Source organism: Dermacentor albipictus, chromosome 1 (genome assembly GCF_038994185.2).
Source record: "Dermacentor albipictus isolate Rhodes 1998 colony chromosome 1, USDA_Dalb.pri_finalv2, whole genome shotgun sequence".
NCBI classification, from domain to species: Eukaryota; Metazoa; Arthropoda; class Arachnida; order Ixodida; family Ixodidae; genus Dermacentor; species Dermacentor albipictus.
Window position 1 is genome coordinate 199,181,866 of NC_091821.1, and position 144,179 is coordinate 199,326,044.

Consider the following 144,179-nt stretch of genomic DNA (forward strand, 5'->3'; position numbering starts at 1 on the left):
TGCTGGCACCAAAATAGCTGATAAAAATGTACATAGCGGAATCGTTCAGGTATTCTTTCCACACTATATTCACTATGCCAGAGGAGTCTTAAGGTGTAATAAATCAGCGTGGACAACGACTTAATCGATGTATCCGTTGAAGGCATCACAGTTTCCCTCCGCTTTTATAACAAAAAAAAATACATCGGGTTTATATAGTTATGGAGTGCTACTTCGATGGCGAATTTCCCGTGCAATTTCCTCTTGTAAGAAAAAATTCCTCAGTTAATTACCTCAGTTAATGGCACAGAGCTATTGAGTATTATCACTGACTTCATATTTTTGCGAAACGCTTGTGCACATCATAGCAGGACATTTGAATAATTTTTACAGATAATTTAACGCAAATACTGTTGTCCAGCATTACTTTTGATGCTACAGATGGTGCACAAATTTGCCAAGGTATTCTATAATGATGGTCAGATTCACGCAATTTTCCTTAATTATTTTGAATCTTTTGACAAGGTTCCGCATTAAAAGCTAATTATTAAAATAATATTATGGGAATTCTGTCGCAAATTAGAAATTCGTTCATTTCTTATATTTGTGTTCGCAAGCAGTATGTTGAAATTAGGAAATTAGCCGTTCATGCTCTCAATTTTTAGAGGTAATCCATACTGACGTTGTTCTAGTTGTAGAGCTTTATGTATCTTAAGTTATTCACAGGTGATTCTGCTAGTCGTATTTTCACCTCAATTAAGTGCATTCGCCACCAGTGTAGGTTGAACCTAGTTTTGAACTGGTTTCCAGAGAGGTGTGGCATGTGGCAAATAGTTATTAACTTTTACAAGAGTGATAATATCTACATAAGAAATAAAACAAAACAAAAAAAGCTTCGGCACTCGTACAGGATAATATATACCAATATTACAAGTGCACGAAAGCACATTTAGGCGTAACCTTAACGTCACAACTTGCCTAGACCTCTGAAAAAGACGACTTACGTTGCACAGCACACAAACACACACGCAAAAAAGATCTTTACAAAACATTTATTAGGCCCTTGACTTAATGCGCTGCCGTTATCTGGGATTCTTAGACAGTATTTAATAGAGAAAATCTTAAAGTCATTCGGAGATTGGCCCGTCGTTAGAGCCACAAACTCTTTAGGTCAGCTTGACTGATCTTCGTTGATGCTTGGGACCTGCAGACTTAGAAATCCTCAGCCAACGAAAAGAGAACGGCCCGACTGAGGTTTCTTTCTTTAATATTATTTTTTTATTTTGGGAAACTTATCATGAAACCACACATTTTTTTTGTGTGTGAAACACAGCGGTTTACATGTCTCCGTATGATATAGGTATATTAGCTGGGTGTTTTTAATAAGAAAAGGAGGCAGCCCGTAAAACATGGACGGAGACGAGACGACAAGAACGAGCGCTGATTTCCAACAACCTTTATTGTAAATGATTCAAAAATATATACATGCTGTCCGAGCCAAGGGATATTATCTGCGCATGCGTAAATATACCAGCTCTTTGTCTGAGAGCGCGATAGAGGCTATGCTGACACACCCCTCGCCGAGTCTAGAAATCCGTTGAGATCCTGCCATTTCCCGTGTCACACGCGTTTTCCTCTTAATAATGTAAGCATTTACAAGGTCGGGCGAACAGTCCTTGCAAGCCAGATAATGATTTGCCAGGAAAACCTTCGAAATATTTTCCTTCACCCGCATTTTTTACGTTGTTGGCGTGCTCCCTTAACCTATCGTTAACACATCTCCCAGTTTGGCCAACGTACACTTTCCCGCAGCTTAAAAGAATTTTGTAGACCGCACCTTCTGCGCATTCAACAAAAGACCATCTGTGCTTTATGCCGCAGTCATGTTGCCGGGTTGCCTCCGGCTCAGTAATTCTGCAAACCTTCGACAGCTTGTGATGCGCAGAGGACACGACTTTTACGGCGTAACGCTGGGCCACCTTTTTCAACTTGAGTGATGACGCACGAACGTATCAGGTGTCGCAGCTACCGTCTGCCTGCGCTGCGCGCGTCGTCTCGTCTCCGTCCGTGTTCTTCTTGCGTTACCGCCTTTTCAAATATGTACCAATACGCCCAATTCGCCGCAATAATGAAGTTTTTAATAAGCTTTGCAGGAAAATGAAGGCCCCAAAGCGATTACGAAAGAAAAGCCTTTTTGTAGTCGGTGTTTTTGTTAGGTAAATCTGAATTCTAGTTCAAGAATTCCCGAGATGGAAAAACGCGCGTTATTTAGAATATTGCTTTTTCCTAAGGGCTGTTTAAGTTTGTCAATTTGTATTGTTATTATTTATGATTTATCGACCCGCTTCGTTGGCTCAGTGGCTTGCTGTTCTGCTGCTGGTCCCGAGGTCGCGGGATCGAAACATAACTGAGGTGGTTGAATTCCATGTAATGAAATAGCAATGTAAAAAGTTCTCGTGCAGGTCGCGCATTTCGTCAACACAACTACAGAGCTCTACACAACGATTTTCTTAGTGGTCCACAATGCAGCTAAGGAAAATCAAACCAAAGCACTTACTGATGACATTTTGTTAGTTTTTGTTTATCACGTGATGCTAAAATCGTGTTCATGGATCTTTCAGCGTACTAATTCACACGGTAGCGTGCACAACGCACGCGTGGTTGCACACCCACATTTTGGTCAGCAAATCTGCTCCAGGTGTCAGCCTATGTATACGAAACATCTTTCATGAGCTTTTCCCTCCCGTCAAACTCAGAAACAGCGGGGCTGTAATAGTATATTTCAGCTTTACTTGCTGGCCCGCGAGCAAGAACCACAAGAAAAACTGACATGCGGAGCTTTCGGCATTTGCTGAGGAATAAAACGACTCCCGCTGTATACTGTACACCTTGTTTGCGTCTTATGAATCACACGACGCACCTCTAGGAGGCGCCAACGAAGGAAGGTATCACGTGAGCTCACTCTTTGCCATTCGAACGAAATCGAGGGGTTGCCATTTTATGCATGCAGATCAGACGTGCTTCCCGACTAATTTGATCAAAACAACGGTTCGCAAGAACTTTACGAACGCAATATTTGCTTTTTTTTTTCTGCTGCCACGGTACCGATAACGACTGGGCATAGCAAAGAGCGCAGACAACGGTACAAGTAATACGCACGCAAGATATGCACTGACTATCCATTTATCCAACGTTGTCTTCGTTGTTCACCATGTCGAACCTAAACCAACTAGCACAGTTTAGAACATTTGTGCGATAACGACGGCTTTGTTTTCCTTTCGTAAAGATCCGTCTTCAGGTTTCTTCCTTTTTAAGAAGAGTGAAGGCTTCCTGACGCACACTGCAGCTGGTAAGATTACAAACAGAAGCCCGCGTTCCGTTCCCTGGTATTCTGTCGAGTGGGTTGGTGTTTTAGTTTACGTTGCGTCGGTAGCTCCAGTCGACTGAGCTGTTTTTTCCGTGTCGTTAAAATGAACCGGCACTTTGCTTCCCGCACTGAGCAGGAGCTCTCGATCGGGTTTTCGATCGCTTACACAGCGGTCGATAAATGCAAAGCGCCGACGTCGGAACTGCTTTAACGTCAGTCTGCTTCTGCATGAACGCGCATTTTTTGATGGCCCCCGCCGCGCTCTCACTGCATACTTGCGCTCGATCCGTCTTTCCTACTGCAAACATAGATTCGGGTGCTCACTTTTACGCTTTGTTCGTATATACACTGTAAACTGAAATAACTCCGAGGTGGGAGTATACTACTTGTCCTCTAGTGACCCCCCGGTTCGGAGTTTTTTTTGCTCCGTATGATCGGAGTAGAATTTTTACTCCGCACGAGCGGAATTTTTGCGTGGAATTATGGGAGTTTTTTCTTGTCTTTTTTTATTTTTTGCTTTGCTATTGACGGAGTTTTTTCGAGGTGCAACGGGAGTATAAAAAGAGCCATCGCGTGAGTTTGCGCGAACATGTTTACATGCATAGGCTGCTGGTCAAATTTCGAAATATGCACACGAGACCGCGTCGAATTCGACGGAACAAGTCAATGAAAGCACATATATCATGACATACATAAACATTTCAGAAACGCCCAATGCAGAAATTTGAGACATCACACGTACACGCGATACACAAGAAGCAACGGTGCCAGTATATATAGCCACGATATTGTGTGCCTCGAAACCGCCTAGGGAGCAGCTGTGCTGTTTTCAGAATTACGACTCACATGCTCGTTCATACGAGATCTGTCTCTCTGAAATTAACAGAATACCTTAATCAGCACAAAACTGTTAATTCAAAATAGTGAGAGAAAAATGTTAATGGCGTAATTTTTCAAAATTATCATGCCATTCTGTGAGTGCTGAAGCGACTTCGCACACTGCCGGCGTTCGCGGCCAAAAAGTAGTGCGTTAGTTACAGTAAGCAAGAAAAATGTAAGTGCATGTGTTGCATAGCAAAATTAAATTTTTGCGATATAGTGGTAGCGTAGCAAGAAATTATTACGTTTGAGCATGACCCGCAGCAGCCGACATAACACCGAGAAATGCGCAGTCATACATTTTATACACCGCACTACTTGCTCTGCGTCCGAGCAATCTGTCTGGGTTGCGAAAAGGAGCTACATCGCTGATCTGTCGAGTGAATCCCTAAACTCGGAGCCAGCAGGCATGCGTTTAAATCAGTGTCTCGGATAGAGCGTAATGTTAATGCAATATAGGAAGCAACGACGTGACCAAAACATATATGCGCGATAACAATTCGATTCACATCGCTCAATAAGAAGCTTTATTTTCAGTACGCATACTTATGTCCTACCGTTTTTCTTCGGGCGAGGATATCCGTTCACAGATACATAAAAACAGTTGCTTGCACTCCGGTCTTTCTCACTGGCAACACAGCACCGCAACGAACTTGGGTTACGCCATTCATGCGCGACTAGCACGGATGTCGTCGCTCGAACAGTGGCTACTGTTGCCATTGCTACGCGGTCCTTTCAAACACTACACTGGACGTTGTCAGCATGTTCTCAAAAGGACATAGAAGTCGCATTTCACGTACTGAAGAACACAAGACAGGGTGACGCAGCACGAAAACACAGCCAGAACGTGAGCCGACATCACGAGCCAGTGAGCAGCTTCGAGGTATACCTAAGCCTTTTTCCGCACTTGAAAACGTGGTTCTTGCAATCATCGTTGTCAGCAAAGCGATCACAGCTAATGTACTTGATGCTGAGATACAGTGAGCTTCAGGCATGCCTATAACACTTTCTGGAAGGAAATAAGGGAAACAAATTGACGAAACGCTGTGACGGAACGACACTTCACAGACGTAAACAAACCGTCAGCCATGAGCACTGCCCGCTCCGCCGAACGCGCCTGGTCGCTGGCGAGGCGCACAGCCTCATGGGAAGCGCCACGTGACCAACATGTATCGGCGGAGGGGAGTTTTCTAAAACTCCCTGTCGGAGTTTCACGGGAGAACAAGATTTTTAAGCGGAGTAAAATCGCGTCATGTCGCCTTAATACTCCCGCAGCTAGCCAGCGGAGTGAAACGAGGGGATGGCGCTGTTTTGCTCCCATACATCGGAGTAAATAATTGAGGAGGGGAGGTTTTAGGGCACATCACCTCTTAAAAACTCCCAGGTGGGTTTATTTTCGTTTACAGTGTATACTACAGGTGTAATCTCCGTCACCCAGCGGGCCAAACAGCTGAAAGTGCTACATTTAACGAGGGTGTTTCACGCAAAACGGATTGACGTAAACGAGCTTATTCGGAAAGCTTCCGCTCAAGTTGGCGGTCCCGCTATAGGCTCTACGTGGGCTGCACTAGCCCTAGATGCTGTGCCATATTGGATTGCCTATTGGTTCTAGGCCGGGCGACCATGATGTGAAAGGTGTAAGTTTGCTCACTACACGCTTGAGGGCGCTAGGGTGTCGGTGCTTGCTTAGTGTAGAACTGGGATTTCCATTTATGTTAGGGGTACCACCACAAGCCGAATTTTATTTTGCTAAGAGTAGATGGGTCGTAAGTGTGGAAGATATAACTACAGCCTAAGGCAGCTTTTTGTTTGCACCTACAGTACTAGAGCGTGTTTGGCCCATCGTGATAACTTTGACCAAATGTTTCACTGTACCAGTGGTGTACATGGTATCACAGATGTACGGGGTGATCATTTTTAATTTTTATGGAATTAAACAAGAAAGACGCCTGTTGTCGATAAAATAATTCCAGTCCTTGAGCTGGATTATTCAGAGAGGTGGACATTACTAGCATGAGAAATCGAAATCGCATATTCAGCCAAATCACGAAAATTCAATAAATTTCTTACTTAATTGCCTCATGGCACACATTGCAATTCACTAATCGTAGCCAAGGCGTATCCACGTAAAACTAATTTACAGAATTACGTCAGTTTGGAGATATGCGCCATTAAATTCACCGTAAGAATGCTATGTTGCTCCATTTAACTTTTTTTTAACAAAGTTCTCTTTTATGCATTGAAGCACAAGAAGTAACTGGAACGCCCTTGCATTTCGTCCAACACTTTGGGAAATAACGTCTCGGAACTGGTGTCATCCCGGAAATTCAATTCAAGTGAATAGGGCTTGCAATCACAGCGGCTATAATTGGTAAATAGTAATAATTGTTGTAAGGACATTAATTAGGAATTTAATTAGTGAATTTTCGTTAAATAGTTGAACATGTCTCATGACTAAACATGACTTCTCTTGCTTATAATGTCCGCCTCTTCGAATTGTCCAGCTCAAGGGCAAGAATTATGCTCTCCGCCACAGGGGATTTAAAAAAAAATTCACAAAGCTTAAAGAAAAGAATATGACACCCGCCGTGGTTGCTCAGTGGCTATGGTGTTCGGCTGCTGAGCGCGAGGTCGCGGGATCGAATCCCGGCCACGGCGGCCGCATTTTGATGAGGTCGAAATGCGAAAACACCCGTGTACTTAGATTTAGGTGCACGTTAAAGAACCACAGGTGGTCGAAATTTCCTGAGTTCTCCACTACGGCGTGCCTCATAATCAGAAAGTGGTTTTGGCACGTAAAACCTCATTATTAAAAATAAATAAAAAAATGACGCAGAAACTCCCCTGGAGTTGTCTAAGTGTGCGTTGGCATTGTGCCACTTGCTCATCTCGGCACGGCCTGGCGTGTTTATCAATTTTATCAAACTTGATCCGACCAGCATAAACACTCATCAATCTTTATAGGTCGTTGTAACCTTACCAGAATAGATCCGACCCTTATCAACAGTTATCAAATATCAACCTTATCAGACTCTATCCGACGCGTATCAGCCCTTATCAGTCATTATCAACGTTATTGCAATCGATTCTATCCTTATCCACCACTATCTCTCCTTATTGACCTTATTTGATTTTATCCGACCCTTATCAACTATTATCTGTCCTTATCAACTTTAGTGGACTTGATGCGACCCTTGTCAACCGTATTCGGTCATCATCAACCTTATCAGAATTACTCCGGTCATTAGAAACCCTTATCTCTCTTTAGCACCTCATCCATCTGCGTCGAACCATTGTCAACCGGGATGAGGCCCATATAACTCCCCATCAGTCCATATCAACTCATTGACTGCTTATCTGTTACTGATGCGGGACGCGAATCGCATGAGCCCTCAGAGATCGGTGGCAATGAGATCGGTGAAGGAACGCCCCAACCGAATACGCATGCCGCGACCACCGAAAAGCAACTGGGATGGGCGTGTTTGCATTAAATTTTCGCAAAGTTGGAATGGTTGTCCACACACGTGGGGATAGCCGGGAATGAGAAGACCAACACGATGTTCAGGAGGTGCACACCAAGCTAGAAGTCCCTGTCAAATTTGCTATGGTAGCATCCATCTACACTAGTGACACACTCTGGTGAGCGCTGATCTCTATACACCCAGATTCATGAGCCGCCGCAAGCACACCACCACCCCTTGGACTGTATGCGGAGAAAAGCGTGACAAGACGATAGCAGACACTGCGGCCGCAGCAACAGATGGACAGGCTGTGCCGTTTCTGCTAGGAGCGTACCTACTCCTTGGATTCTCTTTTTCGTTCTACCTTGACCTGCACACTGTTTTATCTTTTCATTAAATGATCGCCCTTTTCTCATTCGTGAGGACGAGTGGTTATGTAAATCTCCATAAATTTAATAGCTTATGCACTTAGTGTATATATATATATATATATATATATATATATATATATATATATATATATATATATATATATATATATATATATATATATATATATATATATATATATATATATATATATATATGTGTGTGTGTGTGTGTGTGTGTGTGTGTGTGTGTGTGTGTGTGTGTGTGTGTGTGTGTGTGTGTGTGTGTGTGTGTGTACTTCCGATGTATGCTTACAAGTCCCACGCAACAAAAGAACCCAGCAATATTCAGTTTACATTTCGTTGCAGCTCAGACGAATCAAAGGACCCACATTTGAGTTAAATATTGATTGACGTGAAATTAACACGTGCCCGTGTATTATTACGAAAAAATCTATTCCACTAAACTGCCGAAGTATTCAGACTCTTCCTAAATACTACATTCGTTTTGTATTTGACTCAGCGTGGAAGACAACGGTGAGCAGACACACCCCAAGTCGGCTCCTTGTTTCTCGAGTAATCGTTGGCAGAAAATAACCAAATTCGTCGGAAAACCACCACGGATCGACGCAGCAAGTTACCACGATCGTCCTGACACCAAATTCAGGTAGGATGACCAATTTGCCACCACATTCTGCATGCACGGCAGCCGTCGGCGGCTTCGCCGCACCTGCGGTGACGTAGCAACCCGCGCGCTTAGCGGACAGGAATTTTAGCAAGATGGAAGCATCGGTGGTGCAAGAAGACGCTACGCCGGAAGACTATGAGGATAGCATAGGCTGGCCTCCGGTTATATGACGTAAAGCCAAATAGTCAACGCCAGAGCGACAACACGCGCTACCCCAGTCAACGGGAGAAGGCAAGAAACTGATAGAGCGGCGTGTACGACAGATCTTCGACGAGAGCAGAATGCCGCATCTACCCAAGGAGGAATACAAGATAATACAAGATACAATTACGAGATGCAAAGACGCACTTGTCCACCACCCCATCCACAACTCAATAGATCGCAAGCTGTCCAGTGGCGACTACAAACCAAATCATACAAGAGTGTCATACTAATGCACGCTGTTTATCCAGAAATATACACAACAGATAGGTGCAAAGTGTGTGGCACCAGGGCCAAGCTAGAACACATGATATGGGAATGTCAAGGACTAATACACGATCATGAGAGCTAGACCTCCACCGATAGACTCGGCGTGCGATGGCAGGCCGCGTTGCTCAACGTGAACCTGGAAGACCAACTCAGGGAGGCCGCCGGGAGACAAGAACTCTTGGCCATATATATAATCTCGGCAGGTGCCCCGGCCCACCAACTCACCGAACACGAATCATTCTGATTCGCAATGAAGTTTTCTCACTCACTCACTCACTCACTCACTCACTCACTCACTCACTCACTCACTCACTCACTCACTCACTCACTCACTCACTCACTCACTCACTCACTCACTCACTCACTCACTCACTCACTCACTCACTCACTCACTCACTCACTCACTCACTCACTCACTCACTCACTCACTCACTCACTCACTCACTCACTCACTCACTCACTCACTCACTCACCCACTCACTCACTCACTCACTCACTCACTCACTCACTCACTCACTCACTCACTCACACACTCACACTCACTCACACTCACTCACTCACTCACTCACTCACTCACTCACTCACTCACTCACTCACTCACTCACTCACTCACACTCACTCACACTCACTCACTCACACTCACTCACTCACTCACTCACTCACTCACTCACTCACTCACTCACTCACTCACTCACTCACTCACTCACTCACTCACTCACTCACTCACTCACTCACTCACTCACTCACTCACTCACTCACTCACTCACTCACTCAGCGCCACCATTATTCGATCTTTATTCTATTCAGTTACAGAAAGCAGTATTTGAACACCCATATATTTCGGACGCAGTTTATACTGCTACAACCCTAGAGGCGTGAGCATCGCATGACGTTGTTATGCCGCCTACTTGTGGATTTATTGAAACATATGTCTAACTGAGAATGAGTAATTGATGAAATTGATTGCGAAATATGCGAGACCGCCTTGCTCGGGACGTCAGCGCTACCACGTGTCAGGTGTGTTTAGTGGTAGGCGAGAATGCCACCGACCTTTTATCTGACTAGCTGACTGATCATATCATGAGAAGCCAACAATCAAAGACGCCAAGGACAACATAGGGGACATTACTTGTACTTTTTATTGAATTGAAGAAATGATAAGTTAATGGCATTGAAAGTTGATGAAAAAACAACTTGCCGCAGGTGGGGTACGATCCCACGTTTTCGCATTACGCGTGCGATGCTGTGACATTGGACCAGCTGACTGATAGCCGTTCGTCGAAGCCGCACCGCCGTTTCGTGTATGGTACTTCGGCCGTATGTGACTTCATTTCGACCGTGCTTTGTGAACAGCACGACGATGATGCGACGAATTAAAGAAAGGGAACCCATGGACTGAAGGGCAGGGGGCGGTGGACGTCGGCACACTAACTGTGAACCGGCATCTCAGAGCGCAAATCAGTTCATGCGGCTCCTCCTCTCTATAGTGTGCTTCATCTCTTCAGTGTCGACCGCTGTGTGTGTTGTTTTCACTGGTCCATGCAGCTCGGCCTAATTATATCTTTGTAAAGCCTTTTTCTGCTCGCGACGAGAGCCCGTACATTATTAAACAGCACGCATGTGGCAGGCCGGGCCAGGCTCACGCAGAGGAAGATGTCAGGCGCTGCCTCCTCTTCAGCGCACCCACTCTATGCTCCCTTCCTCTTTGGCTCCGACTATAGTCGTTGCTTCTTCTTTTTCTTTGCGTCTCGTTTCGCACTCTGGGCGTAAGGCGCTCTGCTTGAGACCCATTTAGGGGGAATCATTTAATTATCCCGTTTGGCAGCAGCGCCGCGGCGGCACAGGGGCTCACGGGAGGTGGGGACCGACGCCCGAGCTCAATCCCCCTCCCCAACCTCGGGCTGCGCGGCGCCGCTGGCGCCTCGTTCCTCCGGTTACGACCTCGACTCCTCGAAAACGCGCCGGCAGCGGCCTGTATGGATATGTATAGGCTGCCCCCGGCTGGGATTAGACATATGTACCCTTTAATAAACAGCACGCGAACGCGAAATGTCCTGGGGACTTTCACTGTGCGTGCCGCCATCGCCTTGTCACTCTTCGTTTGGCGCATTAGAGGCGCTCTCGCTTTCTCAAGGCGCTGCACCGCAGCAGCTGCGGCCAGGCGCCTCAGCTTCCACGACGAGCAGCTTTGTGAAGGCGGATGTACAGGCGCCAGATATAGCGACGAGCCTCGTTGTTCAGGCTGTTATATGTACTATCGCAGGAAGGGCAAAACGGCGCGTGACCGTTGCAGGAAACGGAACCCCGGAACTCGTAAAATTGAAAGCTCGAAGTGACGCGTACTATAACAAGGTCTTCGATTGTCACCTTTATCGTGCAAGTTTAAGTGCACGCAATAATGCGAGTTCTAATTCTAATTAGGCGGAGTTGCCGGCTAGTATTGACAGACGCTTTTAGCGAGCATGAATTATTCAAACTGTCGAAATTATGTTGTGAGGCTGGCTGATGACCTTATAATAAGTTTCATCTTTCTATATTTCTTAAATGCCTTTACCGTGAATCTAAACTTTTTGCATGTAGCACACGTATTGCCATTGTCCATAGATGATTATTACACGCTTTTAATTGTCTTTCTTTTTTCTTTGCTTTGGTGTGGCGCTCGCTGGTCTACATTCTTGTGCTGTTTCTTCTTTTCTTTGTGCAGTCAGAATCTGTCGGTGAGGTTTTATTTTTTGATCAAATCGTATTTATCTGCAACCTTCACCTTAGCTGCATATAACCTAACCGTATACACTAGGAGCACTATATTCTAGATTTAAGCGTGCCAGCTATAAAATTTAACAAAGAGACTGTGACAGAGTGGACATAGAGAACGTTTTTACCCTCAATTAATTAGAGTCGACGTCTTTCCCGCTGCTCAGCTTTTTCAGGGATCGGCATTAAAAGCACGCACTGAGATATGCGCTAATTGTTCCCTTCAGACCGTAAAGAAATGCGCCATGATCACTGCAACAAGCCAGCCATTTTGACCTAGCCCATGTTGTGGATGAAAGAGACGACGAACTTTTTGGAAGTAAGACGTGTTTACTTAATGTTGTCCGCTGGTGGATCAGCCTTCGTCGGAGTACAGTACTCGTCGCAGTACAGTACAGTACAGACAGTCTCGTCAGAGTACAGACAGTACAGACTGTACTCTGACGAAGGCTGGTCCACCAGCCGAAAACGTGATGTAAACACGCCTTACTTGCAAAAAGTACGCTGTCTCTTTCCTGCATATGTTACGTCGGGACCTGCGAGCGGAACGTTGAAGAAACCGCCTATATATATATATATATATATATATATATATATATATATATATATATATATATATATAGCGAGAGAAAGGGGGGGAGAGAGAAAAAAGCACATGCAGAGCATCACTGCCTTGCTGTCCTTCTAGCGCACCCCCCCCCCCCCCCTAGTGTAGCATAACAAGCCGAAATTTGTGTTCTGGTTAACCTCCTTTCCTTTCTCTTTTCTTTCGCCTCTTTCTTTCGAGTAGAAATCCCAATGCACGTATGTTAACTGACTGCATATTTTAATGAGGTAGCACTTCGAATACTTAAGCTTTCTGGAAATACCTCAAATATTAGGGGAATACAGGATTGGAATGCGTCGTTTGAGACGCCAGTCATGTTCGTAAGATCTCTTACTGGAGCTACAGAATTGTATCCTACTGCAGCTTCTTTTTAATGATGCAGGCGCAGATCTGCTAGGAGGCGCACCACCCAATAGTTCTGAGTACTCTGCAATTTTTTTTTTTCAAAAATGGGGCAGTATACGGTGACCTGTGCATGCCAACAAAGTTTAATAGTGCTTGTTTTTTTCGAGGCATACTTCCAGTTATCCATGTACACCACATCTGTGCAGTGAAAAAGTGCTTGATGTCTTTGAAACCCTTCAACTTCATACTGCCGTCTCCTATAGCGCCCAAGAAGCGGACATCGTGTGCAAAATCACCCCTCATTCACTGCTTTTATCCCTTTGCATTTGGTGTTCCTGGAAGTTTCGCACTATACACAATTAATCCGACTGTTCCGACTGTAGAATTATCATGTACAGGGGTTAGCTGCAGGTACCATTTGGCGCATACACATCAAAGGCTTGAAATGCATATACAACGCTGTCTTCGAGCATAAAAAAAGTCCTGCCAGAGTCCTTCAATTGGAAATAATGATGTTGCAGGATGGCCAGAGGGTCGTTTCTTTGGCCAGGAACTGTGATTGTGCTCCTTGGCATTTTAATGGAAGTTCCTCAATTATTCCATCTTGACTTTCGAGGACTGTGCTGTCCGGCAGCCACACAATGCGCAGCGAAAACGAAAGAGAGAGGAGCCGGAGCCACGCGACCAACAGCACGCTGGCTCCACATTAGGACTCGTTGGAGCACTGAACTCCCGTTTTAGTCGGATGCGGCTTCACCCTGCTGTCAGTCGCACTTAGGCAGGAAGCAGCCCCCGCACCGCGGCTTGCCTCGGCGCGTTTTATAATTCAGCCGGTGCTCTTCGATGTCCCAGGCTTACACAGATGCAATTAGAGGTTGATCTAAAGGGACCGAAAGTTTCCTCGGCCTGAAAAGAGCATTCGCCTCGACAACTGACATGGTTCTTTCCTGGAACGGTGCTCTCAGCGCAAGCCTCTGAGAATGTTCGTGCGTGCTACATGCGCTGGTGTCAAGTCAAAGTTAATTTCTGCTCCCTCTGGTTCATCTATTCTGCATGCGTGAAGGTGTACGTTCTTTGGAAACCGTAGTATACTGTAAATGGGATCCTTCTTTTGTCACTGGAGACAACGCGCACCGTATCAACGCTCCAGCAAAAGAAGGGGCACGTTGTTTTGTGCCTCGTGAACGCGTCGAAGCAAGAAAATTTACAAACGGCTAGCTGGGCAAAGGCAGGTGTGGGCATGAGAGGCCCTTGTCAACGTAATAGCATATTAGCTCAACATGAACTCACTCTCTTTATCCATGTTTCAGTATTATTGCTATGATGGGGAACGTGGATGCATGGCATCGCTTACTTCGGCATGAGGCACCCATCGGGAATCGGGGACCGAATTCCACAACTTTTGATTCGTAAGGGCTGTTTGCAAATGGCGGGCCACTTGCACTAATACGTCCAATGCCACGACTTGCGGGCACCTGTTTTTTGCGAACAGTTCTAATGACTGTGAATGCGGGCCTTGATGTTAGGAACGCTGATTACCCAATATGGTCCAGCTCTCAGACTGCTAAGATAGCCGACTGAAGCTGAGAACGTTATGTGGAATGTCGCCTTGTGTGTATATATATATATATATATATATACATATATATACATATATACATATATATATATATATATATATATATATATATATATATATATATATATATATATATATATATATATATATATATATATATATATATATATATATATATATATATATATATATATATATATAAGTGCGGACCAAACGTATATATTGTATTCTTCGACCGTACACAATCTCCAGCGGAGGCTGCTATGTTTCGCAGTCGCTGTTTCTATTCACTGCACTGAACCTCTATCCTAATAGCTACGGCTTGGATCAGAGCTGCAATAGCCCATTACAACGTTTACAACGCGAAAAGTGGATAGAATAGAAAACTTGTTTCTGGCAGATGCAGCAGACCTTTGCCTTTGTGATCAAGGGCAGCTTGTTGACTGTATTTTCGCTGACAGACGGTACGGTACTTATTGAAGCCAAAGGACGCCACATCACCCATACTTGCCTAAATATGTGGAGTATTCTGGGACAGATTCACCTCCTTTGTAGAATAAAGAGATAATTACGTAAGTTTTGGTACATATACATTAGCTACCGCTTACTAGTGTGAATGCGCGCTTAATTAAGAACACACGCTGCCACCCCCCCACCCCCTATCGCCACCATCAATAAAAGAAGAAAGCCTGTAACGAGAATATTGCACGCTTCTACTGAGCACTTCACTCTGTGTGTTTAATTTGACCCTACTTTGGCCCATTCAATGCCAAGATTCATGTATGTTCGCGTGAGTCTAATCCGTGTTTACTTATGCGCCCTGATTTCAGTGTAGTTATGTGACCAGTCTTTGTGTTGACTTTCAGTTTGAGTGCGGCTTTAGTGAAGTTATGTGACTGGACTTTGGGTTACGGTGGTTTGGGGTTGACTGTTAGTTTTGGGGCTGCTAAGTGATATCTTTTTTTTTTATATCACTATGTGCAAAGGAATAAGCGGCGCCGGATAATGGCGGCAACAACTCGTAAGCACAATATCGTAAAAAAAAAAAAGCCTGCAACGTCTATTATTGACGTATTCAGTTCGTGTACCGGGAACCTCCGTGTACCGTGCACTGGGTGCAAGAACCCCAGGTGGGGAAAATTAATACGGATTCCCTAACTGCGTGCCTCATAATGAGATCATGCTTTCGGGACGCAAACCCACAAAATAAAAGAAAAAATTGCTGGCTCTCCCGTAATCGAAAGTAGATGTAAGTATGAAATGGCAACCGGCAAAGCATATCGATTGCACAGGATACTAGCCGCAATCTTAAAATGGGTGTAGTGCGTGTTCGCAATGGCACACCGCAACACGCCACGCCATACTGTGCATTGGACCATATGGACGCTGCCCAGCTAGAAGAAGAAAGCCGGCTGAAGGCGGCGCTACAGGCAGCGAAAGACGCTAGGGGGACAGAGCGCACTGCCCTGCTAGAAAAAGAAAAGCACCTAAAGCTGCGTTGCGCCATCTCTCGATGCAACGCAAAACCCGCTCCGCGGAACTCATGGACCGCTGGCGTTCAAAAGGGCAAAGGCCACTCTGTCTTAGCGCCAAAGATAACAATAAAGTGTATGGGGCCCTGTATCTGTCTTTTGAACGTTGCTATTTGAAAGGGCGAATAAAACTTCAGCGTACTAGAAGCTACAGCTTGAGTGATATTATAAACAAACATTAGGAAGAACTCGGAAACAATAATTTTTGTAACTTGTTTAGGCAGTAACTAGCGTAAGTAATGCGGTCCTGTACAAAGGGTTGGGGACCAGAGACCGCATTTTTCTTAAGCTTTGTCTGGTTATTGCCCGGATGATCTCGTTTTGTTCTCGCAAATTGCCCGGATAACGGCTCTGGCTAATGGCTCAAGGTCACTTGAGGGTCGCCGACAACGAGAGCGAAAATGATTTCATGATTTAAAAAGAAAACTGGGTATAGGGAAGTGCCTAATACCGATACTTAATAATCTCGAAATAGTTTATTGTCTGGAAGAATGCGTATTTAACCCTGCGTTGAACAGAGGCGCTAACTTTTCATGTATATGAGCGCATGTAGCATAGCGGTTCAAGAAGAACAATGTCTGCAGAGTTGTCTGCTTGCTGCATACATCTAAAAAAAAAAGGCACTATAACTTGACGACGGACGCTACAGGCGGACTGTAAGCTGTTGGCGTTGATCACGGAGTCGCTTTCGTCGCTAAAAACTTCTACCGCGACATCGTTTCAGAGGTTGGTGAACAAAATCCCTCATGGAATGAGTGCCATCCGGGAAAGGAGAGGATAAGAAAAGAACGAAAGCAAAGCGTAACACTCATATCACTGCTTTCTTATTATTCTTACTTAACTCGATGCTATTGAAAGTCTCCATCCCTGCAAAGCCTGCGTGGACACACACACACAAAAAAAAAAAATTCTAGAAATAACCACAGACCCGCGAACAGGGCGTCATAGGTCGGCGTCGATCGGCCACCGGCGAACCAACAGAAAATTACAAGGCGCGACATCCGTGTTTACAGATCATATATTGGGCTTGCCTCTTGCAGGAAACAGAGCAAGAAAAAAAAAAGTGGCAGCTGCAGGAAAGGCACAACCTCAAGGGCTTTACCGCCCCCGCAAGCAGCAGACGCACTGGCCGGAAGGCAAAAGAAAACGATGAAGCCGGTCAGAGTTTGTCCTCCGCAGATGGCCTGCAGAAAAAGAAGAAAACGAAGAAAGACAAAGGTAAGCCGAACGTGAAAAGAAATACCAAGAAGCAACAGAATATGAGGGCCGCAACAAGTAAGGAAGAATGGGAAAATTGTTCTCTACTGCTTTATTGTATTTTCTGCATGACAATTGCAAGCGTATGCTGCAACCGCGACGTATGCGACGCTTGCTTTGACCGCCAGCCGAGTGGGAGAAGTAAGTAACCGAGGAAAAGAAGTCAAGCAACGAATGGAGCTGCTAGTTTACATGGCTCGGAAATGCGGGAAAGGAGAGAAGCCCGGCCAACGGAAGAGGCCCGCCAAGAGACGCGCACATGCGGCGGCAGCGGCGGCGGCAAGGCCCGAAGGGAACGAGACGCGAATGTGGTTGGAACAGGTGTAATTTGGTCGTTCGCCGGCATGCAGCATGCAAGGGGGCAGCGTGCGGCACCGGTGGTGTGGCCCCATATGGGACGTCGTCGTTGGCTACGCGGTCCTGCGGCTCAGCAGCAGCCAAGCAGCGGCAGCAGCCGTATACACAAGCGGGGAGAGAGGGAGAGAGCGCTAGCCTCGCCGCCGCGACGCTGTTATTAAATGCGACTTTGGCGGGACCCTGCGGAATGTCGTTGGCCTCCATTGTTAGTCGACGCTGCCGTCGTAGCACACGGGCTCTGCGGCTGCCGCGAAGCGACCCGGCAGATGTCCGGCACGACCATTTCGGCGAAATAGTCTCCGCGCTTCGTGTTTCCCCCGCGCGCTCCGACCTCTTCTTCGGCTCCTGTCGCTGCTTCACGGACGCTACTGGTCGTTAGGGGCGTCCTACAATCTCCAGCTCACTCCAGTGCGCAGCACTGAAACCTTGTTGGGCGTTCGGTCGTCGTGTCCGCTCACTGTCTCTACACGTCATCAACAACGTACCGTCTTCGGAGTTTCGCTCGCTTCTTTCTTTTTAAAGTTTTCTTCTCTCTCTGTCGCCCTCCCGGTCTCGCTCTGAAAGAATTTGCTCCATCAGGTAAGAACACGACTTGCCAGGCGTCACGCCCGAAGTTGAAACGAAAGAAGAAGAAGACGGAAACAGGGCGGCGGTCAGAAAATGACAACATTGTTTGCAAGCAATCACGGGGCCGCTTGTACTGAACGCTGCGAAATACATGCACAGAGCTTGAAATGTGTTGTAGAAGTTCAATAGAGCTTGCTAACAGCCTTGCAAGTAACAAAAACGAGAAAGCAACTATGGCCGGAATAAAATAAGTGAGTTTCAGCATCGTGATGACTAAACTGTGAAAAGAATTAATAAAAGAACATGTTTCTCCTTCATCGGTTGGAGCAACTGAAGCAGATAGCTCAGTGTGTTCCTCGAATGAGTTGGCTTCGTAGGTTTTTCTATTGACATGCACATAAAAGAAAGAGATGTAGTCATCCTATAATGGTGACGGCTACTCCTTTTCGCATGGCAGCTCAAGACCAACTATCTGCTAGGTTCGTACAGGCGAACTCGAACTGACTGAGTTGAGTGAGCAGTGAGGTTGACAAAGGCCGACCCAACGGCATTTACAAATACTCTTTTCCTTGTGTCACATAGCAACACATCATGCGTCGAAGCGCGGCAAGGGAGCGTGCCTGACCAGACCCGACGTCATCAGACCAGGCACGGCCCCGCCGTGTTTAGGTGCCCCTTGCCTAGCAGATCGGACCGAGGCAACCTATCCGAAGATCCAACGCCCAAGTCGCTAAGATTTGCACATGTAGGACAGACGCATTTATTCCCGAAAAGCCGGCACATTTGCTGCAGCAGAATTTATGAACACGAAGCTCTTTGTCATGCCCCGTGCCTCACCTTCAGCATGATCAGCCGGGTTTCCTTATCAGCGCTGCAAACTGCATTAGAAATACCTCTTCCATACCTGTGACACGATAATGTAGAAAAAAGAAAGTAGCCCGTTCGGTCCTTATGACGCGTTGTTACGACACGTCCTGCTTGCCACTGAAATGGGCCGAGTGAGGCGAAATGCCTTACAATTATTAGGGGTTCCATTACGATTTATGGAATAACAGATTCGCTTCAGCACTCCGATAACAGAAACGTTTATTAACACAAACGTTTACTGAATCGGGCAGAAGCGCTTACGGCTGGTTCAACCCCAAATGTTAGCCGTTAACCACTGTTGTGCCAGATTGGGTGCGATCCTTCGCATCGCTGATTTCGTCACTCAAATATATTCACTGTCCACACTTTTCTTGCGAAGGGTTGTTTTAAGCTCACGTTAGTAAGAAAGCATGTGAAACACAGTTAGCAACGAAGAAAAAAACTTGGTATTTGGTATCTCGTATGCAGTCGTATATCAGCCGTCCAGTTTCTGCATGTATATACACGTTTAAAAGCGTCAGCCACGTTTGTATACATGTATATGTACATTCACAATTTAACGTCCCTCCGTCTACACAGAACAAACCCGCCGTGATTGCTTAGTGGCTATGGTGTTGGGCTGCTAAGCACGAGAGACGCGTGATCGAATCCCGGCCATGGCGGTTACATTTCGATGGGGGCGAACTACGAAAACACCCTTGTACTTAGATTTAGGAGCATGTTAAAGAACCGCAGGTGGTCCATATTATCCAGAGTCTTCCACTACGTCGTGCCTCATAATCAGATCGTGGTTTTAGCACGTAAAACCCCATAATATTTCGTACAGAAAAGCAAATACTGGGAAAGAATGCGCGATATTCTAGATGCAGTAACTCACTTTGCAGGGCTGACGATTTGCTTTTGTCGTGAAAAGGGCGTTTATGAGTGCACTCTACGTGTTAAATGCGTGCGCTTACTGTAACACAAAATTTTGTGTGGACTGTGTTTAAATTACTTAGAAAAGGGACATTGACAAACGTCGAAATGAGCGAAACTCGTCGAGGTGAAAAGCCTCAAGAGTCGCTACTTGCGATGTTTATTTACAAAACGGCGCGGGTTCTTATCTGTGAACTTTCAGCTTCCCGTTATAATCTGCACTTTATATACATTCAGGTCCCCTGGTTCAGTAAAAGCCAGCATTACTTTCCTTTTCTTTTTTTCTTACTTGTTTTTGCTGCTCTGCTACAGCGTATCTGGCGTGACAAAAACGATTTTCTGCCTCCTCCATTCGACAATGGCAAGGTGAAATTCAGCAAGCAGTTATTTCTTCCTGCAATGAGAACGCTTTAATTTTTGGCAGTTTACCGCATGCAGGGACGCAGCACATTCGACGAGCCGTAAGTCGTTTTTGTCGCGTTTTACGTCATCGTCAAACCTTGTTGAATGAAGATACCTTCAAGCGTCTTGGAAAGTAAAAACCAACTACATAGGTAATCTTCCGCGAACGTAGTCCTACTCCGGCGTCGATATGGAGCCCAGCTGGGCCGACATGAAGTGGAGTGATGCGTTCCACAAATATGACCGTGCAGAACTTCGTGTAACGTGGTTATATACAAACGACTTCCCGTACACACAGCCGGCCGCAGAATTCGAGAAACCACGCACGTACAACGTACGCACATTACTAACAAACCTGGTGAATCCACCCGAATTGTGTGTGTGCTAACATTATCTGGGACGTTGGACATATATCTTTACACTGGAGGCAATCTATAACGGGTGGCTACGCCTACAAACGTAGCCTGCTATTGTACTGCTATCGTTGCGACATCGTTCGCAACGGCTGAACTATTATTCGCAATCCTGTGTGTGATAAAATTTATGCCGTCAGTAAGAGATGCGCAAAAATGGGTAATTTTCAGCGATTCCCAGGTGGTTTTAACATCACTCTGCAGCACAAAAAAAAAAACAGTAAGTAATAGTATAATATACGAAACACTTTAAGACCTCACAAAGGCAAGCGCAGCGAAACATGCAATAGCATTTCAGTGGATACCAGGGCATTGTAACATTCCTGGCAACACAGCAGCTGATGAAGCAGCACGACAAGCACAGCTCAAAGATGATGTGGTTTTGCTCCCTATTTCAAAGAATGAATTACGCGGCATTATAAGGACAACGTCTTTCAAAATGTGTAGAAATACATGGTTTGACCAGCATTCTATGTGCTCGGATTTGTATCATATTGATCCATTTACTGAATTCAAATTTCCATTGTCATTAGACAGAAATATGGAAACCCTTGTTCATCGATTAAGGCTAGGCACTGCCCACACAAAAGATTTCTTACATAGCATTGTCCATGCGGAGACCCCAGAATGTGATTGTGCATTTGTAGATTAAGATATACATCACCTACTTCTAGACTGCCCACATCACGACGCACCAAGACTTAAATCAACCCCAAATACATCAGGCCGCAGACCTTTCAGTTTAGAGAAACTTTTGGGTCCTTAGCCAACAACGGCCTTGCAGAACAGCGCTTTAAAAGCACTAAAAACTTTTCTTGAAGACAGCGGCAGTGTCGGCTGTTATTAACGCTTTTAATGTTCCTTTCATTTCAATGTCGCTGTATATATGTATGTGTTTGTGGATTATGTTATGTCGACTGTTCTGTTGTGACTATATGTCATAATGCATTTACGCGATGTATATACCACCCGCTGACTAGAGACTGTATTATTAGGCAACAGTATAATTTGTATTTTTGAGACTTTCTTCTACAGAACTGTGAAGTCATTTCTTACGTCATAGCGTTACTGCGAAAATGTTGCTTGACAAGTTCTGGTGCTTGTATGAAAACGTTATTTGATAAGTATTCGTGAACCCTGTACGTTGTAGGCTAGACCCATTCAAGAGCTGAGGAATAGCCAGCGCCGTGCAATATATATATATATATATATATATATATATATATATATATATATATATATATATATATATATATATATATATATATATATATATATCATATGCTAGTGCCCCCAACGCGTTTTGTCAGCGTAAATCAAATGCGCTCTTCCATGTATGAAGCTATATATGTATTCTCCTGTCAGAAAATATCCAGAACTGGTGCTGAGAAATTACGTTATCCACCGCGAAAATAACTAATTCTTGGTACCGGGAAGGTAGTTCCTCAACAGATCGGTCTCTATAGATTTCGCTTTGCACGAATATCGTGATCTCGCTTTTTTTTCAACGACATTCTGGACGCGTATGGACAACGACGTGTATGGACATGAAGATGCAGAACACTGTCAGATAGGCGACATGGTGTACGCTGAGCGCAAATTTGAGATAAATTCTGACGTTTTGCAACCACTGATCTGTAAAACTGATGAGCACAAAACACTTGCATTTCTAGACATTGTAGATGAGCGTACGGCACATGAGCATCCACTAATATCGCCCAGAACTACAACAGTCTTCCTTGTCATGAGGCAAGGAATAGCCCGACGCATATTATCGCTTCAAGAATTCCCTTTTATAACGTGAAGAGAAAAAAAAAGTAAACATATTGTTTACTAAACAATTGTTTGCAGTCATGCGCACAGCTGCACGTCGGTTAAATGGGCCAGCTCTCGGCACGGCCTGGTCGCTCAAGGCACGTAGTGCGGTGGGCAGGTGCATCCATGGGCGCTAATCCAGAAGGTTGGGGGGGGGGGAGGGGGTGTCGCGACCGGTCACAGGTTGGGGCCGGGGGCCAAGCAGAGAAAGCGCACAGCTGACAGCTCTTCTTCGGTCGCGCCCTCGGGCCAGGGAGGCACGGGGGCCCCGAAGGGCATTATAAGCTGGCCGATTATGCGTCCTAAAGTAGAGGATGTTTAGCTGGATGAGCCGCAGTGAAAGGAGATTATATCGGCGCCGTCCGTATTCGCGCCAGGCAAATTGGATTTCGTCGCTAGCCGAGCAACAAGATGTCTGCAGAGCCTCTCTCTGTGGAGGAGAGGAGGGAACGCGGGTTCGCCAGCGGCGCCTTGTCGTCTCGCGAGCAGAAAACAGCCATAGGCAGGGTGCACAGGCGGGAAAAGTGGCGCGCAAATGGAAGCCAATTCGAGCGTGTTGCCGCTGCCGAAACAAAATCGACGTTCTCGTGAAAGGGATGTAACAGCGTTGCCGCGCTTCCCTGCTGAAGCGCCTGAGCTGCGCTATTCGACGGCGTGTTGCGAGCGTCCAAGTTTTGCAAGAACCTGCTGTGTACGCCGCGCGCGTTGCAATAGATCGACTTTGGCCATCGAAAAGGTGCTGTCGGGGATTGCCGGAGGATTAAGTTGCTCTGGCGCTGCTGGCTGCGCGCTGCCGAATTCGCACGCTGCAGTCGTCGAGCGCTCGTGCGCCCGACTAAGCCAGGCTCCGTCTGTTGCGGCGGGTACCTCTTTTTTGTTTCGCTCACTCTATTTCTCTCTTTTTTTGCAGATGCTGCCGCTAATTGGGTTCCCGCCGGAACCCTCCATCTCCGGCCAGGCTTTTCCACGTGCTCTGCGCGGGATTCCAGCAGGCCTGCAAGCGGCGTCTCTTGTGTTCGTGTCCGCCTCCTCAGCAAACAGGCCTGCATGCGATATCGACTTGCGTCCTTCCAGAATAAACAACGAATGTGCTGCGCCCAGTCGCGTGCAGGCTGACGCAGCTTTCCCAACGCGTGTACCAGTCCGACTTAACGCCAATGCGGCATGTGGTTGGGAAAGCGTGGGTTTTAGTAGCAATGTAGAAATGTATGCTGCTATGTCAGTTTTGTATGTATGTATGTATGTATGTATGTATGTATGTATGTATGTATGTATGTATGTATGTATGTATGTATGTATGTATGTATGTATGTATGTATGTATGTATGTATGTATGTATGTATGTATGTATGTATGTATGTATGTATGTATGTATGTATGTATGTATGTATGTATGTATGTATGTATGTATGTATGTATGTATGTATGTATGTATGTATGTATGTATGTATGTATGTGTGTGTGTGTATGTATGTATGTATGTATGTATGTATATATATGTATGTATGTATGTATGTATGTATGTATGTATGTATGCATGCATGTATGTATGTATGTATGTATAGAAAGAGGAAGTTGGAGTTTGTGTGCGTGTCACAGCTGTAGCATGTGACAAATACTACCTGGCATAAAAGAGCTGTTGCGCGAGGTCACATGTCACCCGCCGGCTGCTCAATCAAATATGTGGTGGGTGACGGACAGTAGTTACTATATATATAGGGCTGTGGTGATAAACATGCTCGCACCGCGTTTGTAACGTGCCTTTTTAATTTAAAAAGTAAAATAGCCAGGGTAAGCTTTGAGCTTTCTCGAACATATGACATAAGTGTGACTTAGTACCGGCCACGACAGCTATTGGGCAGCGATGCGACTTGTTTATCGGATACTAACGACAAATAACGCTAACCTACAGCTTAATTGTATTACTCCCCCACCTTTCTTCCTCCTTTTATGGAGCTCTAATCGTTTTTTAAAGACTTTTTTTTGTTACTGAAGATGGTCGCCGCTCTGTCTGAATTTATTAATTTTTCTCGCAGGTGTCAAATGCAAATGCAATGAAGTCAGCTTCTTTATTATTGATTTGCGTGCTCGTTCCTTCATTTTCTTTACATAAAATTTGATAAAGAGATTTATTCACCCTGTAATGGTGACGGCCACTCCTATAGGTTACATGCCGAAAAATATAAAAATTAGCGGCATTAAGAAGAAAACTAGGGCAATTTTGCTCCTTTTTTATGTAGCGCAACAAAACTTACGTAAGTGCCATTTCATAAGTTCAACTTAGAGTATAGTTCCGATGAGATCGGCAGCAGTGTGCTATAACTCATTAAAAAGAGGTCTCTAAACGCCGAGTCGCGAAGTGGCAAATTATTGTCTCAATTTGCATGTAGTGGTCCTTTTCTTTCTCATATTTCTTGCGTTTATTCTATGCTGTCTATGAGTTATATCATTTTTACAAATTCAATCTGCTGGCTCTTTGCGCATGCTGATAAACTTAATTTGTTCCTTAAATGCATGATGCAATAGAGCTTCTGAACGTATACGTGGGTATTTTTCTTTCAAAATAAAAGTGAAGAGGTTTGAGGGAGGAGGGTATAATTTTTATAAAAATTCCAACATTCTCAGGGATCAGTAGACAAAAATTGAAAGCGCAAATTTTAGAACTTCAAGTTAGGTTTTTAAGCCACGGCCAGTTAATCGCCGATTACGACTATCGGCGAATAAGTCTGTTGGCGCCTTCATTCGAGTGTATATTTTTGCTCACCGTATCGCTTTTATTAGGGGGACATTTTGAAATAATTTTTCGGCTTATACCAGTGTAGGCGTTCTAAAAAATACTGTTCGAAAGGACGCCGTGATGCAGCGCTACGCTCAGTGGCGAAATTCAATTTGGCACCCACATATACCACGCATTGCAGCGCGGGCGCGCGCCATGCTTTCAACACAAACAGCATCATAAAGCGAACAGCGGCTGCAAAACTATGCGTACGCTTTTTTTGCAGCAGGACACAGGAAAAGCGGAGGGGGCGATGATAGCACAAAGCTTGTGACAACGCTACGAGAAGCGTGCCATTTGCGTTTAAGTATAGAATTTCATTCTCTGAGCAGGCAATAACGCTGTAACAGTTTTTGCGCTCTAGCGCTGCCTGTGTGACCACGCAACAAGGACACCCATAGCCTTCCTGAGAGGCAGTGTTCTCAATAGGATGCTTTAGTTAGTTTCTAGGTGGCCTGTTGTGCTGTGTCGTGCGTGTGTGTTTTGTGTATGTGACGTGCACTGTGTGTATCATTTCATTTCCCATCATTTCCGTGGGGTGTAGCTTGCTGGACATACCGGGAAAACCGCTCTATGATTTTTTAAAGAGCCCCCCCCCCCCCCCCCTTCTTCTCTCTCTCTCTGATTTCACGCTCTTCGTATTGTCCGCTTGCTCCGTGTAAATGAACATCGTTTTAAGCAGGTCTTGCTGTCGTAACATTATCTTATCTTAAAGGTAATCACAATAAAACGGGTACGTCTTTTGTTTGTTTTTTCGTGGTGTTGGTGATGCATGTACGGTGTGTAGGAGATGTTGGCGGCCTTCAAATGGCGTTGGCTACCCCTCTTCACATAGAAATGAAAATAATGAACGCCAAAAACATGAAACAATCCCAGAAAATCACACTCAACCCTGAAGTCAGCTCAGCTTAATACCTGTTACAATAGCCAGTGGAAAGCAAGTTTAAACCATAAATTGGCAGTTATTATAACATCAGCAAGCCTCGCCGCAGATGGCAGTATATATAGCCTTATAGCAGCAATATTATCCGTGAGGAGATGGCGTTACTTGATACACCTTTTCACCCAAGCATAGCGACGCAAAACTGCGAAATCAGAATTCTGCAAGTTTATATACTTCATGAAGCTTACTATACTCGCGTACAGCTTTCTGTGGCTATGAAGGGAAAGCTACGGGGGCGGAGCTTCTGCACATGGGTTCTGAGCTTCTGCGCATCGAATCGCGAGCATCATTTTAATGAAAGCTAGCCTTAATCTACCTAAGCTTGCTTCTCGACGTACGATGCTCCACTTAAGCATTTTTACAAAATGTATCATCATCTCTACCTGCGCGGTTTAATAATGATTCCTCCCCATCCGCAATGATTCCGCGCCGTCTGGATCATGCTCATAAAGTTGACATTCCGTTGTGTAAAACCGAATCATTTCTACAGTCCTCCATACGACGCACATCAAATGATTGGAATTGCCTTCCCAAATGGGTAGTAACAATTTCAGACCATGCATGGAAAATTCGTGACTTTATTGGCCAATGCTTTGTAACATGTTATTGTATTCCAGCTCTTTAAAGCTATTATTATATAACTAAAAACATTGCACTGCTTCTTTGTATTTACAGTGCTTTTTTGTAACCTCTTCTATTCTGCCTCTTCATAACTATTATTGCATAATTAGAAACATTGTGTTACTTCTTGTTCTTAAGATGTAGTTGATCTTCTGTTTTTTATACCACTCCCCTCTGTAATGTCTGTTGACCCTGATAGTATAATAAATAAATAAATAAATAAATAAATAAATAAATAAATAAATAGAGCTTTAGGCTTTTGTGCCCCCACCGGCAATATGCACGCGCTAACAGTACCTTCGCGTTCCCGAGAACTAGCGTGGGTGGTACTGCTGCATGCATGCGCAGAATCCACGCTCTGCTTGCGTCTTCGCTTACGCGGCGCCTAGTGCCGCACAACTTTGCGTCCCTTATTCCTAAAACTGTAGCAGGCTAACTTCGCAATGTCGTGCGAAGCGCCATTACATAGTCGAGGCCCTTTGTAACACGTATGTCGCATCTGGCGCCCCCGGGGACTGTCGCCGCAACGACTGCATGCAAGGGGCGCACGCACCGCCACTGGTCAGACGCCATCACCCCGGCGCCGCTGTCGTTCGTCGAGCGCCCCGATTAGGGAGACCGTTAAGAGACGGCGCGCTCTCCCGCTTCTCGCGCGCGTCCTCCCCTGCCTCGCGGTAAGTCTGGAGCCTCTCATGTTTTTCTTGGCCACCGCGGCGGCAGCAGCGCGAACGTAGCGCCGTCCCCAGCAAGCTGGAAACAAAAGTTTCAATTTCGATGACTGCCTCTGGCGCGCGTGCCGCCGCCGCCGCCGCGGCTCGTTGTAAACACAGCAACACGGCGCGGCGGCGCGAGGCAAGCAAGCGCGCGCTCCGGTGAAATGAGGCGAGCGCGTGCCTCGTACTGTGCGTGCACGGTCGGATTGTTGGGGCGGCGTCCCGCGGGGGCCTCGCGTGCGGCAGCGACGGGCGGCTCCCGTGGTTGAAATCAAAATTCCGTAAGTCGCCCGGGGTCGGGCCCTTGTCTGCGCGCGCGCCTTTCACTCGGCCTCCTTCGTAAGCAGATCATGCTGTCTGGCAGAACGAAACAGGCCGAGCTCCGCCGACGCACAGACGCGGTGGCGGCGGTGGTGCCGCGTATAAAGGGTTGATATACAGGCGCGCGCGCTCACAGATGAAATGGAAAGCTATAGGGGTCCCATGCATATGTTTTTCCCGCGAAGATTTCCCCAGTGGTTTAGGGAAATTGTGTTCTTTCATGGTGTCGCCCCTTTTATTTTTGTCTCGCGCGCTCCGGCTGTACGGCGGGCGCGAGCGAGGGGGGGTCGGCAGACAGCGCACGCCAAGCGGCAGAGATAATGTTTTCGTTGTGGTAACCCGGTGCTCTATGCAAATCAGAGATTCCAGGATGACGGCCTTTGCGCACTTTCTGTTCGACTCCCCCGGAAATAAGTTTTTCAGCCTCATAGGTGGAAAGCAGCCGCCGCGATCAATTGCGCAGCTCGGCGCCCGCAGCGACAGCGAGCGATTCGTCTGCGCTGCGTCTCGCTGAGCCGCCGCTCGCGAGCGTTTGACGCCGCTGCTCTCTCTCTCTCTCCCCTCGTGCAGGCCTGCTTCCTCAGTTGGTTTGCTGCTTTGAAGGTGAATACGCTGCCAGCCAGCTGACGTGTTGAGTCAGACCTACGCAAGGGCTGATCGCGCGAATGATGATAGCGTTGATAAAAGTGCACGTTGTTAATTGTACTGCGCAGTGTCTCTCCTTCATGACTCATGAGGATTAAATGTCGCGTAAAAAAACACATGCGCATGCGTACATGGAGATGTAAATGTATATGAATGTAAATGTGCAGAAGGCTAACATCTGCTAGAACAATCGTGAGTGGCCTTCTTAATGGTATTTATTAATGTTGTCGCTTAAGCACTACTTAAAATGCGTTAAGAATTTTTAATTTATAACGTGATAATGTTATATCATCCAGGCTATTCATTAGCTAAAGAAGACTAATTTCTGCGTGGTATTTCGATTCGTGCATCCGCACTGAAATCCAAGGCACTCCAAGGTCATATGCACATCCATCCTCGACAATGTACTTACAGCCAACTAAATGGGAAACGCGCTCAAAACTCCAAGTGAGCAGTCGGACAGACGGGATGCTATAGTCTGCCGATAAAGGCGCAGTAGCGAGAGAGAGAGAGAGAGAGAGAGAGAGAGAGAGTGATGAAGAGGAAAGGCAGGGAGGTTAACCAGATATCAGCCTTCGGTTTGCTACCCTACACTGGGGATGGTAGACATGGGTTAGAAAGAGGACAGCAAAGAAAGTATAAAAAAACTTTAAAAAAACACGCACACACGGGGACACATACACTTAAAAGGCAAAGGCGCAGTAGAGGTTACATACTTCGGCTCGGCTGATGCATCTTTTCATTACACAAATATTTACGCATTTTCCGTGATGCACCCCACATCGTCATCATTCTGTCTAATTTATTTGGGCCGGGTGAAAAGAACTAAGTAAAACGATGTGGCACGCTTATGTATAACTATTTTGTTAGAGCATAATATTTGAATTTCACGTCGATGTAAATACTTCTTGGTGGGTGACGTTGGCTTGGAGATCATTCCGAACGTGGCTAATTGAAGTGAAACATTTTGTCAAATTATGCGAACGACTCAACACAGTGAGGCACGTATCGTAGTTTGGACAACACGTAGAGTCTAGTTTAGGGAGTGCACATCGAGTTATAAGAGTTCAAAAGACAACTAAGTATGGCCAACTTATTTTGCATGCAGTTTCATCCCTTCTGAAGAAGGTTAGTGAGAGCTACTGCACATAAAGGCGCAAGAATGCACAGCAATTGATTGATTTTGTTTATTCACTTAGTCATTATACCTGAAAGGTCCCGAGAATCCGGACATTAAATGAGCGATGGGCACCAAAATTGGCGGGTCAGGTAATCTGGCGTGACATCATAGGTGGTGTTCAATGGTAGTCTTGAGACGAGGAATGTCTGTGATGAGGACGATATTACAAGCAAGTTTACCCAATGTTTGGTGTGCGCGAAAAAAAACAAGAACAAAAAAACCCCGAACTTTGAAATCTAGTGGAATGGGCACGTTGTGGATCCACGCACTGAAGCGCGTTAGGCGTGAGAAATGATGTGCTAGAATAAATATTTGGTTACCTGCGTGGGGACAGTGAATGAAAGAATCTATAAAGTAAACAAACACAAGAAGTCTGGTGGCGAGGGGTGAGTAAGGGAAAAGATAACCAAGTATTTAACTTCTGTTGTAGGAGTACAGGGAAAACACGAGGAAGGCGGAAGATGTAAATTCAAGACGATGAGAAAACGAGAACAAGGTGAAACCTTGCTCTCGTTTTGCTCATCGTGTTGTAGAAGTAGTCACAAGACTGAACCTGGCAGCTCGGTTCTATAGGTGGTGGATCACTAGTTATATAGTTAACATGATGCAAAACTGATTCATCGAAATCCTTACATGCCGATATTTTGCGGGGAACAACACGTGCTCTTAGTTTGAGCCCAGGCATTCTGAAGCTGTCTGCAGGCGCGGCTTAGTGTTATTCCAGAGGAAGATAGTCACTGTGTCACTACACACCAGGCGTTCTTTAATATTTCCTTTTTTTTTACATATAAAGCCTGAGTGCATGTATTTTTTCTTTCGGCGTTTTTTTTTCTTCACACTAATCGCTTTAAAAGATACAAAAGGCATTTTCCCGGCAATCACGAGTCATAGCAGAAAAGCTGCCTGCGTGACACAACCGAAGTACTCGTTTCTGACAGAAGTCGATCTAAGCTCCACTTGTGTCAGAAAGCTCATTTCTGTTCGGTTAAAACGCGCGCTGAAATACAGATAGCTTTTGTCATGTTTACAGCCGCGAGTCACTTAAGTTGAGAGGGAACACCGAATCTGTTTTCAAGCAGCTATCACTCGCGTCGTTCGCATTCGAACTTGGCATATGCATATGCGACAAGTAGCTTTCCGCCTGAAATTTCACCTTATTGCGCACTTTTAAATACAGCATAATTACGGAGCTGTTTCACGTCCTAAACACAAATTTGAATGTTTTCTAGCAATCGTTCGCAGATGCACTTCACTGTATGCTCCTTTCCTGAGCCTGCTGCTGCTCAATTCACTCCGCCCTTGATCATGCCTTTATCTACCCATGTTAATAAATCTGCAGCTCAGATTAAGCCCTTGTATAAAGGGCGAGTAAGTTGGCTTCGATTACCCCAAATGCGCACATCTTTTGGCGCATCTGACTCCTAAATGACAGTGCTAGCTTAATGGTATCGTAAAATGCCCACTTAGTGAACGCCATTAGTGAACGCGCATTTGCGAAACTTCTTGAAAATGTAACACATATGTCCACGGTAAAGGTCGGCCTGTGGGCTCGAATGGTGGCACAAAACAAGCATAGAAAATGAATTGCCTTTGGCTTGGCTTCCAGTGGCCGCAGTGAGCCACATTAGCGAGCAAGATCATGTCTTCGAGCACGTGTACGACCCTCCGTTAGGCAGCCGACTACACAACGTGTGCAGCCGACGGGTGTCTGAACAAGGCGCGATAGACGAGGTTGTTGGATAAAACCAAGTAGTTCACGCGGGCACGAACGACGCAGCGCGAGTGCTTGCGCGCGTTTTCAAATGGCTTGTAAGCCACTTTGGAGGCCTGTTTCATTCGCAGAGTGCTCTATGCAAAGCGCTCTCAGGGGCTATGCGGAGATGAACGCCTTGTTTTCCTTCCCACGTATCGGTGGCGCCACGTCGGCACGCTGTGCGCGAAGTACCCTTATCGCGATCGCTGTAAGGTTGCACTGCGTGCAAGATACGCCGTGGCTTGGTTTGCAAGGCGCGTGCACAAACACAGCTCGACGACAGCGCGGGCGGCGCGTCCTCCGACTATACGTATCGGGAAATGGCGTTGTAGGCGCTGCATCTCGCCATAATACGTACCGTAAGGACCGGATAAGGCGAACGGAAGAACGATAGAAAAAGGGCCAGGGCAAAAAGAAGCAGCAAATGGCACAAGCAGAGAGAAGGGGCCTGGGAAGGGAGGTTAGAACGCCGGTGCGTACATTTTATATCGCGAGCGCATCGTCTACACGTATCCGCATTCGGGCAGCTCGCCCGGCGCGCGGGGACCTCTACAATAACAGCGGTATCGTGCTCGAGGAATATTGAAATGGCACGCGGACTGTGCTTGTCTCCCGCCAAGGGGAACTTCGAAATGCATATATCAAGTGCACGTGTGCACTCGACGAGCTCTCGGCGGCACTTGGATGGCTCTTCCCCAATTCCTTTTCTGTTTTTTAGGCCCTCCCCTTTCGGTCTATTTTCTTTTCTCTCCTCTTCTGCCCAAAATGCGGACGTCCGCGAGCGTTTGTTTGCCCCGCGGTTGTTCTGCTTCTCGCACCCCTCAACACCCGCGCGCGTGGCGTCCTCCTCCCGCGCCCAGACTGTTGCGCGAGCGTTGGACGAACGCAACGAAATGCGCACTGGCGCCAGCTCCCCCGACACACAGGATTCTTTTTATTAAAGCTGAAGAAGAGATATGCTTCCCCCGCCCCCACTTCTCTTCCCTAAAGGGGTGCGCAAACATCTGGCATTAATATTTTACACTGGTGCATTTCATCTCGGCCTGTCCGAGCTGATTTGCCCAGTTCTCGCGCGCCTTTTCGTGCGCACGTAGGGGACGAAGGAAACTGGGAAAAAAAAAATAAGCTAGTAATGATACGGGAGGAAAAAAGAAGTGTCCTCCCGGCGTTCGCAAATACCATTGTTATTCCTACTTGGTCGAGAAGACGTCTTCGCGAAATGTGCGTATACGTTTCCGAAAGACGAGTGATGCGCGAGTATTCCTGGCCTGAGAATCGCTATAGATGCTTGTTCTTTTTCTCTTTTACTGTTGGTTATCGCCCACGATTCCATTTTCTTGCTTCCTTCAGGGCATTATCCTCGTTTTTATTCTTTCCGAAATTGTTGACGTGCAAAGAACGTGGCTGGCGGGAGCGATGTGGCGGTGTAGTGACATGGGCGACGGTTCTGCATTTCTTTTATCCATTTCATTCCTTTCTTTCTTGCCCTTTCTGTTGCGTCGCGGCGAGATCTAAGTACCGGTGCTGAGTGTGTCCTCTTTCCGTTGGTGGACGAGAAAACGTGGACTCTGGCGATGAACATTTCTTGCGCGTAACATATAAAGAAAGAAAGAAAGAAAGAAAGAAAGAAAGAAAGAAAGAAAGAAAGAAAGAAAGAGAAAAAAGGAAAATAATAATCGGAGATTACTGCGTTCGCAACCGTACCCCCCGAAGATGTCTTCTGGTGTTTATTGCGAAGCATTTTCTCGAGATAGAGAGAGAGAGAGAGAGAGAGGCGAGGGAGGGGGGGGGGAGTATACGCAAGAACAGAATGACAAAAGAGTGTCTGGATGAGCCCGACAGAAATATTTTTGTATAATGTGCATCTCGTCTTGACAGATAATTCTAGAGATAAAATGCTCGCACAATAGCCAGAATTTGAAGGTTGCCAAACGTTCTCGATTAAAATACCGCAGTACAGTGGCCGCATTTTGTGAGGATTCTTTTTCATTTTTCATTCTTTTTGCCCCTTCGTCATGGGCTTACACAAAGCCACGCTCCGGCTATCACCGTGATCGACACCTCGCTGGAGCGAGTGATAAGAAATGAACAGAATCAGAGAAGAATCCTTACGAAATGCGGCCACAGTGTGCTTTACTTCGCTCGAGTGCAGGATGTGTCATTTTAGCCCAATGCATGGTTAATGGGTCCAATGCTCGTGCCACGAGAGGTCTGCGTATAGATGCCTCCCACCGCACTGCTCCGTCTGATGCGTTGTCAGAGTACTGGGCATACCGTTAGAGGTGGAAAGAAAAAAATGCACGCATTTTTGTTTTCGTATACCGAGCTTTACTCATACACACTTCAAGGACAGCCGAGGTAGTCGTATCTCTCTTTCCAGCACCAGACATACCTCTGGCTGTGCACGTCCTGCTGCAGCCACTTTAATCACAGAAGCTTTGGCCAGCCCCACTTTTCAGGCTATTCCTCACAAGGCCTTCTTCGAATTGGGACGAAGTGGCCCCATTCAATAGTAGCCGCAAGTCACGCCCGGCGTTCCTCTGAGGCAATCGAGCGACGTGTTTCATTAGAGCGAGGCAAGCACATCCTGGCCAGCAACGAGCAAATGGCAACCCGTTGAATGATGATGGTTTTGTTGAACTTCCGTTTCGTCTTTGTCGCTCCCGGCGGACAGAAAAGAATGCCGTTGACATTCGTAACCATTAGCGGGAACATCTCGACGAACAGCTTCCATCGCGCGCTGCCGGCGGCGAAGGTCCGCCGTGTGTGCGCGCGCACGCACGTCGTACATGCGCGTTTGCTCGCATCCGGGTCCCGGGGTGTGTCTCGCGTCGGCTACCTTTTGAGCGACCAGCGCTGCTGGGAAGGAGCGGGAACGCGATTTCGTGACCCCAGAGCGACGTCGCTGACAATGCCAGAGGAAAAGATTTCTTGCGCCGCCTACCTTCCCCACGGCGGCGACAAGATATCGACGCTGTCACGACACCGTGGCCGCTCCCAGTCTCAGCGCTGCCGCTGCTTCTGCCGCCGCCGCTGCAACTCACGGGATGGGCTTTATTTGTCCTGAGAGACCTTTGTTCCGGAGTCGTCCTGATGGTACGCTCACATTGTAGCAGGACCGGAGCGGTCGGGACACTTTGCTGCGACGCATCAGGAGGCCAACAAAGCCGCTGTTGTCATTGGCCGGCGTAAACTCCGTGACCTTTCGACCGTCCTCTTTGTGCGCGTCGTCGGCGCATGTTTTCCTCGTGGGCGGGCTGCAAGACTCGCTCTGGCAGCAGCATTCGGACGACAGCGCGCTCGAGCGTGCAGACACGCTTGACCACGGTCCGGCGGGCCTTTGGCTCTCGCCTCTCAAGACAGACGCTTCATACAATCCGCGAAGAACATTCAGTTTTCCCCGGTGGGCCAAGCCATAATGCAGCACGTGGCTTCCCCACACCTCGTTACATCGCGAGTTGAAATTCCTAAATGATTGGTCGTCATCGTCGTATACACTGACTACGTACGAAATAGAGCATCGAAGCTAACACGGGGGAACTCTGGTGCCAGGGCCTGAGTGGGCTTTCGGTTACACTAGTATGGCAATGACTGGCACTGCACCAATTCGTCTACACTTCATCCATCCGGCTTCGAACGAACGTTGCACTTCATCTTAACTTTCTTGAAGGCAATTTTTCATCGCGAATGCATTGTGTGGCAATTAATGGATTCGTTTACTCTCTCATTCTAATCCTGCGATTTTTTTCATAACATAAAATATTAGTTTGAGATATACAACCCCGGATGTGAAAAAAAAGAAAAGCTTTTTTGGAATGCTGGTTTGGTATATCTCAGAAAAGCACGACTGGATTTTTAACACTTAACTATAACCTGACTGTTGTGACAGCCAAGCAGTATAAGGTGCACAGAGGACGAACGCTAAAAAAAATTTCGCCCTCTTTAATACATGAGCCATTAATATGCTGTATTGCATCGCAATCAAACTGCTGCAGCCGATATAAGGTGCGATAGCTTTTCCACGGGTCAAATATTATTTGTGCCATGAATAGGCCCTGCACCGAGAATCAGGACTCCGTATTATTCCATGGTTTAGAGGGCATTTCACGCGCTGGTGCGGTCATGTCGTGCTGAATGCGCCCTTTCTCGTTAGATCACCATGACTAAGCAACACATATGTAAGACGCTCGCAGTAGCACCGCTTGGCAGGTGCTTGGTGGCACGCTAGTACGCAGGACGTGTGTGTACATTGCATGTGTGCACAGTTCATTGTATATCTCTATGCCATTGCGATCTACACTTGCTCTGCCTCCTACTCGCTGCACATTATTATTTCCCTATGTAGAGCAGTGGTCCAGAGATTAAATTCCTAAGACCAACCTCTCTGATTTTCTCTTACTAAAAGCTTTCTATAATTTATGCTGAACGAGTAAGCAATTAGTAAGCATTGGGAATATCATATACTCTACACTCTAAAAACTAAGAGAGTGCCGGGCACTCCCTTTGAGGGAGTAGCGGCTTGTCCCATATTTCACTCTCTTTTCGAGAGTAGATCGACCCTCTTTGAGAGAGAGTAGGTCAACTCCTGTTGACAGAGTTTTGTTACTCCGCCGCAAGGGATTGCTAGTACTCTTCTGCAGAGTGATAATACTCTTCCCACAGGGAGTGCTAGTACTCTTCCGCAGAGTGGTAATACTCTCACCGTAGGGGTAATGGCACTCCACCAGACCGAGTACTTCTACTCCCCCAAACAGAGTGCAACTACTCTTCCCAATACCCTCTTAGCGAAGTCCTGGCCACGCATGCAGGCAGGAAATCAGATCAAATTAGGGTCGCTGATACACCGTTCTCTAGGCGGCTCCTCAGACTCAGTGGCCCGATTCCAAGCGGCCTTCAGAATAGGCGTGAGCAATGTTATGCGGGATTTTAAAGTCATTTTTCCTGGCTATTTGCTGCCTACCATGAGTCGTGACGGCTCGTAATCGGCCTATGCGTATGTGTCCCGAACGCCACTGCGGAGAAAAAAAAGCTAATTCACATTTAATCCGCAAATATCTTCGCATATTTCACAATCAGGAGACACATAATCTAATTAGAACACAATAGTCGAGGGAATCACACACTTATGGAGAACCACATTGCTCTATACAACACGTGGATTCGAACCCGCGTACACTCGCATCTATACAATTCAAAGCACACATCCTAACCATTACACCACAAAGCCACCACGCTCAGTCGTGTTGTTTTAGAGCTTATATACATAACAAATGTATTTGAGGAATCGGCTGCGGTGGTTGGAGTTTCTCTGCAGTGTGCTGTGCTGTTGTGTACTGGAATACGTTTGCGTTTGCATCATTTCCATTCCTTGCTACGACTAACGGAGGAATACAACGTAGACGACGACGTGAGTACTATTCACGGCTTGTCGTCACCCCAGGAAAATAACAAATGTGCCGTTCAGCTCACGATCGAGTGCTTTTCCAGTCCATGCATTATATGTTCTCCGAAAATACGCGGATACAAAGTATCGTGCCAACCATCCACGTATGTGAATTTAAGTCGCGCGTATACTGGTGAGCATTTCTGTTTATTTTTTCCGCCAGTTCCGTTCGTATGTGGTCAACTGCGATGCCAGTACCAGGCATTTCGACGTGCCTCACGCTGCCGTGTAGGCGTTCTTTTCAAGTGCATTAGTTTAGAGTTTGGTTCAGTCCGCTGTGAGCTGTTGTCCTGCATTAGCAGCGGATCGTTAGCGTTTTGAAGAGCACGCATTCCAGCATTTGGAGACTGCTTATGCCGATAGCCGCGTCACATGCATTGGCACGCATGTTTAAATGAGTAATGTGTCCACTTGTTACGCGTGCACTGCTCGTATCCTGTGGCAGTGCTCGTTCTAAAAGCTTCGAAGACCATCTACATTCATACGTGTGTTCAATATATATGCACAGGATAGACTTGCCGGCTAGTTGGTTGAGCATTTTAGAAGAAACAGCGCAACACAAGGACGACGCAAAAACATGGACAACACCACGAAGCGCTGGTGTGGTCGATGCTTTTTTTCGTCCTGGTGTTAGCGCTGTTTCTTCTTCCACGATACACGCACACCACAGGTACGCGAAAGTTTAGGAGTATAGGGCGTTAACTTTGTTTTCCCCGTTTCCTCTCAGTGTCAATGGCACAATGCGTTGCCCGAAATAGCGCACGCTTACCCCCATATTCAGAAATGCATCATAACTTGAAGCCCATGCTTGACTTGATCTAAATGACGCAAGTCGTGAACGCACCAAAAGAAAGGCAGTGAGCGTCTGGGGGACGTTCGCACCAGGCGTCGTTTATATAAAGTCAAGCATGGGCTTTGTATTAATATACATTTCTGAATACGGGGGTTAGTCATCTACTTCTCACAGAAAATGTCGAAGAAACGCCCACCAAAACCAGGCACATTCGTAAACCTAACTAGGCAATACGAAGCTCCATAGAAAAAGAGTGGTATTAAAAGCTTTCAGTATTTTTCTTTACTCCAAAATGGTTGCGCTCTCGTGGTTTCAATGTACAGAGATGATGCAGCGTTAGCTAAAAAGCATGAATTTCCGAACTCCATGCCAAAATAAGCTTGTAAAATTATTTAGGTGCTAGAAACTAGGTTTTGTAGCGATCCTTGAAAACCCTTTATTTCTAAAATGCCATTTTCAAGGCATTGAAAAGCCTGGAATGTTTAGAAGTACTGGAAAGTCCTTAAATTTGTATACTTGGCTAGACATAGCAGACATTGCCAAGTGTTTTTTTTTCCCTTCTGTGACATTCTTCGCATGTCACAGAAAATTGTCTGTGGAGGTAATAGAAGGAAAGCGACATCCTTAAAGTTCAAATTACAAAGGAGCTGCAGATACCAGTTTTAGGCACATGGAACCGGCGACAAATGTACTTGGAGGAGCAGAAGCAGGAAGCTCAACGGTTGAGGCATTCAAAGAAAAGCCGTGATGAGTAAATTGAGAGCTACAGACACAATAAAAGATCACCTTTCTCCGGTGCTGTGTTGTTCCGCGATCTTGAGCGCGCGCGCGCGCGGTGGAGAACTCCGAGTGAAAAAGTAGAGCGCTCGCTACGCATTCCTTTGAACTGCGGCGGCCTGTTCTCTTAGAAGCAAAACGATGTGTTCTTTGCTCAGCGTGCATGAATGATACATTGCCATGTTCGAGGCCAGCCACCTACAGTTGAAGCAGAAGATCACGCTACGTTTTGTTCTCTATTGCCGCAAGAGTAGAACTACTCTCTCTCTCTGAAGGGGAAGAGTGAAAAGCACATTTCACTCTCTCCTTGGTGAGAGAGTGAACAATGCATTTCACTCTCCTCGACATTTTGCGAGAGTAAAACGACGCTTTGAAGAGTGAACCGGCCGCTTCACTCCTGCGATACCCTTCCTAGTTTTTAGAGTGTATGTAGATATTCCGGTGATTTTTTTCTTCTGAAGCACGTGCTTGGTGGGCTAAGTTTGAAAAGAGAGTGCAGTGCTGGCATCCCTCGAGGGGTCGAAGGTTCCGCCGGGTATACAATCATTTTGTGCCAGAAGATAGGCATCACAAAAAGCACCCTCATCGACTGTGAGCACAGTAGATGGCGCATTTCCTTGGAACAGCAGGCGCGTATGTTGTGCTCACACTTGTGGTGTTGTACTCGCTCCTTTGATATTTTATCGTTACCTCCCCCCCCCTTCCCACATCCACACTCACACATACCCCAGTGCAAACCGGATATTCCCATCAGGTTAACCTCACTGCTTTTCACTTTATTCCTCTTTCTCTCTCTAAGCAGTACTATCTAAGCAGTACTATCTGGATAATTTTTTTTAGCACAGTAAGCACGATAATAAACGCGAAGGATAGTAAATATATTTGGTGCCTATACTCAGTGAGTCATGCCCGCATTGGCGCTGTGTTGAGATTACACCTAGGGTGCTTGGATGTCAGCGCCACTTCCCACCGTTCGAAGCGTGGCATCGGGGCACCCTAATTGCACGGATTCCACTGCCAGTATACGGGCCTACATGTAGTGTCAGTAGTTGCCTAGTTGCTGCTTTCAGTGGTAGACAAACTGAGGCACACACAGTTCTCTCCTTTTGATGTTTGTGATACAAACGGCGTATAGCGCGGACGAACAATGCCCCGCGAAAGCCGTGATTCTAAACTTGGCGTCGTTGACATCTCGTTGTCTTCGAGCAAAGCGACAGAGAGAGGACAGAAAGGAGGAAGAAAAATCTGGCTCACTGGTGCGAAGTCAACGTGGAAAAGCTGGTAAGGGCGGTGGTGTTTAGCGACTGCGCCTTCCAAAGACGACTAAGAGTCTAAAATTGTCTCACGGCTGCTTAATTTGCGCGGACATCCGAGGTCGTATCTACACTCCAAACTTAGGCGAGACTGTTTATTTTCCTTGCGGCCACGTCGCGAGTGGAGAAACCAGCGGCAGCTCGGGAACTCGGGACACGAGCCGTGAAACCCGACCAGCTGCAACAAAAGCGCCGCTGCTTCGTTCAGTGGCTCTATTTAAAGCGGCGCTGTTGCGCACGCAGATGGCAGCCGCGTTTCCAGATCAGTTTATGCGTGATGATTCCTGCAAAGCCCCTTAATCCCGAGAGTCTTGAGTTATGTCGCCTGGCTCGCTGTGAATCGTCACCATCTCTGAGCCAGGCGACCGTTCTTTTTTCTTTCTCTCCCGCTTTTTTTTTTTTTTTGCAACAGGAGTAAATGTGCGCACCGAGACTGGCAGCTATAATGACGAGGCAAAATAAAAGAAAAAGAGAAGAAGAAAATGCGCACTGCACCGAGGTTGAAAACGGGGAGCAGGCTTCGAGCTGCAAATTTTGCTTCGCAGGCGTGTTTGTTCCGGCCGCGGCGTGGCCTGGCCTGCCCAGAGTTTTGGTCTTTTTGCCGGCGTACTTTGTGAGCGTTTCCTCTTCAAGGCGCTGGGAATATGAGCGACTAGACTCGAGGAGCGCGTGCATTCTGTCTAAATAAATACAGAAATCCCTCTTATTTATAATAAGGGGGATGGCGAACGAGATCCTCTTCCCGGGCCGGAAGTCTCGGCTACCCCTGTTTGACGTTCTCAACTATTCTGAAGGCGTACGTCTATTTGTTTGGGCTCGGACCAGTGCTGTTACATTTCTCGCTGGTGTCACGTCCTCTAACACCTCTCGCTCGCTCGTCCTTTCCGGACCTCGTCTGTATGTCGCGAGCTTTTCTCGGACGACTGTTGCGCTGATAGTGATCGAAATTAAAAAAAAAAGAAACGACCAAGATCCGACAAAAACAAGCTATAGGCGTGAAGCACTATCGGGGCTACTTGTGCTTCTGAGCTCCTCGTATATCGTCCAGACCACTGGGTCTCGGTTTCGGACTAGGGTGTGTCACTGTGTGTCTCAGTTCTACTTTTCACATGGACTCGGCATCTTAAGTAATTATTCCCTTCCACAGTGCATCATACATATGCGTAGCGGTGACCCTCTCAAAATTTTAAACATAAAATACCTGCCCACCATCTGCAAACTCAACGTACCGGCATGGATAATATAACCTAGCTTATAGTTTTATCCTTTGCAGAAACTTTTAATTGTGCGTCTGTATGACCATTTTTCCTCCTCCTCCTTCTTCGTTTGTTTCTTCTGCCAGTATGTATTTATTGTACAGCGCGCGGAAGCGTGACGTTTTCTTAACGGGATCGTGTCGCAACGTTCGGCAAAATGATTACCTGCTATATGCCGACGCGGCGCGGGTTGATCGGGAGGGAGTCATATATGTATATATGCGCGAATTCAGGCCGAGCCCGCGCATTAGCCGCTTTCGATCAGCTCCCGAAATGGGACGCCGGCGCGCACACCAATGGCCACAGGGCCGGCACAGTCCGGGAGCGCCACGAAGCGAACCTGCAGAAAAAAAAAAAATCTGGACACCGGAGAAGGCGAGCACTGCCTAAGAATTTAAGCAAGCGCGCGAGCATTTATTATGAAACGGCTCCGCGCGCGGGTTTTCGCGCCTCTGCGTACTGCAGCTCTCCAGCCGGCGGCGGGCAGCGGCAGAGTAATATAGAATCGCATCAATCACTCTTCTTAAATGCATTAATAATCATTCAGACTCGCCGCTGTTGAGGTATCCTTCATACTAACACCTCTCGCCTAACTCGTTTACCGTCGCCGGGCATGATTTATTAGAACGACGCGGAAATCGCGGGCCCACGGCGAGGAAACACGAGGAACGCCATTCGGCCCCCGAGAGCGCGCGCGGCGGGCTGAAACAAAATCTTGTTTCGCAGATATGGCCGCGCTTGATTCGAAGCCGTCCTTCGGTTTCTTTTCTCTGCGTATGTATGTGTCTGCTTGGATTCTCGTCACGTCTTTATTGGAAGCTGTCGTGCGAACAGCTGGGCGTACACTCGGTGTTGTATGTATTGCTTCGTTGCTTAATAAACCTCCCCGTGCGTGATGTTCGCCCCGAGCGCCACACGCTGCGACGAACGAAGAAAAATAAGAGAGGCCGCACTAAGTCGTCAAGCGGGAAGAAACTCATCTATGCATTTGTTTCTGAGTCCTCCACCGGTCTTGTTAGTTCGTAAGCTCGCTTTTTTTTCCCCCTACCACTGAAATTTTATTCCTTGTGCTCACAAATCTATCGATACATTGCTTCTACGATCGTGATTTCGTTGATGTCTTGAAACGAAGCACCCACATGCAAAGAAAGGATAGTGATTTGATAGTGATCAATTGCCTGTACGTTAATATTATTATTATTATTATTATTATTATTATTATTATTATTATTATTATTATTATTATTATTATTATTATTATTATTATTATTATTGGTTTAAATGTACGCGGGCGCCAGCACTCGGGCCTTAGAGTTGTTCCCGGGCACGGTAACTAAGGTTGCTTGATAAAGGATTGATTATTATAAATGTACTTTCTGACGAAGGCATCTTCAAAGCCATACTCGTAGGCCTGTATCAAGTCGAGTCGGAGAAAAGGTGCTCTCAAGGGCACGGCACGTGACGCTTCAGAAGTACGCACCGTCAAACTACTGGCATAACTATTCTTATATTTTATTTTACTTTCTTTCTTTCTTGGGCCGGATGCAAGTTATGCTTTGTGTAAATCAGAAAATGGTCATCTTCATTGGAAACTCTCGAATTGGAGTTCAGGTCGCTGTAGTTAACGCTTTACGATGTTCGGTGTGAGTGCGACCCCAAGTCGAAGGGACTGCCTCATCCCTTGCTTCTCTCTGTTCATGTGAAGTGGACTGGTAACGGAGCGCGAGGGTTTTGGTGGGAGTGCTTCTCGTGGTTCTCCCTCCAGTGCTGCTGGAAGCATTATGGTTTATGATGGACCTTGTCATCGCTGCAATCTTGATATTGCGCCGATGTCTCAGCTCTTGGCCGCACAGTGACAAGTTCGTGAGCCTTTCCACTGTATATAGCGGATACTCTTTAATGACGTATACATCCTGCCGTAAGCGATCGACTCCTTCAGTGAGATTGCGTATGCGTCCGGCTAAGCATAACCTTGAGTTCGCGCAGTAGTTTTGTGGAGCCGGTGTGTTGTTGATGCATACATCCAGGCACCCTCGTTAGTCTGGATTCTCTTAGTGCGTCAATTGCTTCTAGGATTGCGTGAAGTTCTCCTATTGCTTTGCTGCCGTCTGGCCGCTGAGGACTTGTGCGCGCTCCATGTGTCTCTTCGCCGGAGTGGCACCAGGCTGTGACGACGGTGTCCGCTGTGTATATAGCTTCTCTGAGGATGGCGTGGCGAGCATATTGAGCTGCTTGTTGCAATCTAATAGCCCGTTGATACAATTCAATCTGTGGCGTGCGGCGCTGTTCAGATTTTTTGGTTACTATATTGCGGTACGACCACGGTGGGGGTTCCCACCATTAAGCACTCACCCCCCGGTGTCGGTTATGCTCCACGCATGCTGCCTCTGTCGGCTGCTGTGAATGGAGTAATTGCCACCTGTGGTGTCTCCCGCAGGTGCACTACCCAACTACGTCCTGAAGATTCGTAATATAGATTTGTCCCTAGAAAAGCGGCATAGATGTGACTTTTCCTGCGTGGTTTTCCCACTGAGAAGTGCATTCAGCCTGCATTGCACGCTGTTTAAGAATTATAGAAAGTCGGATTTGTCATCGAGTTCCAGTGGGTACCTTCTCATAACGGCGTATAGCAGGCAGTGAGGCTGTTGACAGACTGGCGCGCAAAGCGCTGCAGTTCAAACCAACGAAGAAGGCTCCCCAGGACGCAGAAATGGACATGAAGAACGCCATCTTAGGAGCTTTAGCTCAGGCCCAAAACCAACGTGGCCTATTCAGATACATGTAAAGCGCAGAAATGCTTTTACGAGATAACCCCTGGACCGATTTTAATGAAATGTGTTGCATTTTAGAGAAAAAGGTAAATTCTGGTGACTATAGGCAGCGGAATTTCGATTTAGGGCCTGAATTTTGTTAAAAGAATTTTCAAAAATTCCAAAGTTCGAAAAAATAGAAGCATGAAGTTCACAAATTAATAGCCCTGCATCAAACACAGATATCGCGGTTCTGCAAACGGCATCCATTAGAATTCGTTACCTTGTGTACTAGGGTTCTGCAAAGGCTGTATTTCCATATTATAATTTTTTTTTCGATTCATGTGTAACATTAGAATTTCGTTCGCTTTAGATGTACTACTATATGTAATTCACATAATTGTGATATCATTTTTCATTGCTGAGTTACAGAGTTGTAAACTTGATAGTTTCGTTTTCTGAAAATTTGCAGTTTTTGCCAATTTCTAATAAAAATTTACGACCTAAATCGGAAATTCGAAACAAAGGGACACTATATTTTAGAATTTTTCTTTTAAGTGCAACAAATCTCGTCAAATTTGGATCAGTGATTGCCGAGAAGAACAAAGTCTCCTTTTACATGTTTTCAGGTAGGAGCACCCGAGCTAAAGCTTCCCCTTAAGCCACTTACGTTCGTTGTGGTTTCCACTCCATCAACATTGTGTGATGAAGGGCTTAGTTGAACTGATGCCGCTCTCCTATATCGCATCCGTACAGGGTCACTGCCAAGTCCGCCTTGACGGTGCAAGACAGGACTTGGCCAATCATCATCGTGTGTGCATTGTCAAGCTCTTGGTGACATTGAACATTACATACTAAAGTGCGCTGAATTTGAAGCAGAACGTAATTATTGATAGTTGAACTCAAGCGCAAGACGGCGCCACACTCAAATGCAAGTGATATTTTGCTCCCGCGGGGACATTGGATATTTAGGAGAGTGGTGCTTTGGCTCCTCCTAAGTTCCTCCGTGGTATAGCGCTGGGAATTGAATGGTGAGCCTTGCGGCTCGTAGTGGTTCGGAAAACGCGCAACGTATTGGGCTCTAAGTATTGTTTTTTGGAACCTGGTGTTGTTCGTTGTACTGCGAAGTGTTTCAGACCGTATCGCGGCTGTAAGGTGGCGTTCAGGCGGAGCAATTGCCGGCAGCTTTTGCAAGGCTAGGTCCACCTGCAGCAAGCAACACCCCTCTTCTTCCTCCTCCTCCTCGTTGGGAGGCGGGTCACGGCTTTCAAGGCTTCTCTGTAGTACTTTCAGGTTATCTTGCGTGAGCTTGCGTTAACCTTAGGTGTTGTAATGGATAGGTTAACCCATTGAGGGTCGATGCCGTAAATATACGGCGCCGCGAACAGGTCCGAAAATGGTCGAAGCCGTATATTTACGGCGCCGTCTGTACGTTTAAAACGCGCGCTAATTTCCTAACTTTTTCTTGCCTGGCATGTGGTGCTACTATGTGGGAATACATGAAATTTTTTTCTCGCGTCTCTCTCTTTCAGTTTTCGTTCTATACTTTTTTTCTTGCTCCGGCACGTCTGCTACCGCTCGCGCATTGGCGCGCTCGCGGGCGCGCGGCGGTTAGTTTCGGTTTTGTTCCGCACGCGGTTTCGGCTTCTTTTGCTCGCAAAACTGATGGCTATTTCGTTCTTGTCACTCAAAGGGTGACCGCCTGTTACCCGCTCGGTTGTTGCTCACAGGGGTCCGCATACGAAGGATGCTGCCGTGCATGCGTTTCCTTTTTTGGCCCTTTATTCCGAAGTTGCCTCCCACGTCTGCTCAGGGAAGCAGTACCCAGAGGAGGTGCCATGTCTGCGCCAACACCACTCGGCAGCAAAAACATCGCGAGGACAGACTGATCCCTCAGGACCTAAATAAAGTCCTTCATACCATACAAGGTACATGCGCGCTGAGTGCAACAAACCGCTCTGCGTGGAGCCATGCTTCAAGAAATACCACACGCATCGCCTTCTGGATGCCGCCGTAACGACACCTACGTTAAGCGCGTGGGGCAGTGCCCCTTGAAAGACCATGCCGCTGCCTTTCAGTCACCCCACACATTGCACCGCAGACTCCTCGCCGCCACCTTAACTATTTCAAAATTACTCGACCTATTGCTTGACCGGCCGTTCTAATGCCTCAAAAACATGCCGCCAACGACTCCCCTGAATACCTCCTAACCTTTCACATCCCCAACACGCTCCCAAGCCCCCGTATTTCTTAAAAGATTTCATTTTTCTCTTTCTTTTTCTTTCACCCCCCCCCCCCCCCTTTGTTGTGTCTTGGTACGGCCCTGGCTCCCCCCTGCTTTTTTTTCCCTTTTTTCCCCCTTTTTTCTGCTTCTATTTCTTTTCTTTCCTCCCCGCGTGCCCACTCTCACGCTCTTGTCCCTTCGTCTTGAGAATGAGGCTCACAGACGTCGGACGACAACGCCTGTTCCCTCTTGTAATCTCTCTCTTTAAAACCAGCCGCCAGCGACAACACCCGCACGTGACGTCACTGCACTAACCCTTTAAAACTAACACGCCGAGGATGACGAGGCCGCCTTTGACGAAGATAGGTCCACCTATCGAAACGTTGGCCAGCCTGTCTGAGGCACTTCAACCCTGTTTTAAAAAAGTTTATAACACGCTGAAGAAGTATTAGTGCAAAAGGAACATTTGAGACTTGCAAAAAATTTTCGTGCGCCTTGTGTATTTTTCTCGTGTGCACATTGTGTATAACAATGCGCCAATTTTTTGAAAATCTTATAACTTTATTTGCTATTTTTATTGTTTTTCTTGAATAAACAGTCCATATATGCCAACGCCAAACATTTTTTTCTCACTTAACGGTCAGCCTAGAAAAATTACAGTAATTTTTTTTCGAAATAGCTCCCTCTGAAGAATTTAAATGTGCAATAAAAAAAACCGACCCTAAGTGGTCGCATGTGGCGAAAAAAATCGACCCTCAAAGGGTTAACTGCAGTACGTCTTTCAGGAGTTAGCTAGCTACTTATTTTCCTGCCACCTCAAGTCCGAGCAGAAATGATAATTGCGGGACGTCGATGGCTTCTGTACCCTTGCTCTTTAGACTCAAAGGCTTGCACCAGCGTCTTGTGAGTGCACGACGCCTAATACATGCTACTACTACTACTACTACTAATAATAATAATAATAATTTTAATACATGTGTTGGATGCATTCCATAAGTTACTGCTCTCTAAGCGTTTCTAAGGCGATTCGTATGTATACGTTGTTTTCTCGCGGAACACTTCAAGACCGCTGTTGTTAACGTAAATGCCGATTATGTCTCTGGTTTGTTGCAGGCAATTTTGCTGCTTTGTACCGCTTGTGAAGGTGCTCTCATATCGTCTGTGTATATGGTGAGTGCTATCTTCAGTGCTAACTTCCCGTTCGAGAAGGATGAGCCAATGTAGAATATTCTATGGAGTGTTCAAGGACCACTCATGGGACGCCTCTATCGTTCGTACGTTCTTTGCTCTCAATCTCTTTTGTCTTTGCTGTAAAATTACGAACAGCAAGAGAAAATCACAAATCAATAAATTGCCCATATCCCGACAGCTAAATGCTAACCAGGGGAATCATCAACATTGCTCAAGTTAAAGCCGTACACGGCGTGAATTGCGCGCAAGGGACCGAAGTGCGGGTAGATATATGTGTGAGTTTAGTCGAAAGAGCTCGTGCAAACACCAGCGCTGTTTACCTCTTTCCGCTATCCGCATACCTACCTTTCTACACTTCGATAGTTTGCGCTGTATACACGCCGTGAACTTGGACCAACTCGCCCAAATCACTATCCCAAGAAACCCGTACGTATCTATGCTTCTTCGAAATTTAATAATACTACCAATAATGCGACCTTTACTGGAAGGTCGGATTACTTAAATAAAATTTTAAGCCGTATACTAAGTAACACGAGTCAATTTGGACCAGAGAAACAACATGGAAGAAAAGAACAGCCCGTGAATGAAGGCATTTCTACGCAGGAGGCATTTATATATATATTTGCATAAATACACCTACATATGCAAAGCCTAACGAGGAGCTATACCCAGCACCCAGGCGCGGCGCTAAATTCCTCCCCCCTCCCCCACATCTCCTCGTACTCTCCCTCTCTCTCTGTTTTTTTTTTTCGCTTTCTTTCTCTTCTTCGTTTGTCTGCCGGCTTCGCTCTGCGCACTCGGTGCGGGCAGGAGCCCAGTAATGCGCGCACGGTGGCGGAGCACAGCGGAAGCGAGGAGAAAACACCGACACCCTGGGAATCCGTGATGAATATGTGGTGGGAAAAATTTCATTAATGTCTCTCCTCCACGGCCGCCTTTTGTTGTAGTGGCACGCGAAAGCTGGGGCGCACGGGCGCGCGCGCCTCGATGACGAATGGCCTCAAAATGGGAGCCGCCGCCGCCAAGTCCTCGCCAAGTTTATTCAGCGCCGGTCGGGAGCAGCGCGCGAAGTGTTTGGAGCGCTTTCACTATATATACTAATCCCAGTGCAGCGCTGGCGGAGACGAAAGGGTTTCCCCCAGACAAATGTCGTGCACTCTTTTGTGGTTCTGCGCGTATGCTACAGCGCCCCGCGGAGCCGTGTAGCTGGCAAGTATTTATATGCGTTAAACGTGTCTGCCGAGAATAGAGTAAATGGAGCCGCAGGAAAGGGAAAATGGACTGGGGGGGTGGGGTTGCCATCACGATTTTTTTTTCGGCACAGCAGAAAACATACCCACAGCAAAGCAATGGCGAAAAGGAAATTTGTCTTCGTCATGGTGATTAGTCGAGAGTAATTCGTTTGAGTTAAAAGTACCAGAACCGTGGCATGGCTGATGAGCTCCACGCAGCGGGCGACAAGTATTCGGAACGTGACGTAAGCTGGGTTTCTTGGCCAGACTGAACGGGCATTAGTACGCGAGGATTCTTCCAGATGTCGCTCGCCGCAATCAAAGCTGCATTCAACTCCATAATGAAACGCAGAGCTCTATGGGGATACAATAGGTACGAAGTGCTCCGGGGTACTTAGAAAGGCATGGTGGTTACAGGAATTACATTTGTAAATGTGATTGTTTGCTTGAAGTCAAAGGTACAATCAGGACTCGATGGCAATCAAAGGGCAGTGGGAAGGCTACAAATGAATCTCTATAGGGTGATATGGCTGGACAAGTTTTGAACTGAGAGAAGCTTGGAGTAAAATTGAATTCGAAGAGCGACAGAAAAATATGAAAAATAAAGAAAACAGGTTGCTAGAGTGCTCAGGTATTTTTAAGTGAAAATATTGCCTCACAGTGGTGGAAAAGAACAAGGAAGCTTACCAGCAAGTATGGGGACCGGTATAGTAAGCAGCATGGCAACAAAGATCGTTAAACACAAAGTCAGAGAGGGTGAGTAAATCTCCTGGATGGTGGCAATTGTAAAAAAAAGAGAAATGGCTATGAGTGAGTACCTAAGAGGTACAAACGAAATCAGGATAGATACATTGTGGGATAACTCAGAGGGACGTTCTTTAGTCTTCGAAGCGCGGTCAGGATACCTTGGAACGAGTATATAGTTATAAAGTGAGGTATACCAAGGAAAAAGAAGCCTGTGCTTACTGCGGTAAAGCTAGGGAAACGATGGATCATGATTTTTTTTATTGATATGATATAAAGAGGTGTTGACGCACAATTTAAGGCGTCGGCTACTCCTTAGCTCTTGAATGGTTCCATCATACAACACACAGGGTTCAATATTACATATAAAATAATCTTTTCACAAAGCACCAGGACTTATCACGCAACGTCTTCAAAGAAAGACTATGACGTAATAAACACATGGTACATACAGTATACAAGGTAAATGTCTCTACAGTTATGTAGATAAAAGTCTCAAACATACAAATGGTACTGTCGCCTAATGACACAGTGTCTAGTCAGAGGGTGGTACATTCATCGTATAAATGCATTATCACGTATAGTCACAACAAACAGTCAACATAACATAATTCACAAATACATGCATATATACAGCGACAATGAAATGAAAGGAACAATAAAAGTGTTAATAACGTCCAACAATGCCGCTGTCTTCAAGAAAAGTCTTTAGTGCTCTTAAAGCGCTCTTCTGCAAAGACGTTGTTGGCCAAGGACCCATAAGTTTCTTTAAACTGAAAGGTCTGCGGTCTAAGTTAATTAGGGTTTATTTAGGTCGGCATCTTAATGTGTCGTCACATGGAGAAATCTTGAAGCAGGTGATATATATCTTCGTCTACAAATCCACAATCACATTCGGGGGTTTCCGCAAGGCCAATTCTGTGTAAGAAATGCTTTGTGTAGGCAGTGCTTAGCCTTAATCGATGAATAAGGGTTTCTATAGTTCTGTCTAATGATAATGAAAATTTGAATTTAATGAACAGATCAATATGGTATAAGTCCGAGCTCTTGGAATTCTGGTCAAACCAAGTGTTTCTACACATGTTGAAAGATGTCCTTATAACGCAACGTAACTCATTCTTTGATATTGGGAGCGGAACCACATCATCTTTGAGGTGTGCTTGTCGTGCTGCTTCATCAGGTGCTGTGTTGCCAGGAATGTTACAATGCCCTAGTATCCACTGAAATGCTATTGCATGTTTCGATGTGCTTGCCTTTGTGAGGTTTATAAGTGTCTCGTATATTATACCATCACTGAATGTTTTCCCTCTTGTGCTGTAGAGTGATGTTAGAGCCGCCTGTGAATCGCTGAAAATTACCCATTTTTGAGCATCTCTTATTGACAATATAAATTTTCTCGCACATAGGATTGCGAACAGTTAGCCATTGCGGACGAAGTCGCACGAGATAACTTAAATGATTCTTGTTTGTTGAGGGGCGGTATGATGAATGATGAAGTTAAAGAGGTTGATGTACTGGAGTCATCTGTATAGACATGTGTGTATCCTGAATACCGCATATATATCTGGTAAAGTACTAGCTGTTGAGAAGCTTGAATGAACATGTCTCTTTTTCTGAATATTCCGTCTACTGACAATTCGATTTTTGGAAGTGTAAGCAGCTGTGGAAGATATTCGACGTCTGAGATCCAAAATTGGCAATGTGTGAAGATTTCCTCGAATTTCTATATGAACATTACTTTTATCTCCTTTTAATATGTCTAGAGCCAATTGGTGACTTTTATGCTGCGTTTGAAGACGAAAATAATGTCGGCATGTTTCTGCAGTTCGCATAACTAAAGATGGTAATTGGCGAGCCTCAGCTATTATAAGAGAGCTAGAAGTCGCTCGTGGAACTCCTAGACATATGCGTAGTCCTCTAGCTAAAAGTCTTTGAAGTCACTCTTCTGACGTGTGGGAAAGTCCGTGTAAGATGGGCGCGGAATACGCAATTTTTTGTCGTATTGATGCATTGTAAACAGTCAGCATGGACGATACTGATCCGCCCCATGATGTACCTGCGAGTCTGCGAAGTACTGTCACTATGGCATTGACCTCGTTTTCGAGTTTTTTTATGTGGGGTGTCCAGGATAACTGCCTATCAAGTATTATGCCAAGAAATCGATGCTGTGTGACAATCATTAGAGGGTGTCCTTCCAGATTAAGTGTGAAATTTTTTAACTGTCTCCGAGTGAAGGGCAATACAGCTGTTTTTTGCGCGTGATAGAACCATCCCTCTCTGTGTCAAAAATTGGTTAATGATATTTATGCCGTCTTGCAATGCCATCTGAAGTAGTTGAGCATTAGACCCAGATGTCCAAATACACACATCATCTGCATACAATGAAAACTTTAACTGTGATGGCAGTCTTCTTGCTAGATCAGCCATGACGCGGTTAAAAAGAAAGGGGCTGAGTACGCTTCCCTGTGGTACTCCCTGTTTGACAACATGTTCAGCACTCTTTCCTTCGCCCGTCTGAACAAATATTTTGCGACCTGATAAAAATTCAGCAATCCATCGCAAAGACCTGCCAGACAGTCCAAGTTCCAACATTCTTAGCAGAACGTGAACGTAACTAACAGTGTCAAATGCCCTCTTGATGTCTAGGAATACTGCTATCGTCATGTCAGGTTACTATATGTAATATTGCATCCATTGTGCATTTATGTTTCCTAAAACCTACTAAATAGTTGGACAACACATCCGTTTGGTTACACCACCATTGAAGTCGCGCGTCAATCATTTTCTCGATTACTTTGCATAAACAAGCTATCAAGCTAACTGGGCGGAAGGATTCAAGGTACAAGGGCGTCTTGCCCGGTTTTAAAGTTGGTATGAGTCGAGCGACTTTCCAAGTGTCGGGCACAGTTTCTTCTATCCATAAATTATTATAGATGTCCAAGAGAGCATTTGTACCTGTCGGTCGGAGGTTTCTTAGCATATTGTACGTAATGCCGTCTGGCCCAGCAGCAGACTTCTGGCGACATGATGCGATTGCACATTGAAGCTCGCTTAATCTGAAAGTATGATCTAATTGAGGATGTTGGGCCCAGTAGCAAGCAGTAACTTTCTGCTTAGCTAACACAACTGAAATATCAAATTCTGTACATTTCGAAGAAAAAGCAGGTCTGGAACTAAGCTCACAAAATTCATCGGCGACTATTATCTTACACCTGTCCCGAGCTACAGCGAGAGCACGAAATGGGAAGCTCTGTGTTACAGGTCCGCTTAAAGAACGAATTACTAGAAAAATTCGTGGGACAGACGTGTGAGGAGACAGTGTGCTGCAGAAATCGCGCCAGCGCTGTTTGACTAAATTTTCCATGCGTCTGCGCATTACTTTGTGTATTTTCTGAGCGTTTCTGTATGCTTCTAAATTTCCGCTGCGTCGGTACGCTCTTTCGGATCGGCGTCTGATGGCTCTTAGGTGTTCATACTCTCCGTCAACTGCAGCATAATCTTTTGGAATGGAGACCTTCTTTGTGCATATGTTCATGTTATCCTGCAAAAGTTCTGTAAATCTTTCCACTGTTACATGTTGATTAATTTGATCCGTTAGGCGGTACCGGAAAGCTTGCCAGTTGGTTAGTCTCCTGTAACGCCTGATATCATAGTGCATGCTAGGGTGATTTACAAGGATGGGAAAATGATCACTTCCGCGCGTTTACATATCTGTGGTCCATCCCACACCATTCACTAGATCATGGGAACACAGGGCAACATCTATGCAGCTTGAATAATTATACCCACGAAGAAATGTTGGAGACCCATCGTTTAAAACAGTCAAGTTGCATTTATATATGGCGCACTGAATAACGTTACCACGTGCATCACAATGAACACTGCCCCAGATGATGTTGTGTGCATTGAAGACGCCACATATAAATGCATTAGAATGAGCTATTTTGAATATATGCACTAGCGCTTCTACTGAAATCTGGTTTGAATGTTGTAGATATATATTAATCACTGTTATGCAGAGCTTGCCAAAGGATACTTTGCATGCGATGAATTCCGGGAAGTCTGATTCACTGGTCTGAATTTGATAAGATGGTAGGTCTTTTCTGACGCACAGGAGCACTCTGCTAACGGCACCTTGACGAGAAGTCTTGTATATCACATAATTCGAGAGGCGAAAGTCCTCATTGATTCCTGCCTCTTGGATGCAAAGTATTGGAAAGTTGTATTGCACAAGCAGTTTACGAAAGTCAGCACACTTCCTTCGAAGACTGTTGGCATTCCACTGAAATATAGCGACATTCTTGTAGCGGTTATTCATGTACTGCCTGCCGCAGTTTCGGCCCGGATTGTTGACACAATAGTGCTTCCAGAGGCACCGAGGCTTTCACTTCTGGTACGTTGTTTGCTTCCGGCAGAGCAGATATGATTGCCTTAAGAGCTGTGAAAAGCATTGGCAAAATCAGTTGTGTCACCGATGCCGTGGTATGTTCACTATTAGCTGGCGTTACTCCTGTGGTAGGTGCATAAGGTCGCCGAGAAGAATGTGTGCGAATATTGGAGCTTTCTTGTGTATTACTTTCTGCCTGTTGTCGTCTGGGTTTCCGTAGCACTGATGCATAAGACTGGGCGCTTGAGTGTGATCCTCTTGATTGGTATCTTGATTGCACTGTCGTTTGTTCTCTCGAGGAGGAATAACTTGTTGATTCTCTTGGCTGTGGTGGTTCCGGTGCCCGCTGTTATGGGTGATCTCAAGGTTTGGGGCGTGTTCGTTGCGTCGCGGTTGTCTTCCATGGATAAGTTCATGTCGACGCATTTGTGCCGCTGCCTTGTTCTGAGGGCAGCCTGAGAAGGAGGCGGCATGGTTCCCCGCACAATTCGCACATTTAGGTTGAAGAAGCGACTTGCACTCCTTGTGGTCATGATCTCCTGAGCAGATTTTGCATCCACGTGTGCTGCGGCAGGTTTTCGACATGTGCCCAAATCTCTGGCAATTATAGCAGCGAAATGCTGGTCCTAGGTATTCCTCGACAGGATGACCGGTGAAGCCCAGGTAAACTTTCCTGGAATAGGGCGATCGTCTCTGAAAGTCAGGATTACCGTGTGAAGTGGACGTGACTTTACTGCTCCATCTTCTTGGCGGGAATACCTTATCTGTCTGCGTGCCGATATAACTCCTGCATCTTTCAAGAAGTCTAGGAGTTGTTCATCTGTATACTGCAGAGGCACATGTCTTACTTTCCCAACGTTTCGCGTGTATGACTCTGGGATGAAGGGCTTGACTTCAAGGCCGCCTACACTTGAGAGCATCAAAAGGCGTTTTTCGGATGCTAGGAAGCAACGCTGACACTGAAACTTCCATCTCTGTTCGTCCTGAAAGACTGTACTTTTTCTTTGCCAGCGGAAACTATTTCAGCAGAAACTCGGTTTGGATTTACTTGCCAAAAAGTAGTACCTTCACTTGTTGGGCGAAAGACAACTTGAATGCCTTCTGCTCGCTTTTTCTTGTACGTGACCAAAGTAAATGGTGCATCTTCACCCATCTCTTCTTCATCACTTAGCTCATAATTCGATGTTGTATCATTATATTTGCTGTCGTCTAGGCGAGGTTTCTTGGTCTCGGCTTCGCCGTCAGCCATTATTGCTGAATTCGCCGAAGTTGATTCCGAGTTGTTCAGAACCAAACGTGCCGGCTTTATGAAGCTTTATGCCGCTTGCAAGGCCCCAGGCTTTTCATTACGGCCTGTAGCATCATTCATATGGCTTGCTACACTTAGACGAGCATAAGGCTCGTGACGATGTTCTCGGCTTCCGACCACCGTAGTGAAAGGTTAATAGCCAGGTCCTCAAAAATGAAACGTCGTACCTGTAAGACGCCTGGCTGGCTAAATCTTCGCCCGACGTCTTGTTAGTCAATCGTCGTCGTCAATGGTAACCATAAACGTCGAAAAACCAGAAAAATTAGAGCACAACACAAAGACAGCGACCGAACAGACACACTTCTTCTTCTTCTTCCAGTGAACCTATAGTGGCACACACAAGTTGACATCAAAGAGGTTCATTGAAGAGCGGCACATACACTGTGGCACACACACAAGTTGGCATAAAAGAGGTTCATTGAAGAGCGGTACATACCCAGCGGTCCCAGTGGCATATATCTTTAGTCTGTCATCGCTGCAGTGCGGTGTTGCCTGTAATCTCCCTAATGTCTACTGTTTAAAACGAGGACTTCTCTCTGTTTTGGTTTCATAGTAATATCTGTGCCTCTGTCTGCCAAAGCGACCATGAGCCCTCAAAAGAAGCAATGCATGAACACTCGTATGTAAGGGTACATGCCTGTTCCTGGTAGAGCACCCGCCTGGTATACGCAGCACCCATACTTAAGGGGCCTTATTTCACAACCACAGATGTAAGATGCGCATTCAAGACAATTACGCGGGTATTAGAACTAGACCAAGACATTATTACATATCATTTATTACCTTGCTTGTAAAATAGCGTTACCAAACATATCTTAGCTGCACGGATTGTAAATCACGAATATGTGTCGCGATTGTGAAATATACTTAGTTCTTGCGATCAAAATATGCCATAAACATGTGCATTTGTGGTGACAGCCTGTCATGCAATACCCTCATCCGAATGCCTTCCCTAGTACAAGAAGTGAAGAAAGAGAGCGAAATTTCGGGTTCTTTCTTGACTTCTTCAAAACTGTTATAAAGATGAAGAATAACGATTGATGCCATGAAAAGTCAAATTACGCTCAGCTCTGTTTACGCGCGTTTTCTTCAGTTTAGCATGACGCCTAACATGACGTTCATTTCTAACATCACGGTGACCTGGTTTCTCAAAAAAATTTTCTCTCTCTCTCCGCCTCCGCCGACACTAAGGCGATTCTCGGCTTGGATCTGGAAAAGGCTTTTGACAACATATCACACGCCTTTATTCTCAAGACCCTGACAGAGTGTAACGTCGGCAAACGGGCGTACAATTTCGTGCGCTCCTTCATTTCCTCAAGGTTCACTAGACTCAAGATTCACGACTTTTTGACCCACGAAATCCAGCTTGGCCAAAGGGAACACCTCAGGGGGCGGTGATCTCCCCGACGCTGTTCAACATCTCCCTGATCAACCTGTCGAGAGCCTTGAACAAAATCCCGAACATTGACCACACGATCTACGCGGATGACATCACCATCTGGTGCTCTAGTGGATATGAAGGGCAGGCCGAGGGCGCTTTGCAAGAGGCCATCGATGTGACAGAGCGGTATCTTATCCCCACCGGACTAAGGTGCTCGCCCGCTAAATCCGAGCTCTTGCTCTACAAGAAGAGGCCCAGAGGCGGTTCACACCGGTCCTGGAATCCAGCAACAGAGAGCCACATTACATTATTCACCGGTAAGGGCTCCCCAGTACCACGGGTAGACACTATCAGGGTCCTAGGAATGTTTATCGAGTCGAACGGGGCCAATGAAGCCGCCCTCAAACGCATTTGTTCCAAGGCCGAAAGCGCCCTCGGCCTGATCCGAAGAATCGCCAACAGGTACCGCGGAATCAAGGAAGACAATCTGATCCGGATTATCCACGCCTTCGTGCTATGCCACCTCGCTTATTCAGGGGCTATGCACAACTGGCTCGTATCGGAGCGCAACAAGATCAATGCCCTAATCAGAAGAGTCTTCAAGCTTGCCCTCGGCCTTCCCATACAAACGCACACAAAAGACCTCCTCAATTTGGGAATTCACGACACGTTCGAAGAAATCGTTGAAGCCCAAGAATTTTCCCAGTTTGTCAGACTCTTCGGTACCCCAGCGGGCCGAGCCATACTTGGCAAGCTGGGACGTAACCCCACGGTCGTCAGTCTCGACGCTGTGACGCTTCCCAGCGACGTAAGGTCCAAGATTTACATACACCGGATGCCACGAAATATGCATCCCACCTACAACGAAGGACGAAGACGAGCCAGGGGTAAAGCTCTGCTCGCCAGTGCCCGCTTGAACAAGGACCGAACATGCTTCTTAGACGCTGCTTCGTACGTTCAAGAAGAGGCCTTCTCCTCAGTGGTCATCGACTGTGATTCTAAAATCCTTAGCTGCGCTACCGTCCGCACTTCTAATTCCAGCGTTGCAGAGCAGGTTGCTATTGCTCTTGCATTGACGGACAGTGTACATGACATGATTTATTCGGATTCCAAGGCCGCTGTCAGGGCCTTTCAGATGGGAATGGTGGCTCCCCAGGCCCTACGTATCATCGAAAGTGCCAAAGACATGAAACATCACTCTTTGGCGTGGTTCCCTGCGCACCTTGGAACCATTGAGGGTGCCTTGATCAACCCCAACGAGGAGGCGCACTCGGCTGCACGAGGTTTGACTGACCGTGCGCTGGGCAACGCGTCCTCTCCTGGGCGACCCGAGCCTTTCTGCTCGTACAACGAAATCTGCAAATATAATTATCTGTCAAGAAGACTCCTACCTTCGCCGCACTCCTCGCTGTGCAGGGCCCAGGCAGGCACTCTCAGACTTCTGCAAACAAGAACTTACCCGAGCCCCGCGGCGCTGCACACAATGTACCCCGAACGGTTCCCATGCCCGGACTGCCTGCTGTGTGGTGATTATGCGGACTTCGAACATGTCCTGTGGGGCTGCGCCTCTGCCGGTCCCCCTTTCACTCAAGAGAAAATGATGAAGCTAATTAGGGCCCAGGATCAGGCCTCTCAAATCCTGGCACTCCAGAGGGCTCGCAAGAGGGCCATCAGGTTTCACCTGATGGACCCCGAGTGGGCCTAGCCAGGTTACGTGGAGTTCGCTTACGTCTATAGTGGACCAAATAAAGTTGTTTCACTCACTCACTCACTCACTCACTCACTCACTCACTCACTCACTCACTCACTCACTCACTCACTCACTCACTCACTCACTCACTCACTCACTCACTCACTCTCTCTCTCTCTCTCTCTCTGTCTCTCTCTCTCTCTCTCTCTCTCTATATATATATATATATATATATATATATATATATATATATATATATATATATATATATATATATATATATACAAATAGCCTGCAGTTGCCCGCCCGTGAGTGCTCAAGTTAGCTTCACCTTAGCTGCACACGGGTTAGGCGATTCACGACCACATAGCACGTTGTGATACAAGCATGGCTTGCCGTCTAAATAATCCACCATTTCTAAAAACCCTTATTATCGATTGTTATACGATTTTGAACAATTTTTGCATGAGTAAATCAAACTAGAAAATAATCTCACAGCGTTGTGCATGTCTTACATCCAGCTATATTATTCTCTCACCTTAATGATTAACAACAAGGCGAAATGCATTTGATATGTTTTGAAGGGCCATTTTTTTGTTTGACATCTACTCGCATATTAATGGGCCCCATTTTTTTTCAAGGACATCTATCACCTTCTGCTATCGTGGGTTCGGTATACCAGACAGTGTACGAAAAAACATGACACACGTTCCAAATTACTGTGGACACGTTTAGAGTGCGAACAATTGCTCGCCTCCATTCGATCTCGGCCTCTATTACTGTGTCGTAGGTCGTGCGTGCTCTTCCTAAACTGAACAATTACTGACATCAAAAAGTTGCTCTCTCTAAGCACACTGCAAGCTTGCAACACCGAAAGGTTTCCGGGTCTTCAGAAATGTAGCATGGGTACGCAGAATACCGTGTTGTTTAAAATTACTGTGACAGATATACGCAGTCATCTAAAGGTAGATACTGAAAGAATCGGTAAGAGAAATAATTATAATGGCCAAGTAAGTTTGTTCTAAATGTTAAGCTCATCGGTTTCGGAGTTTTGTAGTCGCGCTTAGAAGCAACGTTTAGCGCTCCAGGACTAGGCGCCCATTCCATTCCAACTCCATTCCAAAGTTTCGGGCTTCCATTCCATTACCATTCCACCTCTCCGATTGGTGCCCTCATTCCATTCCCATTATATTCCGGGTGTTTAAAAAGGTGGAATGATTGCAACTCCGAAGTTAACACTGCGCAACTCTGATACTGATTAGCTCAAGCAGGGTAGGGGACTATTTGCCGCCGGCCCCTTTGAAAGAGAATGCCAATACAGAAGTCATGATCATTGCAATCTTCATCGTGGGCTAACTAGCGCGACAGTTCACATTCAGATAGACTTGCGCCAGGGTTGTGTTGTATCGAGTGCCCTGGACCATGTATATGATGGACATGGAGGCCAGTAAATGAAGCTATAATCTCTCGTATAATGATAACGATGTCGCGGTGCAGCAATGCCTTCAGCATTTGAAGCACGCAGATGGCATTGTTCTGGGTGCGGATAGTCACAAAAATATTCAGGTTCCGGCAATATTTGCGGAGTGGAGGGCAGAACTGTACGCTTTGAGTGCAGTGGAAAGAAATCAGGCTTCATGCTGTTAAATGATAGCTATGATCAGGCATTCCGATTACAGGGAAATGAAATGCCGAGGGTTGAGGAATACTACATAAGAGTACGGGTTAAATAGCGAAAGATTTACATGGAGAAGCAAGAACAAGCACTCAAAACGAAAGATAAATGCTGCCATAATGAAATACAATAGCAAAATACAATAGAGCGCTATTGAGGCACGAATGAGTTAGTATACGAGGAATGAAGAATGGAGTTGAAACTTTCAAGTTTACGAACAGAAACTCGCTGCGAAACCATTTCGTGAAGTACAGGAGAAATAGATGATAATGCTACTTTCATTTTCTTTTTCTTTCCTAATTGTTTATTCAATTATTACTTATAGCAAAGTATTGCAGCTGTGAAGTTGTAGTACAGCGCCCGTATCACAGCCGTGGGGCCCGTGGTTCGAACGCAACCATATTGACGAAAGAGAGAAATCAAGGATAACATGGGAGCTCGAGGAAAGGCGAAAATAGAGAGAGAGAGAGAGAGAGAGAGAGAGAACACTGTGCGCGCGTAGGAAGATGCACTGGAGAGCTATGAACGAACACTCAATCCTGTTCAATCCAAAAGCTGCACTAATACGTGAATAGCTTTTCGCACCAGAAACGGATGTGACCGCGGTCCCAGAGTCTTATCAGAAAATTGTCGAGTCCAACTGGTTTAAGGTTGTATGGAGAGAGACGCTCTGGACATCAAATCGATGACACGTACACAACAGGAGCTCGATGGTCTTCTCACACAGGAAACACGTCGGACTACACAGGCCACTCTAATAGGGTAAGAATAATAAGCATTCCCGAACATTACACCCAGCTATAAGAAGTACATCCGTGTTACTTCGCAGCGGGAGGTGCTAGCTGGCACTTGTATAGCCGCAGCGAGATGTACAGGTTGCGCAGCTCTGAGCTCCAGAAAACGTGTCTTTTTGCGAGCAAGCAGACGAAGTTCCCTTGCCGTGTCCGTTATCGCACAAGAAATTGGAAGCCTCCAAGTGCCGTCGTTTGCAGAACTGGCAGCCTTGTCGGTGAATTCGTTACCGAATGTGTCACTCTGACCCAGATGTTACTGAAGGTTGACGTCGCATCGGCGTAGTCAGCCAGGAAGGGGGGCGGGGTGCACACCTGTCAGAGTTAGGGACCTATGAGTGGCCTTCTTTGTGATCCCTGGAATAGCTAGGCATACTTGAGGCAGTCGTAGGCACTACAGGGGAGTTGAAACTAATAACAAGAATTCCTATTTTACGTTGCTGGGGTAGTTCAGAGGGATGCTACGTGATGTTACGCTTGGGTGAAGGCGCGGCCCCACAGTCACAGGCAGCGAACCCCAGTCCTGTCCAGCAGCGTCCATCCACTGGTCGCGTCACAGCTCGCGTGTTCGTCATCCACCTCATAGCCCTGTAGCCTCAGTGTCGCGGATCATGGTGGTAGTTCCCACAAGAGTTTGCCGAATTACAAACTCCTAACCAGTGTTGTAACTTTAGTGATTTCGTCGTTAGATTTAGCGACTTTTTGTTCTGTTTAGCGATAACTTTTTTCTCTGTAGTCATCAGGAACTTTTTTAGCGATGTATTAGAACAAATCCTGACATCTTAGGGACTGCTAAGTAAAGAAAGTTCCTTCAAAAATAATTTTCTTTAACCCGCCTAGTTATTCAAGATCTAGAAAATTGCGGCCGATATTCACTGTATGGTACGTGGGCTCTATGACCATGATGATTCAACGGTGGTCCACACTCACGGAGTTCATACGCTGCAATTAATCGCACCGAGCTAAACAGGCTTCAAACTGTGCGCACAAAATGCACGTTCTCATTTTTTTTTCATTTTTTAGGAAATATATTAAAGAGGGCCTTACTAACTGGGCGCGTCCTGTCCACTTCTACTTCTGTTGTCCGTGTGTTTGTAGGGCAGTGCCCCCCTTATTACAATATGAACATCCAACAACTAGCCCAACTTGCCCCTCTACGTCCTTACTATATGTAAGTAGCAGCTACTGCAGTTTCACTAAGTACGGTCGATTAATGGACGCTCGTAAGCATAGCAGGAAATTAAATTATCAAGACTTATTGCAAATAATTTAACGCAGCAGATGAATAACATGACACAAATATGAACTGCACAGAGAAATGCGTGCATGTCGTAGCGGCTGTACTCGTTCACGCGAATCAATGCAACACCAGTTTCTCACGGTTTTTGGACAAATAAAGATTGCATAAAACATTCAGGTGGATTTAGGGGCAGCAACGCAGTACTTCTACAGTATAATGGGTGCGTAATTTTCATCGCTTTGTTAATATGAGCAAGATTTTGTCGCATTATGTATGTCTGCTTTCATGAGCGTCTGAAGCGTCAAGGTTTGCAGGCGTAATATGAACCAAGTACGGCTTTCTGATGGGAGAATCAGGTGAACCGTGATATTTTGAGGCGTGCCAAACTTTTGAGCGCATCTCTTAGGTGCCTGTTCTTGCAGCGAGCGCCGACGTCGGTGGCATCGGCGGAGTAACCGAGCGAACGAGCAGAGCGAAAGATGAAAGCTAATATAGAGCGGGAGATGAAAGATGCGAGCCGCGAATGGCGGAGACCAATGAGAGCGTCCGCTTCAATGATGTGCGCACGGGAAACTGGTGTCATGCGGACCCGCCCGACCGCTCGTTTCGTACTATCGTCTGTACGCATCAGCTATCGCTCGCGCTTGTTTGGTTTGCTTGGTTTGGTATCGTTCTTGCTTGTTTCGAATGTCATGGTTTGCGATTTCGTTAATATCATTGTATGCACGACAGGAATTTTTTAGCACTTTATGGAAGCCGCGCGGGCACCAGCGATTACACTAGAACCTTCTACAAGTCATGTGTAAAAGCCGACATACTTGACCCGCATATCAGTATTCCGACGATCGCCGACTCTGTTCGCCGCTATCGCTGTGCTTGAGTGTTACTTGTTCTGCTGGGCACAAGTGTGCCCAATAGAGAGTTGAATTTGTAACTTACAGTTCCGACACTGTGCCGTTCTTCACTGTCACTACCATGTGACAATATAATCATAATACAAGATAGTGTTAGCTAGTTCTTTCTGAACAATGAGCGACGCAACCGGTGTAACTATGGTGTTGGGCTGCTCAGCACGGACGTCGCGGGATCGAATCCCGGCCGCGGCGGCCGCATTTCGATGGGGGCGAAATGCGAAAACACCCGTGGTGCTTAGATTTAGGTGCACGTTAAAGAACCCCAGGTGGTCCAAATTTCCGGAGTCCACCACTACGGCGTGCCTCATAATCAGAGAGTGGTTTTGACACGTAAAACCCCAGAATTTAATGTAATTTAACCCGTGTAAGTGCTTCGTCTGCCGCAGCTGCTCAACTAGCTGCCCGAGCAGAGGTTCAGCGCCGCCGCTGAGAGGACCCTGTTGTCCATAATCAAATTCTTTGTCACGCTGTTGTCATGACTGAGGAACGCTGTTGCTCAAACGCTAGTCTATGACGATGCGCGTCGAAACGTCAGTGTACATCAGTGTATGTCAATATATATATATATATATATATATATATATATATATATATATATATATATATATATATATATATATATATATATATATATATATATATATATATATATATATAGAGAGAGAGAGAGAGAGAGAGAGAGAGAGAGAGAGAGAGAGAGGACATGATAAATGAAATGTAGGGAGGTTAACCAGGACTGAGCCCGGTTGGCTACCCTACACTAGGAGAAAGGGAAAGGGGGACGGAAAGATTAAAAGAAGAGAAAGTCCACTGGAGATATCAGTTGGTCACTCAGTCCGGATCACAGACGCTGACTCAATCCGGTCGCTTTCAAATATCGCAGCAGCGCTTTTGTGGCTTTTTGTAGCTGCGATATGCGAGGCCATGGTCCCAAGATCTTCTGCAAGGTGAACGGCTTTCCATCTAGCTGATTGAGAGCTGTGCAGAGGTCTTGCCTTTCATTTTCAAAAGGTGTCAATATAAGGAGCTAATGAAGTCAAAGGCAAAAGAAAAGGAATACGAGTTTGCTTGGGTCAAGAAAGGAAAGTTGCTCGTCCATCGCACCCCTCGTAGCCGGATTATCAGGATTGTTTCGATCGACGACCTAGAAAAAATACGATAGGCATTCCGGAATGCAAATTAGCTACTTACCTGATGCCGTTATCCCATGGCTAACTGCATTTCCGAAGGAGGCTATCACGACTTTGATTATTTCCTCGATTGCAAGACACGTTGGGATAAGAAATTTTCTGTGTGCCACCTAAATGCGCAAAGCTTACGAAATAAAAAAGAAGCGATGGATATGTTTCTGCAATCGATCAAACATCAATTAGACTTGATGACCTTCTCGGAAACCTGGTTCATGAATGAAAAGGATGTTATTGAATTCACAGGATATAAACATATATCTGTTTTCGGTAATGGTATGCGAGGTGGAGGAATCACAATCTATGTGAAGGAACACTTGAGCTGCCGTGCCATTTTGAACTATTGCAAAATTAGTCCTCGTTATGAAACAATTATCATAAAATGCGACAGTACATTATGTGTAATGGTATAGCGACCTCCTTCGGAAATATTTTCTGTGTTTCTTGATTTTTTGAAGCAATGCTAGAATGTTGTCTAGAACATAATTCGTTGGTTGTTGTCATCGGCGATATTAAAATAGATGTCCTATGCTCCGATTTCCTTAAGCAAAAGCTCATTGATATGTTTCTCTCATACGGATATGAAAATGTCATTCATGTGCCAACAAGGGTAACAAATACATCCGGAACTCTACTGGATCTTTGTTTCACGAACTGTAACTTGACCGATATAGAATCTGGTGTTTTAATAGCGGACCTGAGTGACCACTTACCGATCGTTATTTTTCTAACACACCTTGCTAAAGATGCAACACGAACGAGCACCAATCAATTAAGTAGACAGTCATTAATGACGAAACAATTCAATTGTTTGAAAGTTTAACAGTAGAAACAAACTGGGATCATGTTTACCATTCAGAAAACCCGGTCGTAGTATACGATTTATTTATTGACGAAATTACTGATATTTACAAAAAAATCGTCTCTAGTCAAAGAATTTAGGAAAAATAGCAAAGTTAAGAAGCCATGGATTAGTAGAACACTGTTAAAAGAATCAAGGAACGTGATAGACTCCTTGCCCTATTTATAAAAACTGGAATTCTTGACTACCTGGGTTAATATAAGAAACTCAGAAACAAATTGGGGCATGACATTAAAAAAGTGCGTCATACATATTATGAAAACAAGTTTGCATGTATCACTAACAACCCAAAGATAATATGGCAAACCGCGAACTACCTCATTTCAAAGGCTCGGAAAAAAGAGCTCCAAGAATTGAGTATTGAAGGCACAGTCAATACGGCAATCTCGTTAGCTAAAAACATTAATAATTACTTTCTAAATTCAGGAGCATCTAATACAATAACCACGGATAGTTATAGCATGGAGTGCAAATTATACATGCGCCCTGCCATTGCAGGCTCAATATATATGGCTCCGACTACGGAAGCAGAAATCTGTTCGCTACTGCTAAAATTAAATAACAGTAGTACTTCAGGAATCGATCATTTGTAAGCACCACCCATAAAAGCAGTTGCGCGCATTATTAATCGTCCATTATCACATATATGCAACTTGATCTTAAGTTCAGGTGTTTTCCCTGATAAGCTCAAGATTGCAAAAGTAGCAGTAATTCGTAAGGGAGGCGACAGTGATGTCTTGAGCAATTATAGACCGATTTCTATCTTGCCAATTTTCTCGAAAATGATAGAGAAAGTTATCAATGTACGTTTTCTAAGTTACTTGCAAGCAAATAACGTTATAGTAGAGCAGCAGTATGGGTTTCAGAAATATAAGTCAACACAAACGGCTCTAATATCTATCAAAGATAAAATAATTGGTAACCTTGAGCATAAATTATACACCGCAGGATTGTTTCTTGATTAAAAAAAGGCATTTGACTCCCTTAAACATGATATCTTATTGCAAAAGTTAACCAAATACGGAATTAGAGGGGTTGCCTTAGATCTAGTTACCAGTTACCTAACGAACAGAACCCAGTATACTGCGGTAAGCCAAGCTCAGTCTGATATTGGTGTTATCTCGTTTGGGATACCACAAGGGTCTATACTTGGACCATTATCATTTCTTCTCTATATTAATGACATCGTAAATATTCCGCTAACCCCAGAAATGATCCTCTATGCTGACAATACTAACACATTTTTTTTTCAGGGGCTAATATAGGGGACATAGAGGGACAAGCGAATACCTGGCTTGAAAACTTATCAGTGTGGCTTTGCGTGAATAAATTAGCTCTAAACACGAACAAGACAAAATGTATTGTTTTTAGACCAAAGAATAAATAGGTGGTGGTGGTGGTGGGGTGATGTTGAAGCAGGCGAGGTTAGCCTGGCATACATAGCCGGCAATTGTTCCGCCTGATCCTCCTTTGAGTTGAGATCAGTGGTGTGTCACCAGGTGTCGATGAGCCCCGTGTCTCGCAGGAAGGCTATCAGAAGTCGTTGCGCTCTCTTCCTCAATGCCGCGGGCCCTCCGGGGAAAACAACATCTTCAAAGGTCCTGTGCGTGAGACTGCTTTTTGTAGGTTGCCGACCATTACTTTTCGTTCTGTGTCAAACTGAGGCCATAGCCAAATGAAATGTTCCATGTCGCCAATGTCACCACAGAAAACACAGAGTGGGGAAGCGCGGAGCCCAGTCTTGAATAACCAAGCTGGGGTGTACGCGGAGTTGGTCCTGATGCGGTATAAAAGCGTCGCTTGTTCACGTGTAAATCCATGAGTCACACAGGATTCGTGTGGATTCTTGAACATCTCTCTAAAGTGAAGGCGGATTGCACCCTTAGGGTTTCGAAAAGCTTTTGGAGCTTTCACTTTTGGGACACATGTCAGCGCTAGGCGTGCAAGAGCGTCAGCTTCCTCGTTCCCATCAATTCCTACGTGTGATGGAATCCACTGAAACTTTATGTTAAATCCTTTGCTCGTTAGGTCGTCGATCAGTGCCAGAGACTGCCTTGTAAATTTCTCTAGAGGTAGGCCCCGATGTAATCTCTGTAATGCTGACTTGGAATCCGTCAGCACCACGACATCTCGTGCAGAAAAGGCCCGTAGTTTCCGCAAAGCCGCGGTGATTGCGGCACTTTCGACTGTTGTAGAGGAAACTACGCGATCCAGTCGGCCAGACCATGACACATCAAGGGATGGTATGCAGAATGCCGCTGCACAGCTATCTGTTTGTGCGCACACCAAACCGTCTGTGTACACTCGTAGATGGCTTTGAAACACAGTGCTCAAGTGGTCCAGCACAATGAACTTGGCTTCGGCAGTTGAAATGGTGCGTTTCGTCGGTAGGTGGGGTACATTGAGGCTGCAGGTAACGTCCGGAAAAGACCATGGCGGGTCAAGGCGACTTCGTTTAGGCCATTCCAATCCTAAAAATCGGAAGGTGTTCAGCGCCGCATGGAAATGTGAGCGAGTTCTTGCTCTTAGCCGCCGGAGAAGCGCCGTGCCTGCGCGTGACTCGCCCAGCCTTAATAGGTGCGTCAGCAAGGCCTGAGATGCCAAGAAGCGGAGTGGAAGAGACGCTGTCTCATTAGTGACTTTCTTGTTTGAAGCCGCCGTTGGAGCTCCCATCGCCAAGCGAAGTCCCTTTCTGTGCACTGCCTCCAAGCGCTCGAATTGACTCGATGACGGTGATATCAGAGGGAGCTGATAGAGAATGCGGCTTGTTATCAATGTTATCTTTGGGGTAACAATCCTATATCCAAAGAATAAATATGTGACAGACATTGCTCTTCACTTCGGTGATCAGCAAATCGAACGCGTTACATCCCATAAATTTCTTGGTGTAGTTTTTCAGGAATACCTAAGTTGGTCAGCACATGTCGCAAAAATACATACAGACATCTCACAAACAATCGGAGTCACCTTTAAACTAAAGGACTTGTTACCACCTTGGTTAAAAAACCAAATACATTATACCCTAGTACACTCTAGTCTGCACTACTGCCTTCTTGTATGAGGTACGAACATGAAAACGAATTTAGGAAGCCTACACGTACTACAGAAAAAAGTGTTGCATCAAATAGAGAATGTTCCGCGCTTAGCACGCTCTGCCCCACTATTTCACAAGCATCAAATCTTGACTGTCGCACACATTCGATGTAAAAAATTTGTGTGAGTTATATACAGTCAAATTAAACAGAAATCATCATTGTTCTTAGAAAAATACGTCCATAAAGAACACCCGCACAACCTCCGGCATGCCTCTTATAACAAAGAAAACATTCGCACTAACTACGGTTCACAAAAATTATCATACCAGATTCCCAACTTCTTGAATAGACACAAAACAGTTATGACCGTTGTTACAGACAGCGCCTCAGCGCAAGCATTTAAAAAGAGCATATGCAGTTACCTTCTTGGCACACAATTTTGAAATGTTCTTTTTTTTTTGCTCTCGGTGTGATAAGTGAGCAGTAAATGTTGGTTTCAGTTGTGAGTTTTGTTTTTATTGTTCCTGTTTCATTGCTTTGGTCGATTTTCATGCACTTCATGTCACAAATGTTATTCGTTCTTAGTTGCGCATTTCTCGCGGTACAGAATACTCTTGTTTCAAATGTTTTCATTGTGATGTATTGTTGCCAATGCTTTCCACTGGTTTTTAATTGGAAGTTTTGTCGACAGGCAATGTAGCAATTATTACAGTGATGTTGGGTGAGATGTTTGGGGAGTGGGGGGAAGGGGTTGACCCTCTGTCAGGCATTAATTGCCTTTATGTCTGCCTCCTAGGCAACCGTTTTTCTGATGCCTAAATAAAATACTTTGACTTTGATATCTATAAAGTAACAAAAAATAGAAAGTAAAAAATAAAGAAAATGAACAAAGAAAAAGAAAATCGAAGACGAATGAATGAAAAAATAGAAAAATAACAGATGAAATGAACAAAGATGTGTGTGTGTCTTTATTCAACCAATATAGCATAATTACCATATTGACACGTGTACTTATCTTTATCGGGCGACCACGTTTAGCCGCCTAACAAACGTTATCGTGCAGCGCAGGACGCACCTGCATGTAAAAGAAGTTTCTGGAATGTTATCGATGGTTCCGTCCACTGTCTTTCACTGCAACTTGTGTAATCTGATTGCATGTATGCGCGACGCGAATAGCGTAGAACTTTGTGGAAGGCACGCGGGTCCCATCGGTTAATCTGGAACATTCCACGACTGATCTATAAAAGCCGACGCGCTTGACCCCCTGATCAGATTTTCGACGATCGCCGACTGTGTTCGCCGCTATCGTTGTGCTTTAAGTGTGGCCTGTTTTGTGGCCACAGGTTCGCCCAATAAAAGCTAGTTTTGTATTTCACAGTACTGCTACTGTGTTCTTTAACGTCACTACCACGTGACAATATAGAACTTGATATAGCTATTGAGTAATAATACAGCTTCGCTGGCCTTCCATCTTCGCATTGTGGAAGGGCTCTGAATTTTTTTTAGCTGTTCCAAATTTTTAAAAATTGCCTGCGGCAGATGTCACAATTGTAAGCCTTGGGCTAAATTACCCGATGAGGCGGTCATTGCTCCCACGAGCAATCAAAATGATCAATTGAATAATTAACATAATTGCACTAACTAGTTTGATTAATTACCTTACGGCGCTTATTTGAATCTACCATTTGTAGCTACAGTGAGTTTGCAAGGTATATCTACTCGGAACGAATTTTGAGAATGGCACCGGTTTTGAGATATGCACCGTCAAACTTGCGGTAAAAATGCACTATTGTTCCACTTACTTTTTAAAGAAAATACTGTTTTAGCATTAAAGCACAAAAGTAACTGGAAAGCCAATGGATTCGTCGGACTCTTTGAAAATTATTGTCTCGAAACTGCTGTAGTTTTGAGAATTCGTTCTAAGTGGATACGCCTTGCGTACTAACTGGCTACAACTCGTAAATTTAAATATGTGCTCCACAGTGAATGTGTAAACATTTTAAGTATTCAAATAAGCATCTTTATTTCTCGTTGAAGTAATGGCCACAACATCGAGTGATTTAGCTCAGTTGTCAGAATTGGGCTATCTACCACGGCATTTTGAAAAATTTGGTGCAGCTAAAAAAAGCACCTGCTATTAAAGTGTGCCAAGAACACGTTCATTTTTAAAATGCACTCGACAGTTTAGCAACCTTGCAGCAAGATTTAGCGAAAATTTAGCTACTTGCGGAAGTGCTAAACTGACACACCTCAGTTTAGCGACATATTGGAAAAATATGGCAACTCTGCTCATAACGGAATAGCAGAGCAAAATATCACATGTGGTGATGATTAGCATAACCTTTACACTGGAAAAGTGACATTAACGCCACTTTCACGTGTTACCTCCATGTGATTCATTGTATTGCTATGGGATAAATGCGACGAAGACGATAAGTGACAATGAATGATGATGTGGATGAAGCGCATCCGGAAAGAGTGCCAGTGTCCTGTCGACTCTGCTATGAATAAAGGTCTTGACATCACGGTTCAGTGAAGAATGGACTCTCTTCATTCTCTAGCGGGATGCCTTGGTAACATTTTCGTTACATTTTGACAGTATCTCGAACGACATGAACAGTAAAGGTGAAACGGGTGGTATATTTAGGCATACTTAAGCGAGCCACGACCGTAAGAGGCAGCGGGCTCACCAAGAGATGATCTGGAAATCGCTCAGCGTTAGTCTGTGAGCCGCTGCTACGATAAAGTAAAATCAACCGATCGGTGAAAGAACAGTGGTACGTCAGGCTCTAGACGTGCAATATGAGGAACGCGAGGAGGCCTAAGAGTGCGAAATGGTTCGACGATCGCAGATGCTTTGTCTAACGAGCAAGGGAAAGCCTGTCATTCTAAACTGAACAGGCGTTCCATTTGTAAGCGCGTCTGAACGATTCCGTGGAAGTTTACAAAGAGGTGACCGGGTCTGTAATATCGAACGAGAACCGGCGGACCTCAGTACTGCCAGCCACTATGAGTTTGTTGACAAGAAAGGACAAGAAACCGTGAAAACACGCACATAGCTTCTAGTTGCACTAACAGCTTCTCTGTACTGTATGAGGAGAATGGAAAATATAAAAAGCAATTAAGACGAAGAGCTGCTAAGTTCTTCCTCATCATCTGACGTCATTGCGACAGGCCTCCACGTGGACGCTAAGGGTTTAAACGGGACTATATCCGACACTGGAGGCCAATGGCGTCAACATTTTCTATTCCGAAAAGCTCATGCACGCATGCACTTATGCAAAAACTTGCACTTGCCCGCACGCCCACGCACGCAAGCTCAAGCAAGTATGCTCACACGCCCGTGTTACGGACGCTCCTATGCACGTAAACTCGGAAATCGCAGATCCGCAAGTGTCATAATCGAAGTCTCGGCGCCAGAGGAAAGGACCTTGTGCGAGGAGAGGGCGCTCCGATACTTCGACGCCTCGCTGCTGCTGCCACCCGAGCAGCGGTGGGACCAGAGGGTTCTCCCCCCGCCCCTGTGTTCCAATGGAGAGAGACAGCCAAGTGGTGTTGGGTGACGAACTATCCCAGGCACTTTCGTTGGCTTAATTTATTCGCAATTTGATACGCGCCAAAATCTCGCTTGTTTCACGCTTGCGCCACCAGGCGAATCCCGATCGCGAATTGATATCAAATAAGAAGAAGGGTGGCGGCGTGTAGCTCGTGCGCAGCTGGGTCTGGTGCTGGCAGTGATGGATCGCCGCTTTTATGTAAAGTGACATCTTGTGGAGGGGCACTGAAATCAACGAAGAAAAACGATAACTTGGTCTTCGAGGGCTTTCTTTTCTTTTTTGTCAGTTTAAAGCTTGAAAATTAAACATAAGAAAAAGAGTGCGGGAGGGGGGAATTACTACTTTCTGATGCAGAATATCTTACTCGCTTGTTCCTTGCTTTGATGTCTGTACTTCCTCCTCCCTTCTCCAGCAGCGGGATCCTGGTTATGCGTCAATATGGGCGAGAAATCTTCCGAGAAAATACATTTTCGCCATAGTGCTCAATGAGGTTAGCATTGATGTGTGTGTGTGTGTGTGTGTGTGTGTGTGTGTGTGTGTGTGTGTGTGTGTGTGTGTGTGTGTGTGTGTGTGTGTGTGTGTGTGTGTGCGTGCGTGTGTGCATGTGTGTGCGCGTGCGTTGGTGCGTGTGTGCGTGCGCGCGCGCACGCGCGTATGCCTGTGTGTGCGTTTGTGGAGCGCACGCATTTCGAACCTCCCCAGCTCACGAACATGAAATACTGCAATCACTCCTTGAATACATCAATTACTGAATAAAAGTCCCGTTGTAGTACGTCATGCACTAGAAATATGTTCGCCATTTGCTTGCGAGTCTCTTCAACTTACCTGTTTCAGCTCGCTCTTTTTTTTTCTTCTACGCTATATCATGAAATGGCAGCTCAGTCAAGGTTGAATACGAAATTTCGCATTTATTTGTCTAAATAGGTCGAAAAAATCCAACGTTTAGGTGAGAAAAAAGTTGTTAGTGCGTGATGTCACCTGCTTTGTGATAGCGAACTTTGCTTAGTTACTTATAGTACTCGTGAGAAAAATTCACTTACTTTCAAATGATTTCTTTTGCGTAGAAAAGCGTGTGCCTATGCGCCCTGTGTGGCGCATTTTGGTCATCTAACGTGACGCACTTCAGCCGCGTTATATCTACCCTACAACAGATGTTCGAAAGCTTATACGAAAAAAGAGCACTCCTCCCCATCGCTTCTCCTCCTTTTTTCTGCACTGGGCTACACGCATTCACGATAAAGCATGTCAAGAAGAGACGGTCGTTTTCTGTCTCCCGCCAGTTCGCTGCAATTTGAAACTTTTTTTGTTTTCTTTTGCGCCCAGATGTACGCAAGGGCAAGCTTCGGCGCCGGCGTACAAATCCTTACGTCAGGAAATCTTTCCCGACAAGAGTAGGATGCTGCGCGTGGATCTCCTTAACCCCGGCGCCAAGGTTTGCAGGCGACAACCCGAAGTATCAGCCTCGAACACATGTCTTCCTGTCACTGTCAGGTGTTCGTCCCCGCAGCCGGTTGCTATGGAGACGACCCGGAGCCGTACCAGCAACCCCCATTGGGCTCAAGCGCGTCACGTGGCGGCGACTCGTCAGCGAGATTGGTCGGCACTCCTTTTGGATCGCTCTTGGCGAGCTTTTTAAGGGATGGAGAAGGGGAGGGGGGGGGGGGGGGGGGCGTTGGCGCCGACTTCTCGCTCTGCCATCGGGTTCTCCGCGCGCTCTCGCTTCCTGTAATCGCGTTGTCACCGGAAGCGCAGCTTTGGACTTCCGATGCGGACTCGGAGCAAAACCTGCTGTGTTTCCTGTATTTATGAAGCTAAAGTAGGCTTCTTGCCCGTCGGTTTGTTTGTCACTTGGTGTACACGCTACGCTGCTCTTCTTTGCCTCGGTGACAGGTCGGCGCAAATGAGAGCGGTATCAAGATGTCCCGGAAATCACATCTTTGCCGTTTCCAGAGAGTTTGGTTTCACTGGCTTACGCCTGCTGCTTTGCCGTGTCTGCTAGAAGGAAATCTGTGCCGTCGTTGTCGACGCAGCATTTACGCCGGCGAACACGAGCTGAGACTGGGATTCTAAGGGCGTGTCTCGGTGCGTCTGTGGGTGCGTGCGTGCGTGCGTGTGTGCGTGCGTATGAGAGAGAGCGGCACGATACGCTGGGAAAGTTAGCCTGAAAGTATCGATTTGTAATTTCCCTTGGGAACGTGTCCCTGAAGCACCAACTAAACTGTGTGCCCGAACTTCGCAAGTGCTGGTCTCTCTTGCTGTTCATTTGCTTGTCTTTAAAGGGACACTAAAGTGAAAAATGATTTCTTCTGCATCAGTAAATTACCGTTCTACAACACGAAAAACACTACTCTTACAACGATAAGACGTTATGTAAGCCAGAAAAAGCGCAAGAACGAAATACGGGTGGCGACGCCTACTTCATTTCCCGCACCTAGGGGCTGATGGCGTCTCGGATTTTGATGGCATCTTCTAACGGCCTACTAATTATATATAGCGGTACAGATTGACTACATTGTGTTCTAAAGAAACTAAATATTAAACATGGCAAGTTTCGGGAACCTTTATTTAGCCAACGAGGCCCAAATGCGAAAACATACTTTGGAATCCCTGACGTCACGCTGACGTACCGGCGCTGGGGTTTCGGCGCGAAATTCAAATACTGAAACTTGGACCTTTATTTTCTCACCTAATAATCAAACTATTTTTTTGAAATGACTGCCTGCAGGGTTCTCAAACAATGTTTCATCAGTCTAAACTGATTAATTGTTTCGCTTTCGTGTCCATTTAAGAAACAGCAGGCTCTTAATTCGTAGACTCCTTGTGATCACGGGTATAGAGTGTGTTGTTCTTTATACATGGACTGTTATTCTACATGGACCGTTATATGGGCTGTGTATGCCACAGATTGTTGTTATCCGAAGAAAATTTATGATATGCTGTAGCCTACCGTGGCTTGTTATTCACGGTGGAGTAATATTTATTACTTTTTTATTCCCTATTTTGTCCTCCGAGTAGTGATGCAGTTAATTTCCTCTATCTAAATCTCTGTTCGAGTCCACGAAACTCTTGTCTAGACCATTTTGAAGAGCCTATCAAGGAATGGGGCGAGGCTGGTTTCCACAGTGTTTATTTAAGATTGCACTAGTGTGCTCCCTTCCAAAATGTTTTTATAGAAAGTCTATAGACAATCTATGGACATTTGTCTATGAAGTCTATAGACTGTCTACAGACATTTCTTTAGACTAGTCTATAGACAGTCTATAGACTTATCGCCATACACTTTTTATAGACTGTCTATAGATTAATGAAAATTCACGTTTGTAGACAATTGTCTGCAGCATTTCTATAGACAAGTGTATAGGCTTATAGTTCTACTTTTGTAGACTGAAGTCTGTAGAATGTCTATAGACAAATGTCTATAAACTATCATTAGACTATTCCTATAGACCAGCCTGTAGACAGTCTATAGGCTTATGGCCATACACTTTTGATAGACTAAATTAAAAATTAAATTATGGGGTTTTACGTGCCCAAACCACTTTCTGATTATGAGGCACGTTGTAGTGGGGTTCTTTAACGTGCGCCTAAATCTAAGTACTCGGGTGTTTTCGCATTTAGCCCACATCGGAATGCGGCCTTCGTGGCCGGGATTCGATCCCGCGACCTCGTGTTGAGCAGCCCAACACCATAGCCACCGAGCAACCATGGCGGGTTTTTATAGACTAGTCTATAAAAAGTCTGATTCTATAGACTGTCTATAGATAAATGAAAATTCACGTTTGTAGACAAATGTCCGCAGAATGTTTATAGACAAAAGTGTATAGGGTTATTCAGTTCTATTTTTGTAGACTGAAGTCTATGGAATGTCTATAGACAAATGTCTATAGCTACTTATAGCTCTTAAGTTCAGGTGTTTTCCCTGATAAGCTCAAGATTGCAAAAGTAGCAGTAATTCATAAGGGAGGCGACTGTGATGTCTTGAGCAAATATAGACCAATTTCTGTCTTGCCAATTTTCTCGAAAATAATAGAGCAAGTTATCAATGTACGCTTTCTAAGTTACTTGCAACAAAATAACGTTATACTAGAGCAGCAGTATGGGTTTCAGAAATATAAGTCAGCAGAATGTCTACAGACGAATGTCTATAGATAGTCTATAGACATTTTAGAGACTTCAGTCTACAAAAAACAGAACTTTACAATCCTATACACTTTTTTCTATAAAATTCTGCAGACATTTGTCAACATGAATTTTCATTAATCTATAGATAGACTATAGACACAGACATTTTATAAACAAGTCTACGAAGAGCGTATAATTAAAGTCATAACTACATAGCTATATCTGCTATCTACAAGTTTACATTTTTGTTTACATGTGGTAGCAAACAATTTTGAATGTATTTATGCATGTGCACCTGTTGCTTTTCATCTGCATTATGCATTGATGTTAGTAGATTAATAATGTTCCTGAACCAGCTGTACTTTCATATATGTTGCATAAACAGAATGAATTTAGTGCTGAATCATGCAGTGCAAAAAAGAAAACAAATGCACCGGCAATGAATTAACTGTTTTATTGCATGGTATAATAGGTGAATTTCTTAAAATGCATGTCTTATGCTATTACGGAAAGAGACTAAATATTTACACTACTTCTCCTTGGCAAGCATGGTCGCCAGGCTGGCCTTGAGCTTTGTGTCATTCGTCCCAAAGGTGCTGCAGGTGTTGCTACAAATAAGTAGATGCAGCAATATGAGGCAGAAATAACAGATGTGTATTCTTTGTATGTTCATTAAGCAGCTTAATATATTTACTCAGACCATCTAAGTCAATACTTAATGCGGTTTAACTATGACTAATGGCTGCTTGTCAATACAAATCAGTACCTTTATGCAATGTTCTATTGCATGGTATGGTGAACAATTAAACAGTCACAACTGCTGCTCCTGTCAGCAACAGTATGTTCCCTTTTATGACAAGTTCATATATGATGCATTAATGTACTTATCCCAAATGGTCTCTATATTTATTGCGGAAACGTTACCCAGTTGGGCTGTCTGTACAGTTTTTTTGGCTGGTAGTTCAGTATGCCCGTGCAGAGGGATATTTTCAGAAGACGTGACTAGAATATTCCCAGTATCATGCCTAAGATTGTAATTTATTTTGCTTAGTACACATTTAAATGTATTTCTCATACTTTTAAATGAATGGGTCATTGGCCATAACTTCAACAGATGGCAGATGGGTTGATTGTATTGATATGGTACCTTAATTTCTTGCAGGTAATGAGGCCTCTTGGGCATGCTAACAGGTTTCCAAGTTAGGTATACCACATGAGCACCCGAAATACCACACGAGCACTTTGCGTCATGGCACGACAGATATGCACCTCCTAGGAAACATAACTGATACTATAGTTCGAATGAATTCTATTACAGTAAATTATTTAAGGGGGCTTTCAAAGATGAACATATTGTCTAGGGTTTCGAGGTTCAGGACTTTTAGTTAACGCAAAAAAACAAAACAAATTGAGTACGAAATGCTATGTCAGTATGCTTGACTTTCATTTTTTTTCAATAAATGGGACCAATTTGCTTCAACTTTTTATGAGGTGAGACGTTTTAAAAATATATGTAGCAGAGAGATTCTCTGGAAACTCTGTATGGCATATAACAAGACAGCATACCTATGTGGTCATTCTGAAATTTCCCGATCTTTTTCCAAGCCTTCCCTGGCTGTTTTCATGAAGGGAGGAGGAGGAAGAAAGAGAAGCGTAGAAGGCAGGGAGGTTAACCAGAATAACGTCCGGTTGGCTACCCTACACCAGGAGAATGGGAAAGGGGAAAACAAAGATCACAGGGAGATAGAGGAGGGAAGGAAAGAAAGAAATTGCGGTGAGTTCGCTAACACGTGTGGTCTTACAGAAATTGCATTAATAGCCACAGATGGTCGCGCAAACCCGTCGTCCTTAAGAAGCACAAAAGCGCCTTCACCGCTTTATGGGCCGACGGGCGATGGGGCCGGTGTTCCAGCAGCACCTGCACAGAAAGCGGCCGATTGTCCAGTTTTTGTGAAGCTTTGGCAAGTTCTTGTCTCTCTGAGGCATATGGTGGACAGTGGCACAGCAGGTGGTCGATGTTTTCTTCGGTGCCGCAGACTTCGCATGCTGCACTGTCAGTCACTCCAATTAATGTAGAGTATGCCTTTGTGAAGGCAACTCCTGTGAGCTCCATACCTGCGCTTGGTTACAGCGTACACGGGTTGGGCCCAGATTAACGATTTTTGTCGATTGTCAATTTATAAACGGCATATAAACCTGAAACAATAAGAATTTTACAGTATCTGCTGTTTTATACTTCATCTGACGCCTTACCACAATCGGTATACGGGCTGTTCGCAGAAGTTAACATGACCTTTGGTGACGTCCCACCCTATGGCCTTCACCGGCGGTGTTATAGGAAACTGTGGAAAATAATTTGAATTGCAAAGAAGTACACGGAGTGCTTCACTTAATTTGAGCCAGACTTTAAAATATGCAAATGCTACGTAGCTGGAGAGAACCAAGCTAATGTTGTTTGCCATCGCTTGGAGATACTCAGATTATTTTTTTGGATTCCCCTGATCAGATATTTATTATAAATTATTTCGCAATTGTTTTAAATAGATTAATATCAACTTGTAGAGCAACATTAGAAGCTCTCGATACAGCTTTCTCTTGCTCCACACGTGCTCCAGAGAAGTGTTTTTCCGAGCATGAAGAAGCCCGTGATTACACGCAACGTGACTCGAGCGGCCGGTCGCGCAGCAATATATATATATATATATATATATATATATATATATATATATATATATATATATATATATATATATATATATATATATATATATATATATATATATATATATATATATATATGGGGGGGTAGGTGGGTGGGGGGGGGTGTACGTGAATGTGTGCATGTGCGTGTTTGTGAAGTACTACGTGGAGTGGGAATAGACAAGAAATAGAAATCTTATCGACTTTCGTCTATAGGTGTCTGTTGTGGGGAAGTAGACAAAAAAGAAACAAACACTATATCGACTTTTTTCTATAGACTGCCTAAAGACTGCGAATGGACAAAAGGAAATAGAAATCTGATCGACTTTCGTTTATAACAAGTCTATAGACAAATAAAAGACAAAAATAAATAGAGCCTGTATCGACTTTCGTCTATAGGTAGTCTGTAGAGGGGAAGTAGACAAAAAAGAAACAAACACTTTATCGACTTTTTCTATAGACCGTCTATAGACTGCGAATAGACGAAAAGAAATAGACATCTTATCGACTTTCATCTATAGAAAGTCTACAGACAAACAGTAGACAAAAATAAATAGAGACTGTATCGACTTTCGTCGATAGGTGTCTGTTGTGGGGAAGTAGACAAAAAAGAAACAAGCACTTTATCGACTTTTTTCTATAGACCGTCTATAGACTGCGAATAGACGAAAAGAAATAGAAATCTTATCGACTTTCATCTATAGAAAGTCTAGAGACTTTGTATCAACGAAAGTCCAAATCTGTAGAAAAACAAGGTCGTCTACAAAGTCTATAGACTTTCTATAGACAGCCTAAGGTCATTTTTGTAAGGGAAGCTTACGGACCATGACTGCGTTTCTTTGTTTAGTTACGTAATTATTGAGCCTTGTTTCTGAAATGCCACTGCGCATCACGTGTACTTGACTTGTTCTTTAACCATATACTTCCCTACAAGCAAAATAGTGGAACTTATATATATGCCGCATGTTTCTACACTGTCTGTATTTGTCTTTCAATTAGTAGTTATACTAAGTTCGCTTGCTGTTATTCAGCCCTCCGCTAAACTCGTCTCTTATTTTCCGCAGGTGCACGCAGCTTCATTAGCATATAAAGATTATTATATAGCACGGCAATCGAATAAAAGGCCTTTGTTATTTTTATTACACAGCCCCGCCTCATTAGCGCATATTGCTTTGATATTTTATTGATGGTAGTAACCGAGGTACATGTGGTTAGAACATTTATTTTGGCTATACGAGAGAAGACCAGCTGGGAAATTACGTTAATATAGCACAAACTATAGTATGTGGCACTTAATGTAAACTGTCAGTTGGTTGAGTAGAGCAGAATAAAGTAGAGCAGCAATTAATATTTCTGTGCCTTTTGCAGTCTTGAAAGGAACTAGACTTCCTTCAAGCCGGCGCCCTTTCCCTTTCCCACGAAGAGCTTCCTGCATTCCTGTTTCGTCTGAATTTAAACATCTAACGTGGGTGTTTACCTGATTCGCTTTCACAAAGTCTCTTGCATATGTGGTGTGCTCATGATTTGCGTAGAGCGACTGTTATAGTGGAGATGGAGTTTCATATCCCATATATGCTGCTGCATAGATTCTACCGGTGCAGTCCGCCATTTGTGTATATAGAGTGAACTGATGCCTTCCCAGGAAGTGAGAAGCAGTGGCAATTAATAGCCTCGTAAAAGAGGTCCGTATGTGTTTCGCTCTTGGTGAATGGCAGAAATATGGGAAGAAATTTCAAAAAACTAGGCACTTTACATATCGCCGCTCTAATACTTTTCCTTACCTCGGAAGATGTAGAGGAACCCATTCTGTAGGATTCGCCTCTGTCGCTGCATTTGCGATGATAACTATGAAGCCCAGTGTCAAAGCCGAATAGCAGCACGTTCAGTGACGGCGTCGCCATAGCAGTTAACGATGTTACCATAAGTTCACACGTGCCTCTCAAAAAGCCATAATCAGCCATTGCAGCAGTCAGCAGGCGAGGGTTCTGTGTTTTGCTCACCTTTTCCCGGAAGCCCGTGGTGAGCAAAAGAGAGCGCGCTTGATTTGTATTCACAGTGTGCCGTCGCCGAATGTTTTTCATGGAAATGCGCGCGAGTAATGGCCCAGTATATGACGCGAGGTGGTGGAAGTGGCGGCGGCAGCGGCGGCGTTGTTGAACAAAACCCAGCCGTTCTGCACACTGTACGTTCGCAGGCGGCGACACCGCGGTGGACAAAAGAGGGGTTTCTAACTCGCGACCTCGACCTGGTTTCCTTCTCCCCGTTCGTTTCTTTTTTTTTTCGATACGCTGCGTCGCTCGCAGGCTTCCTCGTGCCGTGCGACAAAGTCGTCTGTCTGGCCCCATTTTATTTCTCCCTCTTAATTATTTATTGAAATCTACCGGCCCCGCTGCCTATATTTCTGGATGAATTAGAGACTAATATCCTGAATACTAAACATGACGTCGCCGGCTATCACGAGCGCGGTTCGGCGTTAATGAACAGTGGTTTCGCCGGCCACCCATCTCGCCAAAAAAGAAATCGCCAGCGGGTCGCAAAGAAAAACGAAGCGTAGTGTATAGCGTTCGCGCCAAGGCGTGCTGCGTATAGTATCGCGCAGAGCGGTGTGCTGCGGACGTAGATGCTGCGAAAGAAAGAAAGAGACAGCCGCCGAACTGCGGGCTTTTTGCGTAAATTAGTTGCTGACGGATTAGGGAGGCGACATTATAATAAATCTGTCATTATGATTAGACGTGTTCGGTGGCGCACACGCGTTGCCGGCGGGACCCGCCGGGGCCCGAGCGCCCGCGAGACGTCCGAGGTGATAGCGTTAATGGCTGTTACAGAGCGCAATATTCGGTGTGCAGAAAAAGAAAGATTGTGCGTGCATTATTCATGAGGAACTTATATATACTAGGGAGCCGCTCTCTCGGCTTTTCTTTCTGGTTGCTCACCATAAAAGTGACACTGAGCGCCGCCTTGGTGGTTTTCTCCCCCGTACACGCTTCCATTCGCCGGGGCGTAATAATAAATCCAAGAGCGCCTTGGCAGCGAGTACGTCGCCCGTACTACACCCGTGGAAATGCGCCTATATATATATATATATATATATATATATATATATATATATATATATATATATATATATCTGATCACTGAAGACAGTGTATATATATATATATATATATATATATATATATATATATATATATATATATATATATATATATAGATAGATAGATAGATAGATAGATAGATAGATAGATAGATAGATAGATAGATAGATAGATAGATAGATAGATAGATAGATAGATAGATAGATAGATGTGTGTGTGTGTGTGTGTGTGTGTGTGTGTGTGTGTGTGTGTGTGTGTGTGTGTGTGTGTGTGTGTGTGTGTGTGTAAGCACGAGTTGAGACAGAGACGAGCATGTCTATCTGCATATATATACGCCGGTGCAAGCACCGGCATATGTGGACGCGTATACGCATGCGCTCACACCAACGGAGTACCGGTCCACTATTTGCTGCTCTTTTCGATCACGCTGGCGACAACCCGAGACGTGCATAGTGGGTGCACTCTAGGGAAGAATTTCATGGGGAGATATCGCCACTGCAAGCCTGGGTGCATGTGAAAGCGGGAGCGAAGCCCAGATGCGCCCACCAGCACGAGGACTGCCTCGTTGTGTGCACACGCATTTGCACATGGTGTGTTTCTACATTTTAAGGGCAGATATTTAGAAACGTGCCAGTCTTCGAATTTCTGCTAAAAAAGTATGACTTTTTGCAATGCTTTAATTTCGATATTTCAACATGCATCATATACAGTGAAAAATCATACAGTTATTAGGAAATATATTCAAGTAGACGCCGGGACATTGCCATTTATCATGGAAGTAATGCCCACCTCTTTATGTAATCTATACCTGGACTATGGCGATTGTTCAAGTTGCCGCCGTTGACACACTTTAAAAAAGGCTACAGCCAGATCCTGAGTGCCTCGGCTGGAATATTTTGTATTGTACGTATAGAGCTTGCTCTACTTGCGTTTCTCAGTGTTAACATGCTGTCCTGCAGTAAGCCGAGAAAAATCACGGTAAAGAATTTCAGTATAGCGCTCACGGACATCCCCAGCTCTTTCCGAGAAAGAACTTGAAAAGGTGACAGATAACCCCTCCTCAACCTCTTCAAGACTTATATTACAGTGGAAGCGATAAGGACACACACATGGCGTCCGGCCCGGACTCTCTGCCAACACCTAGCCTATCTACCTGCGGTCAAGCCTGCCGAATGGTATCTGTGCATCCTGAGCCATTACCATACGGCTTCACGCTTCACGCGAGACCTTCGACTACCGCTTGGTGCCTGATTCAGGCCCAGATCAACAGGATAATACCTGGTGTCTGGGAAAGAAAGAAAAAGAAAAAGAAGATTTGGCATCGCCTACTCTTAAGAAGCTTACCTTACTCCTATGTAACATGTATTAGGTCAACAAGAAAAGCGTCTTCATGTTTATTCCGATGTACTCTCAGGCACGCGAAGCCAAGCGAGACAACGTTTCCTCCTTCGTCAGGCGGCAGGCGCAATTACCACGAAAGCGCGGCTACATGGAACTACATTTCAGTTTCCCAATAAACCACCACTCTTACCTGAGAAGAACAGAGACTGCACGTTGAACCTGATTGTAACGAACAGGCTTACGGGCTAAAAACAATTAGATGCGTCAGGTATTGGAAATCACCTCTAACGAACTCAAACGAAATTATGCGAGGCTCTCGTCATATGCGAATTTGTTATTTCCGATGCAGAAAAGAAGCAAGAAAGTGATTCCATTTACTGAAAATAAAACTATGTACACGTAGTAGTCAGCAATTTTTGTCTGTGCCTTGAACTGTTTCTCAGCGTCATTAAGAACATCTGGCGTTCAGGGAGCGCGAGATTATGCATATATAGACCTGCTCCAGTCCACTTTGCTCAATATCGGCACAATGCCTGTGTAGGACAGAAAGCACGTCCTGACGCGTCCCACGAGGGTCCTCTTCACATGCAAGGACTTGATGGTGCTATCAGCGGACGCCCCTGGTTCTATATGTCGAATGTCCAGTTCGTTATGGGGGAGTTATTTTGCTTGAGTATCGGTGAATGAGTTTCGCGCGTTCGAGATATGGAATATATAATTCGCTTTATCAGGGTCCGTTATATCGGGTTTGACAGCATGCACCAACGGCTCCGCCCTACCGTACAGTTCTACCACTGCTGTTGTTATCTCAGCAAAAGTCACCACCATCCAGTTGAAAACGTCTTACCTAAGAAAATCGGTGGAAGGCTGCATCCCTTAGTGTTGCACTGCTTGTTATTGATGACGAACACTCACATATATGGTAAATGTCCAGTAACTCAAAGGCGGCACTATCATTCGAACTCTCGTCCTTGCGGCGCGGTCCGTATGGAAATATTGTGCTTGACATTACAGAGACCATACAGCGCAACTAAGAAGGGACCCAAAATCATTATTCAGTGGCTACTAAATCACTGTGGCATGATACTCAATGAACGTGCGTATGAAGCTGGTACTTTAGCCTATGCAGAAGGCCGTAATCTATCAAACCCACTTTCTTGGATGGATGCTGCAAGAATGCTCGGCCTAACTGCACGCCAATGAATCACATCCTACTTTGATCTTAGCACACAGACTACTTACGCAGTAAGTTAGCCCGGACAGTTTGTCTTATGAATAGATTTCGTACGCTAATACCACTGAAGCGCAAAGTACAACTGTATTCTTAATTATGCTTCTCACATACCCAGTACGGACTTCTAATTCAGGCTTCAACAACTTTCAAAAGTCTCCTAGAAAAATACTTATGTTGCAAATATTATCGATTGCTGTGAGAGCAATCGATAATCTTCCACTCAGCGAATCAACTGAACCTTCCTTCTCTAGATATAATCTACTTAGGATCACTGAAGTCTTCAATAAAAAACTTGCTATCTACATAAGCCCCTCCAACTGATCACTGAAGACAAGCACACATTTGGGACTCACATCTTATTTTGCTGTAGCGCAAGCTGAACAAGGACAACAGAAATGCACATCTGACACACGCAGCGTTGTGTGTGTCACACAATGCTGTGTGTGTCAGATGTGCCTCTCTGTTGTCCTTGTTCAACTTGCGCTACAACAGAATAAGATATGCCGTACCAACAAGCCCCTATAGCTATCCTCATTGGGACTCACGATCTTACAGCTGCTTCAAAGTACCATTTAAGGCATACGCAGGATCACGTTTTAAGAAGTAGTTTAATAATTGGAAAATGTAGGGAGGTCGGCCGGAAAAAGGAGCATCTGGCCTGCTGCTCTACCTAAGGGAATTAAGGGGAAGAGGGGAAGAAAAAGGGCCACAATGAGGGATGATAATTCGAGGAACGAGGTTAAGGACACATTGCATTGCATCACGTTTTAAAGTCTCGTACAAATTATGGATTAAAAAAGCTGAGACACATAATACCGCACACATTGAATTCATACCCAGAAATACTCGATTTATTATTGCAGAATATGTCAGATGTTTGCCTTTAAACGTATTCTACAGAAGTTGTTCAGTAAATTATGAATGTTGTGTTGTTAAAATTTTTCTTTTTTACATCGTTTGTACTGTGTATATTTGCGGTCTATTGATATTTTTGTTTAGTCACCTACTGCTGCTGCCTATTTTACTGTAAAATGCATAATTATTCGCCAATTCTTTTAATGCTAGGGTTGACTTACGCTGGGTCTTCGTAACGCCTTGAGTCTGCTCTGTCTTGGTTAGCAAGCTTGTGTACTGCTATAAAGTGAAATCTATAAATCAATCAATCTGAATGGAATAGACAGCACTTCAAGCATGCCAAGCTATATTCCCAGGAATCTTTAGTCCTTAAGCCTTCAGTATCCATGAGGAATAAACCGAATAGACGCGACGCTTTTTTTCAAGCTATGGTTGGTTGTGGCGTTCACCAATTCTTAAGCATTCCGCAGAGGAGTGGCTGATCCCGCAACCTGTGATTACTGCCATGACGAGGAAACTATATGTCATATTTTGTGCAACCACCCGCAAGACCATCTGCAGAACCGCTCACTCTCCGTGGAACTCAACCATATGTATGACGTTCCGTTGTCAGGGAAGAATTCTACACCATCGAAGAGGCTCATCACCACAGCAAAATGCCATGCAGGTATGCTGCGCTTTTTGTGGTTCATTGGCCTGTCTGGACGCCTGTACTGAGAACACGCTTCCTAGTTGGGTTTTCCTTTTGTGTTAATGTAATGCCCCATTACGCGAAAATCCGGCGTCATCGGTATCGCCACCGAGCAATGGTACCAAAAATGGCCGACGGCGCAAAGGGTATAAACAGTTAAAAAGAAATCCTCGGATTGACCTCAAATTTCTCATGGAGGTGCCTGTAAAGAAAGTAAATTAATGACTTTGAAAAGAAAAGCTAGTACACTTCGGTCTGCGTGGCAATCGAACCCGGACCTCCAGGGTGCGAGACGAGCACGCTCCCCCGACATCACGGCGGCTCCACGGTTTTGATTGACTGAAGGTTTGCCTATAGTGCATGCGTCATTGCACGCTTCACGTCGCAGCGATCTTCCTGACTAAAGGTGAGGCCTAATGCATGCGTCATTGGCCACGTGACGGCTCAGCCAACGGGGAGGAGGTGGCGCCAAGTCATGAGTGTATAAAATGAATGTACAAAATAAAAAAAATTAACGTCAAATTGAACGCCGCTCGTCTGTCCTTCGAATTAGGAACTCCTGGCGGGCAAGCGAGCGCTTGAGACGCTTGACTCGTTTCGATTTGGCCTTACCTAGGCGCAGTTAAAACGCAGGTGAGAGCTTGCGCGGACAAGGAACGCGCGGAAAAAAACATTTCACTAAAGTGACTATAACGTTTTCGTATGCACGTAAGCAGTCTTAAGTGTCTCTGCAGAAGTATTTCTTTTTATATTTTTAAATCTCTCTTTCTTTCAACCCTCTTTCCCATCCATTTTCCCCACCCGGCCAGTAGACATAAACTGGAAACATTTATTTGGTAAACCTCCCATCATTCCTCTCTTTTTATCACCCTTCTCTACGTGTAATCTATACCCTACCAGATAGATCTTGGATATGATCCATATATACTATGTTTTTATCTGTTCAAACTAAGAAGCGAAAACACTAAGTGTAACGTATTTCACGTTGTTACTCGTAAACGTCTCTATCACTACAAAAGCCAGCTTTTAGCAGTGCTGACATCGATTGCCATCAATGTGAGCTACTGCATCTAGAATAACGCACACTCTTGCGCAGGACATCACCTCCATCATTGTAGGTGCTGTGCAGACAGAATTTCTGTAAATACTAAATCTATAATTTAAATGGCCGAGACCGCTTTTAACCGTAGAAGCAGGTCGGCTAACGACACCGTATATATTTTACCAATCGCCATATTTTTCTTCATGGCCCCTAAATTTTGTCAGTATCCTGTCTTAGCAACGTGAGGTTAGAGCACATTATCGCGGAACAAAAGTAATGAAGCCATCACATTTTATTGACAAGAGAGAGAGAGAGAGACAAAAGGGAAGGAAAGACAGGGAAGTTAGCCAGTGTAAATACCGGCTGGCTACCCTATGCTGGGGAAAGGGGCAAAGGGAATAAAAGGAGAAGGAAGAGAGAACAAAACAACAAGAAAAATGCACACAGTAACGCGATGTTACGCGCAACAATAGTCAAAGGCGGTCGCACGATTCACATGTCCTTAAGAACTTGAGCAAAGCCCTTAAGGCCTTGAGTGCCGAAACCCGTCTGGACCAGTGTCCTAGAACTTTCTCTTCTGTGAAGGGGCGATTGTCTAGTTTTTCGAGCGCGGTCACGAGCACTTTTCTTGGCACATTGTAACGTGGACAGTCACGGAGGAGGTCTGCGATCGTCTCTTCGCAGCCGCAGGTGTCGCAAGCAGGGCTGTCGGCCATTCCAATGCGGAAGGAATAGGAGTTCGTGAATGCCACGCCGAGCCATAGGCGGCACAGAAGTGTTGCTTCCGCTCGTGGCAACCCTGGTGGAAGACGGAGTTGCAAACTTGGATCCAATCTGTGAAGACGTGTGTTCGTGAATTCACTGGTGTTCCACAGAGTTAGCGTAAGCTTGCGTGGGAGGGAGCGAAGACTTGTGGCTGCATCTGTTCTTGACAGCGGTATGGATATAATCTGTGCACCATCGTGGGCCGACCAGGCAGCGTCGTCCGCACTGATTTCCCGAAATTCCGCAGTGACCCGGTATCCACTGGTAGATGATGTTGTGTCCCTTGTCGATTGCGTAATGGGGGAGTAGTCGGATGTCTGCGATAATTGCACATTTGGCCCATGGTTTAAAGGGGACAGCAGACACTGTAGAGCTGCCTTTGAATCACAGTGGGCAATGCGACAAGGGTCATTGTCACATCTGTTCGCGGGCGTCGGCAACATGCGACGTGAAGAGCGGATACAGCCGCACTACATTCGGTGCTCGAAGTTTGGTGCTCGGTGCCACGGCCTACGAAGTTTGGGAGGATTCAACAAGGTTTGAGAGGGTTCGTCTGCAAGGCTTCGCTTCCATATCTGCTTTCGCCGACGTTCCGCCAACGACATTAGGCGTGTATAACATCACAACATCAAACATGTCGGAACTATGTACTTTACATATGCATAGTTGCACAAAAATTTACTGAATCCGCTAAGCAATTCTCGAAGAATACGAAAGGCATACCTTCAGCCTTAGTGTATCATTCCCACTATCGTGATCGGCAGGCAAGGGAGAGAGTAAATGAAATTCCTCGATGGGGAGCTGTAGATGTTACCCTATACCCGAATGACTGTCAAGCTACTCCAGATATCAAAATCCCCGAATAAACGAAAACGAAAGAGAAAAATATTGTCACGTTGTAGTGACGGCGAAGAACATAGTAGCGACAACTCTGATTCACGTAACTCTTTATTCGGCGAACTTGTGCCCAGCAAGACAAGTAACACTCAGACACAAGGATAGTGACGAGCAAAGTGGGCGATCGTCGAAAATCCGATGAGTGGGTCAACCGAACACCACCTAGACAGCAGGAGACCTGTTCACTTCGATCTATGACGTCATGCTACCTAACCCGAAATTTTCATTGCCAAGGCTTGCATGACGAATGCGGTGACGTCAAAATCGCCGAGGCTTACTCGGGAACATCCCAATTAGATTGTATGGCAGCCGGGCCAGGTAGCATGACGTCATGGATCGGAGTGAATAGGCCCTGTGCTATCTAGGTAGTGATGGTCAAGCGCGTCGGCTTTTATACACGACTAGTCAAGGAGGGAGGAGGAGGAGGGAAAGGTAGGGAGGTCAACAAGGCATGCGTCCGGTTTACTACCCGGCGCAGGGGAAAGGAAGTTAAGGGACATAAAGAAAGTCGGAAAGAAAGAAATGACAGGGAGGGAGGTCGAAACTGTTAGGAATTACATACTACATCGATATCATAAGAAGCCAACAAAAAAAGACACCAAAGACAACACAGAAGAAATTACTTGTACTGAGTAATCGAAATAAAGAACTTATAAATTAAAGGAATGGAAAGTGGATGAGAAAACAACTTGCCGCAGGTGGGGAACGATCCCACGTCTTCGCATTACGCGTGCGATGCTCTACCATCCATACTACATATGCACCCATACTACCCTACTACATCGAGGAACACAACGTGCTTTGCACTGCATGTACGCTTATCTATCATAGTTCCTTTAGTTCCTGAGCACTGAAGAGCCCTAAGATATATATGAGCGCCGCCGATCTCGGCGAGACAATATCCTTGGTGGTGGTTGTCGTTGTTGCTGCTCTTGTTAAAACCAAATTTTCGCAACCACAAATATTGGAATACTGCAACCTCCCCCCCCCCCCCCCCCCCTATGTAATACCCTCCTGCGAGAGGGCCTTTAGGGGTATTCTGAATAAATAAATAAATAAATTGGCGAGAGTGTCAGAGCATTTACCGTCTCATTTAAAGGTGTTGCGGCCGAAACACTAGATCACAAAGCCAGAACTGCGTATACAAACGTCAGCTTTGCCCGTAATTCCTGCGGCAGAGATGGGCACACCCGCATGCTCGCAGTTACGAAAAGTTAAAATATTCTTGTGGTTTCTGTTCTATTCTTTCCTATAGCGCAATTCAGACAGGCAGGTCAGGTTAAACGAAGAAAAGTCAAATTCGATTAAACAGGCTGCGCAGAATAAAGCGTATTTCCTGGCCGTGCACACCGATATAGCCATTCCAATGGCCTTCCTTGGGCGAGTCACTCGCATCATGTCGTGAATGTTGTGAATACGAAGCGCGTACTTCCCGAAGGTGCACCACCGATGGGAGCCGCCGCGCAGTAGGCGATAGCGATGCGCGCGCCCAGCGGTGCATTATGGTATTGCCTTCAAAGCCCCCAGGCACCTATTGTGTTCAACACCCTACCCTTTCCACCATTCGCGCGCGCACGCAGCCACGCACACTTGGTCCGTACGTCCGTATCGCATCTTGTAGGCCGCACGCACGCGCGCGCGTTCCACTTATTTTGTTTTTCGGCACTTCTTCCGTCGCCCGCATATATACACTCGCGGCAGACTTGATGGACAGCGACTGGCCGGTCCGTCGATTGGCTGTTTGCTTGGCCCGCTCGGGCAGCGGCTACAAGCGCCGGGGACATTGCCTCCCATGTTTTATGGATGTTGGCCAACTCGCCGACATCTCGGCACTTCGTTGTTGCCCTTTCCAAGTGCCGGCGTGGCAAATGGAAGGGCGACAAGTCGTATAAACACAGCCCGCTTGCCGGCCTCCTTTCTATTTTGTTTCATTCCGCTCGAGGACCCGAGCGCGCGTAGCCGCCGCGCGTGAGTGGAGGCCCTTAGACGCGCTGCGCACACCACACTACTCGCGGGGTATTGCGTTCTCCGGCGCGCGCCGCAGATGCCGCAGCAGCACTCCCCCCGCGCGCGCTAAGGGGGACGGATCCTTTTATATTGATTTTTGAAGGATCGCCGCTACCCGCCCCCGTTTTATTCGCGCCCCGAATGCGTCGACAGTGGCAGCTCACGTATATACGCGCATACACGGGATGACGGCTTTCCCAGGAAAATTGGAGTGGGCACACCCTGTCCAAATGGGCGCTCACTGCGCTTTACGTGCGCGGGGTGCATAGCGGACACGTGGTCACTGGCGGCACTTCGCGCCCTCTGGAATACGTTGTGTCCTCCGAACAAGAGGCAGGGGAAGCGGAATGATAACACGCCGCCATCCCGCAATCTATACGCAGCCGTCTTCCGCGTGGGTAAGAGTGTCGGTGGAACCCATCGGTGTTTTAGGGTGGATTTAACGTTCGCGTGGTCAACGCTGGCGTACTCCATTAGGCATCCCATGTTGTTATAGTCAATTTAGGACCCGAAGACATACATAGCTGGCATAATCATGGGACCATCGGGTGGACAGTTTCTAAAGTCTTACTACCATTCCAGTTCGAAGAGCTAAGAACCGTCGCCGGTCACTTGTACGTACATTTAAAATACACTGAACAAAGAGCACCGATAATATATTTGTGCATTTATTTTCAAGATGACATAAATGTACTCTTGTCAGCTATAACAAAAAAAAAAGCAAAGGAAAGAAAACACACCAGTCTTGAGCGTGACGCTGATGAAGATAAACATCAGCATTGGCAACAGCAGAACCTCAGGCTTTTCAGTTTCCTTCAGACAGTGACATAATAAATGTACTATTCGATCTTGACGGTCTCAGAGTAGCGTCACTTCGATGACACTGACAAATTTAAAGAAGTTCCGAGCTCTGTGTCAGTTATTTCCAAAAGGCAAGCAGTTACTCAAGAAAGCTCGAAGTTTACTTGTCTTCAGCACTTTACATAGAATGAATGTTTCAAGGCTTCGAAATATTTTTAATTACTATTATTATTCTCATAGGTTAGAAACTGAAACATACACGCTTGTTATGAACTTTTTGTGCATAACACTCATATCTTTCCGTCTTTTTTTTTTTTAATATTGCATTGTCAATCGTTGTTACCACAGTTCCTCGAACATTGTTTATGCATGAATTGGTTCCTTCAAGTTTTCTGGCACCTCACAGCAGTCATCATTCTACCAATTACTAGCGGTAAATTCTGCGCAGGTGTCAACGCTCAGCAGATTCATTTCGGGGCGTTGCGTCTGGATCGTGAGCGGGTTGACGTAGACGACTAGCAAACTGTCAGCTTGCTTCTCGCTGTACGTAGCGAAGGTTGTTGTTGAGCGAGTTCGTTCGTGCTACGATGTCATTGATGATAGAGGCTACTGCCCACGGAGAAATAAGTACTTGTCATCTCATTTTTCTACGCTTAAAATATAAAAGAATAAAAATGCTTGATGATTCAGTTCGCCGATTCTAAGACGGTGAAAAGGTGAAAGGCGTGTGATTTGCCTGGATTTCATGCTCTGAATATTGCGTCCACATCCCATGTGATGCGTTTTTTAAAGTAAAATCAGTCACCAGAATTCCTTCATTCTGTGCTGGTGGAAGCTGCGGAATCCCTCCGCGGAAGCCAAGATGTGGAACAGAAATGACATGCCATGAATGTCCAACATGAAATAATATGAGGCCTGAAAGGGTACTTTGTTTACGCAAGATTAGCTACACCATAAAGAAAGGGGCTTGCTAACACGGCGTGTAAATTGAGTTCACTGTCCCTATAAAAATTTCGATGCTATAGCTATGGCCTCTCACTTGCAAGCAAAGGTGGTTAAAATGGGGATGCAAGAAAAAACATAGCATCATGACATGCACGAACTGTTCCACAGCAGACGCGTTTTGTTTTATAGCACGACCTATGTGAGACAAGTCGGTAGTTTTGTCAGTGACAGAATGAGGTTGCATGCGCAATATTTAGGCTGACGGCGTGCTCTTGGCGAAGCATTTTGATGACCGTGGTTGTGAGTCGCAATTTAAGGACGTGATGCTCGGCTCTCACGGAGCTGAAGGCACACTTTCGGCGTCAGAAGGCACACTTCGTATCTCAAGATATTATAGTTTTTCATGTTTATTCAGCATTTGTTTGCAATGTGAATAGGCTGCAACAGCAGATTAAGTGGGCTATTTCTTCCTGTGTGTTCCACGCAGTGCCAAGTGGTGATCATGTGTGCTTAATTTTAAATATGAAGTATTTGGTATTGGTGACAATTAGGCGAATGTTATGTAGCCGTGCCCGACCGTGCCGGTGAAGGCCGCATGGTATGCGAAACTCGCACATTGGGTCGTGAGTGTGAATAGGTCTGTACTGCTGCACTGAGTCAGTCCAAATTGCACACTGCAGGAGGGCCACGCAAAAAGAAGACACAATCTGATCCGTCACTCCTAGAGAAAGTTATCGGGAGTTGCTCTGCATGCTCTGTAAGCATGCAGAAATTCTGAACATTGCTTGCTGCTCCACAATGAGAGGGTGGCCATTGCAGAGCAACGCGGTGCTGGCTCCAACAGGCTTCCTTGTGCATATAAAAAATTTCCAGTTTTGCCCGAAGGGCGAATCACTGACTGCGATAGCAAGGGTTTGGCCTTGCGTTTGAACTTCTCGGATGGTTTTCTGACTATATGCTGGTCCGACTAACACGGATGCGACACATGCAGCTGGGTCAAGTTTTCTGGCGCCCTTAAAAGCTTTAACACGCCGTGTAGGGCCTGTAATTGCATCGCACAAGCACCACTATGTTACCCAGTAAAGAGCCACGCCAGTAAAATGACATCACTTTCAAGTTTTAGCAATGTTATTGTCTCGCATTTTTTATATTTAATAGCCTGAGAAGCTTTAAGATGAAGACCATGCGTTGTGAATGCTATGTTTTCTTATTTTTGTGTGCGGGATGCCATTCTCAAAATTATGGTGAATAATTTCACCAACAAATTAAGACCTGCTTTGAACAGACTGGTGGCTGAGTAGTATAGCATTTATATACGGCATATACGGCATGTATAAACATATATCATGCATATACCTAAGTATATACGGAGCCGTACGGCAACGCCGATGGCGTCGATGACGGCGAAAACTCGCCTAGAGTGTCCATATAATTGCTATTGCAATAAAACAGCCCACAGGCGGACGCGAGACTCCTGTCAGGCTTTCGTCCACAGGCGCGCTGCTTTCATAATTTATTTCCGACTAGCCCAGTCACACACCTTCCTTCGGTGCTCAAACAGATGATGTCGTTGATGAGCTGGTCATTGGCGTGTGGAGACGTCAGAGCGTAACAGGACTGCGAGTGAGTCTGTAAAGATGACCTTTGAGCTTATAGGCTGCATTGAGATGTAAGTGAAAGCTACACGCAGGGCTGCCAGCTCTGTGACAGTGGTAGTGGTCCTGTGATACAAGCTTCACGGAAATAGTAAACAGCTGCTGCTGGAATCGACGCAGCTATATATCAGATGAATCAGTTGTTAAAGAGTCACCATTGCTGATGTGACGAGACGAGGTTATTCCTATAGCAGAATGAGAGATATATTGCAGCACAAAATACTCTAATGCTCGCACGAGGATTCTTATTTTGCGTTTTACCCGTGACGCCTTCGTATTGATAGGTCAGGTAGAGAACTTCTAAGGCGGCAGTAAAGACACAGAAGAGCTCTGGGGCCCTATAACGTAAAACTATTCCAATATGTTTCTATTCCAATTTCCTGACGTCAAATTTGCGTAACCACCGACGCAAGCACCGGGCGGTCACCCATAGGGTTGTCTGAACAGGCCAATCAAACGCTCGCCTCGTTCATAGGAGGTCCCTTTTGTTTCCTTGAAAAACGAATAACACTGCCTACACTGAGCGGCTTGTTGTATCTAATTGGCTGACAAGAGGCGAGGAGAACGCTCAAGTGGAGAGGGATTCACTAGGGCAGAGCCAGTGCACTGAAAACAGATAACCGGATGAAGAGGGTGGTGCCGGCGTCTGCGATTGGTCGGCTTTCCCTTACTTAGCTTGTGGTGGCTGGTCGAAAATCGCGGCGGCATGCAACGGAAGCTTAAGAATGACGCTAAAATTGACCCTCAGCAAAGAAGAGTTGGCAGAATGAGGTAGTAAACGTGTCGAAAGTGCTTAAAAACGTTACACTGTCATGCAAGAAGTTTTATTATACGCAAATACAACCATGCTCTCCGGCAGGTGCGAGTAGCCAGCGTCTCAGCGATCGGCGGCAGCTATCTTTTATTCCTTTCGGAACGGGGCAGCCTGCGTCTATTCCGAAAAAAAATCAGTTTTGTTCGGCATATTAATGCGTCTTTATCGCGTACACGTCACTTTGACGCGGTGAGTTCGTGCGGTTTTGTGACGTCGCGTGACAGGCAGGTGAAGTGGGTGCAGCCCGAAAACTTTTTACCAATAACCGAGGGCTAATGGCGAAAAGGGGTCGAATCAGAAATAACTGTTTTTCTTTTTTCTGTCAAATCATGCATAATCAGTGTGCACACATCATATCAGATGGGGAGGTATTGCGGTTTTTGTAACGTCGCGTGACAGACAGGTGAAATGGGGGGTGGTCGAAAAAAGTTTTTGACCAATCGCGGAGGGCTGATAGCAGAATTGGAATAGAAAAGTTTGGAATAGTTTTACGTTATAGCGCCCCTGGTAATCAGTTAAGAGCAGGTCGATTATTTTAGAAATATATGAACCAGCAAGATCATGTCCAGAGACTGGCGACGCCGCACACGAGCACGATTGAACGCTTACGTTTGCAGAATCTATAGTGAAAGGCGCCTGCTTTCTGTTAGTGCGTCCTTCACTGATGTTTTGGTCGGGAGGCCAAGACAGATTCTGAGTACATTCGCTTGCATTTCTTTCAACATGTTTCGTCGGGAAAGGCCATGCAGGGTAGGACGGCTGTATAGTAAAGGATACTTTCACAGAGTGCTGCATATATACTTTAAGAAAGGGCTCAACAGAGCACCCACCATCCTTGGTGCATGCAGAAGATGTGAGAAGAGACAAGCGTCTCCTTCAGATGTATACGCAGCAACCACGTAAGCTGTCTATCAAATGTTGTGTCCAGGAATAACCGACGTTACTTGGCATCCTTTCTTGCTCCTTTCCTGTGTAAGTTGCGCAAGGACGCCAGCAACCCATTTTATGTGTTTCCCTGTATTAATGAAAGCAATTACAAAAAATAAAAGTCACGTTCCCCACGGTATAGAATCTGTTTGCTACTCAGAATAAAATTCAGTTGGGAGACGTTTGTTCACGTTCGTGTCTCTTTTGTGCTCGCCATATCATCCTGTTTTTCCTATCGTCATCTAAATTGCCCCTAATTTAACTGAGATGTTTGGATAAAGATTTCTGACTGCTACTTTGCCACAAATAAATGTCTATATTATACCTTTGCCGGTCGTAAATTGCAGACACCGTGGAAGAACGAAACATAGCCGGCTGTATACAGAACAACCTGTGAATGTCATTGCGTTTGGATATCCCTTTGTCATCGAGCATTATTACCGTGCGAAAGGAATAGCGACCGCTCATTGAGAAGTCTTTCAGAGTTATACGGTACGTAACCAGTAGCCTACATGGGGGAACCCTTGGCAATGATGGGGGATCTCCGTCAGCATATATTTTTTTATAACAAAGTTTTAGGCACGGCTTGGTTTTGCTGCCTTGCGCGCAACTTCTGCAATGCCTTAATAATTAAGCGGGGATGGACAATTAACCTGGACAATTAACGTGTTTCTTGTACTCTAGAATGTTATGCGCAGCGAAGCACCAGTCGCATCTGCGAAAGAAAGGGTGCCGCGGCAGCTGACGCGGTCATGTGGAGCTCTGCGAAGTCGTTTGCTCTCTCCTTCTGGTTAAGCGAACGGCGCGCTCGTGCTGTCCTGTCGCAAGAGCGCGTCTCCCCCCCCCCCTCCCCCCCATCCGTCGCTCGTCATCTATTCTCTTTTTGTGAAAGGCAGAAGAAAACAGAATAGTTTCCGTGCGCCTGCCTGTGTGCGCGCGCTGCTGTGTGCCCTGCATGGTCGCACTGCCTGTCCGTGAAGCCCGACTTTATATTCTGAGAGGACACGAAAAGAGCGCCGTTCGCGGTGGGTGGGCCACCCCTGGACGTGAGCGAGATTTATAACGAGAGAAATTTCTTTTCGGGCTGAAGAAACAATCTCCTTTTCTTCCGCCGCGGTGCTCGAGTCTCTCTAAGCCGGCCGCGCAAGCCTCCGAGTTGGTCAGCCCGCGGGGGTCTTAACTGCATTTGGAAGCCGCCACTGCGTATTCCGATTTGGCGTCATTGTTATGAAGCAGAGCGTGCGTGCGCCAAGTGGCTGCGCGAGGCCCCGCTGATCGAAGCGGTCCCCTTCACGGCTGCTGATCCGCCGGGGCGTCGCGCATCCCTCCCTTCCTGGCCCGGGAGAGATTGGGACCGAGGAAAAACTCTCCCCGGGGTTAGCCACTGCAGGATGCGCCGCAGCCTCGCAGGAGATAAAACAGAGTCCGTGCTATTGCAGCGCTTGAGTCGTGGGTCCCTGCTTTAGGCCCTCGAGCCGTTGGCATCTTCTGTGTGTGAGTATGTGTGCCTGTGGGACTAGCTCCCAGATTTTTACAAACAGCGCACGCTAAGGACCGCACCGCTCGCTCACTCTCTTGTAGAGCGTTTCACACACCCTTAAGCTACCCTCGGCGTTTGTTTCTCTCAAAGTGCGTTTGGGGGTGAAGAAATCGCAGTGTGGGTGGTTAGGCTGAGGAGTGGCACTTTCGTATTAGTTAAGACCCGTGTTTGCGCCTCACTAATAATCCATGCCACAGCTTCGTAACGAATAGCCGTTCCCATGCCCTATTCGACCACACATGCTAGTTATGTCATACTCCTGTCAGTTGCAAAACATTCGTATTGCCAAAACCCACTCTAAGGAGCCTACGTAGCGTCAGACCATGCTATCGGAGACACAAATTGGCAGACTTCGGGAATTCTTCCGGCTCTGAACTCATTTAGCGCGACAGTGCTGAAGCAGCCTCTAACAATGAACGCCGACATTTTCTCAAGAGCAGTCTTTTGGCAAGGCACACAGGACCGTCCTCGCCCGTTACATTATTGTCTGTCGAGTCGTCCGGAATGCATTAACAGACGCCATCCCACTCATGCAGTGTGTGTGACGCGCAAAAGCCCGCTCAAATTGTTAAGTGCCAGAGCTGCGCAATAGCGCAGTTAACTACACAGCTGCTGTCACAGTTTTGTCGTTATCAAAAGCGCTGAATTCGTGCGGCGCGTTATCATCTGCAACATCCATGACAACACGAATGAAGAGCACGAAGAAGTGCCATCAAGAGGGCTTCAGGGTGCGATTCCGGTCTCCAATTCCTTCGGGAAAATTGGGGAAGAACTCCTTGCACCAAGTGGTCCCCGCTCACGCGGAGCAGCAATGGCAGAGGCTAAAAGGTATCCTGCTCGGGCGGCTGCTGTGGCGCCTCCGAAGGGCCGACTGACCGATGGGCCCGCGGTCGCAACGAAATCATGTACCGGTCAGGCCGGAGCGATTGCTCTCCTCGATCGAAGTCCTGCTCGGATAAAACAAACAGGCGGAGAGCGCTCCTGGCAGCCGCGCGCAAGGGGGCGGTGAGAGGGCAGCGAGGAACCACCACCCCGGTCCTGTTTGCGCTTTCACCCGACTGACCCCGACAAGGTTTTTCAATATATAAAGGGGGGTGTTCGCCCACTGCTGATTCAGGCGACAGGGCCGAGCGAAAGGGAAAGGTAAAACAAGCGGACAAAGTTTGTTCTCATGTTCTTTCGGCGGGCTCCATTAGCGTAAAAGACGTGCTCGCTCGGTGACTAAGCTCTGCCTGAGCAGGAGCCGGGGGAGCCGCGGTAGTATACGGCGTGTTTGTAGCCTATACGAGGAGGGACACGAGCGGTGTGCTACGAGATGCGGGACGCGCAGCGGGAACCACTTACGCCGTAGACAACAACATCGGCAAGCGGCGCTATAGGGAGGCCGCAGTGTATCGCTCCTTCGTGCGGCTGAATCTGCGCGTCAAGTCGGAGTCCCGCGGAGGTGCGCGCCACACTCTCAGAGCGCGCGCTGTCGCTTGCCTGGGAGCGGGCGCAAGGTGGCAACGCGGGCTCGATGAGGGGTGAGTGGCGTAAGCAATGCTCTGACGCGTCACGAAGGCGCGCGCGCCCCCCCGCCGCAGCCGTGCGCTGCGGCTATCGGCCACCACGATCATGGTCGCGACCCAGCACTCACGCGAAGCATCACGTGTCGCTCACTGGGAATTCGGGAGCTGCGCTTTTTTCCGCCATTGTGTGCGCGGAGGGGTGATTAAAAGGCACCCCGGCTGCGGAGGGGGAACTCCCCTTTTCCATAGCAATAACAATAAAAAGAGAAGCAGGAAAACCGGGCGAGTGGGAGAAGTCTTATTTTGATGGATAAGGGGTGATACAATCTGGGCGGGAGTCACACTCTGGTGACCATTGTGTTTATGAAAAGGTTTTTTGTGCCCCGGACGGTGGAAGGGGCGTCAGATATTAGCTGGAGGGATTAAGATTCGGGGTGGATATAGATTAGCGAAGTCGTCGAGATTATGCCCTCCCCCACTCAATCCTTCAGTGGCTTTGGCTTCCCGATGGGATTAGGGATCATTGAGCCTGTAGGGGCGAGGAATGACATGAAAGGGGCTCCCTCGCCCCCTCTCACTTTCCTCTTACCCGGCGACGCTATGATGGCCAGGTTTCATCTAACGGTCGTTAGTCCCCGGCGACCTTCCCCCCACCCAGTTGTTGTTGACAGTTGTCCTGCATGGATTTGGCGCACGTTGACCGGACTCTCGACACCCGGCGACCAAACACGGCCCCGAGTTCTGTCCGCTGGGCTGGATGAGTAATGAACGATGCTGCGTCGAGGCCGCCGTGAGAGAGGGCTGCCCGAAGGAGGCCGCTCCACGGGTGGCCTGCTCTGCGCTCTCGCGCAGGTTGAAGTATGTGTCAACAGCATACAGGCAAGTGTGTGCGCGACCAGGACTGTCAATGGACCGCAGCTCGAGGCTCCTCTGACGTTCCTTGCGACCTGCTGATTTTGAGGGCCAAGAGAATAGTTCTTGTGAACATCTAGGGATTTAAAGCACTGAAAACACTGAAGACTCTGCACACTGCTGAGTCACGTGAGGGCTCTGGCATTAACATAGTAACTCGTGCGCACTTCTAACAGAGTTTGCATTAGTACGTAATGAAAAATGATGCAAACTGTTTTGAATGTGCCCGCAATGAATGCACCAAGCCATGGTACTTATGCGTCGGCGTACTGTATTATGAGCATGCTCATAACCATGCGTATTGTAAATATTCGGTCGGTCGGCTGCCGTCGGATGACGGCGAAAATGCATCCTGCTGGCCGAGTGCTGCCTATGAGATAAAGAACGCCCTGCCGCTTCCTCATTGCCAGTCACGATGCAGCCGACCTTGTTCACCGAACGCACGCTTGAGAGCAACACGATACCACTGCGCAAGCGCTCCGTCACGTGGCTTTTGTCATATTTCGCAGGCTTTCTTTGCAACCCAGAAAAAAGGACTACGTGAGACGCGTCGTAAAGGAAACAACACGATCGGTGGTTTCTGAAGGCGCTCTACAAATACGCGTATCATACTTGGGGTCCTCAGCCAATAATTAAAAAGTTGGGTAATTAAACTTAATTAGGTATTCAGTTATGGGGAAAACAAAAATAATGTCTGAGTTACTATAGGCCATTGCAAATAGTATTCGTTCGGTTCTATTCGCTTCGGACACGCCTTTCCCTTTTAAGTTCTTGGCCCAAGTTATGTGGAACACCCTGTACATGGTATACAGGACCTTGCCTTGCTTGTTTAGCATTTCATCAACTTCCGCTGTTCACACAGTATAGAAGACTGCGCATTGCATTTCTGCGTGTGGCAGCGAAGCCGTGGCATACGCTGAAGAGCCAAACAACTTCACTCTTTTTGTTACGTTTCGGCTTACTATACACGCAAATGACGGGCGAGGTATTCATTTGTGTTCTTGAGACGCTCTGAAACGCAGCTAGAGCGCTAAAAGCAAAACACTGGCGACCGGGCTTTTGTTTAACGAGGACACACACACACATCTTGGCGTTTGCTCCCATCGGCGAACGGTGGAAGTACAGTCATGGCAGCGGAAGAATGAGCGCACGAAACCAAAGAGCGCGGCTTTCCCGCCGTCGAGCGGGCACTTTGCGCGTGCATGTGTAGCCGCGCCGCTGCCGCCGAGGGGAGTGACTGCCGCCAGAGTCACGCGCCGTCGCGAAAGCCCAGAAGTCAACGCTGATTCATCTGCCACCGCGAAAAACATTTGTTTTGAAAAGCTCGAGTCAGGTAATGCATTCTCCGAGGCGCGCATTTGCCCGCTCGGCGACACACTTAAGGGGTTGGAGCAAGGAGGGCGCGATGCGGCGGCGGCGCGAACGAGCAAGCACAAAGCCGTAGCAAAGAGCGTTAAACCTTTAAAAGCAAGCGCCAATACCCTTTTGTTTTCCCTTCTGAATGGAAAGCGCACCTCCCCTTTCCCTTATTTACTCGCGAGCTTTTGTCGGGAGAACCTCAGCGCGTTTGCATCTCCTTGCGTGCTGTTTACATTTGTGTTTAGACAGGGGATTTTCGCTTCACCCCTTCCCCATCGACTCCTGAAACAAACGCATACCGGACCGAACGTGCACGAGTGCTCGCGTGGTCTCGCCGCCGCTCTCGGCTCCTCGTCTGCTTTGTTTGCTGGCTGTCACCGCTTTTAAGAGGTTCCCCCGGCCGTTTCACGCGGTACCTCTGCCTCTAGAAACCGTTGTTCGCAAACGGTAAACGGGTTGCGAGGCAACACGCTCCCGCGTTTGTTTATTTTATTTTTTTCTGCTCTCTGTTTTTCGTCGCTGCGTGTCCTTCTTGCTGTTTCTTCGAAACTTGACTTAGGCTGCGAAGGCCCCCGATCCCTTGCTTTGATTGGGAGACAAATGCTTTCACGCCTTTCTCCTTCGCAATCAGTGGCTCTCCGAGCGACCCCGTCTCCCGTTTGGTTCCACGCGCTCTCCCTTCCACTCACTCACTCAGATGGGAGTGCGCTCTCCTGGATGTTGTCTGGTTACCAGCTTTCTGTCCATCTATGAGATGCCACAATGTAGCGATCTTACCCAGTGCAGCAGCCATGTATACAATAAAGGTCAATGCATACAGGACGCCTGGCATGTAATCATGCCTCACTTACATGGATGCATGGCGATTGGCTGTTTGCGATCTGTAAGGACTGGTAACGCGTGATAAGCGAGAAAGTGAGTCCTGTTGAAGAGAAAGGAGAATGTGGATGCATGATGCATTAAATTATTACGTATGTACGAGGCGACTTTCAACAACGACTCACTTGAATACGTCAATGGGAATGCGTACCAGAGGAATGAACCTTATCTTATGTCACTTACAAAGGGGAATTGGGAGAGCCAAGCTATAATCATTCAAAACTTTCTGGCCCCACAATGTCATCCTATAACCACACGTTTTCCTTACAGAGTACGATAATGCTGGGGAATGACAGAAATCAACCACCACCGCTCATGTATAGTGCAAACGAGTAGTAAATGCCTCTATTATTTACCTCAGTCAGTGCTGCTGTGCGCAGAACATTATTGCACACAACACGAAAAAAAAACTTGCATGACACATATTTTCTGAATTGGCGTGCATCTCGTGAAGGTAAGGTGAAAACAAGGAACTCATTTCTTCTTTTTTTTTTCTTTTTGTCTGCATAAGCACGAGCTTGGTCCTCAGAGTGACAGCTTCCTTGACCTTGACCGCCACCTTAACATTAGGCATGTCACGGCGAGTTGAAAACGCGAATAGTCACTTTGTATTGTCATTATGTCCACCCGTGCAGTGCCAGCGGTTCCGTGTGACGTCACATTTGTCGATACTTATCCCAGGCAACGAACGAAGCTCCTCTCACGCCCAAGTCCTGCTCGGCCGGCGCGTACACGGTCCACGTGCGCCTGCACCACCCAGGCCCGGGCGAGCGCTGCGGCCAGGCTTGAGTGCCGTGTTGCGAGCGAGCGCCCGTGCTTCGCAATTAAGCGCGCCCGCAGGAGGCCTAAATGAAACGGCCTGCGCTCGGGAAGCGCGCCTCGGAGCGCTTATCGGCCGAGCGGCTCAGGGCCCCGTTGCAGCAGGGAACCGGGTAACCGCAGCAATCCTTCATTGGGAATCTTCCCCTGCCGACGCGGCACATTTCATTTAGGACGGCGCGTCGGGCCCGTGTCCGCAAACAGTGGGTGGATTGGAGATAAGCGATCTAGAGGGAGTAGGGGCGGAGGCGGTTGCGCAGCGCCGCCAGGGAATCATCGGGTGGGCGGGGATGACAGGCTCCCGGCCGAGGGACTTCTCATGAATATTCACCGTCGCCGCCGGCGGCCGCGTCTACCGATTCGGCGTGTTCGCACAACGAGATTTGTCAACTCTGGTGGGCAAGATTAAGTCACGACAACAGCTCTACTTTCTTTCTCCCTCTCTCTCTCTCCCTCCTCCTTGGGCGCGGGCAGCCGTTCTTTTCCTGCTGCAAGGCCAGGCGCGTGTCTGGCCCGAAAGGCGCTGCACAATGGGCAGCAGCAGCCGGCGCGAGACTTATCGCTGCCTCGCTGGCGGACAGCTTCTGCCGCCTCGGGCGCCGCCGCGCCGGAGACGTGGACGCACGCGCCGTCGCCACTGCGCGCCGTGATCCCATTGCGCATAAACAGCTCCGCGCAAGGGCCCCATTGTTTGTCCTTGGGCACGGATATGCGAGCGATCGATCCGATTACGGATGTCTCTGGATTTGTGTTGGCCTTCTGTAACTGACGCCTCTGGGAGCGAGAGCCGATAACTCAACGTGAACGACGAAAGCTGTTTTTCTTTCTTTCCCACCGCGCCACTCGAGCCGGCTCGTCAACATCGTCACTTCTTTCTCCGCTAGCAAAACAAAGAGGAGATAAACGTAATGTTTCCCGCTCCTAAGGCACCAAGCAGCACGCTTTATACTTCTGTAGCGTGATAGATGGTGCATTTTCAACTACGGTCGTTAGTAGGCGAGTATAAAGCGATGGCGAGATAGGCATGCGAGTCACGAATGAGGACGCAGAATTCGAATGACACGCGCAATAAGGTTGTAATGGCGCTGTACTACTCACATCCAACCTAGAAAAGCTTGCGTCGCCGGCTTTGTCTCGAACGCCGATTCCAATGCCAATATATATATATATATATATATATATATATATATATATATATATATATATATATATATATATATATATATATATATATATATGTGTGTGTGTGTGTTTGTGTGTGTGTGTGTGTGTGTGTGTGTGTGTGTGTGTGTGTGTGTGTGTGTGTTGGCGTTGGAACACATAAAACTTACATACATTTGGCAATCTTAAGTCAATTCGCGAATAAATCAGTTAACGGCTCGACAACGACGACATGGCGACGACAACTACGGTGTACGACAACGACGGCACGACGTTGATGATGATAATGATTATGACCTCATAACTGCGATGGGATGCCAACGATGACGGCGGCATGATGACGACCCTTCAGTCATTCACATTTAAGGCAGCGAAAGTCTTCATAAGAGGAACGCCGCAAATGACTACTAAACAAGGAAAAATGTGTCTAAATCTGTCTTTTTAGCAAATAATTAGAATTTCACCAATTACCTACTTCGTTAAAATTTCTCGTCTCATTTTCAGTAACACTGGAACAATACCTGACAAATGCCCATGTTTTAGGAATTATTTACTGCTAAGCTAATTACTGCATTACAGTAAAAGCTTGCTCATGAACCTTCATTTCCATTTCCTCCCTAACTGCCAAATCTTATTTCCGCGTCTACCTTAGCCTGCTCGCGAAAGCGATTCAAAGTTCGCATTGAGCGCGACCTTATGGACTCTCCATGGAACTCGGCTCTTTGGGACATAGATTGAGCGGTAAAATGGCCCAATCTCTCGTCACCCTTGTAATAGCAATTGCATAGGAAATGAATTTCGTGACGATATGTATCTCTTTTATTTATTTATTTATTTTACTTTATTTTATTTAACTGTGGTTCTGTGCACTGTAGTACACTTCTACAAAACCAATGAATAGAGACTATCGTGGAAAATTCTCCTGCCTTATCCCTTAGTTTGGTCTCTTCATTTTCCCGTCTTTATACCAACGACACCTATGCTAAATACACCCTTAAATTACTCAAGCATGTAAGAACGACATATTTTCACAGGGTATGTACTATAAAAATGAGCAGGAGGGTATTATTTTGGTAACGCCAGTAACATCGAATACCGAGCCGTCATTATTTCTACCAACATCTTCGTTTAGATGACACTAAATTAACAAGATAGGGCTACAAACATCTACTGTCCACGCTGTTTTTTTCTGTGAAAGCCACCACCTTGAAGTTCAAGACATCGCACCAGACGACATCGACAGCCGCGGATCTTGCTGCTCTTCCCAGTGCACTTCGAGTAATTCAAGAGCAACCTCAATAATGGAGTATCTTGAGTGACTCCAAAGCAGCTTTACATTGCTTGTTTTCTGCCTTACGCCGTGGACCCTATACGAACAGCTAGTTCTAGAAATCCGAAGGCTCATTCACCACCTCGTCGAGCAAGGGCACTACGTCACATTTCAGTGGCTCCCTTGCCACATGTGGAGTAATAGGCAACGAACATGGCGCTGAAGCTGCTCGACCTGCTCATGAAGATGACGCGCAGGAACTAATCGGCTGTCAAGAATAGATGTAGCAGCGAAGCTTCGAGTGCTTGCAAATGATTGCACACAATCGTTGTGGAACGCGCCGAGTTTCCATCATACACGTCTGCATAGACTGGACCCTTGTGGTCGACTTGGTCCTCCACCTGGACTATCCTGACCCGAGGCAACGGTACTTTGCCGCCTGTGGCTTGGCGTCCCATTTACAAAATTCCTTGCTTTCCGCATCAAAAGGGAACATAGTGCTACGTGTGACGACTGCAGCAGCGAGGAAACTATTGAATAGTTATTTGCTGTTGTCGCTGCTACAGCGCACGCAGGCGACCGCTCTGGCCCGTCTATAACGACCGGCCGATTTCGGAGCAAACAGGCCTGGAAGGGGGGTTTACACATTCGTCACACCACAAGTCGGTCAAGGTGCTCTTGAAAATTTTGCGTTCGAGTTCTCACGGACGTTCGCAACCTATCTTTTTCGGTGCCTTCGCTTTTTCTCTCCGCTGTTCTTTCCGTCTTTCATTTCCCCTCGCCCTTCCCCCCAGTGCAGGGTAGCAAACTAGAATGTGTTCCGGTTAACCTGCCTGCCTTTCTGACTCCGTTTATCTCTCTCTAAATATAAACAGCTATACAGTGGGTTGTATATTGTGTCATTTGATTCCTGCTGTATTTTGTGATGTGCCGTGTTACATAGGCAACCGGCGCTCTTGTGCCATTAGTGGGAGACGTGCATGGTAAGGTAAAAGCATGGAAGTTAAGCACGTTGAGCCCAGTTGGCTACCCTTCACTGGGAAATGGGGAATTAACTTACTGATAGTTATGCGGGGGCGACTACTGCGATCATCTAATGCCCGCACCGCAGCGGCGACGCGCGTGCGTGAATGAATTTTTTTCCCATCCTTCTTCTTTGTTGAGTAAATATTCTGTGGGAAACTCATAAGGTATTGCTTTTGTATGTGTAGTGAGCTTCTTAAAGGGAATTTTATTCTCAGAAGAAAAACCTTCTTATCGCAAATTGCAACTTTAATAATATGCTTCCTTTTTGCTTAACATCCTTGTTGAGGCATTTAATTAGGAGTTATAGGCGCAGAAGAATACAGTTATATGGCTGTAATCTTGCTTACAGTGTTGGTAGATGGCTGACAAAAAATTGATGTAGGTGAACACAAATCTTTATCTTTCTTGAAGTCAGCTGTCCAATATTTCGCCTAAAAAAGTTAAGTTATGGGGTTTTACTTGCCAAAACCACGATCTGATTACGAGGCTCGCCGTAGTGCGAGACTGCGGAAATTTGGACCACCTAAGGTTCTTTAACGTGCACCTAAATATAAGAACACGGGTGTTTTCGCATTTCTCCCCCATCAAAATGCGGCCGCCATGCAAAATTTAGCCTCATTCACTATCAGACATAGATGCGAGTTACGCCAGATGAGACATTCTTCGGCGGATTCAGTACATATACACCTAGAAGGCAAATAGACGTAACTCCAAAAGTGTCGAGCTCCTAGGAGCCTTTGCGCCAGTTAATATAGCTATAGTGTCGCATTTCAATGCACTAGCGATTATACGGACACTCGAGGCGTGTTCGCGCCGCCGCCGTCGTGCTGTCCTAGTGTTCACGGCACCCGTGCGCCTCGCGCGTGGAGGGCTAGAAAGTCATCAAAGAGGCGCATGCTTGATAGCTTTTGTACGCTCCGCTCATCCGGCTCTACACAAGCCAGGGCAGCGTTCTGGCTTCCGCTGCTGGCATGAGCTTGGTGCGCACACACATTGCAGCTGCGTGCACTGCATACCACGTGCACCGTGCGGCATACAGTGGTCGCAGCAGAATATAGGGCGTAAACGTCAAGCTAAATCTATATCTCATCTTCCAATGGGCTATATCTCACCTTCCATCTTCCAAACGCTGGCGGCTTTCCTTCGGTCTCGTCCCGTGCACCATCGAGTTGTGGTACCGGTAACGCATGCAGCTGCCGGCGTTTCTCATGGCGCCAGCGTTGTCAGAAGCCAGGGCGCTGTTTCCGCTAGCGCAGCGGCAGCTGTACCGCCTGCTGCGCCCCGCCATGCCGCGTCCGCGCATTGTTAGTACATTGTGCAAGGAGCTCGAGCGCAACGCCAAACCTTGCTATCGCTTTCAATGCTTCGCCTTCGGGCGAAACTGCAAATTTTTGTTCTTCCAAAGGCAGCATCTGTTCTTTCAGGTTGAGCCACGGCATGGCATGGAACTGGTAACTGATTTCTCCTTTGTATGAATTCGCGTGTCCTTTGCTGCTTGCTGCTGAGTAGTGTAGCCGCCTTGGGGATATCGTGCCCCAGTTCAAAGTGACGCGAAATGGTGCACCTCTGGCGCTATTCCCCAAAGGGTCGCCGTTCCTCGGCGTCGCCGTGCAGAGAGCCGCGCGGAAGGGACGCGCTGGGCCATCGCTCAGCGGGAAACTCGCAATCTGCGCATCTCGCTCGAATCGCTGCCTTGTACGCCGAGGCAAACAGTGCGCGCGCGCGGCCCAGCGATGCGACACTTCCATATGGAGGCGGCCGCTACCCACTTTATATTTATTCAAGCGTGCAGGGCGGCTGGTAATGCGGAAAAATAGCCCAGCTACGACTGGCAAATATAGGACAAAAGACGGGGGCCGTCCTCGGTCGCCCGGCGAATTCCCAGCTGGTTTATCTTTCAATTCCCGGGGTCCGGCGCCTGAATGCCTGTTGCTCGCGGGAGCGCGCTTCCGATCAGCGCAGCCACTCTGGCGCTGAGCGATGGGCCTCGTTTTAGAAGGAATATTTGCCGATTGCAGCTCATTTATCTCGGTGCCTATTTTTTCCTTCCCGCGGCCACTGGCTCTCCGGGCCTTCTTTATTCGGGACTTTGGGGATTTCAGCGAGTACTGCCCGTGTTTCCCCCAGCGGCCGATGGGGCCCGCTCACCTTTCCGCGGGGGTGGCTGCTGTCCCCCTCCCTCCCCTCCCGGTTACGCAACCCCGGCAGCGTGTCTCGAATATGGCGCTCTCTTCGCAGCACTGATCCGCGCTGCGTAGGAGGGATGGCGCAGTGCGATGCTGCCGTTCATCTTCTGGCAACCATGCAGTCCATGGCGCAGCTCGCGCGCGGGTGACATTGTACTCTGCCAAGACTCGTAATGAGTTGTGCGCACATACATACATACATACATACATACATACATACATACATACATACATACATACATACATACATACATACATACATACATACATACATACATACATACATACATACATACATACATACATACATACATACATACATACATACATACATACATACATACATACATACATACATACATACATACATACATACATACATACATACATACATACATATTAAAATGTTATAGGAACGTGAATGCCCTGGCACTGCTTTCCGATTATCTTTCGCTATCCTTCTCTTGCACATATACAAACATTCTAGCTGGTTACTCAGTTACAATAGATCAATAAAAAAACATAATGTTAAAGGAGTGCTCTCATGATATCGGCAGGTGATATTCAACGTTTATTTTGTTTTATTTATTTATTTTGTTTTATTTATTTATTTATTTATTTATTTATTTATTTATTTATTTATTTATTTATTTATTTATTTAGGCTCGTCCTGTTTCAGTCTTGAAATCTGGGACCCTTGTCTGTGTACTTTCCATGCTGTAATGTTAATAACCTGAAGTGTAATAATAACAATGATTCGTGCAAACTGTGTGACCCCGAATAAGAGATGTCAAACCACAATATCATTGAAGATGTGGAAGTAAAATCAATCCGCAAAAAATTTGTTGCGGTAAAATATTAATACGATTTCAGTTAGATGTGCTTCGTATATTTATAAGGCTGAGACTCACGCTGTGGATGACGAGAATGGGGGAAGGGGGGGGGGGAGTGGCTCGTGAAGATAAAGACGTGACGGACGGACGGACAGACGTATGGGCGGCGTAGCAAGCGCAATTTTGAGTGAAATTTGTAGGAATGGTGTTAGATGTGGTTATTCATATGAGGTATCTGAAAAGCTACAGGCTTGTTGCTACTGTCTCAAGAGATCGGCAGTTCGGGAGGCCCCAGTAAGAAAATAGAGTATCCAGTTGACAAAATAGTGCGGGCAAAGCAGATTTGAAATTCATTCTTGCTTATCTGTGGTAGAAAGCCACCTTTAGAGGCTGCTTCTATTATTACTATTTCATTTTGTTTTCATTTCAAAGCGGCCGCACTTTATCCGAGTTCTTTACTCGGCGAGTCTAGATGGGCTTAGTAGCGCACTAAGTACTGTCAGTAATGAAGGTGCCGCAATTGGCATCAATTAACCTTGCTACTGCCACCCGGGAATGCTCTTGGTCCTGTAGGTGATGGTGGCTCACAAGCGCCGGTCGCGGTTCAATTTGACTGCAAGACACTTTATTTGAAAGGGAGTTCATCCTACTCGCATAGCGCCTCTTAATTTAATCCTCTTTCGAGTTAATATGCTACGGATGCGTACACGTGAAAACTAATTGACAATTTCCCATATAGTCTCCTCTGCACTCCCGGACAACTTTCTGTGTGCAAGTGAATGAAAGCCACGTGGGCATTTCGCGGACGCGTGACAGCGCTCCCGAAAATAGTCCCGAAGTCTCACTTGCGCCTGTGGAAGCTGAGGAGCAGGAAACTGTGGTGTCACGTATTAGTTCCGGTATTGAAATTTATCTGAAATATTGTGCTTCTAGTGGCGATTCTGCAAAGCGCACGAGAAGTGACGATGTGCTACCCTGTGATATGTCGATGCAGCCATTAAATATTCTCCTTCGTGTGTGCTTCGTGCCTGCGTCCGCGTCGTCGCTTGGACACCTTCGGGCGTGCTCCATCGTTCTTTCGCGTCACCTCCACCGCCCGGGTCGACCGCGCAACAGTAACATAAATGCCTTATTTAATAGAGTACATTGATCAAAATAAGACATAAGATACACCCGTAAGTGCTAAATCTTAAATTTTTTTTTCGCGTTGTTCTTCATCGTTTGGGCGAATGCAAAACCGTCGCAAATAGCAAGCTGATTCAGTATCTGCTCCTAGGAAAGGAAACACAAAGCTATGTCAGACTCTGCCAGACTACTTGGCGCCGTGACACATTAAAAGCTCAGCCCATGTAGCTTTCCCTTTATCGCCATAGAAAGTTCTCTGCGAGTATATATAGGCAGACATTACGGGCCATTGCGTTCATTTCGCAGGTGACGTTAAAGTACAAATGAGAAAGTTCTAGAGAAACGGAGAGGTAGGCACTATATAGAGTAGACGTATGCTGGTGTAGTGGAACACGTATCCGTAGGAACTTCATCGCTAGTGACAGTGCCGCTGTGACGCTGTCAGCAACCACAGAGCATAGGAGACGCCCTCTTGTTGCACGATTCTTTCCTTCGAAAAACAGAAGGCGCGAAAACGCCATTGTGATGATTAGGCCGCTTCCGATGCGTTTTCGCCAGTAGATGAGCTGAATGCAGGCCGTCGCTTCCATTCCCTTGGCACTCATTCTGTAACCCTAATGCTGAACCGCTTATCTACCCTCCGCATTACATCACCTGCCCAACGTCAACGTTCAACGTCATGTGCCATTCCGAAAGATTTTATTAAGCCGTTTAAGGTGTCAATATTCCTTAAACATGACCTTGAACCAGCGTTTAAGAGCGTTCACATTCGTTAGGCAGAACCACGGCTCAGTGACAGGACGCGGTCATTCTTGACCGCTCGCAGACCGTTGACACCGCGAGGGTGAGCGAAACGGGACGGGCGCCGCTGAAAGGCACAAGACGAACGACGCTTTGTGAGAGAGAGCAGCCGAGGCTCGAAAAAAGGAGCCCTCCTTTGTTGTCAAAGTTGTCAAAGCGAATGTTGTGGGAATGTCAACGCCGTGCTTCGGATGAAGCGACATATCCCGGGCGACGTTCCCTGGAGCGGAGGAGAAGGCCGCGGGTGGAGCGGTTGGGTTGCACGGAGGACGGGAAAGGAGAAGTCCTGCACCGGTTCACCGTGGCCCTCCTATGGCTGTTTATTGTCGCATAGATATTTATCATTTGATGTGGTCATACTAAAGTTCAGCGTAAGGTTTGGTCAGCTGCGATGGGAATGTAATTCGTATGCGATTGTTTGCTGTCCATAGATAGAGCTATAGGACAAGACTCCGTGTATATATGAGAAACTGATGTGTTTCTTTTATCTTTGTGATATTGTGCGACTTGTGATCTATTTCCGAGTTTTGCATCTGAAAAGGAATTTCTTTATTTATGTCAATAAACAAATTTAAAAAAAGCCGAGGAAGCCTACGAGAAATTGCGTTTCTGTTAAGCTTAACTATAGTATACAATTCTCCGAAAACTCGCATCGAGTAAAGATACCGTTGTACCCATATTTGTTTTAAATGTTATGTAGCTGGCCGATCGTCCGTGGCTTAAAGTAAATGGCGTAAGTTAATTACAGCAAGAAACTGAGCTGTATTCAGAGTTTTGTTTTCTGGTAGCGAGTGTTGAGTTGTTAAAGGTCGACCTCAGAATTTGGTTTTCTGAGTTTTGGGGACATTTTTTTTCCGATTATGTTAACCAAGAACAAAAAAGCAACCTCAAGCACAGAATACCAACTCATTTGTGTCTTCTTGGTTTGTTCAAGTAAGAACACGAACATTTGAAACGTAGTATCATGCAGTTGGCGTTAATTATGTCAAATAATCGTACATATTGTGCTGCGAAATGCCCATGATATTTCGCACATCGTCCAGTATTCTCTCTGATTTCCACAGCAAACTACAAAGAAATTTAAGCAGGGGCCCTATAACGTAAAGCTATTCCAATCTGTTTTCATTCCAATCTCCTGACGTCAAATCTGAGTTACTGCCGACGCAAGCATCGGGCGGTGAGCCGCAGCGTTGTCTGAACAGCCCAATCAAACCCTCTCCTCGTTCATCATCATTATCATGAGCCTGGCTACGCCCACTACAGGGCAAAGGCTTCTCCCATACTTTTCCAACTTCTCCGGTCATGTGCTAATTGTGGCCATATTGTCCCTGCAAACTTCTTAATCTCATCCGCCCACCTAACTTTCTGCCGCCCCCTGCTACGTTTCCATTCTCTAGTAATACAGTCCGTAACCCCAAATGAGCATCGGTTATCTTCCCTCCCCATTACATGCCCTGCCCATGTTCATAGGAGGTCAGTTTTGTTTGCTTTCAAAACGAATAAAATTGCCTACATTGAGCGATTGTTCTTATCTGATTGGCTGACAAGAGGCGAGGAGCACGCTCAAGTGAAGAGGGTGCGGATGGTGCCGAGGCCGAGCAGTGAAAATAGATAACTGGAAGAGGAGGGTGGGGCCGTCGACTGCGATTAGCCTGTCTCGCCTGACTTAGCTTGCGCTGGCTGGTAGAAAATCGCGGCGGCGTGCAACGGAAAGTTATGAATGCCGCTAAAACGGATCCTCAGCAAGGAAGAGTTGGCAGAGTGATGTCGTATGCTTACTGAAAGGCCTCGATAACGTTATGACGCCACGCAAAAAGTTTATTATACACAAATAAATCCATTCTTTCTGGCAGGTGTGAATAGCCAGTGCATGGGCGAATGGCGGGCAGCCCTCTTCTATTTCTTTCGGAACGGGGCAGCCTCCGGCTATTGAGCAAAATATTCAGTTTTTTTCGGCATATTAATGCTTGTTTAACACGCACACGTCACTTTGACGCGGTGCATTTTCGCGGTTTTGTGACCTCGTATGACAGACAGGCGAAATGGGCTTAGCCCGAAAACTTTTGCCCAATAGCAGAGGGCTATTGGCGAAAAAGGCATTGAATCAGAAATAAATATTTTTCTTTTTTCTTTTATTAGGTCTAGTCATACATAATCAGTGAGTGCACGCCATATCAGATGGAGAGTATCGCGGTTTTCATGACGTCGCGTGACAGACAGGCGAAGTGGGGGTGGCCCTAACACTTTTTGAACAATCGTGGAAGACTGATTACAGAATTGGAACAGAAAAGTTTGGAATAGCTTTACGATATAGCGCCCCATCACATCAGCGGTGACGACACGGTACGACTACAGGCACACCTACTAAGCTCTCCAAATCTTTACGCTGGGTTGTCGAAGAAGTATTTTGAGTGGCATCCTTCATGACGCAAGCTTATCGCATAAGGGCCGCTCCTGGGCGATCTGAGCACAGGGAATAATCACAGAAATAGGTATAGTGGTGTACACTTAATTTGAGTATGTTTAATTCACGTGAGTAGCAACTTGCTTAGCCATTCGCATTAGCCCAGCAAGCAATAGCCTATCTAGATCTTCAATATTTAATGTAAAAAATGCTGGTCACGGTTATGGTCATCTAACTAGAACGCTATGTGCCACCGTGATGTGTAACGTAAAGCCTTCAACTTATGAGCAGTGGCACATTCCAGTGAGAAAAAAAAAGGGGGGGGGGAGAGCGAGAGGCAGAGAGAGAGAGAGAGATAGGAGCAGCTGGTCACTCAGCACCTAAAACCTTAAGAGCTGTTTACGTTTTATTACGTACATGCAGCGCTTCCTTATTCCTGAAGCTTTGAAATCATACAAAACCGCGCTGCACGCTGTCTCAGTTGTAATTATAACATTAATTCGAGTATAACTCACATTAAGAATGAACTTGATTGGAAAGCTCTTCAGCAGCGAAGAAAAGTTTTGCAAATGAAATTTTTTTTCATTCCATTTTTTATCATGAAACTGCTATTAATAAAACTTTCTACATGATGAGCCCAAACTACTTATCGCACAGAAAGAATCATGCTAATATCTTGAAGGGGCAGCACAAGACGACAATGGCAGAAGGCAGGAAATACACAGGATGACGCTGAACTCACAACTAATTTTATTAAAGGCATACATAATCTTAAATACTACAACCTGTACACACGTGCTCTCTCGTCGATGGCGTCATTATCAGTGCACAGGCAAACAACAAAACCCTGTAATCTAATGATATGAGGCGGTTTAAAAATGCAAATTCACTGTCATGCAAATTTAATGAAGGCATGCTCACACAACGCGATACTTTTTTTCTGATATGCTAGGCCTCAATGATCTCCCTCGCAGTTTGGTTGATATATGTGCGGAAAATATTGTGGTGTCTTCATAGATTGGTGTACACTCATGCTCAGAGCATGGGTCGTCTTGCGATGTCCCTTCAATATGTTCAACCAGTACCAACCTGTCCATACGTCGATTCTTCTGCAATCATGCTAAATAGGTTCTCGAAATAAGATGTCGTTCGGATGTATTCGCAATTTTACGATTTGCGAGTGGAATCAGTTGGATGCGAGTGTTGTGGACGTTTCTGCAAATATAGTTTGCTCATTCCTGCAAGATGTATGTTTTAGTTCAATGTTTAAGCACCAGCTGTGCCTGTCTGCATGCCCTTTCTTTTTCTTCTCTAATTCCTGTTATTCTTTCGACTCCCCTACTATAATGCCCAAGTGGGCAATGTAGATTCCTAAATAAATAAATAAACAAGTAAATACCAAGGATGATCTTCAATACTATATTTCAATTAGCCTAGTTAAGGTAGTACTTTTGAGCATAGTATTATCTAGAGCGCAAAAGCTTGGATAAGTTAGGCAAAAGGTAATGTGAAATCCACAGGGAGATAAGTTAGTTGTTGCATTTTACTAATTTAAACTTTATATAGATTTGTTTGTTTTTAACTATCAGGTGCGTTGAGTGCTTTGTGTATCGCCTTCTCTTCCTGTTTTTTTTTTTTTCAGGGACGAATGCACTTTTTATTGTTTATTTTGTAACTCAATTGCGAAAATCCGGCTCTCGAGTCTTCCGGCTAGTTGCTTTATAGCAATGCACGACATGACACATGTTATGCTCGTTTAATACATGACCTTGACAGATTTTTGTAAGCTTTTTGTGCACTGATATCAGACGGCAATGCTGAGTTTACATGAATATGCTGTTTTTTCGGTTTTGTCTGTGGTCTACAAGCGCGTACCCTATCGTCACACGGTGGGGATGGTGCACTGGCCGAAACACTATCCGAAAAGACGGATCACAGGAACGGAATGACTTAGTGGGGGAACTTCTACCTAGGATGAAAACTATCACTATATGAATACTATAGCGGCGAGGCGAGCACGATCAGCCATCGCAGAATCACATCCCACTGCAGTGCACAACCTGATCTCGTTATCGAAGTGATGACCACGTTCGTGATTTTTGTCGATACAGCAAGTGCATCTTACGCGAGAGACATAACATGATATCACTGATAGTTCACGGTGAAACAGCCTCAAGCGGGGCAATATAGAACTTTCTCCGCGTGTCATCGTGCACCGAACGTATCGTTGCATAGGGGGCCTATCCGTACGTTTCTGCGTGAAAGCCCTCTGCGTGCGAATACTAGTTCTCACACATTTGTCTCTGCTGTCGCACACACGAATGAACAGGGACGATGAACGGAAGAGAGGGCGAACGCCTTGCGGAGATATGTGCTTGCAAACGGCACACACACGCACACATTTCTCTCTCTCTTCTTACTCGCTCTTGTGTTCACCCTCACCCGTATACAAGACTAGAACTGCCCTTGTTTCCGAACTGCGCACGCATGGCATTCCTGGTCGGAAGACACGGTATTCTTCGTCGCTACGTTTTGTAGGAACAACATGGAACCTTTGTCGACATGCTCACGACACCAGCTATAGGCTCCCAGCGAGACATACTCTCTCCCCACAGGACAGCGAGCATTGAGAGTGTCACACGGGCAGCATGCCAACCAGCCTCGAGGTGGCAGAACAATGCAGCCAGAGAGAAAATCTAGGCTGCTGAGCGCGCGCGAGCGAGATGCGGCATTGTGGCCACGGCTCATATTATGCTTTAGAGCGATCCAGGAGGAGTTCCCTGCGTTGCAGCGCGGCGGCCGCAGATCAATCTCAGCTCCCGCGGCCGCAGCCCCGGGTCTACATTTTTCTGCCCTTTTTTTTCTCTCTCTCTGGATCGGGTGTTCGCGAAGAAGGAGGGGAGGTTGGCCAGCAGAATGCCGCGATCCGGCGGCCACTCTTCAGGGGTCCTTTGTGGCTGGGGCCTGAATAGGCGAGACCCCCTCGGCGCTGCCCGCCCCCGTGCATTGAGGAAGCCCCAAGAGTTGCCATTTTTCCTGCCCTTTATGGCGCTCTTCTCGCCTAGATATACATATATATCTTCGGGACGGACCCACAGCGAGCACCTTTGTGCGTGTCACTTCTCACCTGGCATTTAGAAGAGAAAAGGCTGAAATCGAGATTTCACACCTTTGTGCAGCGGCGCCCCTCCGGGCGCGCTGCGTGGCCCGCGCCCTCGGTGGTCTATTCGCGTCTCAGGAAGTCGACTCCAGAGCACAAAGCTGGCCCTCGGCATTATGACAACAGCACCGCCCCTGTCATTCACCCGGCTCAATGGTGGGTGGCTCCCGGGGTCGGCCGGCGCTGAAAAGCTGCTCCTATTTACGGCCAGCTTTGCGCGCCCAGGGCATATTTTATTCACAGCTCGCGGCTTAAAGACTCTGTCGCGCACTGCTCAATGCTCCGATCGCACCTGGAAGGTGCACGCTTGTTACACCGATTTTACTGCCTGTCGACACGAGGGCGGTGCGCCCCTCGGATCGTGACCGTCTCGCTGCGTGCGGCGCGGCCAGACCCCTGGAGCAAATCCTCGCCCACAATCAAGGATTGGCTTGTCCTCTTTGTCCTGCGGTACTGGTCGGCTACAGTGGTTCTCGGACTAATGCACAGCTCTGACCGTTGCTCAGGCATCTGTAGCTAGAACAGTTTGTGCAAGCCGCAATTGCTGCGCTACTAACAGCGTCGCTTGGACGAGACATAAAAGCATTGCCCAAGTTTTGCTTTCCTGAGCCGCTCACGAAGGCGTGCAGCTTGTCTCCTGGCGAATGTAAACTGATTTGAAACACTGTGAGTACAGTGCAATATATGTTAACCTATGACTGCAGATTTAGGCTCTTTTTGTCGCCATCCTCGTGTTCGCTTATAGCCACGCGCGCCGCTTTTTTCCTATTTGTTCCTTCCAATCAAATAGAAAAGAAAAGTGATCAGATCTTCTGTCTCCGAAAATAGATTTAAGCGTGAACTGCCTGTGATCGCATCACTAACACACGCGTTTTCATTCCTATTGGCCTCTTATTTTTCAAGTCGTGCTTCTAAGTAGCGGTGCATGTGATTGTGATGTTCTAAGAGAGGCTGCCGACGTAGCAACTTCAACACGTCAAGGAGACTTTCAGTGCTTTATGGCGGAGACCGCAGTAAAGATTCTTGTCGTCCTCGAAGAATAAATAACCAGCTATCTTTCATCATACTCGCTTCCTTCTTGCTCTATTGGCAGATAGGTACCATTCTCTTCTTTGGCAGGCGTCGTAAGCGTCCTTCGCGCCATTACTTAATTCCTTGGGCTGTTCCATCCTCCGACAATGGTCACGTGCTTTGCAAGACGCAATGACAGCCTGTGCTCCGCCGAGCCTATGGCTATTATGAATTCATGGCTCACTCATTACAGCATCGGTATGAGAATCGAAAAGTTATGACCGTGGTGATCGGCTGGACCAGTGATTCAGATTTGTTTGTTTGTTTGTTTGTTTGTTTGTTTCCGTGCTCTCACTATCATTGTTGGCAGAGAGGGGTGGCAACATTTACGAAATATTAGTGATCGCAGTTTTAAATCAAGACGTGATTGGATTGTCGGCGATATGAGGCAGGAAGGTGGTTCCAGTTGGTCGCAGTCATGGGCACGAAGGAATTATCATCGGCACCTTGAAACTTTGGATCTTCAACTTGTAATCTACGCGTGATGATGCGTAGTGGGGAGCAGCGAAATATGTTTTCTTAAGATCGGCATTGGTATACTATTTCATGAGAAAAAAGGCTAGCCTAGCCTTTTTACTGTGACGTTCGGAAGGTTAAGTTGAAGTATCATTGAGGTAACACTCGCTGTATGGGAATAATTATCAAGAATAAAACTAGCGGCAAAGCTTTTAAGGGCTTCGAGTGAGTTGGTGAACAAGGCAGGATGAGGATCAGGAATACACGCGGCATGTTCAAGTTACGATCTAACAGGCTCCCCCTTTACCCGCCATGGTGGCTTAGCGGCTAAGGCATTCCGCTGCTATAAGCACGAGGTCGCGGGATCAGACACGGGCCACGGCAGCCGCATTTCGATGGGGGCGAAATGAAAAAGTCGCAGTTTCGTTCGAAAGACGAAGCATCGATTGCGATAGCAAATTAGTAGACAGCTATACGAAGTAAGGATTATAGCTTTATCGGTCGTATAAACTCGTAAACGTTCGCTTACTAACTAACTTAACAAGCATGGTGTCACCCACCGTGGTTGCTTATTGGCTTGGTCTTGGGCTGCTTAGCACGAGGTCGCGGTATCGAATCCCCGCCACGGCGGCCCCATTTCAATGAGGGCGAAATGCGAGAACACCCGTGTATTTAGATTTAGGTGCACGTTAAAGATCCCCAGGTGGTCAAATTTCCGGAGTCCCCCACTACGGCGTGCCTCATAATCAGATCGTGGTTTTGGCACGCAAAATAGCAAAATTCATTTTTTAAGCATGGTGTCACGCACGCCCAAGCAAACATGAACACATCTCACTCGATGACCGCGGAATTAAATTCGCTGTCAAAACGCTGGAGTGAGGAAGCGCGGCAGCAGCAGCGAGCGGATTGACCTTCGCGCTGCCTCTCGCTTCAACGCGAACTAAGCGGCGAAAACGCAGCGCACACGAAGCTATCAGCACTCGGCGCACTGTCCCCATCGCAAATCGCTTCCAAGATTGTAGCAGATTACGCAGCAGCCGCCGGAGTAGAACGCCTCCCATCCCCATCCCTCCCTTCCCCCCGGTGCCTTGGCGCAATGAAAGACGGCACGCTTCCTCCCCGCTTTCACTCGCACATAGAGCATATACGGCGCGCGGCGACGATGTTATCGCCCTTGGACTTTATGCGGAACATCACGGCGACGCCGGCGACGACGAACGCACCATTCACCCTGCGTCTACTTCTTCTCGTACAGGAATTGCTCTCGTCAATCAGCGGAGCCTGCTCAGTGGCGCTGGCATCGCCGCTACCAGTCACAGCAGTATCAATCAGTGCAACGAAGATCACGGGAAGCGACGCTATCGTACTGGATAAACCAATGCTACTCTCGTCACCAAGGGGCTTCACCACGTCATCAATGAGCCCTATAAAAGAACCGCTGTTCATCGACTACACCAGTGGGCAAGGCGCAAGCGCCACGAACGCATCGTTCACCATGCGTGTACTTCTCGTACAGGTTGGTTATTGCCATTTAGTACGCACCGCCAAATGGTTTCTTGTCCTTCTGCCATGCCCACGCAGATGTTAGCGTATTGCATATCATTATTTATGCGTATGTAAAACTTGTTTTGTGCGGTGATGTCGAGGAGAATCTCGGGCCACCGGTGGATGATATGTTCAAATCTATAATGGATGGCCAACAGGTTATTCTATCTGAGACAAATGAGCTGAAATCATGTCTTGAAGCTACACAAAAGGCTATAAATGGTTTTGGAATACGGTTAGTTAACCTGGAGGGCAAAGTGCAAACGCTGCAACTCAAGGCTTCCGCAATTTAAGGTATCGGCGCATCTATGGAAGCTATGCAACAGACGCTAAAATCGCAACAAACGGAACTTGTGGACCTAGAACATCGCAGCCGTAGGTCTAACCTGGTGACTCCCGGTATAACTGAGCAACCAAATGAAACAGAATATGTTTTGCGTGAAAACGTTATTAAAGACGTCTTCGAAACAAAATTAGGATTGAGCTGCACCTCAGTTGCTAGAATCCATAGGCTTGGTAAACATTTCTCAAGGGGACCAATTATTCTCGATTTTCAAGATTTTAACGAAAAAGAAGCAGTCCTTTAAAATTCCAAAAAGATCAAAGGGACATTAGCATTCAAAATGATTACTGCGCAGACGTGCTGCGAAAGAGAAAACTGCTTTGGGAGAGCGCGAGGGAAGATAAAGTCATGAGCAAGAAAGTATCGCTTGTGCATGATAAGATCCGTATTGGCGGCAAGATGTACACGTGGGGCGACAGCTATAATACCCGTACATTGATAGCAAAACCGGAAAGATCACCACCCGACACCTAGCAATCAGAACTACATCACCTTCGTCTGCTCAGTTTTAACGCTAGGAGCATTGTTAACAAAGTAGAGGATTTGGAAGAATTGCTTTTGTTCCATGATCCTCATTTCTGCATTATCACTGAGACATGGTCACACGTTTTGATTCGCGATGATGAAATTGTTTCGCCGGCTTACCAGTTGTTCCGAAGAAATAGGGGGTCTCGAGGTTACGCCTTAGCAATTGTTGTGAAACCTGGTATTGAGATAATGGTTACAGATCAAATCGGTGAACATGAAAGTTCAATCTTAAGGGCGTCACCTCGGGGAATCACGTTTCTTTATTTGCGCTGCTTATCGACCGAGCTCCGGATACTAGCGATGCCTTTCTGAATAAATTATACGATCATCTAAAACTATTCCGTAGAAACCTGATTGTTACTGGAAACTTTGATCAGTCCTCTATTAACTGGAACAGTTTACAGTCCGGATATTCCACTAGCAGTGACATTCTAGTGGATATTATGTACTCTCCTAACTTTGAGCAAATTGTAGAACACTGCACTCGCGCGCGGAATTTTGAATTCTGGATCTATTATTTATTACCGAAATGTTTAGCAATAGAACTGTTCTCGTGGAACCTGGAATTTTTTACCTTAAATTTGCATCTTTTAACTGGACTAAAGAAGCTGTTGAAAATAAGGAAATGTTTTCTTTGACTGCAAACATAGATTATAACAAGGCTGACGACACAGCCATAATTGGTTATTTGGACACGCATCTTGATTCTGTCAGTCATGATGTTGAGCGTTTGTGGCAAATTTTTCGTTCAACAACAGAAAATGGCGTTGCTCATTTCATTCCTACAAAAAGAAATTTACAAACGTCGTAGAAACTTTTGGATCAGTAGAGCTATACTACAGACGAAATGGCAAATAAAACGCCTCAGAAAACAGCACAAAGCTTCTACGTCTCAGTTCATTAAATCAAAATATGATTTAATGAAAAAGTTAGACATTCAAAAAACAATTTATTCAGCAAGACCTTGGCGCAATTCATTACGTCCGACCCCCCAAAATTTTGGCGCCACATAAGTGAAACTAATGCAGAGATACGTAAATTAAAAGTAAATGACGAAATTATATATGAATTAAGGGAAATCGCAGAAATGTTTATCGGTATTTTCAGACTGTATTTTCAGAGCTAGACGAATACGATTATCAAGGATCTCTGGCGATAACGGAGAAAGCACTAGTAATTACTCGTGAAGGCGTCCCTGCTATGCTTCTTAATCGGAATATTAAAAAGTTAGCAGGCTGTGACGGCATTGCAAACGCATTTCTTAGACGCTACGCTGAGCAGATTTCTGGTTTTTTGACCAACTTGTTTAAGCTATCAGTAGCTACAAGTGTCATCCCAAGTGATTGGTGCATTGCACGTGTTAGACCCATCCACAAAAAGGGGGACCAGGTTTCTTGTAAATAATTACCGCCCTATATTGGCCATAAGCTGTTATAAGCTGCATATTGGTCAACGTTGCAAGGTGTTGGTAAAGGCTGCTGCATGTTACATTCAAGAGTTTCTTGCCAATCGTAAAGTGCTGTCATCACATCAGCATGGCTTCAGAAAAAATATGTTCGCAGTCACTCAACTGGTTTCCACTGTGCGTGATATCTTGGATGTATACTTGATATCGCTGGACAGGTTGATATTCTGTTCCTAGATTTTTCGAAGGCCTTCGATAAAGTGCCACATGGTAAGCTATTGTATAAATTATAATGCCTCGGCCTGCCTTCCTTCATTGTCCGGTGGATTAGTGCATATCTTTCCAGTAGAAGCCAATTTGTAGAAATAAAAAATACAGGTCTTCTGTGCTGCCCGTTACCTCGGGAGTACCACAGGGCAGTGTTTTAGGCCCATTGTTGTTTCTTATTTATGTAAATGATTTAGTTGAGGTTGTTCCCGGTACAGTATCTATGCCGTTGTTTGCCGATGACTGCGTCGTATTCAAAGATATATCCTCGGCTAATCATCACATCTTTCTACAAAACAGTATATGTGCAATTGCAGATTGGTGCAATCGTTGGGGCATGGTTTTAAACTCAGAAAAAAAAACAGTACTACTCCGTGTTACTATGAAAAAGCTAGTTAGCGCATTCACATATTAAATTTATAACAATCCCATTCAGAAGCTGACAAGTTTAAGTATTTTGGCGTTACGCTAACAAACAAGTTCACGTGGTCAGAACATATATCGGATATTTGTGTAGCCAGCCTCAGAAAACTATGGTTCCTCAAAAGAAAACTTATAAATGCACCAGTTAGTACAAAACTTCTAGCTTACAGTGCTTGCACAAGGTCAAAACTGGAGCATGGTTTCGTCGTATGGGATATGCATTACAAAAAGGATATTATGCAACTTGAAAAATTCAAAGGAAAGCAGTTAGATTTCTTTTTGGAAAGTACGAACTCCTCGATTCTCCTTCAGATTTAATGAAACTCAGTAATATTCCGACGTTGGAAGCCCATCGAAAAGTTAGTCGCCTATCAACTGCCTTTCCGAAAAATTAACTTAGTTCTCCCAAAATCTGTTAGGCGCCTTAGTAGGAGGACAACGCGACACAGTCATGAACAACCTTTAGCACCAATCTTCGCTCGCACAAACGCATTTCGATATAGTTTCTTCTCGTGTACAGTCGCGGAGTGGAATTCTGTGCTACCTTGGCCCTGGAAGTGGTAAGGGAATACAACTACTTAGGGCATGGAGTGACCGCGGATCCGGATCATGAGACTGAAATAATCAGAAGAATAATAATGGGCTGGGGTGCGTTTGGCGGGCATTCTCAGATCATGAACAGCCGTTTGCCATTATCCCTCAAGAGAAAAGTGTATAACAGCTGTGCATACAGAAATTTAGGTGAACGGATGAGATTAAGAAGTTTGCAGGGACAACAAGGTCATAATTAGCACATGAACGGGGTAGTTGGGGAAGTAGGGGAGAGGCCTTTGCCCTGCAGGGGGCGTAAACAGGATGATGATGATGCTATCTACAATATTACAACTGATGACTTGTTAGTGAAATGCAGTGTCATGTTTTGAATTCCTAGCCTCTCTAGTTAATTTGCGCTTCTAGTGATTTCGTTAAGCATTCCTACTACATGTGTATTGTGCTATTCTTTTTTTAATGATCACTTTTGTTAAACTAATTTATGACACGGTTTTGTTCTTTCTTTTATAATATGTATTTGCTTCCTGTGTTCATACCTTGAGTTGTTTGATTATGCACTTTTGTATTGTACCTGAAGCCCCTCCTGTTCGAGCCAAATCATTTGCTTGCAGTATTTCAAATAAATAAAACAAATAAATGTGCCTGGAGTGCCCATATAATTGCTATCACAATATAAACGCCCATGTGCCGTCCATTGGGAGCACGTTAAAGATCCCCAGTTGGTCAAAATTTCCTGATTCCCTCACTATGGCGTAACTCATAATCACATCGTGCTTTTCGTAAATAAATCCCACAATCTCTCATCTAACAGGCGATTAATTTGCCTCTTGTAGCAGCTTAGTTGGACCAAGCATCGCTCACGCTTATCTTCGATGACGCGGAAGGAACGCAAAAAAGTAGAATGTTTGATAAAAACAAAATGCAAAGGAATCGGAAGTGTATTTGAGGCCACTGTGAGCGGTTCCTGTTTCGACAGTACTTTCACATACAGCAGAAACAACTTCTCTTTATATATTTGTATCGCACGTCTCCGCTGGGCGTATGAACGCCCTCCATAGCGTAAGCAGCATACAAATACGATTCGAAATCAACAAGCGCCACTCAAGCCTTGAAACCAAAACCTAACGCTGACAAACTTGCCGTTTAAAAGCAATACAAGGCGTGAACTTGCGGGCTGGTACACGTGATTCCAGGTTTGTTCGACCGATCCAACCCTCCTTCAGGTGCGTTCCGCATGAAGCACAAAAGCAAAAAGGTTCACACCTTCTGCAGCCCTTCCCTTTCCTTATTTTTTATAATAAAACGTAAGTAAACTAACGTATAAAAAACATTGTTTAACATGCATTAGGCAATGACAAATATTCTTGTGGTGACGACTCTCGCGCTTGTCGTCAGCGTTGTCACCGTCAGCATCGCCAAACTGCACCACCGTAAGTCAAGCTGCTGAAGGCACCAGCCGTCTTTGTTTCTTCCATTATCTTTACCCAGACACTATTTCATTCTTAAATCTGAAGTGGGGGAAAAGTAACGTGGGGCATTTGTCAAAAGGTACAATATCTCTGTTCTCTTTCCTTAACGTCAGTGATTCATTTGGAGCCCTGCATGCGCATGTAATTACTCACACTTCTTAGGAAACTCTTTTACTCCACTCTCCGCGAGCCTCGAAAAACCTCGCCGAAAGCATTTATCGTCGCCTTCTCTCATTTATTTCATACCTGAGCTAATGCTCTTTCACTTTGTCCAAAACCAGAAAGAATAAGAAGGAGGAGGAGAAGGACGAAAATAAAAGCGAAAAGATCGCAACACGGGACATTGCACGAGAAGGTTCATTTATTTTGTATCCCAGCGTGCTGCAGCAACCTGGACAGCTTTTTTTTTTCTTTTCTTTTTCTCTCTGGAGCGTCAGCTTTCTCTCCTTAATGCGGCGTAGAGGGGCTAGGTGGAGCAACAAGCAATTAATACCCTTCATTCCACGCTATCCGCGTAATTAGTTTAGAAATATCGGCTCAAATATACTAACGAGCCCATCCCCCCCCCCCCCCCTCTCCCGGTAGCGTTGCTCGACGTTTCTGTTAATTCCACCCTTCCGTTTCAGTCATCACCATCTTTTGTTTTTTCTTCCACGCCGCCTGCTCCTTCTGGCACCTTCCTCATTCGCCTTTGTCCCCTTTTTCCCTGCCTGTGGTTCACGTGCCTGTTTTGCTTTGCCCTTTCCGTTGTGCTTCCATTGTGTCAACTTTCCGCACTCACGCCTGCTTGTTATTGATAAACTTTCCAGGCAGTGCAGGTGAGCGAAAAAGAAAAAAAAATAGAAAGGAAATATTCGCACTCTTCTTTATGCTAGCCCTTCTTCACCCTGCTTTTTTTTTTTTTCGCTCGTTTGCGCGTGTCGCCTTGACTGTCCCGGAGGGTTGTCTCATCAGGGGAGACGCGCGACGCTTGTTATTGCGGTTTGCCACGCTGCCACTGATTATATTCGCGAGGCGGAGCTTCGCTTGGCGTGTTCCACACTGGTGGCACCTTCGCACCAGCTATAGTATAGCTGTTCTTGCGCTTCCTTCGCTGAACTCGTATGCAGCCTCTCAGGAGAGAAGAGGAGAAAGAAACAGAATAACCTCCGGTCTCGACTCGATAAGAAGCGCCGGCTGCTTTTCAGAGATCTTCAATGGCCGAACAAAGGGCGCCGTAACGAAATGCCTCGCAGAGCTCCGTGTCTAGGATCTTACGAAAGCTTTTAATTTTGTGCCTTTTACCCTTTCTGCTAGAGACCCCGCCTGTTCTTAAAATGAAAGAGGGACATTGTCGGGCTCCTTGCGAACTGCAAACGTTCCTGAAAGTCAGTTTATTAATTTTGTGCGGCCTTCGCTCTCTTCCGACAGACCTTCTTTCAAGCACGTACATCGCCGGAGAAGTGGCTCTCTCCTTGTATAATAAATGAACACAAACGTAAATTCAAAACGATCAGCGTATAGAAACAGACCAGTTATTGACACAGACGCGATGATTATTGTTGCACTATGTTTTATGGTTGATTTTATTTGGTTCCTGACGTTTCGCTCTTCGGTTGTTTGGTCTCCCATATTTTTTTTTAGGCGTGGCCTGCATGTCGACCTTATTTCGACAGTGATGTAAGCAATAACTCGAGAAAACTACATCTTCCCACGGCATAAATGCTTGTTTTATATACCGATTGATTAGGCGCCTAATTTTGGCGGGTCCTCCTGTTAGCAACAAGGGTGGCTAGGAAGCCCATTATAGAGATCCCTTGCTCGTTTTTTCTGTTCACTCAAAATAAAAGAAGCAAGAAAAAAAGTTCTGGGGTTTAAGGTACAACAACCACTACCTGACTATAAGGCCTGTCTTAGTGGGGGACTCCGTATTGATTTTGACCACTTGGGTTTCTTCAACTGCACCTAAATGTACACGAGCGTTTTTGTATTTCGCTAAGTCTCGCCCCATCGCCCCATCTGAATGCAGCCGCCACGGCCAGGATCGAACCCGCGACCTTGAACTCAGCAGCACAACGCCATAGCCATTGGGATACCGCGGCGAGAAAGAAAGGAAGCCACTGGATTAGCTACTTGCAGTGTTTACGTTCGTTTGATGTGTGCCATAGCTTCATCACAAAGTGCGATGGTGTGGTTACAGTCCGACTTTTCAGTTCAGCTCCATCGGTTGTCGTAATTCCTTGCCCGTACGAGAGAGCAAATAGTGCGTTATGCCTACCCGTTGATGTGCAAAGAAATCCTGGAAAGACATCCAACTTTTACACTTGTTGTTGGTATCTTGAACACCGTCAACGGACTGCCTTCGATATACACCACGAGATTGTATGTGCCCATTGCTTCCCCCGCGCTTTCATCAAGGGCGACGCGAGGAATTCTCCAGACGCTAAGCTCCGCGAACGAGGCTCCGGCCGTAAAGATAGGTGGCTCAATACTGTCCGCACACCGGTGGACACTTGCTCCGGCCAACCGGACCGCAATCAAACGGTTCCTGGCGGACAGCTTTACGGGGCCGTGAAGCAACACGCTGCCGGTGGTCGCCGACGGCCCGATCACTTGAGCTGGCGTCACTCGGCCCATGTCATCGACCTTAATCAATGTGTCCGGAGGGCGCCCAGCTCTGGAATTCGCGGAGTTGTCACGGGTTTCTTTTTGTGGCCCCGCATCCCGGAGACGCTTCCCTTTCTGTCGAAAGAGTTACGGGCTCCTGAATACGGTAGTTTGGCGCATGTGCTTGTTCCCCGTCACTCTTTATGCCCCTCGCCGTCTTCCCCTTCGCTGGCTGCTTTTGTTTGAACACTCCGGTTAAAACGCGAAGGACGAGTAATACTTGTCGCGGCGTTCTCGCCAGCGGGTGCGTATATGCGGTGCCCCTCCTTCGCGGCTCCACGCACGGGCGAGTTCCCAACGAACCCGGCTATATAGGCACGCCGGATTCCACGCTGGTCTTGTTTTCTTGCGGCTTCCCTTCGAAACACGGCATAAGTAACGACGGCTGAAGGTTTTATTCCCTTTAGTGGCGACTTGGCAGCATCGCAGTGTGCTGTCTGCCTCTTTACGACCCCTGAGCAACGTCTGTCTCCGCAGCGCGTACGGGGCGCTTGGCTTCACGTCTCGCCGCACCATGTTTTCATATAGCGCCGGGAAAGGCTGAGAATTCCGCAGCTCGCGACATATCGTGTTTGTGCGGCGCCACTGTTCTCATAAAAGCTGGCAGCTGAAGCGGCATCGGTGGCCGTGTGTCCTCTTATCCGAGAGTGTAATTTACTCCGCTGAGGGGCTTTTATCCTTCGCGGCTTTCTTCCTTCGCTCAGCGAGCGAAAGGGAAAAGAATCGCGGCCAGCAACAAATATTTGTATGAACATGTTTGTATGTGATGGGCATAGACATAGCGCAGGAAAAGCAAAAGAAAATGATGAAGGAGAAAGCAGGAAGGGGAGTACCTATGCGGCCAGTAAATTTGTTTGCCTGTTTCGGTTGCTTCCCAAATATTTCTGCATTCGCGTTGCTATATCCAACCGAAACGTGAAGTTGGTGAAGTCATGTGTGCATTCGTTCACTGCTTCTAGTATCAGAAGTGATAATACAGAGATCTGGGTTGGTTATTATTTTTGACCGTGGAGCTTTTCAGATTGTTCTCTTATTAACGCTTTATTGAATACGAAGGGCTATACGCCGGAAGAAATGTCGCTATTCGTAAGGGTTTGTAATGAATTTAACCAATTAAACTGAAATAAAGATTATAGTGTCCTTTATTACTGCTGCTATATTTGTTAAGCATTTTCACTTCCTATCACTAACTTCATGATGTAACGAGTCATGGTACGAGCTCAAAGCACCCTTTGTTCGTTTATGATATTGGAGAGAATAATTTTGAGTATGTTTCTGTTTCATTGATCACTTTCTTGAAGGTAGGCAACGGGGTTTATAGTGCCTGGCTTCACTAGTGCGCGTTTAGATATAATGTCGTTGCCACGTAATAGGCAAAGGCACCGCATGCATTAGCCATCTGAATGCGGTTACTAAGAACTTAGGAGAGAGCGAAGGAGAATTAACTTCATTCTATAACTTGAGCCGGCTTTTGTTCGTCCCAGGTGGGCGGCCTCCCATGTAGTCTAGGAAGCCGTTGACCTGCGCTGCCAGTTTGGCCCTGTCCACCAGACGTTGCTGCATGGTCCTCAAGGTTCTCAGTTTCTCCAGTTCTGAGGAAGAACTGAGGAAGAACAAAAACATGCGTGAAGGTTCTGTGTTTAACAAGCATTGCACTTGATACACTTAGAAATATTGGTGAGTAAATACATAGGCCTTCTCTTTTTTTTTTTTTAGCTATGCAGATTTTTATCAGAAGGCTATAAGCGATGAGAACATGGCGTTTTTGGAGAGGAGTTCGTGAGCGAGGTGGACATACTTTGCCGCTGATATCGTGCGTTTCAAAAGACTTCGAACAATATTTTAAAATTATCTTTTAAATTAGAAGCTTATAGCAAGTTTTTTTATATGGCAGCTTGAAGGCTGTGGCGTTTTAATGCACCCCCAATTTCTTAAATGTCTTGTGAATCACACCTAATACGAGATACTCATAATCGATTTTCAACGTGCAATGCAGGCAATATCCAAACCGAGTGCGTCGGGAGCGTAGAAAAGGCCACCCCGCTATAATATCATATCCAGTAGAAATGCCCGTGACGAAAAGTGTGTCGAAGGTTCAAACAGAACGTCACGACCAGTCGCAACAGCTACTGACACGGAAGGTTTTACCTGACAAGCATCTACCCCGACGTGCTGTATTAGTATTTGCTGTGACATCCTTCCTTCTTTCTTCCTTTCCTCCTTCGCCTGTGACATGCCACCATTCAGTCACACACTTGGTCACGGGGCGTTTCCGTCTGGCGTAGCAGCAAGGTGCGCTCGCGTTTCGATATTGCTTGCATGGAGCGTTGCAATTCGATAAAGTTAATTCAAATTAGGTGCGATTCTCAATTTAAAAAAAAAATGGGGAGCTTAAATATGTGACTGCCCCCCTCCCTCCGAACTGCAATATAAACTATGCCCAAGGCTCTAATAAAGAAGTTGACAGCCACTTTAGCATGCGCTAAAGAGGGCGAAGGCGAAAGCCTGCGCGCTCACGACACATTGATTATATTACTTCACATTCTCATTCGAATGCGTTGTTACTTCCTATTGTTTTCTCCCACCAAAGGTAGTGGGTGCGAGTGCCTTAATTAACTCTATAATAATTAACTGTACTTTATTTGCCTTATTTAACATCAATGGTCACGGGTTCGACCATCAATGCTGGAGCCATCAATTTTGGTGCCATTGAATTTTGGTCCCACCAAAGGTCGTGGGTTATAGTGCCTTAATTAACTTTGCCTTAATTAAGACCAAAGGACGTGAACTTAATTACCTTAATTAGCGATATCATAATTAAAAAATTTAATTAACTTCGCCCTAATTAACACCAATGGTCGTGGGTTCGACTCCCAACAATGGTCGTGGGTTTGAGTTCCTCAGCTAACTGTGCCTTAATTACCGCGAAAGGTCTTGCGTTCGACTACCACCTATGCTCATGGGTGGCAACATCAATTTTGGCACCATTTAATGTTGATTCCATAAAGCCGGATGGTCAATTTTTCGATAACGCCGGACAACGGATCTTTCGACTCATGAAGCACTTAAAGGGACACTAAAGGTTAATATCAAGGCAACGTGGACTGTTGAAATACCATCCCAGAAACCTCGAAATGCTTGTTTCGTGCGAAGAGACTTATTTTAAGAGAAAACGCGTTCTGAAGCGTCCGCGTATCTCTAGCGCAGTTCAAATTGCGCGACCTCCGATCTAGGAGTGGTGACGTCCTGGTCTCATAGTGACGTTGCGCCGTCGGTGAGTAAAACGGCGCCCGCGGACGGCGCTACAGCTTTTCTGCGCAAAACGCAAACGCGCGGCCAGATACAGAGCCAAGACAGAGCTGACAGCAGCGCGAAACCGGATCTATGGTGGCTAGCGGAAGGAAAAGGGCGCGACGATAAGCTGGTTCTTTATTTTATAACGTCAACTTCGACGCTCGTTGCAATGGACGACCCCGACAACGACACATTGGCTCGCGATGCTGCAGTTGTTCTTGCGCTTCGGAGAATGCAGGCAAGACCGACGGAACAGCGCTGCGGGAAAGCATTGCTTTGAAAGGCACTCCACACGACTTCGGTGTGTCGGCGTTGAACTCGTAATCCTCTGGACGAAAGTGCAGCGAGCACACTATGCGATTTTTCGGCTCTTTGCCAACGCGCTGTGGCAGAGGTACGGTACTTTACCACTTCGAACGGAGAGGTTCACTCATTGGCACACAGTGATAAGTAACGTTGGATTCGTCGCTGCAACTGCCCTTGGCCAAGTTCCACGGACCGTTCGCGCATCCCACGATATCACATGGACGTGGCATTCTCGCTGCTTCTTCCAAATACAAGTTTCACGAGCCAGCAGAACCAGCGCAGCACGACGCGATAACGAAACAACTGAAACTGCAAAGCACGCATGGCGCAGAGTCGAGCGCGCAGAGTCGAGCGAAAACGAAACCTTTCGACCACCCATACTACTGAAGGGTAACGTCAAAATGTTATTTTTTCTTAGAATCGAACAGAAGTAGACAAGCAGCATTTTCTTCCGTCTTATAACCTATTGAAATGATCTTTTTAATACGAGTAGTTGAGTACTAGTGAGATAAATTATAATGAGGAGTGCCTTCGTCATAGGGCTAGTACTGGGATGTCACTGGGGAGGTCTCAAATCGTGTCATGCATTTACCTCAATTTCTCGGTTACTAAAGCTCTACTCGCGATTATATTGATGTCTTAGACGTTCTAGAGCATTGCTTTATCGCTTTAACTTGACTTCATAGTAACCTTTAGTGTCCTTTTAAAGCTTTCGCCTCAAAAGTTAAATTTTTTTTTACTTAGCCATATGAAATTTATATTATTAGACGCTAGCCTAGGAACTCTTCTGCAAAAGCGTGAAGTTCGCTATGCTCGTAGACGTTTTCTAGAAAAAATTGTATAGCCTAAAAAAACTACTCACAGGTCGTTTACGAGTGTGTAATGCGAATGTTTGAGCGTTAAGCTGTGGTGCGGGCTCGGTATTTTCACTCTCGATCGGCAGCTCGCCAAATCGTTTAGTGGTCTAAGGCCCTGCCCCTGCTTCCCCCATGACATGTCAATGTAAAGGATATTTTCATTTCATTTCATTTTATTTTTGCCCATTTACAAGCAAATGGAGGGGGCCAAGGTAAAAGCTGCTTATTGGCAGCTTGAGTTGTCCCTGGCATAGCGTTCTTGTTTAAACAACTATGTTCCTCTCCGACGCTCGACTGCTTGGTGGTGCAGCCGAAGGTCATATGACGACGACGGCGTGACCATCGTGACATAATGACTTTATTATGTAACTTTCTTATGAAGCTGTTCGACTTTGATGCACGCCCCCCCCCCCCCCCCCCTTATGTAATGCCTTCGGGCCCTTAAGGTTGAATAAATGAAATGAAATGAAATGAAAAGACGACAGCGTCACGAGGACGGCACGAGGACAACGGGATGGCTACGGTGGCGTGGCGACGACTTTATGACGAAGGCTGTACAACGATGATGGCGTGATGACCACGGTATGACAAGAATCGGATGATGAAGCTGGAACGACGAAACGACTACGACATAACGATGATGCTATGACAACGAAAGCATCGCAATGACTGTATGACAAAGGTGCAATGTTGATTCTGAAATGATGACATTCGTATAACGACGACAGCGTGACCACGATAACATGAGAACGCGTGTAGGATGAAAACGAGTGTATGACGATGATGGTGTGCCAACGACTGTGTCAATACGGTGCCGCAGGATGGCATGACAACTGTATAACGACGACTATATGACAAGGTTGGCGTGAGATGGTGGGAAGACGACTCTGTGACGATGACGGCATGACGAAAACCGGATGACGATGCTGGAATGACGACGACTGTATGGCGATGATGGCGCGAGATGGCATGAGGACTACCATATGACGACGATGGTGTGAGGTGGCGTGATGATGACTGTATGGAGACGACTACATGACGATAATCAGATGACGAAGCTGAAAGGAAGACTACGGAACGACCACGACGGTATGACAAATAACGCGTGGCGATGACTGTATGATGACGGCGTAGCGACGATTCTGAAATGATGGCACTGGTATGACTACCACAACGGGACAACGACGGCGTGAGAACAATGGGATGAAGGCGATGGTATGACGACGATGGCGTGACAAAGATTGCATGACGATGATGCAGTAAAATGGCGTGTCGGGTTAGTGTATAACGCCAACTGCATGATGAGGATCAAATGACGAAGCTGCAATGACGAGAACTATATGACGACGATGACGGGGGATGGCATGATGATGACTGTATGACGACGACGACATGATGAGGATCAGATGAAGCAGGAATGACCAACATGGAACTACCACGACGGCATAAAGGCGGCGTTATGACAATGAACGCCTGACAACGACTGTATGATGACGACGGCATTATAGCAGGGTCATAATCACGATTAAATAACGACAGCGTGATTACGATGGAATGACAAAGAATGAATCACGTAGATCGACCGGCAGGTACTGTAGACTGTACTATCTTCAGGATCGGCCCAGGACTGCGGACGGCGCCAACGGCGAAAACTGAGCAACGAGCTAAGAAAAGCTAACGTTTAAAAAAATAAGCGAAAAAAAAGACACTCCGTATATTACCAGAATTATAAAGGCGCATTAGTTTACATCGCAGAACGAATGTTTTGCAATGGTTCGAGGGAAGCTTTACTTTCTTCCGCTGGTCAACACAGGAGGAAGGCTGTCCCAAAGTTTCAGGTTAATCAGCATACATACAGTTCAGCGTTTACGGGCAGGTATGTCGGTACTTCTAAACGTATTTCTGCTTTGTTTATCTTCTGTCACGCACACATTCAGCTCTATGCACACTCCTCAGTTATTCTGCTATTGATGCGTCATAGAAATTTGGCTCCCGCCTCATCACCCAATACCATCTGATTTTCATCATTCTCAGAGAGAGAGAGAGAAATAGAAGAGAGGAAAGGCAGGGAGGTTAACCAGACACACGTCCGGTCACCATTGTCAGCATTTCTATTGCAGTGTACGGGGTGCTCCACTGCCATCGACTCTTTCTACCACGACTGACATGTATTGTTCCTCCACGTTTCGTCGTCATTGTCACTGTCTGTTATCACAACGACTGAATTCAGTGGTAAGTTAGTCGTTACTTCCTACTTCCTCGCCATCGTCGGCACGCATGTTTATCCTTTAATGAATACCACTATGTTTGCAAACTGCGCTAGGTCTTGTTAATTGGGTTCACGCTGTGGCGCTCGTGGCACATACAGTTAAAACTCGATCTAACAAAACCCTATTTACGAAGGTCCCGACATAACGAACAAATTTCCATCCCCCGGCAAGTACCCATAAGTTTCAATGTTGTCATCAACCCGAATTAACGAAACTATCTTGCATTAGACCCAATTTAACGAAGACTTCCTAGAAATAAATGAGTAAAAGAAGCTGTGATTTTTTTCTAATTTAAAAGCAGACGAGTTTTTCTTCGGTGTGTGCTTTAATGCTGTCGCGTTAAAACCTCTAAGCACTGTAGTCAGGGCCCTAGCTTCATTTTGGCGAGGCTGCACGCCGCGCCCATGCACGGAACAATGAACTCAGCAGTCGCTAGCGTTCATACGTACCAGATGGCGCTAGAGGAGGGGGTAGTTGGGCTACCCTCGCGGTCTTTTTACACATGCAGGCGTGCGTTAGCGGCAAATACAATGCCGCGGTTACAATGTTAGATTTCGAAGGACCGAAAAATTCCTCACTTGATTTTCCGAACTTCCCGATTTAGCGAAATGATTCGAGCGTGGTCATCACTTCATTAAATCAAGTTTCAAGTGCATATATATAGCCAGTAGAGGTACTCGGTGCCGGAATCGAGGAGGTCAGAGTTGTCAGGTTCGACGCACGCAGTGGTGCAGAAATTATTTTGCTTTGTTCGCTTTACATAATGATGGGTGACGGGCAATGTTGCGCGATACGTTACCCAGGCTAAGGTTGCACGTTGGGCTTGCTGGTACGTCATACTAGAGGGCTCAGGTGCAGCGGATAGGACAGAGAACAGAAAAACGACGCACGTACACACGCACGCACCCCAGGCGCAAGGAAAAAAACAAACTCACGCGCGCAGATACATTTTACCATGTGTGGCATTAAACACAGATTGAGAGCAACAACAGACAACAAAACGAGCAATAAGGCTCTTCACTGATATTGTGATGTACTCCCATGTCATGAACAAAAATTGTAACTCTTTATGAATACCTGAAAGGTATTGTTTACTGATGCATGTATCGCCATAAATAGCAATATGTGCTGCGTTTCAATAAGTCTTGTCAACTCGTTCATACTTCTGCATAGAATCACTACATCGTGAAACGAATAACTTGTAAGAAAGCGCCGAGCGTGTGTATACACATATGTGCATGTGCTTCTGTGTCGCTGTTTAGTCGTGTATCGTGTGCGCTACAGCTAAATATTCTAGCTTTTCACGGGAACTGCAAGTCTCTGTGAGACTTGGCCCAGTTCGCATGTTTGACGCCGGTGACAAGGAACACATACATAAAACGTTCCAACAAGGTCCATTCAGAGTAATTTCGCTTTTGCGCGATAACAACTCCAGTACGCTTGCCTTCATTGAGTGAGTGTTCTCACAGCAACGGATGCGCGGCTAAGGAAAATCTGAACATGTGTTCAAGGTCTTGAAATGCCTCTGGTCACAGCTGCTCTTTCTTTTCCTCTCAGCATCTCTAGGCTTTCGTTTACTCATATTAGTTTATACTTCTCTTGCTCAAATGGGGCACAGGAAGTTGCAACACTTTTAATTTCCGCGTTCCTTGGTTATATATATTTATGCATGACTATGGGGTACCAATTTCTTTATTATTTTCCGTGAATGAGTTGGCGAACGGGATCTGTTCATCTGCTTATATAAATTGTACCCCATTACCACTTATATTACTTTAGTCTTCTACATTTGACTGACGATGGGTATACATTCGCTTTCGTTTGGCCATGTAAATTGAGGTAATACTTAATTGCGGAGAAGGAGGGTGCAGCGGTACCATGAGGCGGAAAGCGGTGGAGGATGGCATGCCGAAAGCGTAACAAGAAAAGCGTAGTGCGGCAACGATGGCTACAAGATGGCGCCACAGTAGCGCGCATCGTCTGGGAGGTCTGTCTGCGTCGGCAGCTGTGAATCGCGCCCACGCGTCACTCACGCGCTGAGATCTCGCGATCTCCAGATTAGCGAAGCAGTCGCGCGACACTTCGCTCCGCTTGCAACGTGCCGTACGAGACAGATTGTCCACGCCCGCCAATATACCGCGCAATGAAAACACGTATGGAGCTGCGCTCAAATTTCGCATTAGAGAGAGTATCATATATTCGTCCGTGATTTTTTTTTGCATTCACACTTCTTGTTCGCTCTACAGAAAAGCCTTTTATGAAACAAAGCTCTAGAATTTTACCAACAGGCGCAGAGTGGTGATACTAAAAAAGAACTCGATAGCCGCAACAATGAATAAAAGCTGCAGTGTTAATCGTCAAGAAGTAATCTATGCAAAAATGACAAGATGAAATCACTGTCACACACTAAAAACGCACTGCATGGACCTCAAATTAGCCTATGGTTGCTTTCTTTTTTCCGTAACAAAACTAAAATAATTTCGACACAACAAATTCGGAAAAAATGACTGAGAGAATTCAAGACGCAAGAAAGCAGAAACAACCCAGGGCAGCGGGAAGAAGTGTGTCAGTTCGTGCTGTCTCAACCTTCATTAGGGCTGACACTGTCCCTCATCCTAATTTCGGGTCTCTTTACGAACGCACATTACGGGGCGTTCTCCTGAAACTAAGTGAACTGGTTGTCTGGTTGATAAAAGGAAAATATCTCCAATATACACAAGGCTTTTGTCATTCCTGAAAAATCCAAATCATGGTACGCGATCGCGCCGTGAATAAACCGGGTCGCAGCGTTACAATCTTAGCAATGAGTTTTATGTATACAGAGATTCAGGGCGTCAAGATAATCATATATCGCCCTTTATGGAAGCTAGGTACATTTATATGTTGCTTCTAGCTGATCACAGGGCCAGGCTAAATGTTTATTAAAGCAAATGTCGAGAGAGGGAGCTCGAATTCACTTTTCCTGTTTAACCGCTCCCTGTCGGGAGCGGTTGTATGGGACTGGCAACGGGCGCAGCTCAAAGCCGAGATGTACACGGACTTCTCATCACACGCTATATCCATGGCGTGAGCATGGTTTGCACAGCAAGGGAGCCTCAGAAAGCCGCTCATTTGCATCAAGTTCACAGCGCCGTTCTTTCCTGCGCTTTGCGTGGAGATATACGGATTCGTGAATCAGTATTTCCGTTTGCACGCGGCAGGGCCGCACAGGCGTAATATATATCGGCCCCGATCGCTTCCCCCGCCTAACAAAATTGAAAGTGGGCACGAGCCTCGCACCCTGGCACGTGGCCGCACACGCCACACGTGCGGTAATTTCCAGACCCTCCGGTCCAAACTGCGCGTCAGGGCCGGCGGCTGCAGCGGTGAGCGACGACAGCTTCCTTCCTGAAAGGCCGCCGCTGGGCGAAAAGAGAAAAGTTCGGCCCAGTACAGAGGTGGGGAGGCGCCTGCAGCCTGCGTGAGGCGTTGTGTGTCTTTTTCTGCACCCTTGCTTCTTTTTGCTGCGCTTCAAACGCGTTGCTTAGGTACAGTGTGGAGCGCACTTTGACACCCTGCGTTGGAGCGAGTGCATGGAGCCTTTTTTTTTTTTGTATGCTATCACCTTAGAGAAAAGATAAGCCGACTGCGCCTTCACTGTCACCCATGCTGGTGATTGTCCGTTGTTATGAAGGCAAGGATACAGAAGTGAGCGATAAGTTTTCATCAGGAGGTACAGAATGACGACAGGAGGGCAGAAGTGCTCGATAAATGTGGCATACGCATACGAGTAGCAGCATTAATCGTCAAGGCACATTCTATCAAGATGAAAACACAATACGGGGGAGTCTGAAAATTCTTCACTGGGAATGTCCGGTGGTCTCTTAGTGCACAAGCTCAATACCGAATTTCGATGACAAGCACTCGATTTTGTTCTGAGCAGTTAGACGTCGTATTTCCGCCTGACTCCAGCAGCGCGAAGATCTATAGCGACACATAGAATGTGAGACGTCTTGTAGTTTGAAAGCAACTCAAATTCTCTGGTACGTTAAAAGAAGGATGTTTCCTTTCAGCGAATCCTTTGGTTATATCAGTCCAACCAATGTTGTACTGGGCGTTAATTCTGACGCTACTGAATATTATGAAGATCAAATTACGTGCACGACATTACACCGGCTTCTTATATGCTTCTAACTTCCCTCGCTTCAGCGTTACCATCTGACACCTGACATGCTTGTCTCCAGACGACGCACGAGTCCAGAGAGGTGCCTCTGAGGCTCGAAGCTTCCGCTGTCTTCTGAGTGGCCGTGTCGGCGTCATGCGCGGACATGCTGCCGAGCATCGTCCACCGCCTCCTTGCGGCGGCGGAGAGAGCGTCACGCGAATTTCGGCTCGTCGGGAGGCCCAATCCATTAGGCGCTGGCGTGTCGAAGACAGGGCCCGAGTGTGAAGTCGGCGAGGCGCATCCCCTGGCCGCCGAGCGCGACCGCTGTGCGCGCGGACCTGTGCCGTTCTTTGTTGCCTCCGGAAGATGGATGGTCGATGAAGGATCGACCGCTCCGGCTAGGCCCGCGTCGATGAATGGGAATCGCATCGATCTCGCGGACGACTTTGTCCCCCCTCCTCGTCGCCGGTTTTGCCGTCTCCTGTCCCTCTAATAGACCCTTAATGAAATGGACCTTTTCGAGGGTTCTCTCGCGGTGGCATCTGTGCCGCTTGGCAGCGCACCGTCGCATTGTGTTTGCTCGCCCCTTTCAGGACGCCTGACGTGAGGAGCTATAAACTATAGCCGGAAAGGCCCTCTTGCATGGAGAGTCCGTGCCCGATCAGATGTTTATGTGTCAGCGCCCGCGCATTTGTGTGCGCGGGGGAACAGCGTATACGTGTTTGATTCCCCCGTCAGTTGGCTTCAAGGGGAGGATGTGGGGAGACTGGATGGCGGGTTAAGAACACTTTTTCGCTATGGTTTGCTCGTGCGAGAACTGGTGAATAAAAGAGATGGCCGATATATGTGCGCAACTGATTGGTTTTTACGGGCAGGTACCACTGTTCGGCTCGTAGGAGTGTTGGCGCATCCTATCAGAAGCAGTTCTCTAGGGAGGTGTTCTGTATGCTATATCAATTTGAACCCACTCAGAACGCGAAGATATTCCTGAGGGGCAAGAATCCTACACCACTATTTTCCTACTCATTCAAAAAGAAAGAACATTTGTACATTCCATAATACCCTAAACTTCACAATTTTGCAGGGTCACATGCTATATGCAGTGCCAAATACTTTGTCAGCCCATAATGCTTCGGTTGCACTCCCTGTATAGAACAACTTTACACCGAAAATGCAATTGTATTCGGTAAGTGACCATGTCAGTAATCTTAAGATTCATGAAATTAACTCCTCAGTTCTCTTCGTTTCAGTAATCGACACACCTCTTGACTCTTTATGTTCTAAACTGTAGTAAAACTGATCAGGTAATTTGTCCCAAGGCTGCATCTTAGCCACAAGAAAAGTCGTTCCGGGACTCCAGATTAATTTTTACGCGCTCTTGCATTAGCACTTATATGCATCTAAGCACACAGATATTCTTGCCGCAGCAGTCAATCAAAGCCGCGACCTTTTTCTTAGCGAGAGAACGCCATAGCCGCAGAATTACCGCTGCGGATTTCAAGCAATGGCTTTCCAGCAATGCCATTAAGAGGCCCCGTGCCAGCTAACTGTCCTATATATACTCACGTACAGGCAGGTAAATACAACGGCTTGCAGTGTAATATTTGCAAAAGTGTTAGAGATATAATTCTTAGTTTTAGTATCCGGCACGCATTTTCATTTTTTGCTAGAAGTGGGGATTTTTCGAATACGAATTGAATACGAATATCACGTATAGAATATCAAATCGAATATATTAAATAGCCAAACACAGACGCACATAATTACAAGATGAATATTTATTTCGGTAGAATTAGGTACCACGCCTGTACTGACTAGTGCAAAAAAGACAGCTAACTTTTAAGCACGAAGGGTCAGTTTTAAACACAAGACCACTGATTGCCTTTAAAACGAATAGCCTCTGAATAACTTTAGGGCCTGGCTGAAAACAAGCTTCTAAAGAATGAATGGCTGCTGTACGGCAAGCTTTAAAAATGCTAAATAAATGGTTGCCGAAAAAAGATCAGAAGGGATGGAAAACAAAGAAGAAAAATGCTGCTGAACGACTAGTGTGTCGTAAACAGATCCAAAAGGGCCGTTGCAAGAAAAAACATCACTGGTGGTAGCGGAAAAGATAAAACTGCTACTTGACTAGACTGCCGAAAACACTACATGACAGACTATAAGCAAAAATCACACGTTGACATGTAGACTTCCACCGCGAAACCAAAAACAAAGTTGCATTACCCATTTTGTTTCTACATCGCTTCGCAAACATTTGTCGTTGTCTGACTTCTGATAATTTGCGATATTTTGTTTAGCACACGCAAAACAGTACCCAGACTTTAACAGTCAGTTGTGAAATATTTGGTTAATTTCAAATATTCGGAAATACCGAATAATTACTTTTCGATTACGAATAGTTAGGTGCGTAATATTTGATACGCATTCAAAACCTTAAATAGTCGCCCACCTGTATTTTTAATTCATACTGCTGTTATATATCGTAATGCTCCCGTTTTTACTTACGTATAATCAAAGATCTCCTTTTATGCGTGAGCTTCTCCGATTGCGTGTTACATGCTCATCATGTTACTACTCTTCCGTTGCGGATCTGTGGGATACTTAAATGAGGGATTTGAATAATGTGAAGGGACTGCGGCAAGTTTCTCATTAGAATATAGAGAAAATAATTGTGACCTCAATTTCCTTCACGCTCCATCGAGAGGTTAAATACCACTGGACTGAATTATAGATTGATAGGGAGAGGGAAGGAATCGACTGTATAAAACTTATCACAGAGTATTCTTTCCTGTTTTCTTTTAATGTTTTTCAGAATGTCTATATGTTGACCACCATACACAGGCGTCAGACAACGATACATATTCATTTTTTGTCGGATCACTGAACTGTGAGCTAGTAAGTTGACGCTTCGGAGGGCGGTTATAAATTAGCACTTGAGAAAACACTTTTGGCAATGTGGGCGAGCAAATATTATTTATTTGTAGGTTGGCCAGCCATGTGTTGGTTGGCAAGACAGGTGATCAGACAGAGTCATGCCTAGATCTTCAAAGCTGATAACTTTTTAGAGCAAGGATTTTGGTGTGTAAGTGTATCTTACCGGTCTCTTTACAGCAAACAAAGTCATTTTTGTCCCTATTTAGCACCGTGCTTAAGTCGTTGCGGCATTTGACTGTAATATGTTATGATCGTTGGGGAACATTTAGTTTCTTCACACAACATAGTTATCTGCGAACAATAGAATATAAACACCAAGCCCTGTTCTACTGACAATGTCATTCACATGTGTTCTTTGTCTCTCTGTAAATAAATTCGCCCTCTCTCCCTCTTTGTCTTTGTTATTATACATCATTATCAGCCTATCTTATGTCCACTTCATTACGAAGGCATCTCCCTGCGATCTCCAATTAGCCCTGTCTTGTGCCAACCGTGTGTAATTAATATTTAACATGAAAAAGAGGCTTCGAGAAATTTCGATGAGACGCTTCATGAGTGACTGTAAAATAAATTGAGTATGGTCGTCACATTTATTAATTACTTGCCTTGGCTCGAGTAGCTTGCAGTTCAGCGAAGAAAGATATCTCAAACGTGCATAGTACAAATTTTAGGAATTATTAGTTGTCAAACCTAAAAAGTGACCCATGAAGCAAAATTGGTACTCATTATTTTCAATAATGTTTCTACGTAATACACTGCTGTTTAGCGTTAAAGGTTGTCTCAACAGCGATTTATTTACATGACCACTACAGCTATCTCTTTTTGCGTATCAGTAACGTTTTGCTCTTTCTAAAGGATGTTATTACGCTGCTGCTTCTGCCATCATACGTATATGTGTATTATTCCTCGGCTCACTTTCAGCTCTGTGACTCTCAGACATCCCTTTGTACGTGTCTTTATAGAAATTTATCCGCATTGTGAGCGAACTACAACAACAGAACAGAAACTACTGCAACAGAAATTGGTTGCCAACCTGTGGGTAGGTGTTGCCAATTTTTGTCAAGTGATAGCTGCACACCTGGGCGTTACTTTCTAACTGCCCCGCTATTACGCTGAAGCATAACTACAGGATCTTATGCGCCAGCACTGAAGTATTCTGTCTGCGCATGGCGTGGAGTGAAATACATCGCATTCTTATCTAATTGCTGTAAATAACTACGATTAGGCACTTCAGATATCTGCAGTTTCTCCTGACGGTTAAAGATGAAACTGTTGCATTTTTGTACTGAAGAAAAACGACAGATTGGCCGAATTGGTGGTTTTCCATATTACTTAAGAACAGGTTCACCGACACAGGACAAAGAAAGAGAGCGGGGACATACACGGCGCTGTCTTACAGCTGCGCTGTAAGTCGGCGCCGTGTCTGTCCCTGGTCTCCCTCTTCTTCTTTTTCTTTCTGTCCTGCTTTTGTAGCGTTATTTTAAAGTAATATGGACCATCTTGTGTTTGGGCATTTAAAAGGAGAGAAGTTGGCACACTTAAGATGAGCCAACTTCTTTTGCTGTACGCGAAGTAAATGTAACATAGTGATTGTACAGAACGAGAGCAGCAATAAATGAATAAATAAATACATAAACACGAAGTATGTTATGAAGCACATAATAGTTTGGCGTCGACGCTGAATAGACCTTGCTTGCATCATCTTTTCTAAACTCCGCTGATCTTGCATGTCCACCGTGCGACACAAGGACGGGTAGACGAGAGCCTATAGTGTGATGCTGTTGCGTCACGAACGAAGAATAAAAGCGCCGTCGCGGCTCGTGTGTGTGTGCGTACCAAACAATGGGACGACCGAGCAAGTCCGCAGTAGGACGGCAAGAAGACATCGCCAAACAGGCAGGCTCACGACGGGCGCATGCCCCGCCCATGTGCATATACTGGGCGCCTGGCGCACGGAAGGTGCGCGCTCGTCGCTTAAGCGTCATTAAGAGGCGATCCGGACAGGAGCGCTTCAAATAAACCGGGGCTAAGAGCGTCTAACCGCCGAGTCCTTTCCGCTTGTGCTGTGATTAAATCGCGGGTGGCGGCAGCCCAGGGCGCTCTTTAAGAGGAACCGCATCTTCCAGAGGAGCTAATCAAATCAATGATCCGAGTAATGGCCGAACGGGGAGCATCCAACGACTTTCCCGGATCGCCCCCTGGTGTGTGTTTTCGTCACATCGTCCGTCTGCCACGCGCTTCTCTCGCTCTCTCCTGCGTCTGTGCGTCTGTTTACCTCGCGGCGCGGCTTCGTCGGGCGGGGGCGGCCTGCGGCCTCAGCGGCAACGATTCGGGCTCTCCTCCCGGGCGTCTGTTCGCGCGTCGGGCTCGCTTTTCCCCCGGCCTTCGTTAATGTGCCGGCTATGCAAAGTGGCCCGTGGGGCTTCGCGGGGCCCCCCAGTAGCCGTCCCATCTTCCTTCCGCCACCGGCTTGAAACTTCACCCCGCGGCGCACGCGTGAACGAGCGCGGGCGCATGCGACCGCGCCGTATACGAGCCATCGGTCACGCGTAACTGGGCGGCGGGTGTGTATTACACACATGCGCCGTCGCATAGCCGCCGCCGCCGCCGCCGCCGCCGCAGTCGCCTCGGCTGGCCTCCCAAGCAACAGAACGGACAAATCCTTCTGGCGTGTATTTCAGAGTGCTTCATTGCCGTTTTTTGTTGTTGTTGTTGTTGTTTTCGCTTTCCTGTTCTTCAATCGTACGTGAACCAATGAGGTGACGCTCAGGTTTCCTTTAAAGGCGACTTTTTTTTTTCTTCTTTAGCTTTTGTAACTGGTAGCTTAAAGGTGACATCTTTAGTTTGTGAAGGTCGATAATTTTAAGTATTCCTTTCTATATAAAATTATTTCCTGGGGAGAAATGCAGGCAACTATAACGCCGCTCTTACTCCGTTTCTGCATGTCCTAAAATGAGAAAAAAAAAGAAGCATGCGTCCGCAGCAATCGCTTCCACAGCGCGTACCTCACAGCAATAATCAGGGAGCCAGTTGTCTTAATCCGTGGTTTACTACGTAGTAACATAAAGAAGCGCGAATAAAACAAGGTCGAAAATTCATGTGCATCTAGACACTCGCCAGTAAGTGTGAGCACAGTGTGGAGTAAGCACCATTCTCAATTACATAGATCATACTTTTCAATCGCTGCTTACCTGTGACCACATACGCAGCATAATTAAGAAGTCCTCAAGCTACTGCTCACTATAGGTTCCCTGGAAAACAACCAGCCCATTTTAGAGACATCCACTATGTTTTCAAAGTCAAGGAAGCCCTCAGAACACGAAATACTGACGTAGACAGATCTGGAACCAAAGGTCTCGTTTAAAATACGATATAAAGACGTTTCCGTGTGGGAGTGAGAACACTATATGCTAACTTCTAAATTAGTATTATCATTTGTCTGTTCTACACGATTGTCGAATGCTTC

At 46.1% G+C, this 144,179-nt stretch overlaps 1 long non-coding RNA gene across 1 annotated transcript; it reads left to right on the forward strand.

Moving 5' to 3' along the window:
- Window positions 1–27,509: 27,509 nt before the first annotated feature.
- Window positions 27,510–119,665, forward strand: LOC135903161 (uncharacterized). Its single transcript, XR_010564746.1, has 3 exons — window positions 27,510–27,637; window positions 47,245–47,301; window positions 118,983–119,665. It is a non-coding gene; the product is annotated as an uncharacterized lncRNA (long non-coding RNA).
- Window positions 119,666–144,179: the final 24,514 nt, after the last annotated feature.